The 144179-nt window shown below is 40.8% G+C and overlaps 3 protein-coding genes and 1 long non-coding RNA gene across 24 annotated transcripts; 2 read left to right on the top strand and 2 right to left on the bottom strand.

Annotated features, from left to right (window-relative positions):
• Positions 1-27121: 27121 nt before the first annotated feature.
• Positions 27122-45403, top strand: DENND2D (DENN domain containing 2D). 4 transcript variants are annotated; one of them, XM_038541000.1, is made up of 13 exons: positions 27122-27276; positions 31835-32004; positions 32866-32978; positions 33684-33753; positions 34469-34546; positions 35587-35727; positions 36726-36874; positions 40281-40458; positions 42814-42879; positions 43398-43439; positions 43840-43924; positions 44223-44462; positions 44888-45403. In XM_038541000.1, exons 1-13 carry the CDS (start codon positions 27219-27221, stop codon positions 44962-44964), a joined length of 1467 nt encoding a protein of 488 aa, XP_038396928.1. In that variant the 5' UTR covers positions 27122-27218; the 3' UTR covers positions 44965-45403. The 4 variants fall into 4 exon arrangements, with proteins under 4 accessions (XP_038396928.1, XP_038396930.1, XP_038396927.1 ...); XM_038541002.1 differs by lacking the exon at positions 42814-42879 and adding an exon at positions 31658-31673 and having other exon boundaries at positions 27204-27280; positions 31849-32004; XM_038540999.1 differs by lacking the exon at positions 27122-27276 and adding an exon at positions 29767-31244.
• Positions 45404-47775: 2372 nt separating this feature from the next.
• CEPT1 (choline/ethanolamine phosphotransferase 1) lies at positions 47776-85612 on the bottom strand. 3 transcript variants are annotated; one of them, XM_038541003.1, is made up of 9 exons: positions 85458-85612; positions 78365-78773; positions 72569-72716; positions 70257-70398; positions 57073-57157; positions 50523-50654; positions 49699-49857; positions 49108-49233; positions 47776-48557 (listed from the first exon to the last, which is right to left on the bottom strand). In XM_038541003.1, the coding sequence occupies exons 2-9, from the start codon at positions 78701-78703 to the stop codon at positions 48438-48440; spliced, it is 1251 nt and encodes a 416-aa protein (XP_038396931.1). In that variant the 5' UTR covers positions 78704-78773; positions 85458-85612; the 3' UTR covers positions 47776-48437. The 3 variants fall into 3 exon arrangements, with proteins under 3 accessions (XP_038396931.1, XP_038396933.1, XP_038396932.1); XM_038541005.1 differs by lacking the exon at positions 57073-57157 and adding an exon at positions 63776-63860; XM_038541004.1 differs by having other exon boundaries at positions 85339-85488.
• Positions 85613-85833: 221 nt separating this feature from the next.
• DRAM2 (DNA damage regulated autophagy modulator 2) lies at positions 85834-108175 on the top strand. Of its 16 annotated transcripts, none has more exons than XM_038541006.1 (11): positions 85842-85958; positions 87963-88086; positions 89128-89197; positions 91632-91717; positions 92757-92901; positions 96580-96647; positions 98308-98447; positions 105186-105363; positions 105854-105936; positions 107175-107267; positions 107807-108175. In XM_038541006.1, exons 5-11 carry the CDS (start codon positions 92771-92773, stop codon positions 107912-107914), a joined length of 801 nt encoding a protein of 266 aa, XP_038396934.1. In that variant the 5' UTR covers positions 85842-85958; positions 87963-88086; positions 89128-89197; positions 91632-91717; positions 92757-92770; the 3' UTR covers positions 107915-108175. The 16 variants fall into 16 exon arrangements, with proteins under 16 accessions (XP_038396946.1, XP_038396934.1, XP_038396939.1 ...); XM_038541011.1 differs by having other exon boundaries at positions 92760-92901; XM_038541009.1 differs by having other exon boundaries at positions 85859-85958; positions 87966-88086.
• LOC111096341 lies at positions 94936-105918 on the bottom strand. The gene is made up of 3 exons (XR_005361005.1): positions 105817-105918; positions 95808-95869; positions 94936-95253 (listed from the first exon to the last, which is right to left on the bottom strand). It is a non-coding gene; the product is annotated as an uncharacterized LOC111096341 (long non-coding RNA).
• Positions 108176-144179: the final 36004 nt, after the last annotated feature.

The following is a 144179-nucleotide window of genomic DNA, read 5'->3' on the forward strand; positions in this document are numbered from 1 at the left end:
CGCCGGGCTCTGTGATGCCAGGTCTGACCTACAATTCTGAATCCCTTCACGGAATCATCATCCAAACCCAGACATTGGAGAGTGAAAGGGACGTTGGAATTATTTCACTTTGGGAATATTGATTTTTGATTGCTTTGCTATACAAATAAACTTATTAAATACTTCCAATGAAACTTTTCAAAAATATATTTTCTAAAAAAATAATATACGTCTGCAGAGTAAATCGAAATTTAAAAATGTAATCATTTTTGTTATACATTGCAGACACTGTGGAAAATAGCATGGAGATTCCTCAAAAAATTAACACTAGAACTACCCTATGAACAGGTAATCATACTACTGGATATTTACTCCCCAAAATACAAAGACACTAATTCAAACGGATACATGCACCTCTGTGTTTATAGCAACATTATTTACAATAACCCCATTATGGAGGCACCTCAAACGTCCATCAATTGATGGAATAGATAAAGAAGATGTGATGTTTATATACAATAGAATATTATTTAGCTATAAAAAAGAGTGAAATCTTGCCATTTACAATGACGTAGATGGAGCTGGAGAGTATTATGCTAACTGAAATAAGTCAATCAGAGAAAACCAAATATATGATTTCACTCATATGTGGAATTTAAGAAACAAAACAAAAGAGCGAAGGAAAAGAGAGAGTGAAATAAAACAAGAAATAAACTCTTAACTATAGAAGACAAACTGAAGGTTTGTCTCACCAGAGGGGAGGTGAGTAGGGGAATGGGTGAAATAGGGGATGGGGATTAAAGAGTACACATATGATGAAAAGAAAAGAAAAGAAAATGATTTTAATAAAATGAACAATAATCTAACTAACTATTCTTGCTATATACTGATAAGTTTCAATCAGTTTCTCATCCATATTTCTAATTCAGTATCACTGACATTTTCTGAAGAATGGAGTTTTTCAATAGGGTTTTATTATTTTTAGTTTTTTTTCATAATATTTCCTGAAATCCTCAAAGTCGCTCTTCATAGTTAATTATTTTGAAAATGCTGATACCTTCTGTATGAGTTTACTAGGGCTGCCATAACAAAATGTTATAAACTGGGCAGCTTAAACAACAGAATTTTATTGTCTCAAAGTTCTGGAGGCTAGAAGTCCAAGATCAAGGTATCCGCTGGATTGGCTTCTTCTGAGGCCTCTCTCTTTGGCTTGTAGAGAGCCATCTTCTCCCTGTGTCTTCACATAGTCCCCTCTGTGTGTGTCTCAGTCCTAATATCCTCTTTCGTAAGGATACCAGTCATACTGGACTAGTCATGAGGGCCCACTCTAATGATTTTGTTTTACCAATTACCTCTTCACAGTTATCGGCCAGTTATTCTATGTATCTAAAAATATTTGAAAATTTCACTCTTTTTATTTTGTACAACAGAATGTTGCAGTTTGTTTTGGACACATCAATGAGTTATTTGTGGCCTACACTCAATCCCCAGGGCATTTCTACTTTGTATGTTGTTTTTCTTTTAATTTAGAAAAAAATATTGTTTTCACATAATGTACTCCATTAATATTGGACTTTATTATTATCATCAAAAGTTATTTTCAATGTTGAGCTTTTTCACTGAATTTACAATAGCACTTACAATAATGTCAGATGTTTCATGTTTGACAAAATGTGCCACCTGAGCCTTACTTTTAATTTATGAACTGGGTGAAAGAAATTCACCCATTTTTGCAGTTAACTTATCTGATTTTCTATCTGAAGCATCTGATCACTTTGATATCAATTTGATCTTACTTAAAAACTTGTGAATTAGTTCTGTAAATAGAGTTTCACTTTTATATGTGTACAAACACATACGGAACAAGAATAGAGAAAAAGGAAAAATTAATTTGGCACAGCTGTTACTAGATTCACCTAAATGTAAATTTATGCTTTACAGGGTGATATGAAAAACACCTTTGACAACTACCTTTACTAAGTCGTTCTCCTGAGGTAAAAATTCCCTTAAAATAATTAGTACTTTTGATGTAGATGCTGGTGCTTGTTCAGCAGATCTGTGTCTTTTGGTTTTCATGCAGTGTCAGACAGTTCCATGGCAGAGAGTAAATGCCAACTACTATCTTTATGCAAGTTATACATTCATCTGAACCTTCTTGGAAAATAGATATTGAATACTTAATTTTTCATTAAATAGGCATTTAAGTTTATTTTTCATATCTCATTACTGACAAAAGCATTTACTTGCAAAATAAAATATGTTTTCAAACAGTAAAATAAGTAAGTGGCTATAGATTTATGCCACACAAAAAGTGGCAAAGCCTGTAGCGAAAGCATTTGGACTATTCTACAAGCTCCATGGTAGGAATGCTTGGCTTCTGTTTCCTTATCATATTCCACATACCCCTAACCTAAAATTTCCCACATTTCCCACTGATCCCACTACTGGCGGCCTGAGGACTGTGCACTTCGCAGGCTATGTAAAGTTTCAGCCGTGGCACAAGGGGGGGTCACCAGCATCTTCCAACCAATCCTGGAGAACAGACTGATAGCTGAGCCTTGCCATGTCCACCCAAGCAAATGTCAGTCCATCAGTGATCATCCTGCCAGTGGTCACTGCAAGAGGCTATAATTTACACTTTGTCTGAAAGGGCCAGGAAAGGAAAAAATTGGTTATCACTAGTGAACATTTAGATGTAACCACGTGTTAAAAATAAGAACTCTTGTGTACAAAACACAGCAGAAAGTCAAAGTATAAAGTGGAAGTCTATAAAGCCCATTCCGATCATTTCATTCCAACCAGTGACAAAAACATTCTTATAAAATTGAAACACCAGCAAAATCAGTAAGTGAATGGGAGGCTGGAACCACAGTTAACAGGCAGGACCACCTTAAGCAGACCCAGATGACTACACATCCTGCTTCCCCTTACTATTCTTATGGCTTTGTCAAAAGAGCCTAATCCTCAGCACCCCCAACCCAGAACTAGTTAGTGTGGAAGCACGTCCTTGCTTGGGAGCTGCATTCTTCCTCAGCTTCTTCAGCTTGGAACCTGGCCTGAGGACGGACAGAGGCCACGCTGTTCTGAGGATGGTGAGAACAAGACTCCCACCCCCTTTCTTTTCTTTTTTTTTTTTTTATAAATTTATTTTTTATTGGTGTTCAATTTGCCCACATACAGAATAACCCCCCAGTGCTCATCCCATCAAGTGCCCCCCTCAGTGCCCGTCACCCAGTCACCCCCATCCCCCGCCCTCCTCCCCTTCCACCACCCCTAGTTCATTTCCCAGAGTTAGGAGTCTTCCATGTTCTGTCTCCCTTTCTGATATTTCCCTCTCATTTTCTCTCCTTTCCCCTTTATTCCCTTTCAGTATTTTATATATTCCCCAAATGAATGAGACCATATAATGTTTGTCCTTCTCCGATTGACTTACTTCACTCAGCATGATACCCTCCAGCTCCATCCACGTCGAGGCAAATGGTGGGTGTTCGTCATTTCTAATGGCTGAGGAATATTCCATTGTATACACAGACCACATCTTCTTTATCCATTCATCTTTTGATGGACAACAAAGCTCCTTCCACAGTTTGGCTATTGTGGACATGGCTGTTATAAACATCGGGGAGCCCCTTTCTTTTAATTTTCTTGATGCCTTCCCTGTGGGAACTGAAAGGAACGTTTGGGTGTGGTGTGGCAGTAAAGATGATAAGGAGGTTACTTTTTTATTAAGGGAACTAATTTTGGAATCAGAGCTGATAGTGTTTATTCTTACCCTCGAGGGTGTGGAAGTGGAATGCTCAGACTATCCTGACACCAGGCTCTGTCCTCAAACAACCAGTACAGCTTGTGTGGGGTTTGAGCCCTGGAGTTAGGAGATGTAAACCTGATGAGGGAAGAGTTCCTCAAGGAGGTAAGGAAGTAAATTAAGTGTTCTGAGTCCAGCCACTCTTCTAGGTCCTTTTGTAAGACCCTTTGGAAGCATATTTGTGGGAAGGAACAAGGACTTGATACCTGCCTTCCTTCCAGCCCCAATCTCTGCAGATCAGGAAGGTGGGCTTCTCCTTTACATGCAGGGCAGAAGCACGCATAATTATAAATCCAAAGAGACAGCCGGTATTCTAAGGGAAAACCTCCATCTAACTATCCTTCTATCCTATAGTCCCCAGTGGACCCAACAGGTGGATGGCTTAAGCTACAGCAAGAGCAGTTGGCTCAAAGATCAGGCCCATCTGACAAGCCTCCTCATGGGTGTGCCCATCCACATGGACATAGAAGGTGCACTCAGTGAGGGTGAGGGGGGTGGGAAGGAACTGGGATAGAGACTCTTGGACCTCCTGGCACAGAATCCACTCTCACTAGTGCTCCACCCCAGGAGCCGCAGTGATGATGGTGGCTGAGCTGGTACCCCAGCAGAGGTGAGCACTCTGCAACCTGAAGAGAATAAGAAAAGGGCCCCTGTGGGTTCTGCAATGGCTTCCTTTCCCAGCGTGACTGTTGTGTCCAACACTGGAGGTTCCTCTCAGCCAAGGGAAGGAACATCCTGCCCGAACCAGTCATTAAGTGCTCTGGGCCTGAATCTATGTTACTCAAATTCACAACCCAGCTCTGCCATGAGCCGTGTGACCATGAGCAAATCACTAACTTCTCTGTGCCTCTATTTCCTCCATTTAATGATAGGATAATCGTACTATCTCTTAGAATTATTATTATGATGATGAATCCAGGAGGATGGTGGGAGGAAGATGATCCAATCATGGGGAGGAGGGAATAGGAGAGTGGCTTTCTCACAGCGACTTTGGGGGGTTCGTGGACTTATTTGTTTACAAGGAAAGATTTTAGGACTGCCGAATCAGGGAGAATACATCTTGGATTCCAAGCATCCCTCTCTCCCTGCCCTCAGTTATTATCAACCACCTTCTGAGAAGGCTTGTCTGAGTTGGGACTTGCGTGGGTTGTAGTGTCATAAGAAATACAGCAGCATCTTTCTTATAGCAGGTGTCTGGGCAAAGAGATAGGGCTCAAGATGTGGAAGTACAGAGTGAAGGGCCCTGGGGTTGGTACATAATTACCACCCACACCCAAGCATGCAAAGATCAGGGGCGGAAGCCTAATGGCCTGAAAGATCTCTTGTCTCCTGTACATATTTGCTATAAGCAGGAGGTGAGCAAAGGAGAGGAAGAAACTCCAGTGTAGTGTAGATCACTACACTCTGGTCCTTGAGCTGGGTCAGGACCAGAGCAGAGCAGGGGAAGAGACCAAAAGGGAGTCTCCATGAGTTGGGGGGATGAGAAGGTGCAGGAATTTAGGGAAGAAAGGAAGCCAGCTGCAGTTGCACAGGAGCAGAGGGGCTCCTGCAACTGCCACATTCTGCAGCTAGGTCATTGGCTCACTTTGAAACCTTAGGGCCTCCCTGGTCTTGCCTCACCTTGCCTTACCTCTCTTAGGTGTTTCTGGGATTGTAATTCACCAAATGCACTGGGAGGCACTCTGTCTTTCCCAACTGAGCAGAAGAAGGAGTGCAGAGGGCTTTACCTTGAGGGCGAAGCTTTTAAGGTTGACATACACAATCCACTGGTTCCCCTTCTAGGCACAGGGCACCTCCTTGAAGAGGTGGGGGCAATGTTCCACAACTCGGTGGCTCCTTTCAGGAAAGAGCAGACCTGGGGCAGGTGCAGAAGGAACAGTTATCAATCAGATATGGCCTGCTCTGCTAGGGCCACTTTCCCCTCGTGCCTCCCTTTTTTTCCTCTGTACTCCACCAATCCTTGCTGGAAATAAAGAGTTCATGGTTCCATTTTCACCCTAGGTCCCCTGCTTTGCTTCCAGTCACTGGCACAAAGAACAATCTCATTTGACCTTTAAGTGATATTCTGAAAAGTTAAGCCATTTGCCTAAGATCACCTGACTACTAAGGTGGCAGAGCCAGGATTCAAACCAAATTTCTCTTTTCCGTGATATCTTCCAGCAAGCACTCAGGTCCTGAGAGCTTGACCTTACACCCTGCCCATTGGATTCCCAACTAGACTGAAGTGTCAATTAACCTATCTGATCAAGCATTCCTGGGTTCTGCACTCGCTAGTCTGTGGGCCAAAGAAAGCTTTTAACCTCTCTGTGGTTCAGTTTTCTTAACTTTAAAATGTTTTTCAAAACTTTAAAACTCCTGCTTCGTGGTGTTTGTTGTGAGGGTTACATAATTAATAAATGAAAAGCATCTAGCATCATGCTTGACACACAGTTGCCGTCCAGTAAATATGTGAAGCATTTAACTGACACAAGATCCGCTTTAGGTTGAACTGGCAGCTAGCCCTTATGTTGGTGTGAGGCTGTGCTGCACATGGCTGACTCCAAGGGGCAAATCCCTTGTGGATGACACTGGGACACATAGAATGTAGTTCCAAGGATCTGGTGAGAGGACGATCCAGGAAAAATGACAGCAACTGCCGGTCCTGGGAAGAGTGATGCTGAGAGCTCTGCTGCTCTGGGAGATAAATATGCTTATTATTCCCATCTTACTGATGGGAAAACTGGGGCACAGAGAAGGTAAATAACTTGCCCAAGGTTGCACAGCCAGTAAGTTAGCAACAAAGCCAAGATATGAAACCGGGCAGTCTGATTTTAGACTGTACTCTTGATTATTCTGCTTTTCTGATTCTTGAGAACACAATGCCCCGAGGAAACCACTAAACTAAAGTCAGAAAGTTGTCCCAGGTAATGTCTACCTTATCATAAGAAAATCTGAGAGCCAGGGCAGTGTTTAGGCAGCTTTGGGGACTAAGTTCCCCTACTCCAGCAGTGCTCCCCCCCCACCCCCCCGCCATTCTTTGGGACGTACATCTGGTGTTTTCTCAGCCATAAGGAAATATTCAAAGCCCCTCAGAAATAAATCCCCAAGTGAATGGCTCTCACTCCCCTTTGGAGTGCATAGCCATCTGCAGCCACTCCTCTGCAGAAAATTCTGGTGCTGCCACCCCTTAGATATATGACCTTACATTCCCTGAGCCCCACTTAGCTCATCTGCATATCAGGCCTGTAGGACCTCCTGCATAAGCTGTGAGGATTAAATAGGCTCATGAAAGTGTAGTTCAAAGTTTAGGTTAAAAATTATTCTTCTAGAAGGAAAAGATTAGAAGAGAGGTAGGAGAATCAGGGGAAATTTATGGTGAAATGAAGGTGTCTGGACCCAGAAACAGCCTTACACCCTGACAGCCTTAGTCCTTCATTTGGGGACCATGCTTTAGAGAAAGAACTGCCAACTTTTCTATAAAGGACCATCTGGTATATTGTAGGTTTTGCAGGCCATACTGTGTCTGTTGTAACTTCCCAACCCTGCCACTGTGGAGAGAAAGCAGCCATAGTCAATATATCAACAAATTGGGCATAGCTGTGTTCCCAAAAAATATAATTACAAAAACAGGCAGTGGGCTGGATTTGATCTATGGGCTGTAGTTGGCTGCCCTCTGCTTTTGGTGATTCTTCTCTGTCTTCCTCCAGCTGCACCTCTCACCATGAGACACGATTCCAGTGCTAAGAGCATGACCACCTGGAACTCACATCTCTCCTCTTGTAAACTATGACCTAGATACCCAGGATTCCTGCCCGAATAGCCTGGTGCCCACTGTCAGGGCTGCATAGGCCTTTTCCTTGGTACTGTCATCCTGAGTGTGGTCCCCAAAGCTGATGTACACATGCCTGGCCCAGAGGATCTTGTGGTGTGTGTGTGTGTGTGTGTGTGGGTGTGTGTGTGTGTGTGTCTGTGTGTCTGTGTGTGTGTGTGTTGGGGGATGGGGGTAGGGTAGACTTGAAGCTTGGATGCAAAGACTGAGTTGCCCACAAGTATGCGTGTAAAGCCCCTGCTTTGTGAGAAGCTGAAAAGGAGAAGTGGGGGGTTGCCCGTGAGCTAAGTGCCAAACACATGCTGGTGTAGAATTCCCAGGAATCTGACAATGCTAAATCCAAACCTGATCTTCTAGGCTGTTGTGAAATCCTATTTGTTAATATAGGCTGTAAATCCTATTTTAACAGTTAGCTCTTTTAAATACTTAAACATACGATATACAGACCTTTGCTTGCACCCTAGCTCAGGGCCTCACAAACAGTAGGAACAGGACAGCCTTACACCGCAGGGTCAAGATTGCACAAATGAGGCCACACTTGCTGGAACAATGGAACAAAATAATGTGTGTGTGTGTGTGTGTGTGTGTGTGTCTGTGTAACAAGTCAGCAGCTGCAGGAGAACAAAGCCAAGTTCAAGGTCTGAGAGGAAGTCAAGGGAAGGCCTGGAGGGGGCGATCTGGAGGGTTCATATAGCCTCCAAGAATCCTACACAAGAATTCCTGGATAGGAAGCACACAGTAAGGTCACATTGCCTATTCTGAAATAAGTCAAGCTTGGAAACAAAGAAAAAAAAAATATTTCAAAGCCCAAGTTAGTAACCTGAGGCCTGAACCAAGTCACTTAAAGTGTTGATGCTGAGACCTGGAAGGCGGCTGCCCAGCCATCTACTCCAGGAGATTCAAACTGCTCTGGGCTCCACTCCAGGAGAGCATGGCCAGTCCTCTCCAGAGGTCTGTCTGCAAGGGGGCCCCAACCCTCTGCTTCCACTCTGACCATCTTGTCCTGGCTGGTGAGTCAGCAACAGCTCCCACCTACCAAAGAGGCCATAGGATACCTATGACCCAGGGATGAAGGGGCCACCAAACCACCTGCCTCTAGAACAATAGGTAGGCTTGGGCAGGAGCATAGCAACAATGACTATAGGAACTCCTGAATATATGGACTAAAATAAGATCAACTGTTGGAGTGGGGGGAGGGAGCATTACTCATGATTGAGATTGTATTTCTCATCAGCCCAGGGAGTTAAGGGCGCAGGATCAGATTTATTCTCATTTAGAAAATTAAAACTGATGCTTTTGTAATGAAGGATTATGGTAGAGTCAGTGTTTCCCTACTACACATATGAGAAAAAGCCCTTAATTCAGACTATGCACAGAAAATGGTAATCAAAATTATCACAGTTATTATTTTAAAAGCCTATGGAAAACCCACCAATAGAACAGAACCAGCGTAATCAGTAAGAAAACAAGGCAGATGGTTGCAAAGGAATGTCAGAACAGAGCAGCCGTAGTATATGAAGATGGCCCTCCCCCAGGCTCCTGTGTCCCGTTCTGCCCAGCTCTCTGCCTGCTGCCAGCCCGGCTGGGATCCTGTTACCTTCAAGGTCATGACAATTGTTTATAGACCTTAAACAAGTCTCATTCCAGGTCCAAGCTGTGGATTCTGATCTACTGTTACACTGCCTATCTGAACTCAAAGCCTAAGCTGAGGACATTCCTTCTCAGACTTGTGCTCTTTCCCAAACAGGCAGTAGTATGTTCTAAACTCAAAGCTCCACCATGGAAGAGGAAGAGAACATGGCTGAAGGGGTTAAAGTTTGGAAAGGGAGTAAGACTTTTAATCACTCAGTATCCAGCAAGTACAACAAACTTTATGGGAGAGCTACATTTTGCAACGAACTCCTAGGAGCTTATAAGGGATGCATCTGATCTGCGTCAGGAATTTGACTCCACTTAGGGAGGCAAATATGTAAATACAACTAAATATAATACTATATAAAATGAGGATATGCTAAATAGAGTACCAATCTTTAAAATGTGTAAAAGATAACCAGTTCAAAATATGTGAATAGGTGGGGCACCTGGGTGGCTTAGTCGGTTAAGTGTCTGACTCTTTATTTCAGTTCATGATTTCAGGGTTGTGAGATTGAGCCCTGCATCAGGCTCCACAGTGAGCATAGAGCCTGCTTAAGATTCTCTCCCTCTCTCTCCACCCCTCCTCTCTCCCCTTCACCCCAGCTTGCATGTATGTGTGTTCTCTCTCTCAAAAAAAAATTATATATTTGCATATATATATAAATGGAGTATTTATGCCAGCTACTTTATAAATATAAATATGATTTGGTTCCAGCTTTCTAATATCTCATATTCTTAGTGCAAGACACAAATACATAAACAAATTGTTTCTTTTTTCCTCAAACTGGAAATTTGAAAAAAAATTACAAGTATAGCAAATGTGCATTGCAACCAAACCCTAAAGAATATGAAAGTATATAAGGAAGAAAATGAAAGTAACTACTCATTCTCCCCCCCAAAACCCCAGTATTAATGTTTAGTATTTATCATTCCTAACTTTATTCTTTCTCTCTGCCTCTGTCTCCATCTCCGTCCACACACATTCAACAATTTAAGATCAAGCATTCTCACATGTCATCAATTTAGATATGTCAATGTTATGCTCTTTTAATGGCTACAATCTCCCACTGATGTTGTTTCTAAATTTCACAGTAATAGACAATACTGCAATGAGTTTGTATAAAAGAACACACACTTACTATTTCTATACCACTCTTCAAAATGTGCTTCAGTTTATATTCGTTCCACCAGTGTATGAAGTATACCCATTACTCCCATTCTAACAAATAATGGGTATTATCACTTCTATATCTTTTATATTAAACAATGACACCTTCTTATATTAAAATTAAAGGTTTAGAAATTAGTTTTTCATACATTTATTGGCCAATATTATTGCTACTCTGAGTTTTCTGTCCATTCCTATCAGATTGTCCATTTTTTGGTATTGCCTTTTAGGAGTTCTCTCTGTATTACATAAGTTGATCTTTTCTCTCATATTTATTTCCATTTTCCCCCATATTCTTCCATCATAGTTTGTTTATATTGTGTTTGTGCGATTATAAAAATGTTTTCATGGAGTCCAATCTGTCAATCTTCATTTATGGCTTCTGACAGAACCTTGGAAGGAGGACATAGTGGGGAACCTGTGTAAGATCCAGGAGGAAGGAGCAGAGGATTGTGTCTAAGCAGCACAGCAGTACAAATGAGATGCAGACTGGTGAATGGAACGAAGGGGTGTGCTCAGGCAGGAATCAGGTTGGCTTCCTCTGGAAACTGAGCTTTGATGAGGGAAATAAGTCAGTCAGAGAGAGGCACCTAGGTGGCTCAGTGGTTCAGCATCTGCCTTTTCCTCAGGGCGTGATCCTGGGGTCCTGGGATCGAGTCTCACATCGGGCTTCCTAAGAAGCCTATGTCCCTGCCTCTCTCTGTGTGTCTTTCATGAATAAATAAATAAAATCTTTTTTAAAAAGTCAGAGAAAAGGGATCCCTGGGTGGTTCAGCGGTTTGGCATCTGCCTTCCGCCCAGGGTATGATCCTGGAGTCCTGGGATCGGGTCCCACATTGGGCTTCCTGCATGAAGCCTGCATCTCCCTCTGTCTGTGTCTCTGCCTCTCTCTGTGTGTCTCTCATGAATAAATAGGTAAAATCTTAAAAAAAAAAAGTCAGAGAAAGAAAAATCCCCTATGATTTCACTCATATATCAAATTTAAGAAATAAAACAAAAGAGCAAAGGAGGGATGAGAGAGGCAAACCAAGAAACAGACTCTTAACTCTAGAGAATGAACTGATGGTTACCAGAGGGGACGTGGGGGAAATAGGGGAAATAGGTGATGGGGATGAAGGAAGACACTTGTGATAAGCACTGGGTGTCATATGGAAGTGTTGAACCACTATATTGTACACCTGAAATTAATCTTACACTGTATGTTAACTAACTGGAATTTAAATTAAAAGTTTAAAAAAAGTAGGGGGGGGCAGTGAACTTTGAGATAGAATTAGAAAGAGGGTCTGGGCATGACCAGGGTGCAGAAGAAAAGTTAGAAACATACTCAGCATTCACCCATCAGTGAAGTGTTGGGGATGGATATGGTCTTCCTGGGCAGACGGCGCAGCAAGAGCCTTTGGGGGCCTCACAGCAACTGAGAATTGCCAGATGTGAGGACATCCACTTTTGGTTAGTAAGGTCAGATTTATTTTTTTAGAGATTTTATTTATTCATGAAGCCAGACAGAGAGAGAGAGAGAGAAGCAGAGGGAGAAGCAGGCTCCAGGTGGGGAACCTGATGCATGACTGGATCCCAGAACCCCGGGATCACACCCTGAGCCAGAGACAGATGCTCAACCATTGGGCCACCGGGGGGGGGGGGGGGGCTACACGGTCAGGTCAGACTTAGATGCCAGTCCTGGGTCACCTTGGCTTACAAGGGACTAAGAAGGCTAAACCTAGCTCTGTTTGAAACCCCAGAGAAAATCAGAATCCCTAAAAGTGGAGTAAACCATATTATTAATCCAAGGTTTGGTCAAAAAACATATGCTTTAGTGATTGGCTTGAGGAGGAAATTCAGAAGCCTGCTCTGCCAAAGAAGGGAATAAAAATGGAAGATGGCGTTTTATTAATCATCGAAGCAACGGAGGCAGTGCCGCTGTCCCGACGGAGACCTGAGCGACCCCCACGCCCCTGAACCACCCGCTGCCTGGACGGGAGCCCCAGCCCTCTGGAGGTGGCTGGCAGGCGGCTCAACACTGGGGAGGCGCCCGGGGAGGTAGTCTCCTCCAGCCTCTCAAGTCTTTTCTTGGGATAAGGATTGTCTCTGAAAAGTTGGGAGGATAAATAGGGAGAGAGGAATGAGTCCATAACCTGGCTTATTGTGAAAATAGGTATGGACCCCCAAAAAAGAAGGAAGCAGAGGGAGAACCCCAGGGAAAGTCCAAGGAGAAAATGCATAAAAAATGAGGAAGAAGCACTCTGTTTTAAATATGGCAAGATAGGTTTTCCTTGCTTGCCCCAACATGCATGCATTCCTAAGGCTTGGCACCTCCCCACCTTGCTTTCTGGGACCTGGTTCAGGCCTAAACTTGGTGTAACAATAAGGGGCATTTTGTTTATGTGCCTCTAGGCAGAGGAAGGCATGGGCTTTTTCAGCATATGTCAGCCTTGGGAACACACAGGAGGCATCGTAAGAAAGGCCTGTCTACAAGACAGAGCCCTGGGAGGGAAGAGAGGAGAGAGCAGGTTTTGAGAGAGGGGCTTGCTTCTTGGTGAGAAGAGTGCACCTGTGAGGCACTCAGCCTAACTGAAAACTCCCAGCCCCAAAAGAACTAGGGAGGGGCCACCTGGGCGGCTCAGTGGTTGAGTGTCTGCCTTTGGCTCAGGTCATGATCCCGGGGTCCTGGGATCGAGTCCCGCATTGGGCTCCCTGCGGAGAGCCTGCTTCTCTCTCTGCCTTGTCTCTGCCTCTCTCGGTGTATCTCTCATGAATAAAAATAAAATCTAAAAAGAAAAAAAAAAAGAACTAAGAAGGAACCAACCAAAGGAGATGCCCAAAGACCCACCTTGTCTGAGAGAACCCCTCTGTGTGAGAAGTCACTGTCCAACCTGAACTAAAAATCTCTTGTACGTCCCTTGGACTTCGTGTGTAGTTGAATAATACGCTCTAAGCCTTCTCCCTTCCTGTGGAATGCAAGGTCAAGATTGCTTCTTGCTCCCACCATATGGCCAGGATGTGTGCTTCAGAAAGCATAGGATCTCAGTAAGTCATTGTTAAATAAACAAGCATATGAATGACAGAAGAGATGATTCATCTGTGTACTTCCAGCCGGCCCCTGTACCCAGTAGGGCCATCATTGGTGGTTCAGTGTAGATAAATGGATGAATGAATGAATGACCTCTTGGGAGCCCAGATTTGGTGGTTGCTAGACTGGTGGTAAGCTCAAAGATGTTGCATAAAGCCTTGCCTGGGTTGAACCACCTGTGAGAACTTTGCTCAGATACAGGATGTGGGCTGAGAGCTTCGCATGTTGCTACTTTCGAGGGTGGGTGTTGGGCACTGAAAGTGCCTCTGCTTTGCTAGTGGGGCCAGTGCATGGGCTGCTACACTTGCAGAATTGAGAATTGGGGGAGGAAGGAGGAAAGGGAGCCAGCAACAGGTGAGAAGGAAACCATTATCAGGGGCTCATGCTGTAGAAGAGGGGGGCCAGGACCCTGGAGGGAACCTGAGATAGTCACTCATCAAAACAAATGAACATAAGGGAAGGAAAATAAAGAGGGAATCAAACCATCAGAGACTCTTAATGACAGACAGCGAACTGAGGGTTGATGGAAGGTGAGTGGGAGATGAGCTAGATGGGCAATGGGTATTAAGGAGGGTACTTGTGATGAGCACTGGGTGTTATATGTAAGTGATGAATCACTAAATTCTATACCTGAAACCAACAACTAACCATATATGTTAACTAACTAGAATCTCAACAAAAACTTGAAAAAGGAAACAAACATGAGATACTCTGTCTTCTACACAGCCTGAACACATACTTGCTTTTGGTGGTTGCTGTGCAGGAAGGACCTGGGGACCAGTGCTCTGAGTCACTCTGCTCTTCATAACTTTTAAATCCACTTGAGCTATAACCATATTCCAAAGAGCTGTTGCCACCTTCACCTCCCTTCTCAGCATCATTATAAATCATGTCATGTGAAGGTAAAAATGGCAAAATGAAATTTTAAAAAAATCATTAAAAAAAAGAAATGTTTGTGCCCACTTCCTGTTACAACTGAGTAACCTCATGCCATAACTAGAAATCTAGATTAAATATACGAAACCATGTTTTCAGATGTTAGGCAACACATTTTGCAGGATTGTGAGCTCTGAGTGAAGGAAAACAGATGAGGTGATCCCCACTGCGACCCCAGATTTCTGCTTTGGGATAATTTCAGACTGCAACACAAGGGAGGGGAAACTGAAGAGTCTGGAAGTCTCACTGAGCTGTTGGAGCTGTATGAAATTGTGCTATGGAATACCAGAGCTGACAGAGCAATCCAAGAAAAGAGCTTCAGAAACCTGTGTGGTCCTCCCTTGGATCTTCTGCTGAATGCAAAGCTGTATGTACACAGGGTGTAGCTCCAGAACAATAGACAACAATGATAAAAACAAACAAACCAACTCGCCATCAGACAGCTGAAAACTGAACAAACACCAGGGCAGGATGCCTGGGTGGCTCGTGGGTTAAGTGTCTGCCTTCAGCTCAGGTTGTGATCCCAGGGTCCTGGGATCAAGCACCAAATCGGGCTCCCTGCTCCATGGGGAGCCTGCTTCTCCAGATGCCTGCTGTTCCTCCTGCTTGTGTGCTCACGCGCTCTCTCTCTTTCTCTCTCTCTTTCTTTCTTTTTTCCTATCTTTCTTTCTCTTCCTTCCTTCCTTCCTTCCTTCCTTCCTTCCTTCCTTCCTTCCTTCCTTCCTTCCTCCCTCCCTCCCTCCCTCCCTCTCTTTCTTCCTCTCTCTCTCTCTCTCTGTCAGACTGGCCAGAGTGGAAAATGTTGGTTAAGCAGCGAGGAAATTAAACTGATATCTCAGAAAGCTCAATGCTTGTAAAGGACACACTGGCCCTTGAAGACAACTCCAGCCCTTCCCTGACAAAGCTGAAACATGAGCTGCAAAATGCTCCAGTCAATCTGTAAGTAAATGAACTGCCTGCCCACATACTCTAAACATGCGTCGACACAATAGTTAGAGCATCCGACATCCAATGATAATTATTATATATGCTAACAAAACAGGAAATGTGACTCAGAATCAGGGGAAAAACTTCTGTCTAGAAACAGGCCTAGAAGTGACAGAGATTAACACACAAGGGCCTCGCAGCCGCTTTCATGAGTATGTTCAAGGATGTAAGGGAATCGTGAGTACAATTGAAGAGAAAAACCAAGAAAAAAAGGGAAGCTCAAGAGCTGAAAAATGAAATACTCAAAATGAAAAATTCACTGGATGAGCATAGAAGTAGATGAGATTCTGGAGAAGAAAATAGCAAAGCAGAGTAATAGAAACCAAACAAAATGACAAAAAAATAGGAGCTAAATCGTGCAGGTGTCCTGTAGGTCCTTTAAGGATTTTGGCCTCTACTCGGGGTAACCTGACAACACCGGAGAGTTTTGATGGTAGAAGTAATCCCATCTGATTTACCTTTGAGTGTAACCACCCTGGCTTCTGTGGAGAACAGACAGCAGAGTGCCAGCAATATTCTGAGTGAGAAATGATGGTGGCTTAATCTAGGTTAATAGTAGGGCAAGAGAAATGGTTGAAATCTGGGATGTATTTTTTAGTTTTTTTTTTTTTGTTTTTTTTTTTAAGTAAGCTCTACACTCAATGTGGAGCTTGAACTCATGACCCCAAGATCAAGCATTGCATGCTCTACCGACTGAGCCAGCCAGGCACCTCCTTGGATGTATTTGGTGGTAGAGCAGACAGGATTTTTTCATGTCCTGGATTTACAATGAAGAGTGATGTCAAGTCGTATACACTGAGCCACTGACTATTTCTTAAGAGCAAAAACTATGTATCAGTTAGGACTGCATTTAAGTGTGCATAACAAAAGGCCCAATGACATAAACAAATGGAGGCCTATTCATTTCACATTACTGGTTAGTCCCAGGTTGGTCCACTACTCAAGGTTGCCATAGTATCCCAGGCTCTTGCTATCCTTCTATTAAACCATATTTTAACAGATTGTTTCTTTACCCTTGTTCTTGTGCCTCATGGTCCCAAGGTGGCTGCTGTACTTCCAGGCATACTATCAGTATTTCAGGAAATAAGAAATGGCCAAGGCGCCCTGCCAGTTGAGCATGTCTCTTTTTACCCAAGAAAGCAAAAGCTTTCCTACAAGCTACATCCAGCTGGTACAGCCACTCTGGAAAACAGTGTGGAGGTTCCTCAAGAAGTTCAAAATAGAGCTAGCTACCTTATGACCCAGCAATTACCCTGCTGGGGATTTACCCCAAAGATACAGATGCAGTGAAATGCCAGGACACCTGCACCCCGATGTTCACAGCAGCAAAGTCCACAATAGCCAAACTGTGGGAGGAGCCTCGGTGTCCATCGAATGATGAATGGATGAAGAAAATGTGGTCTATGTATACAGTGGAATATTACTCAGCCATTAGAAATGACAAATACCCACCATTTACTTCGACATGGATGGAACTGGAGGGTATTATGTTGAGTGAAGTAAGTGAAGGATAATCATCATATGGTTTCACTCATGTGGAATATAAGAAATAGTGAAAGGGACCATAAGGGAAGGGGGGAACTGAGTGGGAAAAATTAGGGAGGGAAACAAACCATGAGAGACTCTTAACTCTGGGAAACAAAGGGTTGCAGAAGGAGAGGGGGGTGGGAGGATGGGGTGACTGGGTGATGGGCACTGAGGAGGGCACATGATGTGATGAGCACCAGGTGTTATACTGTATGTTGGCAAATCGAATTTAAATTAAAAAAAAAAAAAAAAAAAACCCGGCCTGTGAGGGGAGCAATGCACTGGAGATTCATGAAGTCTATAGAAGAGGGTAGGACAGGTCTATTGTCCTGTTGAACTGTCTGTCTCATTTGTTGAAGGTTATCTTGAGAAACAAGGGAATGCAGAGTAAAGAACCAGTATAGCCAAGGAGGGGTGGGGATGCGTTATATTATATTAAAGCTGGAGGCAGAATCACTTTTAGGGAACTTTCGTCATTGTTGTCAGCAAAGCACTTGCCTAGCACTTGATTCTAAAAAATTATGTCCCAGGATTTGGTTTAGAGAACCACACATGACACAAATTAAGCAAAATTGCTTTGCCAAATAAAAAAGAGTTTTGAATTTCGGCCAGCCATGCAAGAGGAGGGGTAAAGGGATCCCGGGAACCCAAAAGGGAAGGGGAAAATGAAGATGGATGGGAAAGACAGTTCCGTGACCCTCAGCTGGTGGACATTATAGCCTGCCTGCCTGTTACAGGGAAGGAATCCCATAGCTTTCCCACAGGAGACCCAGGGTTTAAACACAGAAATTCAAAGGCCTGAAAAAAACAAACCCAAACCCAGAACCAAACAAAAGCCTGGTGCTGTCTCCACCTGCAACCCCACCCCAGCCAGCATGAAGGAGCTGGGGTCCAAACAGGGAGGCGGCAAGTGCTTGGTCACTCTCAAACCCTCCTGTCTACATTTATGGAAAGACTTTGAGGTGACGGCCCACCTCAGTTGTAAAGTCAGAGGCTCTGGCAGGAAGCTTTGTGACAACCTTGGGGAACAGGCAGTTTCCTCTGGTTAGTGCTGTGGGTGACGGTTCCACCTCCTTCCCCAGAACATGCTGGTAAACAACGTTAGCCCTACCTTCCACCCCCCAGGTCTCCAGCAGCCAGGCCTCTGTTACTAGGGCAACCGATACTTTTAATTTCCTGATAAGCAGGGAACAGGTATCTGGGCCCCTTGAGAATAAGTAGCAATCTGAATTTGGTTTCCTTTGGGGTTGTTTGTTGTTGTGTGTTTTGTTTTGTTTTGTTTTGTTTTTTTGGTGTGTCACAAAAAGCAAAAATGATAAAGCAAAAGCAAAAGAAAGCAGCTTTCATTTCATAACCCCATTCACCCTGGGAACCTGATGCTCGTGGTCTCCCATGTATTCACACCTGGATTGCTGTTCAGACCTCCCACTTGTCATGCAGTCCAGAAGGTGCCAAGTGCTGTTACATTCTGCTTCCTCTCAGCGGTAAGCTCCCTCATGAGCTCTGTTATATACAACACTGAAGTACAACACAGCATAATATTAGCTCAGATACAGCTTATTCAGAGCATTTTCACAACTAAAGTCTCCCCTGGCCTTTGCAAGTAGCCCACAGGTTCTGTTGGGTGTGAAAACTCTGAGAGCTGAAACGGTGCCTTCTTGGGGCTGAGTTCGGGTTTGCGCGACTCAATCTATGGCAGCGGGCCTGGGATACAGGAGACGCTCAGCAAAGGACAGCTGCAGGAAGAGGTGTTAGAGTGACAACTGAGGCGAGCTGGGAAGAGGAGAAATGAGGAAGTGGGCTTAGCCCTTCTCAGCTCTTAGGTCTGGTAAGGGCACCTGCCAAGTCTGAGGCTAACCGTTACCCTTGAGTCGGTGTCTAATTTCAAGTGTGCAAGCTCCCAAGGGCACCGAGTTTGAGTGGCTGTATTCAGTAGAGTCCAGTTTTGGAACAGGTGTCAACTGGAGGCATATAGGTAAATAGACCCGTAGGTACCTATGTGAGTGTGTACATCAGTCCGTACACACATCTATGCACATCATCTCTTTAAGTATGACCAGGACATAAGGTGGAATGATATTCTCTGCAGGAGCGAAAGGGAAGAGAAGAGGGCAGTCTCTCAGACCCTGGTGGGGGGCCATGGTTGTGGATGATTCCAGTCCTGCCCCCAGCCTCTCTACCCAACCACGTTCCTCTCTTCCCTCCTCATCCCTCTCCACCGTGACTCTCCCCCCTCACTTCCTCCTTTCTTCACATGCTTGTCTTTCAAAGCCTTTCATCATTTCCTTAGCTTCCCCCACAATGGCCATGGCCACCATTGTTCAGCACAGCTTCTTCCTGGGCTGGGCAGGGGAAGAGGAGGGGGAATTGTGGGGGCATGGAGGTCATACCTTCTTGGGTTTTGTAATGAGGGTGAACGTGGACAGCTGGGTGTCGATGTCATTCATCAGTCAGTGAACAAATATATACTGATTTCCATGTCGTAGGGCAGTGCTACGTGCTCCTGTCTCTGCTCATTAAGTGAATAAAAGGGAAAGGATAGAAGGTAGTTAGTTCTTCCTCAGATCCCTTCACTAGGCTGAACACAAGGGCTTGGACAGAGCCATCTTAGGTTCTGATCCTGACAGCCACTAACTAGTTGTGTGGTGACTAGACTTCCCTACACCCCCACACCACTACACCCCACCCCCTGCCCCTGCTGGGAAGGCCAGGAACTGGAAGACTCTCATTTTCTCAAGGCGGGGATCTTCCCATTGTGGAGACCATGTCAGCAGAGGTGCCAGCACATGACAGGGACAGCCTGGAGCACAAGAATGCCTCGGATACACTTCCTTCTGACTCGACGATTCTAGGTTTCTTCTGTCAGTAAATGACCAGAATATGGTGGTTAATGAGACAAGTGAGTTGTAGGGGATCAAAGAGGTGTGGAATTCACGCAGACAATAGAAATATTTCACTGCAATTCAGATAAAGAAAAGCTGAATTTGGATTCAAATTAGTCAATTAGAGTTCATGCCGAAGACATTTTGGTGAAAGGGTTACTATTCTGGGCACCTGGGTGGCTCAGCACTTGAGCGTCTGCTTTCAGCTCAGGGCGTGATCCTGGGGTCCTGGGATCGAGTCCCACATCATGCCCCCCATGCCTCCCCCGCAGGGAGCCTGCTTCTCCCTCTGCCTGTGTCTCTGCCTCTCTCTGTGAGTCTCTCATGAATAAATAAATAAAATCTTAAAAAAAAAAAAAAGGTTACCACTCAAAAAATCAAAACAGTGGTAGAAGATGCAGGTATAGATGACAAAGGTGTAGGATTGAGAAGACTTTATTACTATAAGAAGGGTTCGGCTTATTAATGTAGGGCTCATCTAGGATGATCTTGGAATTGTTGCATAAGCCTTGTTTCCCCATCCAGAGTCTCAGACCAAGCCCTGACTCTGAAATGTCTGTTACTGCCATCATGACACCAAGGTGGTTTTTAAGTTTCACTTGGTCAGATGTGAAAAATATGTAGTTCTGGGAAATTGCACAAAGAAGCAGGGAGACCGTAAAGAAATGAATCAGGATCAGTACCTTTATAAATTGTGTTCATTCAGGTAAAGTAATTTGTCTTCGCGATGCTGCTTTGGTTATGCTCTGTCTGCTTATACCACGTTTGGCAGGCGGATATGTTTGATTTACAAGGCTTGTCCACCTGCTTGGGAAGGTGGTGCTTATTGGATCAGAAGTTGGAAGCAGTGGAGAAGATCAGGTATTTCTCATATCTAATTGTAGGTGGAAATGTCTAATGATCTTTGATGAATTACAAAGCCCTCCCTGATCTTTGAGTGCCCTTCTTTGCTCCTACAATGGTGAACAATGGGCTAATTTCCCTGGCATTACAGAACTATATATCTGCCTTATCTCTGGAGCTGTCATTTACATCTCAAGGACTGCCAGTAGCAGTGACACCTATTATGATGAGCCTCTGTTCCATGTAGGAAACAATGACAAAAAAAAAAAAAAAAAGTCCTCATATATAGTTTGGGGTAGGTAGGAAATATCAGAAAGGGAGACAGAACATAAAGACTCCTAACTCTGGGAAATGAACTAGGGGTGGTGGAAGGGGAGGAGGGCAGGGGGTGGGGGTGAATGGGTGACGGGCACTGAGGGGGGCACTTGACGAGATCAGCACTGGGTGTTATTCTGTATGTTGGCAAATTGAACACCAATAAAAAATAAATTTATTATTAAAAAATATATATAGTTTGGGGAATTCCTCAGTGTGGAAGATAGGGCACACTGGGAGCAATGAGCTGACTGGCCTGAGTATCACCACATAGGTATCTGTTTGAGGGCATCAGAGAAGGCTTTGAGTACTGGGCTTTCACAGAAGACTCTACGACAACTGCTGGTGTATACTCATCAGTAGTGCCCCCCTCCACCCCAAGAACCTGGAAATAAGGTTCATCTGAGTATAAACGAAAGATGCACTCTATCTGCTTTGTGACTTTGGCAAGTTACTTAACATTTCTGAGAGTGTTTCTTCATCTATAAAGCTGGAATAGTAATGCCTAACTCGAAGGATTATTGGTAAAGCTGATTTGATGTCTATCAAATGCTTAGTGTAGTGCCTACATATAGAAAAAGTTCAATCCACGAAGAGTGGTCTGTTCCTAATGAATGAATGGCCAGGAAGAACTGGGAATTTCCTAAGTATAATCAAGGATTTAGGACTATAGTTCAGTTCAACAGATACATGTTGAGCATGCGTTAATGTTGCAGTCGTACTGCTGGGAATTTATTCATATTTATTCAACAAATACTATAAAGTAGTTGCTTGTAAGAAAATTGGTCATGTTTATCAGTTGCTCAAAGCCCTGAATAGTGCCAAAACGAAACTCTCAAATTCTGTTCGCTCTTCTTTTGAATGTATTCTGTATTTAGAAAGTTTTTTTTTTTTTAAGTAAGTAGACATTGCTAAGTGAAAGAAGCCAATCTGAAAAGTCTACATACTGTATGGTTCCAATTCTATGAAATTCTGGAAAAGGCAAAACTATGGAGACAACAAAAGAATCAGTGGTTGCCAGGGACTTCAAGGGAGGGAGAGAGGAACGAATAGGTAGGGCACAGGGGGCTTTTAGGGCAGTGAAATTCCACTTGATACTGTGATGATGAATACATGTTACTCTAGGTTTGCGGAATCCACAGAATGTATGAGACAAACAGTGAACTCTAAAGTGAACTATGGACACCAGTGAATAACAGTGTATCAGTATTGGCTTGTCACAACAAATGTAGCACGCAAAGGCAAGATGTTAATAATAGGGAAAACTATGAGGGTGAAGGTGAGGGCATACATAGGAATTCTCTGTATTGTACTTTCCTTTTGATTTTTGTATACCTGAAATTACTCTAAAAATTATTGTATTTTTCCAGTAAATAGAATTTTCCAAATTCACTTTTATCTCACAATCCTACCTCCTGGAGATCAGACTTAATTTCTTGGGCTGGAATGCACGTTTCTCCTTCATGGCCCTAGATAGCTGCGTATTTTTCTTAATCCCAGTACTTTTGCATTAAAATATCTTTTCCATAGGAATGTAAACTCTGTAAGGACAGGGACCATGCCTTATTTATCTTTGTGAGATAGTGCCAGTTTTCTGTTCAGACTTCCCAATGGTTGCCCATTCCAAGTGCTTTACATGTATTAACTCATTAAATCCTTTAAACAACCCTAGGAAGTAGGTACCATTCTTATTCCTACCAGATAGAAGAAAACTAAATCACAGAGAGGTTAAGAAACATGTCTAATTTAACAAAGCTAGTAACTGGCAGAGCTGGGATACCAACCCAGGTAGTCTGACTATAGAATTTGCAGAAAAAGTACCAGAAAAGCCCCAAATTTTTAAAGCATAGTCACACACATTTTGGGGGAGTGGTGTAATCATTTTAGGGTGCCTCAATTATAGCTTTTAATATTTATTTATTTATTCATTTATTTATTTCTAGAGAGAGAGAGCGAGCGAGAGCTCACAGGGGTGGGGAGGGGCAAAGGGAGAGGGAGGGAGAGAATCTGAAGCAGACTCCCGGCTGAGCGGAGAGCCTGACAGGGGCTGAATGATCCCATAACCCTGAGATCATGACCTGAGCTGAAATCAAGAGCTGGACCCTTATCCAACTGAGCCACCCAGGTGCCCCACTCAATTATTTCTTTTAAAAAATGCAATAGTGGACTGGAAGAAAAAAGGAGAAATACCTTGCACAGAGTAGGAGTGGTATTGTCCTGTGAAAGTTTTATGTTTTTTGTATATTACATGCATGTGTATTTGTGTTGTATGCCATGTAAAATGTATTTAGAAAGCTCACCCCCTTTCTGTGAGAACTATTACCTCGGGTAAGAAGTGCAGAGCTGAGGCAGCTGCCAGCTCCTGCCAGCCACCCCTGGCACCTGCCCCCTTACTCTGAGAGCATGTTGGCCTCGTTCTGCGCAAGTGCTGGCTTCATCTCAGCAGCTCCTGTCATGTCCAAACCCAGTGATGTCCAGAGGCAGAAAAATACCATCCCTTCTAGAGAAACTTGTACCAGATATCCCCAGCAGATTGCCCCCCGACTAGAATAGATAGCTCCTTACTAGTCAGAGCTGAGTTGCATGCCCACTATAAATGAAGCTCGAGAGAGGAAACTTGGACTTCAAGGATCAGATTCCGCCCACGTGATACAACTTTAGCCAAAGATTGCCAGCCAAGATAAAGGCAGAATGGGTGTTAAGCAACCTGAGTGTTTGCCCTGAGTAGAACCCAGAACAAACATGCTTCCAGCAATTTCCTGTCTCCTTAGAGACAAAAGGTTAGGGCAGACTACCCTTGGAGTCATCCATTCATTTATTCACTCAAATATTTACTGACTACCTCGTGTGCACCCACAGAGTCAAGCAAAAGAGACAAAACTGATGCCTCTTGGGAAAACTCTAGAAAAGGAGAAAGTAGTTAAATAATCTCAGAAATATATATGTAACTACGAATAAGTGCTTTTACAGAAACAAAGGAAATGGTGTGATTGAGGCTAACAGGAAGATCTGATTTAAATGGGAAAGGGTCAAGGTCTGGTCAAGGTTATACAAATATAGAGCACAGACTTGTCTAAAAGAGAGCAGTTTGAGAACACTGGCTCCAGAAGCTCTTTGCTGTAAATCAAAGGTCATCTTTGTTTCCATTATTCAGATGTCCTTTACAAATCCTGGCCACCATTGCTTTTTCCTGACAGATGGTTGGTTGTCATCCAAGTCATTTATCACAGGAGATCAGAAGCCAAGACTCCAAGATAGTCTGAAGGCTAGATAGTTGAGCTGCTCATCTCAAGCTATGAAGAGGAATTGTACAGGACTATTGATAATGTTATTCTGTACCAGAAAGCCCATCCTCCGGACAGGTTTTTGATTTTGTTGTTGTTTTGGTGTCTTTGTGCCAAAGGGCAATATCATATCCTGTGCATGTATCCTCATTCCCCCTGGAGTGTAATAAACATTGATCATTCTAGAATATGTGAATATGGAGGCAAGGCTGGACTCCAGAGCATTTCCACTGCAGTCAGGTCAGCTGGCCCCTGGAGCATAGGGGCAGGTGTGAGGGTAGGCAGAGAAGTATCCAGGAGAGGACCCCACTGCAGACCCCAAAAGCAGTGATACTTTGCTTTTAAGTTCTGTCTTTGGCAATATCCTTCTATCACTCTACCTCCCTGAACAAAACTCATTTGGGAGCTTCCTTTCAAGATCTTCAAGAAAGAAAGGCTCATGTCATATTCTTCCACTCTACAGCCAGACTCTGGAAGAATAATCTGTGGAATAATGTGGGGAATGACAGTTAAAGGAAGAAAAGCGGGGGTGGGGGTGGGGTGGGGAGGACATTCTCTTAGCAGAAACTGAGGCCTCTTGTTCCATCTTGTAACTTTCAACTTTCCTATCTACCAAATCAGTCAGCTCCATACCCATTCTCATCTCCTTTTTTCCCCTTCAAATAAAGTTCTCTTTTGAAGCCAATCTTGTACCCTCACCTTCTCCCTTCCTCTCAGACCTTGATCCACCTGCCACTCTCTCTCATACTTTACATCTTGTTCCTGCTATTTCATCACTAGGCTTATCACTAACCTTTCCCATTTTAACCTGCCATTTCAAACCCATATGTCCCTCGAACTAAGCAACAATTAACTTTCCTACTGTTATCTGTATTTTCTCATTCTCAACTGGCTTATACTTCTATTTATGTCACCTTAAGGTCCTAATGAGTATTTTAAAAATCTTTTAAAATGTTTCAGATTCCCTCTCCTGCTCTCCACCTCACACACACACACACACACACACACACACACAGAGTCTCTCTAAAAAAATAAATATCTTTTTATAAAATAAATTAAACTCATATACATATGGAAAAATGCATGAAAGTGTACAGTGCAAAGAATGATCACATAGTGAACACATCTATGTATGTGCCACTAGATAAAGAATTAGGACAATCCCAGCACCCCAGAAGCCCTGTGGTATTCTTCCAATCATTACTTCATAAATCCTTCCTTCATGAGTCTACCATCATCCTGGCTTCTCATACCATATATTAGTTTTGCTTGTTTTTAACTTTATATAGATGGAAACCTACATTATGTGCTCTTTTGTGTCTGGTTCTTTGGCTCAACATCACGTTTATGTGGTGTAGCCGTGTCACAAGCAGCAGGGATTTATTTACATCTTCACGGCTGTACAGTATTCCATTGTAAGAATATGCCACGGTCTATCCATTTCAGTGTTTAGGGACATTTGAGATCATTTTCAGTTTGAGGCTATTTCAAATAGGATTTCCACGAACATCTGTGCATGTCTTTCTAGTGTACATGTGCACATATTTCTTCATCTGTTTTCAAAGGAAGGAACTAGTTTGGTTTGGACCACTGTAGAATAGGTTGGGAAAATTAAGGAACCACAATATTCAGCCAGCTGGACAGGTCGATCATGAACAACTACTGTACTTAGACAGAGAAGCATAGGACAACAATGCAGCCAAAAGAAGATACTTGGGGAAGAGATATGTCCTTGCATGTGGATGTAACACGCAGAGAATAGGGAACAGAAACAGACCATGTAATTATGTACAAAATTGCATAGGCTCAGAATACAGACAACTTTTAGAACCTCCTGGCAAAGACTAGACAGTTTAATACCAGGGCTGGATTCTCTACTCCTGCTCATCCACCTTGTCTGTGACAGGAGAGGTACCTGGAGGCCATTCTTAGGAGAAGGAAAGGAGCTGTAGGTCTGAGGGTCATTTCTATGGATCCCAAACACATTTCTGCCCCTGTCTTCTGTCTCCCACACATGAAACTGAGACTAAAACATCTGTGAATGGAGACACTTCAGTTGGACTCTGCACACCTTCCACACTTCCCACCCTACAGATGCAGGTCTGGGAGGGAGAGGGGAGACCCACAGAGGGCCCAGAAGCAAGCGGGGTGAATCGGATGCAAATTTTAGTCCCACAACGAAAGCTTGAACTCTCTGCATGTTTGAAAACCAATGAATATAAGAAGGATGCAGAAGGAGCTGAAAGGCTGTAGGGGGTTTCCCGTTAGACCAGGAGTGCCTACAGCTGCATCTGACATCATCATCATCCCTTGCATTTGGGTCCCATAAGAGTCCACAGAGAGCTTTCTGTTCCCTAGCTTCCACGTCTCCGTGGGGTGGAAGGGGAGGGATTACCCCCACTTGGCTGATTTGCCCAAGAACACTCTGGAGGAAAGGCAGGGTCAGAATCCTCGGCGCTCCTGTCCCTCCTTGGATCCCAAAGAGTAGCCCTTGGCTCGCTGGTTCTCAGGGAAGTGTAATAGGGAGAGGAGTGAGGGCACGTGCCGCGCGGGCGCAGGACACCGGAGCTCGGAGGGTCCCGGGAGGCTCCGAGGGCCCCGGGAGCTTGGACGGCCCCGGGAGCTCGGACGGCCCGGGAGCTCGGACGGCCCACCGACGGCGCGGGGGCGGGGGCGCTGGAAGGTGCAGGGCTGCGCGGCCTCTTGGAGCTCCGCGCCCCCTGGGTCGGGAGCCCGCGGAGCAGGGCGGCGAGACAGGTCGCCGGGCAGGCAGGTCGCGCGTGCCGGGTGCCCCGCGGCGGGGGGCGGGGGGGGGCGGTGGCGCCGCCCCGTCCCGGACGCGCGTGAGCGCCCTCGGCCAGCCGGCGCCAGCCACCCGAGGGCACAGCCGGCCCGCCCAGGTGCGCCGCCCGCCCCCCCGCGGGAAAGCGAAAGTGCGGGGCCCGCCCTGGACCCGGGACGCGCGCCCGCACTCGCCGGGCCATGGACGGGCTCGGCCGCCGCCTGCGAGCCAGCCTGAGACGGAAGCGCGGCCGCGGGGGTCAGTGCGGGCGCGGGGGGCGCGGGGGGTAGGGGGTGCGGGGTGTGGGGGCGCTGGCTCCGGGGCGCGGGGGCGCTGGCTCCGGGGCGTGGGGGCGCTGGCTCCGGGGCCCGGGGCTGGGGGCCCGGGGCGGGGGCGCTGGCTCCGGGGCCCGGGGCTGGGGGCGCTGGCCGGCCGCCAGGTGCGCGGGGGGCGGGGGCGCAGGTGCGGGGGGCGCGGCCAGCTGACGCCGGGCCGGAGGCCAGCGGAGCGGCCGGGCCCTTGGGGGCGGGGGGGGGGGGCGAGGAAGCCGTGGTGGGGCCCCGGGGCCACGCGTCCCTCCAGCCAGGAAGCCGTGGCGTAACCGCGGGGTGCTCGAGGGGCCCCGGGCCCGGCCTCAGCCCCGCCCCGCCGCTGGGCTCCCGGAAACCCGGCTCCCGACGCGACCGCCGCTGCCTGCACCTGGGGGCGCGGCCCGGCCAGTGCCGCCCTCGCCCCCGCCCCCGGCCGAGCCCGCCCCGCGGCCGCTGCCTGGGGCCCCGGGCCGCCTCACGCCCCCCTGGGCAGGGAAGCAACCCCGGGCCCTGGGGCTCCGCTGCGGCCCCCTGCGGCCCCCCAGCGCGCTGGGCGCTGCCGGCGGGAGCTCCTGCGTTCCGGCTTGCAGGCGCCCGTCCTGAGGCTGCGCACAGGACCCCGTAAGCCCTTTGCCCAGAGGCCCCACTTACCGAGGAGAAAGGAGCATTGAAAGTAAATCGGGGTGCCTTCAGACACTGGCAATCAAGAGTTGAAGGAGACCCCTTCCTCCTCCAGCCCCCGGAATGGCGGAGGCCCCGCGAAGGCATCAGTGCTCCTTCTGTGGCCGCTCCGGCGGGCACCCCCAGTCCTTGCTGCTCCCCCTAAACACAGGCGTCCAGTATCAGGTCATTTCAAGGAGGAGAGGCCAGAGACCGGAGTGGGGGTAGGGAGCGGGACCACAATGGCTGGAGCAGAGTTCAGCCCTTCTGGCGGGCCTGTTGTCCTCTGCTCTCTGGAGGGTACTGGCCTGGTCTTTCCAGGGCTCCATTGCCTCCGAAATGTGGGTGAATTGAAGAGTTCTGCTTTTTTTGCAGCTCAGAGGAAACATTGCTGTTGTTCCCACCCACCCCAGCCCCAAAACTGGGCTGATGACTATGTCTGGAGCAGCTTCCTGGGCATGGGGTAGCTGTGAGATGAGCAGCCTGTATTACCTGTCCTGAGGTCAGCCACTTGTCAGGCCAGAAGAGCGTGCCCTCCCCATCTATTATGCCATCCTCCACCTTTCTGGGGTGTTCCCCTTCTTTTGTCCTTTCGGGCTCAGGGAAATTGTGTGGTAAGAGGGTGTGTGTGTGTGTGTAGTGTGTACATGGTTTGTAAACCATCCTGGTGGGAAGAAGTGGCAGTGGTGGTGGTCCTAAGTTGAGAGCAACAGAGCTAGAAAAGGAAGGGCTCACTTTCCAAATCAAAGTTCCAGAAAGTCCCCTCACCTATATTCTGGCTGGTTCTGTGACTACTCAGGTAGTGTGGGAGGGGCATCCTGTTGGAGGAACAAGTGTAACCTGACTTCCCTAGAAAGGGTGGCTCCCTCCTCAACTAAAAAACTCAAGATAGTAATTTCATCCCAGGGCCCTGGGGATTAAATGAGCTGACCTATATTAGTAGGAGAGAGTGCTTTCTCTTCGGCTTTTCTCTTCTGTTGATAAACCTCTTTGAAAAGAAAAAAAAAAAAAAAAAGCATTCTTTTTTTCCAGATTTCTTGGGCTTCAACCCAAAAATCTAGTAACTTCTTTTGTTTGATTTTGTGACTTTTGCTGTTCTCCTGGCTCTCCTGATAAAACAGGAGGAAATGGGCTGAAAATGCAACTCAAAGGCTTTAGGGAGAGGAATAATTTCCTGAGGTTCTGGAATGATCAGTGAAACGATTTGGGTTTCTCAAAGACTTGCAAACAGGAGGCACCTCACATTTGTGGGATGTTTGGTATGTACTGCCTCCGGAAGGTGGGAGCATAGACATGGAACTCTCGTAATTCCTACTCCCAACGGATTCTATTAGTAGTCCCTGGATTATTCTGTGCCTCAGTTTCCCCATCTGTATCAGGCAGATACTTGTTCCTCAGATAGGTGGTAGGGATTGGGCAATAAGTTTGTGCAGATTTGTAAGGCAAATCTTGCCTTTGTGATGACAGTTTTGAGTATTCTGGGTCATTGTCCTCACCATTACAGCATTTGTGACATCCTTACTTGTTTGGAGTTCTCCCCATGTGTCACGTCTGGGCCCCTGAGTACTGGCTCTCACTAGTCCCACAAAAGCCTGCTCTTTTTTTTCTAATTGGAGTTTGATTTGCCAACATACAGCATATCACCCAATGCTCATCCCGTCAAGTACCCCCCTCAGTGCCCATCAGCCAGTCACCCTAACCCCCCTCCCACCTCCCCTTCCACCACCCCTTGTTCGTTTCCCAGAGTTAGGAGTCTCTCATGTGCGGTCACCGCCACTGATATTTTCACTCATTTTCTCTCCTTTCCCCTTTTTTCCCTTTCACTATTTTTTATATTCACCAAATGAATGAGACCATATAATGTTTGTCCTGGTCTTAAGAACAAGGCAGCCATCTTCCCTCTTCCAACAACCCACTTTCCCCCAGAGGGCTGCTAATTGTTTGCCGGAGTGGCAGAAGCTGACACCAAACCCTTTCACCTCCTGGCTCTTACCCCATGCATTTAGTCATGCAGCAGTTTACGTGAGAATCCTAGGTGATTTGTTGCTCTTTTTCTCTCTTCTCCAGCCTCCAGATACAGCCTCTAGACACCACTAGAGCCCAAGGGGTCAGGTACTCTGCTTTTAGCTTGGGCAGAAATTTTGACCTGGCCCAGCAGGCAAAAACCACTGAGCAGGAGTGGGGCAGAGATCAGCCCAGTTGCATTCCACCATCACTGAGTGACCCCCAAGGCTGCTGATGCATCCAGTCCCCTCCTGTAGGCCAGGGAGGACGACCTGAGGCAGTGCTTCCTATTTGGGAAGAGGGATTCTTTGCTGGAGCCCTGGGAACGGGTCCCGTGAGAGAAGTCAGTCTTAGGATATATTGCAGGGGGTGAGAGATGGACCACTGTACATCATCCTGAGGTGTCAGGAATTCTCCAGCTCAGAGATGGATTTGCTCCTATTTTTACCTCCAGGAGAAGAGAGTTTTAGGTTCAGATCAATTTCCAGGACTCTCTCGCTAGAAAAAAATTTCCATTTGGAGAATTAATGGGCCAAGTCTATTTATCTCCCTCAGGGGAGGCAGTGCCATGTTGGCTGTGGGGGAATGTTTGGGCCTGTGCCCTGCTTGCAGTCCTGAAGCTCTGGAAGCTCCAGAGTGCAGCGGTGGGCCTTGCAGGGTTTTTTTGGTGGTAGTGAATCAAGTTGAGATATGAAAGGTCAGGAGTTGAAGTTATGGGATCTAAGATCCCTGTCCTGGGGCTGGTGAGGTTCCAGTGCCCACAGTCTGCTGTTGGGCCTTCTTCCCTGTCCCGAGGTTGTGAATAAACTCACTGCACAGTGTGCAGCCCAGAATTCAAAGCCTTTAGCCCAGAAGCAGCTGGGCCTTGGAGGTGTTTGCTCCTGACCTTTTCTCTTGCCACACCCTGGGGCTCTTGGGAGGAGCTGAGGTCTGAGCTGCAGTGCCAGGATGCTGCCTTCTTGATGCGGTCGTTTTGTTGCCTTCCTGGGTCCCGTCACATCCTTCTTGCTCAATCATTGGGTGCTCGGGATAGAAGCCGCCCTCCCCTATCTGGAAGGCAGCACACGGCGTGGCTTCATGGAGCTGTGGTTGGAGACTGAAGCGGCAGCCCTTCTCTCAGGCTCTCAGTAGCCAGTCTGTGTTGGAGGAAGGGGAAGCACTCCATGCCCCGAAAGTTGGAGAAGATGGAAGGACAAGTGGTAGGCGGGATGCTCAGGCTCTTCCGCAACCGGCTGCCTCGACTCCGAGCAGGTCTGGACTGGATTGCCCACTTCCTGTTTTCTAGGGTGACCCTCTTCAATGAGGCTGTTTCTTCCTTGAAATGCTTCTTCCTCCTCCTCTTAAGTGTAGAGTCTTTTATAGTTTGACCTCCACTTGGTCCCCCATGTGACTAGGCCAGGATGCTTCCCCTATTAGATTTTAGAGCTGGTCATGCCCTCTGTGGTCACAGACACATGGCCCTGGGATCTATTCTGATTTGGGTATGTGTCCATTTGGGGCTTACTGTTTCAGGTACTGCCCTGGGCACCCATGGGTGAGCACAGTTTTTGCCTCTGGGGCAGAGGGCCTCCCAACTGGCTCCCCAGTACATTTCCTTGGCTTCCAAATCAGAGGTTTCTGTTCTCCTCTTGGCTCCCTGTGCTTTCACAAATCTCCCAGGGTAGGCTCCAAAACTGCCCAGTTGGCCCTGACCCTGTTCAGGCCCGGAGGAACTGGGCAGGCTCCAGGGACCTCAGCGTTGGCATGGGGAGTCCGAGGTGCAGAAGTTGCCTGGAGCCACACAGACCACTCGGGGCTCCGGCCACTGAGATACCAAGTGGGCCCTGGTGTCTTGGTTTCAGGATCTCTCCAGGAGAGGGAAGCTGTAAAGGAACCGGAAAGGGCCCAGGAGATCAGTCTGCCCACCTTTGCTGGAGGGCAACACTTCTTTGAATACCTCCTGGTGGTTTCCCTCAAAAGAAAGAGTTCAGGGGATGACTATGAGCCCATCATCATCTACCAGTTTCCCAAGGTAAGGGCTGAAGGAGAGGGCAGGGGGAGCCAGGATTTGGGTGGCAGGAGGGTAGGGGTGGAGGTGCCCTCTCCCTCACTCCACCCTGCGGGTTTGAGTCTAGGGCCACCCTGTGCCCAGTGCTCCTATTTCCTTAGGGCCCAGCCCTGTTTCCTGTTATCACCCACAGAATCTAGGTCTGGCTTCTTTGTGAGGAACTGACCTGGGCTCCCTAGCTGGGAAACCAGGCTGGTTCTTCTGCCCCTTTGGGCCTCGTCGCTCTTCCAAATTCCCCTCTCAGTCCCCTTGTCTAGAGAGGCTTGCCTTGTGCCAGGCCCCTAGCAGGCCTCCCCAGGCCAGGGTGGGTGGGAAGGAGAGGGTGGGGCAGGCTCACAGCTGGTGGGCAGGCTCAGCCTGTGGCCACAGCCCAAACACCAGGCTCCTTCTTGTCTGCTCCGCACTGGGGGAGGGGTGGGGACAGGGCATCCTTCTCGTTAACCCGGACAGCAGCTCGACAGCTGAGGCGGCCGCTGCTCTGATGTGGTGGTTCTCTCATGCGGCCGTCCCAGGAGACCAGGCAGCCTCTGGGCCTTTCTGGATTCAGTGAGGCCCTGGCCTCCTCCCTGCCTGTGTGGATGTGTAGGGTACTGATGTCTGACTGAGGCTCATGCAGACTTGGCCTGGGAGGGGCTTTCAGCCTGAGCTGGCCTGCCCCGGAATGAAGTCCCTGTGCAGAGGGACAGGCAGAGGCACCTGCTGAGCCCCCAGGAAAGCTGATTCTCAAACTGCTTTGGAGCTGCCAAAGAAGCCTGCCAACCCCCCAGCCCTCTCCTCCTGCCCCTTCCTCCACAAGTCACTGGTCTCTTTTGCCATTCCTTCTAGCGGGAGAACCTGCTTCGGGGCCAACAGGAGGAGGAGGAGCGGCTGCTCGGAGCCATTCCCTTGTTCTGCTTCCCAGATGGGAATGCGTGGGCACCGCTCACTGAGTACCCCAGGTGACTGCTTGGGCCTGGGACAGAGGAATCTGGTTCTGGGGGGGAAGGGACAGGTGTGAGCTCTGTGGGTCCCCTGGCTCCCTCACCCTGCTGCTGTGCCAGGTTCTCACCAGCTTCCCTCCTGACGGGGTGGGACTAGAGTTGATTCACTTAGGAACATCTTGCCTGGAGTCCCCCAGGGTCAAGGATCCTGGACAACTAGGTTAATCAGTCAGTCACCTATGTCCAGAGAAGGGCAAGGCTGTCTCGCCCATCCTGGGAATGACCCATTGCCGTGTTTTGACTGCCTCTGGCAGAAGCCAGACTTTGCAGAAAGCCCTTGGCTTCTAAGAAAGCAATGTGGCAAAGTCCCTTTCAGCGTCAGCCCTGGAATTTGGCTGCCTGAGTTTGGATTTTGGCTTTACCACTTTTGAGCTAAATGACTTTGGATAAGAATCACCTCAGCCTCAGTTCCTTTGTGTTTCAAGTGGGGAAGAGTAATTGAACCCACCTCAAAGGGTTGTTTTGAGAATTAAACGAGGTGGCCTGTGTAGAGCTGGATGCCAATAAGCACTTAATAAGTTACTGATGTGGTTACTACTCTCATGATTAATCGGCAGCTCCCCTCTGCCCTCCTGACCCCTCCTCAGCATCTCTCTGAGACTGACTGCCTTCCGATTTTAGGATCCAGTGAGTAAATGCAAATATGTGTCTGTTCTTTTGCAGGGAGACCTTTTCCTTTGTTCTGACCAACGTGGATGGGAGCAGGAAGATTGGATACTGCAGGCGCCTCTTGGTTTGTGCTGCTCAGAACTGCCCCCTCCTCTCTGTGGCCCGCTCTGCTCCACAGCTGGGCTTGCTCGAGCTTCAGCTGCAAAAGCCAAGGCTCCCTGGCAGTGGTGGTTGCAGGGAGAGCACAACCCAGCACCTGCTGCCATGTTAGTGCCCTCTGCAACCCTGCAGGAACGGGGACACAAGCCCCTCCTTGGCCGCCCAGGCGACCTTTGCTGGCCTTGCTTTGGTCTCTGCCCTTCCCAAGCTCTCAACAGCTCACCCTGGGGGCGGCTCCTCATCCTCTCTCCACCTTCTGTACCCAGGCCTGTCTGCCTCAGCTCCTGGAGCCTCCCAGAGCAGAGACTGGGATTCAGACGGTGGTTCTTGGGTCTCCAGGGGATTCTCCAAGTCACTGTTACAGTGCTGTCCTCTCCAGCCAGTGTTCTCTCCACACCACACTCGCTCCCTTTCTCTGCAGACCCCAGATGGCTCTGGTGCTGATGGTGGCGGTGCTTGGCCCCTTCAGGGCTATCTTCTTTTGGCTTTGGTGGCTGCTCTGGCCTCCCTGTTGCCTGGGCCACAAACAGAACCTCTACCCAGCCAGGCCTTTCTCCATCTGACCCACCATTGTCCACGACTCCCCCAGCCCCACTACCAGCCTTCTGCCCCATCAGCCCCAGCTGGGAGAAGCCCTAGGGAGGCAGCAGTGCTGAAGGAGCCTCTCTGTCCCTCCACAGCCCGCCGGCCGTGGCCCTCGTCTTCCCAAGGTGTACTGCATCATCAGCTGCATCGGCTGCTTCGGCCTGTTCTCCAAGGTAGAGGTGGAGTGGGATTCCTCGGGGCCTGTTGGGCCTGTTCAGCTCCCTGGCTGCCTGACCCACGTGTGTTCCCTGGGCTTTTAGTGGAGCTCTTCCCTCACAGCTGGGGTCAAACCAAGGCACACTTGGGGAAACTGAGGCAGAGAGGTGCTTGGGCTCCACTTTATTTTCGAGAAGAGTGGGAACTGAGCCCAGGGACTGTCTCCCCTGAAGAGAGCCCATGCTCCCACTCTGGTCAGGTAAGAAAGCAGCTGGAGCAGGACAGCAGGGAGAGCCCCAGGTTAGGGGGTGGGAGTTTCCAGTTCCTCATCAGGCAAATACATGCAATGATCCCTCACCTCCCTGACTCATTGTCTGGTGTGAGGCTCCAATGAACTGACATGAGAAACACGGGACACTGAACAAATATGAAGACAATTACTATACACTGGGGTTCCTGAGACTCCCTCTGACTCCTCTGAGGGTGGAGGTCTGCAGGGCTTCTCCTGCTGGAGCTACCTGGAGCGCCAGGACATCTGAGTCAGTTCTCAGAATGGATGGGGCGTGTCTCAGTGGCCACGCAAAAGCTTCAGAGTGCTCTGACCCCAGCAGGCCTTGGGAGGATGAGGGCAGGACACTGTCAGCCTTTGCTTGGTGGAGTGTTCATCTGTGCAGGGTTCTGAGGGATGGGGTCTGGCCCTGGCCCTGGCCCTGCGGGCGGGGAGTCTCCCAAGAGGCCCAGGCTTCTGGGCTCCCACTGCATCTAGCATGATGGGACATGGTACCATTGTGGACAACGGTTTACTCTGGGATGGCTCCTGGGAGAAAGGAGCTTTTGTCGGTCCAGGAGAAGGGAGAACTGTGAACTGGTAATGAGGGCAAAAGGAAGAAGCTGCAGGAGATAAACCGCAGACTGGGCTCTGCCTGGAGGAGAGGGAAGCAGCTGGAGGGTGGGGTTGTGAGGTGGGGAGAGACAGGGGGACACTCATATGTGGGGCCTCTACTGCCTCCCAGTGGCTTCCTTTGAGCCTTGAGTCCCACCATCCCTTGCCTTGCAGATCCTGGATGAGGTGGAGAAGAGGCACCAGATCTCCATGGCGGTCATTTACCCATTCATGCAGGGCCTCCGAGAGGCGGCCTTCCCTGCTCCCGGGAAGACCGTCACGCTCAAGAGCTTCATCCCAGACTCGGGCACTGAGGTGGGTTCCTGAGCGTGAGCCCCTCCCTGGCTGGAGAGGGTGGGCTTTGGTGGCACCACTCTCACAGTCCTGCCATTCGTGGGGTTAACACATGAGCTGGGCGGGGACTGGGGCCCAGCTGGAATTTTGGGGCAGAGCTGAAAATCAAACCCAAGGTTTCTGATTCTCCCAACCTGACGCTTTCAAGGACCTCGTTAAAGCCACCAAGACTTGTATTTATAATAAAGAAAACCAGTGCCCCCCACACTGCCACTTTTCATCATTTCCCCCACCCCCTTATCTTCCCATGTGTGTTCAGTGCCTTTACCTTATGGCCTCCACCTGTCTACTTCTTATCATCCATCCCCACCCCTGTGTCCCCACCCCTGTGTCCCCATCTGTGCCTCAGAGGGATGCTACTAAGCAGCCTGGGGCAGCAAATAGCACATTATTTTAAGAATCCCAGTCCTGACCCTTGGCACTTTGGAAGATGGGTGTGTCTCCCTGAACCTTGTCTTCCCCACATAAAATAAGGGGAGGGGTCAGGCTTTTTCCCTTTCTCCAAAAATAAGCACGGAATGCTTGTAATAGTGGATACAATGAGTGTGATTCCTGACCTGGCACCTACAGTCTAGTGGAGATACAGACATTAAATAAGTAAACACATGGATAAAGTACATAGTTTAACAAGGCACAGCAGTGACGAAAGGGAGGAAACACGATGGGAAACACACATTAGCGAGGGCCTCTGAGGCGGAGGGAGGGGGAGACAAGAAGACTGAGCAGGGGTGGGGTGGGGGAGCCAGCCTGAGAAGGCCCTCAGGCAGGAAGAGCACAGTGTGGGCCAGGCCAGGGACAGGGGTCAGCGTGACCCTTGGTGCTGAGGGAAACCAACCGTGGATGGGCTTCCAGCAGGGGAGGGGCGGGGAGAATCGAGTGGAGACCAGCAAAGACCCAGCCTTCCGGGACTCTGGCACCATCCAGGGTGGTGATGCCTCCTCTCTCTGGTTCCCCTGCAGTTCATCTCCCTGACACGGCCCCTGGACTCCCACCTAGAACACGTGGATTTTAGTGTTCTGCTGCGCTGTCTCAGTTTTGAGCAGATCCTTCAGATCTTTGCCTCTGCTGTGCTGGAGAGAAGAATCATCTTTCTGGCAGAAGGTCTCAGGTGGGTCTGGCTGCTGAGCAGCTCTCCTGGGCTGACCGGTGCCCCTGGGTTCAGGGGACAGGTCAGAGGGCTTTCTAAGGGAATCAGGCTGTAGGACCCCTGCACTCTCCTTCCTGCCTCTGTGTCTGATTCTGCACCAAGCCTCGTGGAGAAACAGCTGTTGCAATTCCCCTGCTTCTGCCTCCAAACTTGATTGCTTCCTCAGCCTGAAGAAAATTCCAGATGTAGCTCTGAGCAGGGCATGAAGTGTTCTGGGCCAGCCCAGGTGGAGAGTGGTCGGGATGGGTGCAGTTGTGATTCTACTCTTGATGGCTTAGGGAAGGGAGGGAGGGTGGAGGGTACAGGACAGGGTAAGAAGGTGCATACTGGTATTGAGGTCAAGCTCATCATCCTTAATGGCCAACACATCTCATCTATCCATTTGTTCACTCATTCAAAAAACATTTGTTATGTGTCAACTGTCTGCCAGATGCCAAACATCAGGAAGATACAGACAAACAAGACATGGTCTTTGACCTTAGGGTACGGAGACTCCTGTAATGCTTGAAAGCATAGGTGTTGAAATCAGCAGAACAAGGTTCAAGTCCAATATATTCTTCCACCTGTAGCTCTGTGCTTCCCCTTAGGTCAGTTTCTTAACTTCTTAAAGTCATTATCTCCTTAACTGTAAAATCAAGATAATGATTGCAACTACCTCACAAGGTTGTGTCGAGGATTAAATGAAACAGTGCATACCAGGTACCTACCACCCTGCCAGGCGCACACCTATTGGTAAGAGCTAGCTGGGATTTTTTTTTGCTCTTTTAGTTTTACTTATTTTTACTTTTTAATCATTATTTTCTATTAAGTATAGTTGACATACAGTGTTACATTAGTTTCAACATATTGATTCAACAATTCTACACATTATGCAGTGCTTACCAAGATAGGTGTAGTCAACACCCGTCACCATAAAATATTATTACAAGATTATTGACTATATTCCCTATGCTGTACTTTTTTTCATCTCTGTGACTTATTTATTTTATAACTAGAAGTCTGTACCTCTTAACCCCCTTCACTTATTTTGCCCACCCTCCCTCACACTTCCCCTCTGGCAACCACCAGTTTGTTCTCTGTATTTATGAGTAGGTTTCTGCTTTCGTTTGTTTTGTTTTTAAGATTCCACATATAAGTGAAATCATATGGTATTTGTCTTTCTCTGTCTGACTTATTTCACTTAGCGTAGTATCCTCTAGGACCATTCATGTTGGTATAAATGGCAAGATTTCCTATCTCACATGGCTAATATCCCATGGTATATACATCTTCTTTATCCATTCATCAGTCGATGGACACTTAGGTTGTTTTCATATCTTGGCCATGGTAAATATTGCTGCAGTGAACATAAGTGCATACAGCTTTTCACATAGTGCTTTTGTTTTCTTTGGGTATACGCTCAGCAGAATTACTGGGTTGTACTGTGTTTGAATGTTTAAGTTTTTGAGGAACCTCCATACTGTTTTTCATAGTGGCTGCACCAGTTTGCATCCCATGAGCATTGCAAAAGGGTTCCTTTTCTCCATATCCTTGCCAACAGTTGTTATTTCTTGTCCTTGTGATCCTAGCTCTTCTGACTGCTGTCAGGTGATACCTCATGATGGTTTTAATTTGCATTTCCCTGACAGTTACTAACAATGAATACCTTTTTGTGTCTGTTGTATGTCCTCTTTAGAAAAGTGTCTATTCAGGTCCTCTACCCATTTTTTTAGTCACATGATGATGATGAGGATGATGATGATGATGATGATTTTTGGTGTTGAATTGTAGGAGTTCGTTATATATTGTAGATATTAACCCTCTATTAGATATATCATTTACACATCTTCCATTCAGTATGTTGCCTTTTCGTTGTATTGATGGCTTCCTTTGCTGTACAAAACCTGTTATCCTTAATAATAAGTTCACAGTTGAATATATCCCTGGGCACAGGCGAAGAAGGGTACTGTCATGTCTTGGTCTCTGCCTGTTAGGGGCTTCAAGTCTGAGAAAGATATGGGGAGACATGTGACAGAATGGAGGAGAATAACATGAAACAGTAGGAGACTGACCTATTGCTGTGGGCGGGGGAGAAAGCCAATGATGTTGGGCTGACAACCCTCATTCTGTCTTTTAGGGAAGAGGAAGAAAAGGATGTTAGGGACTCAAATGTTAGGCCAGAGGGTCAGGTGAATATCGTGGGTTTTAGAGGAAAGGAAGTTTGGGCAGGGAGTGAGGGCTGTGGGTTGAGCACTCTCTAAAATCAGTGATAACCAAAAAGACACTAGTTGTAGGCCTAATCCTTGTGGGAAGTGGTGTAATCTATTGCTCTGGAAATAGTGCTTCTACTTTGAACCCTGGAGAAAAATGAGAAGTTTCTGTTGTGGCTAGAGCTGGGGCTCCTGTCTTTCCCGAGACCAGTGTATAGGAAGTAAAGGTGACTCCAGGTGCCAGCTGACCTGGACACCGGCCAAGGCTGGCAGGATTTGCCTTGGAGGTGCTCACTTTCTCCAGGGAGATCCCACCACTCCCCACTTCCTTCCCACACTGAGCATGTCAGATCCCTGAAGCACAGGCGGGGTGGGGGGTGCGGGGGACTTCCAGTCAGCCTAAGCCTTGGCTAGACCCTCAAAGACTCAAGCTTTCTAACTCAGGAAGTATAAGCTCCATACCAAGAACTGAAACAGGGTTTCTGCTTCTGTGTTTTTATTGGCCTTGGCATGAGGGTTGTTTGGAGAAATGAAGAGCCACGAAGAAGCCGTGGAGAAGAGAGGCCAGAGAGCAGGGCTGTGTGTGTTGGAGGGTGGGGTGAGGAGTCGGCTGAGCTGTGCCGGAGGCAGTAATCACACAGGGAATGCTTCACTGGAAGGGTGGAGGAGCCACCTCTCTGGGACTTTCCGGGTAGAAATTGCCGAGCAAAGGTTCCTGGAATCTAGGAATTTCCCGAGCTAGCTCAGGCACCAACCTGTTAACTTGAAATAACCTCTAGTGGCCAGAGGGAGCTGTGAGAGGTAAAGACTGGGGCTGAGAGGGTGGAGAGCCACAAGGAGGAAATAAGGCTTGGCCTCTCTGCTGTGCTCTACTGTTTACATGTTTGTTTCCTTGACTACAGTGTGAGTTCGTTAAGCAGGGTCAGTGCCTCGTACTTCCTAGTGTCCACATGCTTAGCGCAGTGGCGCATTTAGAAGGGCTCACCCAGCCATCTGCAGGAGCGAAGGCACTCCCTCTTCCCTCTCCTCCCAGCTACCAGTAGCCACAAGCTCTGCGACCAGCACAGCTCCCAGACTTGCTTCTACTTCTGGGGCGGGGGGTGGGGGGGTAGGGGGTGTGAAGGGGTAGAGGCGCAGGGTGGCCTCTCTGACTCGTGTTCCCTGTGCCCTGTTCCCAGCACCCTGTCTCAGTGCATCCATGCTGCTGCTGCGCTGCTCTACCCTTTCAGCTGGGCACACACCTACATCCCCGTTGTCCCCGAGAGCCTTCTGGACACTGTCTGCTGCCCCACTCCCTTCATGGTCGGAGTACAAATGCGCTTTCAGCAGCAGGTTATGGATAGCCCCATGGAAGAGGTACGGTGCAGCAAGAAGAGGGTGTCACTCGCAGCCGGGCACAGCGGGAGTCAGACCTGGGCTCTGCGACTAACACCTGTGTAACCTGTGTGACGGGGGGCGTTGTGCTTCACCTCTTTAAGCCTGAGCTTCTTATCTATGAAATGGGGATGGCAGGGTTCAAGTGCCAGGGATGCAAGGGGAAATAACCTGCAAAAAGCTCATAGCTTGGTGCCTAACACATAGTTGACGCTCAGTAAATGGCTGCATCCTCCCCCTGAACGATTTCTTTTTGGACCTAAGGGGCAGCTTATTCAGGGGTCACCAGCTGTCCTAGGCCAGTTAATTCCCAAGGGCAGGCTCTGGGGCGTCCCATCTCTCATCTAGATGCACAAGCACAGCTGGTCTATACAATACACAGCTCACTAGAATTCATTCACATTCCTTGCAAGTGAGCTAACATAGCCCTCCTGCAAACTGTGAGTCTTAAAAGTTGCAGATTTTTGTAGGTAGAGTTATCTTTTTTCTTTTTTAAATTTAAATTTTATTTATTTTAGAGAGAGAAAACTTCCGTGTGTGCGTGCACGCAAGCAGCGAGAGAGAGGCAGAGGGAGGAGAAAAATAATCTTAAGCAGGCTCCTCCTCGCTCAGTGCGTAGCCCAATACAGGGCTCCCTCTCACAACCCTGAGATCATAACCTGAGCTGAAATCAAGAGCCAGATGCTTAACCAGCTGAGCCACCCAGGTGCCTCCATTTTTTGATCATCTCAGAGCTCACCTGGCTAATGAGGCTAAAGGTCCAGATCCCCCTTGACTTTTGTCAGCTTATCTCTCTTGTCAATGCCCCAGACACACCAGAGGCCTGGCTCAGTGGTGAAAATGGGCACTGGTGGCATAGGAACAACTCAAAACATGAGCTCTGGTTGGTCAGTAGAAACTTCCCAGAGATTGCATGTTACTATAATCTCCAGCTACAAGAGTTACTTAGGTATGTCTGCATTGGCTAACCATTAACCCCTCTGTGCATAGGGCTGGCCAAGGGAAGAGGTAGGCTCCCATCATAAGCTACTAAAGAGGCAGAAACCATCTCTGGTGGGAGGACTTCCTCCATTTGTATAAGAAAGAATGGAGGTCCAGAGAAATCAATGGACTTATTGGAGGCCACGCCAGTAATGATGGAACCTCGCACCATAGAACCAAAGCCCTCCTATACAAAGTGTTGCTGGGAAGTCAAAGAAGCAGGCTGTTTCCCTTCATAGCTTCCCTGGCCTTCCTCAGAAGTGCTGAGTAGACAGGCCCTTTGAAGGAGCCTTTGCCATATGACTGACTGGGTCAGAGTTTCAGCCCCACATTTGGCAATGACTTAAAATGTCCCAACCCTCAGAGTTATGAAACTCGCTGATGCTGCAGTTCCAGCTCCTCCCCTGAAAGCCCGGCAGGAAGACACCCCAAGGCCAGCCAGGCTGCAGCTCCTGCTCTCCAAGAGCCTTGGCCTATTTTAGTCCTCAGCAGCTGCTCTGTGAAATGGGCAGGGGATGAAGAAGGGGAAGGGCCAGCGACCACTGTGGGTGTGTGGGGATTCTCTGACTGCTCACATGAGCCCTCGGAGGGATTACACAAGGGACAGGAAGACAGCGAATAGTAGAAAGGTTTTGGGGAACCTTCCCAAAAATATGCTGCATGTACATTCTTAGTTCCCTGAAATGAACAGCCTTCCCTGAATAATACATAGGCATTTGAGCCTATGTAGTCAAGTGGTCTCAGGCCTGGATGAGTTCAGCTTTTCTCCCGATAATGAATAATTACAGGGCCTGCTCTGTCTTTTGGCACACTTTCCGGACCCTCTTTTTACTTGGAAGGAGGGTGCCTAGAAGGATCATTCACTGTACTGACCAGACCAAGAGTCTAAAGTGAAAAGACGAGCCCCACAGGAATTTAAGTGACCAACCCAGGCTCTGGGAGGATCCTGGTAAACTGTGGAGCACATGCCCTGCCTAAAGAGGTAGCTGCACTCCATTCCATCCAAGCCTGGTCCTTTCGAAACATGGACCAGCCAATGTTAGAGTTACTGACTTTTCAGAAGCCCCCAAACCAAATTTTATGTGAAATTTTCCAAATTAAATATTGGAAACGAACTCAATTATTGAAAAATACTCTGAGGCTCAAAGAAACAGATGGGCGGGTTGGAATCTAACCAGCAGGGCGCCAATTTGTCATGTCAGGTCTGGACTGAGGGCCCCTCCAGCAGTGACACGCTCAGGTGCCAGCCCTGTGTTCACTTCCCCTGCAGCCTGCAGACACGTGGTCTCCTCACTGCCTTTCATTCCCTGTTCCTGTTGCCCTGGGCTCACTCCCTTCGCTTCCTGTTTTCTGCAGGAAGGCCCAAAGATCCCAGGGAATTTTTTAAAAGTAGGACTCCGGGCAGTTGTACATAAAGTTGTGGTAAGCATTTAAAAGATCAAAAGGTGTCCACGCTGGCCTAGATCTGACCAGAGGGCAGGGGGCACAGTGGGGAGGAGATGGATACAGCAGCTAGGACAGCTGGATCTAGGCTTGGAAACCGGTTCTACAGTATGACCTTGGGCAACTTCTTTGCTTCCTCACCTGCAAAATGGGGATATTGCCTCTAAGTGCAGTGGGGGAGGATTGAATGAGGGAAAATGTGCAAAGCTGGTTCAAGTGTGCCGTGTGCTGAGCGTTCCATATATAGAAGCCGTTCCTACCATTAGTGTTTCATTAAGAGAGCGACTGGCTCTGATTTCCCTGATCACATTCCCTCCTACCTCAACGCTCCTCCTCTCCCTTCCTACACCCTCATCGCTTCTCCAAAGGAGGGGAACTGGGGCTTCCAGGGATGGAGAGAGGAGGGTGTCAGGCAGAAAAGGAGAATTGCTGGTGCTGAGTGCTCCTGAGGTCTCTGATGTGCAGGGAGAAAGCCATTCGTTCTGTGTTTATTTCAGGTCCTGCTGGTGAATCTTTGTGAAGGAACCTTCTTAATGTCAGTAAGTGTCTGGGCTCCCAGGCCTACCACTGACTCCATCACTCTCATGTCTCCCAAGTTCCTCCTCCTCTGAGCTTGAAGTGCTTTCCTTGGGTGAGAACCATGCTAGGGAGAGCTCCCCCAAGGAGCCCTCGGCGAAGATGCACACGGCTTCATGAACGGCAGTCAATGCTGGTGCCTTTGACGCAGGGATGAAAACCCAGTGCCCCAGGGGTACAGGGGAGACTTGCTAATGTTTACAGTCAGACTGAAGGCCAAGAAGCAGCTTGTTGCTTCTTTCCTATGTGGCCAATTATTTGGGGGTGGAGTCGGAGTGTAGAATTCACACCTCCCCGGGCTTTCTGCCAACACTGCACTCCTCCTCCCAGACCGCTTGACTTCTTAGCTCTGTCCTCTCCTAGGTTGGTGACGAAAAAGATATCCTTCCACCCAAGCTTCAGGATGACATCTTAGACTCCCTTGGTCAGGGGACCAATGAGTCACAGAGTAAGTCCTGGGTGCCCCTTATTTTGGGTTTCTTCACAGAACCTGAGGGCAGGATTCCCAACCATCCCTGCCAATCCCACCCAGCAGTCCTGGGCCAGTCCCAGGGGCCTAGATTCTAAGGCAAGTCTGAGTGTGAGATTCTTCCCAAGAAATAGTGGAGAATCCATACCCTGTCTCCCATTTTAATCTGTAATTATGACCCTAACCCTAGCTGCTTCCCCAGGAGTTCTGTCGGCCTCATAGCCCCTGGAGGCAGAAGTGGGTGGTTTTTCTGAGTTGGCCTCTGTGTCTCCTGCAGCTTCAGAACAGCTCAACGAGCATGTTTCGGGCCCATTTGTGCAGTTCTTTGTCAAGACTGTGGGCCACTATGCTTCCTATATCAAGCGGGAGGCAAACGGGCAAGGCCACTTCCAAGAACGAGCCTTCTATAAGGCTCTGACTTCCAAGACCAACCGCCGATTCGTGAAGAAGTTTGTGAAGACACAGCTCTTCTCCCTTTTCATCCAGGAAGCGGAGAAGAGCAGGAACCCTCCTGCAGGTAGACGGTGACAGCCCCCTATCATTCCAAGCCCAGGAAGGGTCACTGCCTCCAAATTGGGCATGGCCCTATGATGAAGAGCACTGGCTCTGGAGGCCCACAAAATAAATGTAGTCTTGGTGGGGTTGAACTGAGATAACCTGGAGTCTCAAAAGATGCCTCTGAGCTGCCATTTTGTAAAAGTTGCTCTTTATTTTAATCTGGAGCTAATTTCTATTAATTGTTCTATTTGTAGCTCCAGCTTTGGGCCAAAATGAATACCTGGATCTCCAAAGGCCCATAAGGAGATGGGAATCTTGATAGGAATGTGGGTGTGGAGGGGGAGCACAGGGAACAGACAGGTTATTTCTGATCCTCACTCCTGAACTCATCATCATCCACCTGGCCAGATTACAGGCCTCTAACACCGGTGTCTGAACCTACAGGCTACTTCCAACGTAAGATACTTGAATATGAGGAACAGAAGAAACAGAAGAAATCAAGGGAAAAGACTGTGAAATAAGAACTGTGGTCAACAGGAGGGACTGGACTCACAGGCCAGTTTTGGACTTTGGCCCCTGCCAGCATGGTGGGACTGGCAAAGCTCACAGCCTCCAGAATCCACGGCCTCCTCTGAGACCTGGTAACCAGGTCTCGCTTCAGGCTGCTGTCTTGAGTTCGGGGTCCCTGGAATCCACTTTCTCCAGACTCTGGAAGGCTCTGACATCTGTGCTCACAGAGCTGGGCTCCGAGCTGCATGTTCCGCACAGGTGACACAGAGTGGCAGAGTGGCACAGGTGCTATGGAGCCTCAGAAGTTGCTGGGACTGCCCTCTTCCAGGAACCACAATCACAAAATCCTCAAAAGGGAAAGCAGTTGTGGCCCAAGGCTCAGTCTCTTCACATAAAAAAGCAAGTCTGTGGACATGTGAAGATAAGAATAAAGATGAAAATCTTCTTGTTGTTTTTGTGTTATCCTTAACTTCCATTCCAGGGCAGAGAGGGAGAGAACTAGGAGCACAAGGCAACAGGTATGAGAAGCTGGACTGGGGGGACGGGGGTGTGGACTGGCCATAGTGGCCCAGAACTTTGGGGCGGCAGCTCCACTTCAGACAAGAAGGTGGGGGGACATGGGTAGAGGCAGCAACAGTACTGGACGGGGCAACAGTTCTCAGTTCCAGTCAGGTGTGCCTTCCAGAATCTGGGAGGTGCTGGCCAGGAAGCACCTGCCATCTAGGGCAACTTGAAGGTAGGAAATTTCAGTTCCCAGAAGCCAGTGAAGGCCTCTACATTGCCTCCAAAGCCAGGTCTGTCTGCCCATCACTTCCGGTTTGGAACCTTCAATCCAACTTCCTACTTGGTTATTTTGAGAAGCCCAGTTCAATCTTTAGCTAAAGGTAGAGGGATTGCTTGTCATTTTCCCTCTTTCAGGAAATAGTATCATCATCTTAAGAACCCAAAGTAGTTTAGTAATCACCTTGTCCATGTTCCCTTTGTAATTTTTTTTCTTCCAGATTTTATTAGAGTGAGAGAGAGAGAGAGGATCCGCAGTTGGGAAAGAGGAACAGGCCGACTCAGTGCTGAGCCACAGAGCCCGACACGGGCTCGATCCCATGACCCTGAAGATTATGACCTAAGCCCAAATCAAAGGCTTCACTGACTGAGCTACCCAAGTGCCCCTTCCCTCTGTGCTACCAATGACAGCTTCTGTTTCAACAGTGTAAGGGATGGGAAGCCTCTTGTCTTTCAAAACTCTCATTTTTTAATGTATTTTTAATGTATATGTATGTGTGGCCCTCAGAGGTCCCTGAATTCTATACAGAGCACAAATGTCTTTGGAGGGTGAAAGAGGGGACTGAGATGGCCAAATTGAAGTTAAAGCCAATGGAATTTGATGTGGGAAGCACAGAGACACACTACCGGTGTCCCACTGTCCACACACCACCTGTTAAGTATGCTGCTACTTTTTGTGAAGAATCACCACATCTTTTTAGGTAGATTAGTTTACAGCACTGGTTCCTAAACCTAGCTGTACCTCAAAAAGCTTTAGAGTAAGGACTGGAATCCTGGGAAGCTTCTGAAAGTACTTTCTGAGGCCTCATCCCAAACCTACTAATCATCTCTAGAGATAGGACTCAGGAAGCGGTGATTTTTAAAGCTCCTTCAGGTGATTCTGTTATCTTACCAGGTATATGATTTCAAGAAGAGGCAAGGCCAGCTGAGGTTTTCTATAAACATACCCTTGATTTGATGACAACGGTACCAAGAGCTAAGGAAGCACACACCAAATATCTGAGCATTTTCCAGATTCCCTTCATGCTGAAAAAGAGTTGAACATTTCAGTTTACAGCTTTTGCCACCCAAACCTACTATGGTGTAGGAGAGAACATTGGACCAGGATTCAGAAGATACGGGGTCTAGTTTCCATTTGGAAAAGTAACAACTGTGTGTCATTGGTATGCCACTTAGCCTCTCCCAGACCTCAATTCCCACTGTAGGTAACTAACATCTGCTGTGTCTATTGCAATAATCAAGCAAGGCAACAGGTACCAAATAAGTAGAATCATTCTTTTTTTCCTGCTTTGTCCTCAACTGGACCTGCTCTGGCATTTTCCTCTATGTACTTCTCTACCCCAGATGCTGGAGAAGTTGCTAACAAGCAAAAATAAAAAGAGATTTCTTTTTTTTTTTTTTTTTTTTTTAAGAGATTTCTCTTTATTGCTACAGTCGAGCAAAGAAATTGAAGGTTTCACTGTCAAGACTACATGGGGTTAATGCAAGAAACCAGAGTTCTATCAGCTGAGGCAGTGCAGCTACTGTTCACCCAGGATTATGGAAACAGGGTATAAATAAAAATCAATAAGAAGATAGTTTATTTTCTTTAGTTTCTTTTCTGCGGTCCCCCTCCCTTCAGGCAAGTGTACTATCTACATACAATGGAAACAGATCTGGATTATATCTACTAAAGATATCTGGTCCTCATTTCAAACTGTAGTATATTATGGAGCCAGAATAGAAGTACAATTTTTTACTAACTGCTCCAGAGAGGCCTAAACCTCCCTTCTTGAAAATCTAGGGGAAGACATAATCTCAAAGGTAACAAGTACAGCAAAAAAACCTATTGAGAGGGAAAATGAATATAGTTCTGTTTCATTTGATTTCTTATTTTTTAGTTCTATGTTTAAGTAGCTTATACAAAATAGATCGCAGGACACATGACAAAGTGGCTGACTGAATTTCCTTATTTATTAAAGAACAGAAATAAATTTTGCTTAAATTTTAAAAAATGACATTAAAACTCAGTTATCTTTCCACTGAATAAAACAGAAAAAGGCTGGCTTTCAGATCATATATTTATTTAAAAAAATAAAATGGATCAACAAAGTTATCACATTACTCTGCATGCTAACAGGATTTCCCAAACCCATGAGAGATACCATTTCTTGAGCAATAAAAAAATGACTTTCTCAACAATGTAAAGATAGGAAACCTTTCAATCCAAATTCAAGGTCTTTATCACTAATTCCATCTCACAAGCTAGTGGGATATGTCTGTGCCACAAGCTGAGCTCCTTAGTTAAAGAAAGCTTGAGAAGACACTAAACAAGGATGTCACTAAAAGATGATTTGTTAAAATTATAAAGCAACCATTTTTTGGCCTGCAAATATTCTACATTAGAAATCTCCACCACTAGGGATTGGTTCCCCAGGACAATTTTATTCTGAATCCAGGATAATTAAAAACACATGGCAATTTTTCCTGCATGCTTCCTTTGGCCAAATCCTGCATGACAATATGGACAATTACAGGATGGAACTTGAAATTCTCATTCTCACACAGGATAGGTAAGGAGTGCTACCAAGAACAAAGAAAAGTTATACAACATTGATTATTATAAATTATAGTTGTTCTTATACACCCCATTCTCCTTAATATGTTCAGATTCTTTCCTGCAGAAAACATGAGTTTCCTATATAACGACACCAAGTTAACTTCATTAATGATGATTAGAATGAGCCGTAGAGACCTTGATTCTGAAGACATGTATGTGTAGGTGAGACGCAATCTGATTGCAAACACTGACACAGTAGCGGATCAAATCAAAGAAAGAGAAGACCTGGAAAGAAGAGAGACTATTAGATTCTCAGGACCTGCTTAGGCCATACCTAAGCTTCCTGAAAGCAAAGAGGACGGGCTCCTCTGACTTTCTTCCCTTCTTTTCAGATTTGTTTTCAATTCCATATGATTTAACAACTCAATTTCCTCACGGATTTTTCCTTTATGTGAAGGATCAACAAACTCTTTCCGGAGAGACAGTAAATACTTGAGGTTCTGTGGACCATGCCATCTTCATTTCAACTGCTCAACTTTGCCATTGTAGCTTGAAAGCAGCCACAGACAATACATGAATGGCCATGGCTGTGTTCCGATAAAACTTCACTCCTGCTCTACACAGTCAGAAACCTGGAATTTTTGAGCCCCGATGAAGGCAACACGAATAAGAATAATGCAAAAAATGGCTCAAAGATGAAACCACGTGAACTCTTGCCAAGTCCTGTAATTGTGGTTTTTTGGTATGCCAAATCGTTACCATTATATGATCTTTCAGCACTGGCCCACAGAAACAAGAAAACAAATCATAAAATAGGACACGGTATGATACTTACCAGAGCAATCCAAAGTACAATATATTCATCAATAAAGCTGTTAAAATACTGATCCAGAAACAAAAGTGCTGGACCTATGAATGCTGTGTCGAGCAGATGCATTTCACTTTTAGTCATGTGTGCCACCTGCAAATAAAAGAGAAATGGATGTGCAGGCGCTTTCACACTAGAGTAACTGTGAGGTGTACAGTAAATCAATTTTGTGCTCAAATCACTAATTTCAAGAATTATTTAGCAACGCTGGATAAAAAGTTGAATTTCCAAAACTAAAAAACTGACAAGGTGTGTGAGAGTTACACACCAAACAGCCCATGTAGCAGAGCCCCTCAAAGATGCTTTTCATAAAGAGCCTTAATTTGAATGTACAGACTGAGACTGGAAAAGGCAGATAAACTAAAGCACCAAATTAAACTGCAGCAAAAAGAAGAGTTATGGAGATCCACGGAGCTTCTGGTAACCTCAGGTTATAGCTTCACTTGTTGATGGAGGAGAGTGAACTCTAGAACTGGTCAGGAAGCTGTAGAATGAAAACTGGTGCCATAAAATCAAAATGAGATGAATGTAAAAACAAATAAAAACTCTGGGGCTTACCACAAGCTTATTAGTGATTTTAGCAGATACAAAACCGAATGTCAGTATATAAAGACAGGGATGCTTTTCAAAAAGCTGAACTGCTGATTTCTTATAGATCATTGCAGCTAGGGTAATCACCGATCCAATATGGAGAAAAGGAGAGAGGACACTTGTTCCCTGTGCAGAGTAAAGAGAGGGGAGAGATTAATGGCACTCAATATTGTCAGATACTATGTGGATCTGCTGTAAGACAGATCAGCTCAAACTTTTAAGAACCTCATGGTACCTGCCAGGCAGCAGTTCCTATAACTGAATACCAGAACAGCTAATGAAGAAAAGAGCAGCACGGGCTGGTTAGGCAAATTGAGGATTCACTTACATGGCCAGGTTTATTTTACAAAGCAGATCATACTTCTATTTACTTTTACATTTATCTTTATTTATGTATTTGAAAGAGAGCATGAGTGGGGAAGGAGGAGAGGGAGAGGATCCCAAGCAGACTCTGAGTACGGAACCCGATGCAGGGCTCAACTGCGGACCCCCAGGTCATGACCTGAGCCAAAACTAAGAGCCAGATGCTCGACTGACTGAGCCACCCAGGGGTCCCAATCATACTTTAAAAAATATGTATATGTATAAATGTGCTTGTGCCTGTGTGAAAAAAATGCATGTAAGCATATAAACATATGCACATATAGGTAAAACTAAGAAGTTTTGGATATTATTTTTTGTTTAAGCAGAAACTCTAAATTAACAAGTATTTTATACAATTCCAATGAAAGAGCAACTACAAAACCAAGTCTTGGTATAAATAATCGCTGGAAATCTTAAGATGTACTCACTGCTATTGTTGATCCATTTTTTCCAACACCACCTGTGAAGATTACACGGAAGTAATTTGTACAGGAAAATATGGTCCCTGCTACAGTACAAAGTGCAGGAAAAATTTTCATTTGAATATTCAGCACTGGAATCTTTAATGGGTAGAGAGAGAGAACAATTAAAATATATACAAATTAAAATAAGAAAATGTAACACATTTGATTCATACCCCGTATATCCTCCATTCCCTCCAGTTTGGCAAATCCTTAATGAACATTTCCCTCTTTCCATTATAAATAATGTAACCAAGAAAAAAGGTATGTAGAAATTAATCTCACTTCTGACTCCAACCTTTAAAAAAATTACTGATCCAACTTTATTAATTTGTGCCATAAACTAAGTAGAGTTCACCTAATATATTCCAGAAGTCTGGCAACAGTGGAACAGGCTGTCTTCTGGACTTTGTATAAATGAAGTATACTTTGCCTTTTTCTTAATACATTTTTGGAAATCTACCTTTAAGTCTGTAGTTTGTAATTAATTGTTATGATAGAGAAAGCGTGGAGCATTAAAGACTATACATATTTGCAAGTAGATTTTAAAAATCTGCAGATTAGGGAATGGAAGATGAAAGCTGTACTCAGAAGAGCTCCCAACTCCAAACTGTTAGGATTACAAGCAGCTTGAAAATGCAGAGGGCAGCCACGAAGATATTCATATACAGGGCAAAAGAGACATCAAGCACACTGAAGCAGGTACAATTGTGTATCCAAAATTTTAACATGTTAAGTTTCCTCTTCAGAAGAAGCAAATAATATATTTTTATATTGTACCAAAATATGGATTGATTTACCTAAAGTGAGGAGGGTTCAGTGCACTGGGATCATGCATTCAATCTTGCAAGCATGATATCCACCATTTCAAATGAAATATACTTTTTAGAAAATCATTTAAGATTTTCTTCCTCTTTGCATCTCTCATTTTCAAGAAAGCTCACATTTTGTCCAATATGGGTTGAAAATAAAGCAACATAAAGTGATATATTCTATTAATAGAAACAAATGAGTATAGGTACAAAATTCCAGAAGCCCACAGGGTTTAATAGGCATTCAGTTGTTATAATGAAAACGTTTTAATTAGGGCTGTTTATACTTTTTAGGGCCACTATTTCAAAACCAAATAGGAAATGTCACATTTCCTATTTTTTTTTGTACATATAAAACCCAAGTAAAATTGGCACAGACATAAATCTTAATGTTTACATACTCTATTTCTTCAAAACTTTGAAGAACTCAGTTTTACACAACTCTATGACCTCTTGCAAAACTCAGCTCTAAAAAAATTGTAATCTGTTCAAATTTCAAGTTGTACTATGGCAGTCCTTAGTTTTCTAAAATGAAGTAGGTCAACTTAAAAATTAAGCCCAGAACTTTACAGAGCATCCTAAATGGTCTTCTTCCTTCCCTAATTTATTTCTAAACCCAACAGCCCAAATCAAAACTTGTTTACCATCAAGAAGAAAATCAACACCATGGATACTTTGAGCTCCAAAAGATTTTTCTGCTCTAGTTAAAAAAACTAGGGATAGTACAATCTTAATCTAATGCACCTGGCTTAATTTAATATGCTGGCTAGTTTCCTTTTCCCTCCAGAGACAAAAGACCTGTATGGCAAAGGGGAAAAAATACTATACTCCCTCAAGGATTTCAAAAGAAACAAAGCATTAATCCATTACAGGGGTATGCCTGTATTAGGGCCAAGGTTTCGAATGAGTGCCAACTCTGGCATAGCAGTAATCTGTGCCACCACTGAACTGAATAATACCACAACTATAATTAAAATTTGGTGAAAAAGCTTTAGGTAAATGGAAACTGTTGCCTGTTGAAAGAAGAATAAACAGAAACATTAAAAAAAGCCAGGCAAATTAGTAAATGGCTTGGACCACAAAGTAAGTAAGGAAGGTGTCATAAACATTCTTAGGATCCTTTCCACTTCATATAGCAGTATAACTATATACACCAAACCCTAAGCTCTTGATTGTAGGATTTTGTTTGTATTGATTTTTATACTCTCTCTAAAGCCACGAATATTTTAAGTGCTCAATATATACTTGTTGAATAAAGATTAAGATCTCCCTTTCTCTTACTCTTTCTGTAGAATTACTGTCACAGGAGAATATGAAGACACATCTTCCCTCGTATTAAGAAGGAAAAAGGATGTTAGCTACAAGAAAATCTGAGGAAAAGTGAAGGGAAAGCTAGAATGGGAGGAATCCGAAGCCTCACTAGGCAATCCCTGAAAAATCAGTACCAAGTGAACCACCTACAAAAAGCACTAAAATTGTTGCCATTTTTACTCCCACCCAGGATCAAGGAGGGTGGGCACATTCTACCTTTCTTAATCTTTCCCTTTCTGTCCTCCTCCTCTTGGAACTCATCCAAAGCAACCAAGGAGTATCCACTCTACAAAAATAGCAAGAAGGCTGTATTGAAAACACCTTTATCAGAGCTCTGGGTCTTTCAGACTAGGAAAAGAAAGAACTCCCTTGGGTCATGGGGTCTGCTCTACAGCCAGGGGAAAAATCCTCCGGATTCATGCTATCACATTATGCATCTAAATAATATCAGTCCAACATAATTCATTTTAAATAAGGTTAGAGAATTAAAAGCTATATTAAATTCTCAGATTTACCAGATTACAATGGACACGTTTTGGTTCAATAGTTTGGATAATTATAGAATATCAATTATTAATTCGTTAAGATAAGTATTCTTAGGGGAATAAAATGTTCTTAAAGGCTTTACAAATTTTAGCAGAAATATAATGTATCAATTTGAGATACATTGTCTTCAAATACTTTTAGTGTAAGTGATTTCCACCAAAACTTAATATAACTTTCCTACCAAAGTTTAAGGAAAATCACCAGGTATGATTTAAGTATTAGGTACTTCTTCAGTCTTTAAGAATGAGACACAAGTAAGTTACACTACATAGTAAGTCTTTAGTTCTACCTAAGAAATCCTGAAACTTCACCTGTAGTCTTTCATGACTTGTCTTAACTGGATTCCAAAAGTGTCTTATGGTTGAGTACACATTTAATCAACTACTACATTTAAGAGTCAAACATCAGTGAAAGTAAACATGAAGGGATTATATATGGGTCCCTTTCAGAATGATATTCTTCTTAAAAAAAAAAAGTGATATGATAAAAGATAGTTTCGAGACATCCCAAAAGATTATACATTCTTTTGGGGAAACAATACAAAAAGTCAACAATATGGATTGTTGTTTTGTTTCTTGCAATGTATAAACCCATGCACTGACTTTTGTGCATGAAAAAAAAAAAACCCACAAAAAAACAAACAACTAAAACCAAAAACTAATTACAAACTTTGGTAAAAACTTACCTCTGAAGTAAAAAAAAAAGCAAGAAATAGGTGAGCAGCAGATATATATCACTTATCTTTTTGCAAAATAGCTGATCTTCTGGATCAGCTTTATGAAGACATTTGTACTGATTTTATTAACTTAAATTTGCTTCTTAACTATCGTAAAAGCTTTTTAACAAGGATTTGGAAAACAATTTCCATTTTATGCCCTCAACTTCAAAAGAGATGGGAATTTCACAGCTGTGCCTTAAACAGATATCTTTTCTCCATTTTGACACAAAAAATAAGTTAAAGTGTTCCATGTAATCTTTCCTAATGCAATTTGAAACAGCACAAAAAAAGAAATATAGTGGTCTGAGGTCAATTATGAGAATCTGTACTGAGCCTCCAAATACTCCTGGAGAAGTTAGGCCCTTCCCTTTCAGTTTAATGATGGTAACAGTAGGGCCAGTAACACTAAGACAAAGGCCCAAGAATCTGTTTCCCTTTGCAACCTAGCCTATTACTGGAACTGGATTGCTGGGCTGGGGATTCTATTTCAGTCTTGGATCTGAGAGTTCCTAATGTTACTTTTTAAAACATATAGTAAAAAAGGATGATTATATTATCTTAATTATCAATAAAGACAAGACTAAACAGCTGATCCTTTTTTTTTTTTTAAATTTTTATTTTATTTATGGTAGTCAGAGAGAGAGAGAGGCAGAGACATAGGCAGAGTGAGAAGCAGGCTCCATGCACCGGGAGCCCAACGTGGGATTCGATCCCGGGTATCCAGGATCGCGCCCTGGGCCAAAGGCAGGCGCTAAACCGCTGCACCACCCAGGGATCCCCAGCAGATCCTTTTAAAAGAAAAAAAAAATCACTTCTGTTAAGTACATATATATAAATCCTAATAAAAAAGGTAACAAATGTACCTGAGGCAAATTCACTGCCAAGAACCACCTAAAAAAATAAGGATATTTAGGGGCTCATTCAGTTAAGTGTCTAATTCTTGAATTTGGCTCAGGTCACGATCTCAGGGTCATGAGATTGAGCCTGGAGGTGGGCTCTGTGCTGGATGTAGAGCCTGATTGGGATTCTCTCCATTCCCCTCATGTGCACTCTCTCTCTTCCCACCCATTCTATATATATATATAAAAAAAAAGAAAAAAGAAATTAAAAAGAAAAATCCTCCTTCCCTCTGCCTCTTCCCCCCTCACTCATGCATTCTCTCTCTCTTAAAACTTCATAGCCTATAACTTCATTTGCAATCATGCTTTATGTATTTCCATACTGATAAGGATAATCAGGTATATACCTGATACTGACCTTGATTTCCAATGATCAGGTCAGAAATCACAGTTTTTTTGGTTACTGTTTTGGTTACTTTATAGGTAATTTATATATGTTTAAGATACTTAAAACATTTTGGAAGAAGGGAGATTTTGGTATAAAACTCAAAGCCTATAAACATAATAATCAATTTGGTCAAGAGACACAAATATATTTAAGTCAACCTACAAATTGACTCATGAACAACATGAGGATTACGAGCACCCCCCCTCCCTGTCCAGTTGAAAATCTGCATGAACTTTTGATTCCCCCCAAAACTGAACTACTAGTAGCATACTGTTGACCAGAAGCCTTACTGATAACATAGTCAATTAACACATATTTTGGATATGTATCATATACTATATTCTTACAGTAAAGAATGCTAAAGAAAATGATATTGAGAAAATCATGAGGAAGATAAAATACATTTACTCTACTATATCTATAAAAAATTTTTTTTGCATATAAGTGGACCCTTGCAGCTTAAACTTGTGTTGTTCAGGGGTCAAGTGTATATATAAAAATAACTACAACCTACTGAAAAGTAAAAGTAATAAAATTCTCTATATCTATATATCTCTCTATATATCTATATCCATATATCTATCCATAGAGCTCAGATTTCACTAGAATATATCTTAGATTTCACTAAAGACCCTATTGGCTTTTGAGACTAATGTGTAGGAAAGATGTGAATTTGAATGATATTATATACGTGACTGGATAGTTTCAGAATTTTCCTGGTTAACTATGGATTATTTTTATTCCTTTATCTCCTCCTTCCTCATACCCCTATCCTCTTGACAAGGCATTAAACCATCTCTAGTGATGAATACTCAGAAAAGTATGTCAATTATACCTCCTCAAGTATCTAATTTACTATCATAATGGAAAAGATCTTGTTAGGTCAGTTTCCCTTATATTTTAAAATTAACCTGATTTTTAAGAATTGTTTGTTTAGGAGTAGTATCTATTTTGGTAAGATCACATCAAATGAATTGTAAATTCTGAAGGGGTGGTGGTAGTGATCAGCAGTTAACTGGACCAGAGATTACAAACTACCGTGACTCAAATTTGGAAAGAAAAATTCCAACTGTAAGAGCAGCTTTCACTGATACTGCATTTGATACACACTGTTCTAAATGCCTTGCATGTATTACTCATTTAACAAAAAAGAATAATCCTATGAAATAAAAACTGTGACTGTCCTCATTTTACAGAGGAGGAAACTCAGCCAAAGAGAGTTGAACACCACATAATAGGCAGTGGAGCCTACATGGAACTCAGGCAGTCTGTTTCCTAAGTCTTGGTCTGGATATTATACATATTATGATCTCTCTTTCAGAATTTTGTGGGAAAAAAAAAAATTTTGTGTTTATAGGTCAGGTTGAAAATCAAGGTCCTGGCTTGTTAAAACAATTCTATGGCACTGACTTAAATAAGCATTTATTCTGTTTGGGGGCTAGTTTATCTACTACCCCAAATTTGTTATTCAGCTTTAAACATATAATAGAAAAACTAGTAGACTCATATACCTCAGAAAGAGAAAAAAGTCTCATCTTGTCATTGGTTAACTTGCTATACTATCCGTTGTTTCCTCAGATGTAAAATGGAATGACAAATAATAATTCAAACAGCCTTTAAAAACAATAGCCCTGGAATGGACCTAATGTACCACCTAACTCCAAGTACTAAAATTCACCATGCCCCAAAGAGAAGTTTGTGTCCTACCACTGCTGTGGTTTTTCATTTTCAGAAAGAATAAAATAATTTTACACATCACCCTTTAGCTGAATTATCCTGTTTTAGAAAACACAAGCAAAAGACAACATGCATTACATGGGATACACAATGTGAACAAAGTTACCATAGATTGCCAAAAAGGTGGTCCTCCAATCACTGCCAGCAAATGCATGATTATTATGAAGATTTGCACTTCAGTCACATCAATTCTGATTAGGTACAAAAAGCCAAAAAAGCAGAATTACTCAAAACAATTTCAAGTTAATTACTTGCAAGCTTAGCAGCATTCCTCTATCATGCACAATAGAAAAAATCTCAAATATTGAGGAGAGGGGGAAAAGGAGGTGTCAAAAATTTGTTATGAGCAAAATCAAATAAAATCCAGAGGCTTTTAATTTAATTTGATGAATTTCACAGAGCAATAAAAACCCCTCCTTTCCACAAGGAAATTTCTGACTTATTGAGTTGGGCTGAAACTATAGCTTAACCTTTCCCACCAAAAAAACCAAAAACAAAAACAAAAAACCAACAAAAAAACACACATACACACACACAAAAAAAAAAACCAAAAAACCAAAACCAAAACCAAGAAAACTACAAAAACCAAGAAAAAGAAAAAAGGGGCTGGGGTAGGATATGTGTATATTAAATTTTGAGCGTCAAGCAGAGAGGACTGCATTGTACTGCTTATATAATATGAAATCTTGAAATAAGTGTTCTGTATTAGCAAGTGGAGGAAATGGTGAGTTTTTACTGAAGTAACATAAATCACTGAGATCTTACAAAACTTACTGCCCTTTAGTTATATTAATTTAATGTCTTCCACGGTAGGGGTGTGGAAAAAAATTTCAATTCTCAATCAAATTTTTATGTAGGTCAACTACCCTAAGATTTCTAGAAAGAAGAACTGAAAGCAGCCAAGAATTAGTTTTGAGGTTGCTGAAAATGATCTTATAGTCAAGAAAAGACAAACCTGGTATAAAAACAGGGCAGTAGAAATTAGAAGTCTGAAAGTCTGGAAAAAAAGAATATGGACAAAAAGATTGAGGAGCAAAGCACAAACTGGTATTCCTTTCCTTCTACAGACTAGCACTTTGTATAATCTTGAGATTATTATTCTCAGATTATTGGATCCAAAATTAAAATTCTCAGAATTTATCCTATAGATATGCTCACACAAAATGTTTGTACAAGGTTATTTATTACAGCATTATTTATAACAGGAAAAATTTTAAAGTAGCCCTCAGTGAGGGAGCAGTTACAGAAATCCTGGTACTTCCATACAACAGAATATTTGGTAGCTTTTTAAAAAAGTGGGCAGCTCCCTATATAGTGATACAGAAAATAAATATTCTATATTTTGCCAATTAATTACATAACATATTTCTGGAAGGATATATTACAAAGTAAGAACTGTGGTTACCTATTGGACAGGACAGTGTGGGAATGGACAGCTGGGAGATGAGGATGGGAAGGAGACCATACACTGCATACCTTTTTTAAAATGTTAGTTTTAAACAAAGTGAATAATTACTAAGAAGGTAATTTTTAAAAATATTAGTCTATGGAAAATAGATTATCAAAGCAGTAAGGGGATTCAATTCCCAGAGCAGAATGGAGCCCCCATTTCCAAAACTGACACTTAAAACATAATGTGAGATAGGTATGTAAGCCTCACACCCATAATAAATGACTAAGTTGAAACCAGTATCTCACAACTAAAAAACTGAGCTTTGTTTGCTCGAGTGTTTACTGAACAGAAGCTTAAGTTGCAAACATATAGTGATGTAATTATCTTTAAATACACATTTATTGGGGGTAAAAAATGGACTGAATTAGGCTAAAAAGAATCTGTAGAGCTGACCTGATGAGTGGTGTTGCCAATAAGGGGAATTACACTCAGTAGCAGATTCAGGAGACTAAGCAGGTGTCAGAGATGATCGACTCTGTCTTGGGTGGAGGAGGGCAGACATCTTACAACATTTTGCTGGATATATGAAGTAGCCTTCTGGGAGGGGAAGGGCCAGAAGTATAGAATTACAAAATAAAAATGGAGGGAACCTCATGCAATTAATCTTTGTACCTTGGATGAATGTAAAAGAGAATAGGAAACATGAAAGATCTTTACAAAGTCCCAAACTAGGATTCCTAGGTAGTTTTATGGATTAGCTTGTTTGGAAATTTCGGAAGACAGAATTTTCTAAACCATTCAGATACTGTCACTGTATTTAGACCAACAATGCCTTAATGTTAGAGACAGTCCAAAATAACTTACTTACCAGCTGTAGGTAGTTAAGAATATATTTTCCTGTTTGCTTATCTGATTTACAGGAATACTCAGTACTCCTGGATGAGTCTCTCCTGCTCTGAATGAGAACTGCCAATCACCACTCCTGGAGGTGTGGCTCTAATCTTGACTGTCAATGAAAAAGGGTGCAGTAAGAGGCCATCCCCAGAGACAGGAACTGAGCAAGCCAAGAGGACAGGTGGCAGAAGCGATTAACAATGAACAAAAGAGTCAATGATTCTATTTAGAAAAGAGCTGGTTATGTGGCAGTCCACTTTCCCCCCTTTCCACTAAGAAATCTCTTAGCATAAGCTGAATTTACTGTAACATATATTAGGAGGGAGCTCATTTCACTCCTTTTGGCTGGGGAGGAAAGAAAATTATCCAGAAGGAAGAATGTTATATAAAGGCAGGAATCTGGCATTTCTATAGTCAATTCCTCATTATTATTTTCAAAATAACAACATGGGTGATAAAATTCCCAAATGTTGGGATGACTACTTAAAAACTAAAAAACGAAAAATCCTCCATAACCACACCAAAAAAGACATATGGGAAAATAAATCTCTTTTCTACAGCATTAGATTACCATAACATAAAAGTTTCAGAGGGGGAAAATTAGAAGAAAATACACTTAATTTTCTGTAACCATGAAGGTATTTGAATTTCCTGAATGATATTGCTTTAAATAATTTATTTCTACTTTATTTTAGTTTAGGTTATCAAAGTACAAAAGGTATGTTCCTAGTTGCTGTGTACAATCCACTTAAATTACTATAGCAAGCCATCAATAAACAATGTTCTGATGGCTGTCCCAGAAGAAAAATGGAAAAGAAGCAAACCAGTTGTAGAGACTAAGGTTCCTCTTCTGATGGGAAGACTCTAATGTGGCAAAGCAACTTTGAATATTCAATAATAAATCTCCTAACAACATCTCAATGGTCTATTGACTAAGAGGTAAAAAGATCTCAAATTAATATGAGTAATTTTAACTACTAAACAGAGAACAGAAACTCTGTAGCTGGAATGAGAAACTCATGGGGCCTTCATCACAACAGAAAGGCAGCCTAGATCAGTTATTACATCAGAATTACAGGTTTAAAATGTGGCCCGGGTGTAACAACCCCAAACTACCTACGTTAACTAATTACGAAGAAAATTTCTATTTTGAGTTTCATTTTTATTTTTTCCAGTGTTCAGCAAGATACCTAACAAATGCATTTGGTTTGAATTCCAACAGACTAACTGAGGGATGTGAAGGGATTTAACTGACATTCTGTGAAAGCTGGTAAGCATGTTAATCTTTTCCCAGAATGTTTTTATGTCTTTCCACTCTAATATCAGAAATAAGACAAGTTAATCTATTTTTTCTTCCTATGTGTGACATACACATTCAAAGATATATTTGCAGCTATATTTATAACATTTTTTTGTGGTTGTTAAACTACATAGTTTAAAATGTAATTGTGTTATAATTTGGGTTGGCTATTAGCTCGGTTAACACAGAATATGCACTAGGGCTAAATTCACAATGTCCAAAAAACCCAGATTTGTACAACTTGACTTGTGAGCTAGTTATTACTTAAAAAGAATTTTGTTTGAAAAGACATCCACTTAGTGTGTCTGGAATCCTATTCAAGTATTAGAGTGCTATTAACTACTGATTTGCAATTATCTGTAAATGGATCGGAAGTTCTTGGAACTTATAACCACAACTTTTATTATACTAGAAATACCATGGGTGGGGTGAAATCTTGGTAGATTTCAATGAAGACTGGCCTAGAAATTGACCATACAGCCTTCCAATATTTTACTTTTTACCCCTGACAAGCAAACTGGGCATGGCAAGCTAAATGTTAAACATTAACCAGACTGGCAAATGATAACTATGATATTTTATGATCAAGTGGTACATACAAAGTCTAAGCATTTACTTTTGAGATAAGCTGAATTATTTAAAACCGTGTTATCTACCACATGAATGACTATATGGATCTTTCAATTATCTGGAAGACTAAAAACCAAACAATAATAATCTATCCAGTGATTTTTTTGAATAGGAAGACAAAAAAAAAAGCCAAAGGCTAGAACATTTAGTGAGTCCTCTAAGAGGAACTAAAGTTTAGGTCTCATATTTAAGAGGATAGCAGGCCCTTATACCCTTGGAAACAGAAGAATTAGGAGAGTCCTCTCATCTCATTTAGTAACAATCTTGATGGAGTAAAATGAAGGGATCACGGACCTATTCTTCCTCTCAAGCTAGCATAATCAATTCTGGAAGAAATCTGGAAACTGCTTGGAATTACTAACACAGGTCTTAAAATTAATATGATAAGAGTGGTAACAAACACTTAACTATATGCCAGGCACTATAGTTAGCACTTTACATTTGACTATTAATCTTTGCAACTATCCTAGGAGGTAGGAACTATTGCCACCATTTTATAGATGAGGAAATTCAGTTAGATAGGTTAATTGACTTTTCCACGGTTACAGAAATACATGGCAGAGCCTCGAAAGAAATTGGAAGCGTTGTACCTACACAGTACTAAAAATCTTTAGTTTTGTGATCAACTGGGGTAAAAACTCCTAAGTTTTTAACTTGTTATTACTAAGGAGCCCACACAGGATGACGCTTCTTGTATTCTAACACACCTTTCCTTAAAATGGTAGAAAACAACAGGCAATAGCATAGGAAGTTCAGATGCTAATAAGTTAAATTAACTGGAAACAAAATATAATGAACAACTATTTCTTAAGCTTATTTTCCCCCTGAACTTTATAAAAAAAAGGAAGACCCACAAAGAAACATATGACAGTCTCATTTCAGTGATAAAATTGGTTAAAAGCAACAAATATTAGAAGCAAAAGAAAATCTCTGCAAGTTAGCAACTGATAAAATAATGTATTTCCAAAAGATTTTTCAGGATGTTAAATTTAAAATGCATGAGTTTCTAGAAACATTTTAATAGAAAAGTCTTCATAAGTACAGGTACTTTGTTATCATAGACAAGGTGAAAGTAAGTATATCCTGACTATTTTCACTAAGAACACTGAGAGAAAAGACCTTCGGTGAGTGTAATAACAACATAAAAAGCCAATAAAAATTATAAATCTAGACAACTGCAGGGAGCATCAAGTTTCAGGTCTTTGAGGAAAGTACCAGAAGACAGGTTATGGGTAGGGTGGTGCTAAAAAGATGCTACATTCTGAACTATGCACATTATTCTACCATAGGAAGGACTCCCACAAATAATTATGCAAACACATTATAAATTCAAATGAAAATGGCTCTCGTTTTGCTTCTATATAATGCCTATAGTATTTCTCAATATTTTCCAAATTCTAAGCTTATTCTGAAAAAAAAAGAAAGAAAAAAAGATGTAGACTATCCCTCACTATTAATCTGTCCCCAAAGATGTCACTTCTGCCACTGAATAAATGGATTTACAATGCTGCAAGATATCTTTCAGAAAGAACTTTGCTACCAGACTTATTATTTCTATCACATTACTGAAACATTTTAAAGCATGGAGATTCAATATAGAAAACCTAATGCAGCCTTGTATTGCTAGAATGATCTGTTATGTGTCTATATGAACAGTTCCCCAACACTCCATAAACTACAAAAAAAATGGAATTTAAACTATTTTTCTTGTGAATAAATCTTTCATACTAAAGTGTGAAGGATTCTGGACTATTCTACTGGGAAACCATTTTCTAACAAATCTTTTTGAACTTTTAAAAGTCATTAAGGTCAAAATTATAATTCTAATGTGAGAGGAAAAAGGTATTATTTATTATTTACTTTTAAAAGTATTAAGGTCAAAATTATAATTCTCATGTGAGAGGAAAAAGGTACTAAGGAAATATGTATTTTATTAAAAACAAACCAAATCTGAAAAAGGAGAGTATTCAAAAGATAGCTATAGTAACATGAAAAGCAAAGGATACTTAGTTTTAAAAGCACAACTAAGAGAAGAAAACAATAAACAATACAAATAGGAATGAGAATAGCTTCAAGGATTAATTTTTTAAAAAACCAAGGTCATTGAAAACAGAAGCAGAAGTGGTACTAGACTGCTTAAACAATATTCTACAGGAGTTAAGAGAATACATAGAACCTTTCCTACATTACTATTAAGAGTCCTCTCAACTTACTTGTCTACAGGGAAACTGCTTGCTTTATTGTTTTCAAAATATAAATACCAAAAAAAAAAAAAATCTAGTTAATGGTGGAAAGGTATTTGTTTTAAAAATATTACATAGAGCAAAAATGGTATTAGGTATAGTACGTGAGAGAGATCACTGTTTTTAGCATCAAATCACTAGAAATATTATTTTAAAAAAATTTTAATAGGGTGGATTTTTATTGCCCTATATATATTTAAATGGTTTTCTATTAACCTGTTTGTCTGTGAAATACCACCAGAAGACTTTTTATTTTTTGTAGTTTAATTACTCTGTGCATGACAAAGGTGCTGTCTTTATCAAGTTCACGCCACTGTTCATCGGACAGCATGAATATTCTAGCAGTTACCGTGAAGTTCCAGAACCAAGGTCCCAGGGTTCCTGTGAGAAGCTGGCATATTATAATTATGATCTGGGACTCTGTAACATCGAATCTATGCATAAGGAAACAAACATTTCAAAATAACTTTACTCAGAGCTTTTGCCAAAGAGCCTTATAGGTAGCAAAAACAGATTTAAAAGGTAGCATTACCCTTATAAAGACATCTAAAGATTCAATTATACAATTTATACAGTACTATTACTATCCTTATGTAAACATGTATATTTCTTACCCAAACCAAAATAGTAGAAAAGTTTAAAAATTCAAACTGTAACATACTGAATAAATGACTTGTAAATAGGAGCTGGAAACACTAAAACTAAAAATACCATCAACTCTTAATTACCCAAGTAGTGAATACTACTTGCCAAATAATCATATTATCTTTGACACAGGTCCCTTCAGTGCCAGAACCTATCCAGACTTCTCTGGACAGGAGTGCTCCCAGAAGCCCCTGTCCCTCACCTCTTCACCGCCCCACATACATCTCACCATGCTCCTACCTCTGCTATCTTAGTAGAATTAGTACATGTATGTGGAAAGGGCAAGGGGAAACTGACTTCTTTGGATATGGCTAGAACCAAATCAATCCAGTCAGCTCCTTGTCCTGTTTCCTGATAATCTCTAGTCCAGAATCTTATCTTTTTCCCTCTTTCTCTTCTTTTAATTCCATACTAAGATTGTAACTCTGTATCAGATTAGTTTATTAGTGGTAAAAATAAGTAAGATGTCCAATTCAATCACTAAAGAAGTTTTGGGACACAGCTGACAGAAAAAGTAGCGGTATACAACAGGCTTCAATTCAAAACCACATAATCAAAATTAAGAGCTGAGGAATGCTAAAGGAGATAAAAACAAGTCTATAATATTACCTGATGATCTGAGAGTTCAAGCTGCAATCTAGGCTACATTAATATGCTTAAGATATTTTAAGATATGCTCTACAGCAATTTAATAAAATTAAAATGAGGACAATCTTAATGACTGAATTACTATAAACAACAACAAAAAATACACAGGGAAGCTAGAAACTGAAAGGAAAAATCTCTGATATTTATTAGTTTATGTGATAAATCTTAAACTTCTAAAGATATAAATATCCTATATAAGCATTCAAGAGGAAGTTTCCTAATTCTTTTTTTTTTTTTAAGTTTCCTAATTCTTAATCCACAAAAAGTGGATTATATGTTAACAGTTTGGATTACAACATTAACAGTTTTTAATTACTAGGATATCTTCAAATACTTATTCTTTAAAGGTTTCTTGGGTAAGAACTGAATTGGATTGGTCAGACTATCAGAATACATAGCCTATTCACTTTTCTCGTTTACTAGAAAAGAAAAAGTCAGAAGTTATCTACTTACATAGAAATAAACATGTGGTGGCAGAGTTTTTAGCTAATGTAAATGTGAAACATTAGAAGCATGAATTAGAAAATGTAATAAAGAGAAATACTCTGCCTGCTATAACTATAAATAATAAGTACATTGGAAATAATATTTGTGAAATTAATAGACTTATAGAAGGAACCTTAGATACCATCAAATCCAAAATTCTTGATTTACAAATTAGGAAATAGGCCTTGCTCAAGCTGAATATACAGACAATAATTTGGAGATAACACTTGAGACAAGGTATGGTCGACCTAGTTCAATTTATTATGATAATTTTTTTGTCTTGTGAAAAAATTTTTTTCCCTGAAATGGTAGAATTCTACCTTTCATAGGGTGGAGGATTTTTTTAAGGCGAGCGTTTCTGCATAAACAGTTTTATTAGAGTTTCTAAGCATTTAATTTATAATAAATGATTCTATACACATACATGTATAAATTACAGATTTTAAAATATCTAGATATATAGGGTTTAAGCCTTACGAGAGGAAACATGATCTCTTACATTCAATATAATCCATAAACATCTTAAAGAATATTTTACAAAAAAAAAAAAAGAATATTTTACAAATGTTTACAAACGAGTTTCAATTCATAATTCTTATTTTCTTCCATTGATCTGATCCTTCTGTGAAGTTCTAGCCTCTGAGCCCGGTCCCTCCCCAGTCTTTCAAATCCAGGCTAGTAAAAATCCTAATGGGCAAAGATGGGCCTAGAAGGGTCCCGATGAGCAGTACTCATCTCCGTCAGACCTCTACTAGCTCAGTCCAGAAGCACTGTCAGGACAAGGGTCTGTCTAGATGTGAAAGGTACTAATATTCTCTGTACAAGGCAGCTTTCAGCTGTGATCAGAGCAAAGCACTGGAAGATTTAGCTGATAATTTCAGGGACAATGTATCCAAATCACATTGGCTTTCACATAATATCTGACTCTGAATGGAAATTATTCAGTTTGGTTAGAGATTAATTAAATTACGGTGCCTATTTTTGGTCAAGATACTATGAGCAAACAATAGCAACTAAATTAGTGACATTAAGAGATTAAGAAAAAAATAAAAATCTCTTATTTGGTAAATATGCTATGTGGTTATTAAACACACAACAACCTGAATTATTTATGAAAAAGAAATCCTCGTGATTCTTTTCACTTGTGTGTAAACATCAAAATAAAACAAACAAAATACAAGTATTTTAAAATAAAATTCCTAAGGTATCTAAAGCTGCTTTCACTTTTCTCCAAAAAGGAGTAAGAAAAAGCAAGGGATTTTAAAAAACTTTAGTCAAATTACATTTCAGAGTTTATCTTATTCTTTTCTTTTTTTTTTTTTTTTTTTTTTTTAAACTTTTATTTATTTATGATAGGCACACAGTGAGAGAGAGAGAGAGGCAGAGACACAGGCAGAGGGAGAAGCAGGCTCCATGCACCGGGAGCCCGACGTGGGATTCGATCCCGGATATCCAGGACCGCGCCCTGGGCCAAAGGCAGGCGCCAAACCGCTGCGCCACCCAGGGATCCCTATCTTATTCTTTTCTAATTAAAGAAAATAAAATTTGTACTTTCTCCTCCATACATATAAACTTTACTTCGATATTTAGCCTATTATACATCTGCCTATTCTCTCCATTCTTTAAAAGAATGTGAAATCTAAAATGGCATTTTTAAAATTTCTTTAGGAATATCACTATCATGCCATATGCCTCCACTATATTGGTTTTTTGATAAATACCTCCTTAAATGTAAGCACTTGCAGCACATTTCTATGAATGTTGAGAACTGCTTTTACTCTAAAAAATGGTGCAGCCTTAATATGAATGCAGTATTTCAGAAAATTATATTCAAATTTTCCCAAATCAAAACCAATTCTTTGCAATACTAACAAGTCATTTAAATTGAGATATTGAATTCAAACTGGCCCCAATATTTCTATATATATATTCACAGCATTACAAAGAAGCACTGTAGTCTGAGTGGGAGAGTGTCCTCCCATCTAGCCCCTCTGCCTGTCACCATAAACTCTGGTACTGCATTTTCAAGCTCCATATATCCATCTCTCCCTTTTCCCCCCCAAATATCTTCAATCTCTTCTCTAGTCAAGTTCTTCTGTGTAAATATAAAACCCTCCTTCCTTTGAACGTATGTTCTTTCTTCTAATAGATGCCTTGCTCCTTCCCATCATCACAGCCACATATTTTGTAAGTCACCTGTACTAAATGTGTGCTTATTTATTCCTTTCACTTCTCATCCCTCTACAATCTGGCTTCTACACTACTGGATGGCCTCAAACTGCCAAATTCAGCATATAATTTTCTGTCCTCCTTTTGAGTCTTGGCAGCACTTAGCGTTGTTCTCTTTTGAAATCTCTGGCTTTTCATTCTGGTATGCCTCCTTCTCTGGTTGTTCAGTAATTTTCATAGGCTTCTTCCTAGGCTCGCTTTCTAAGTTTTCTAAGCTATTTCATTCTACTTGGATGTCTAAAATCTCTTACATACACGTTCTAGGTAGAACTTCTCCTTTCAAATAAGTTGCAAGTTCCTCTGCCTGTGGTGCCTTTCTCCACTTTCCTTCTAACCACCCATGGAGGGGAACAGGGAGTTACTCCAGTCTCTGCTCGCTCATTTGTTCTCCATAAGCAGATAGAGATGTAGTCCTAGTTTCTACCTCTTAGGCTTCTCTCCAACCTATGACGTTCTGTCTGCTTGCGCTGTTACCGCTCTAGCTCAGGCATCAGCACTCCTCACATTAATGATTCTGATGACTCCTAAGGGTCTCCTTACTTCTATCACAGTCCACTATAACTCACCCTCTGAATATTGCCAGCCTGCTTCTTCCAAACGGTCCTTTAGTCATTTCCCTGGTTTAGATTCTGCAAAGGCTAATAGACAGATTCAGGACAAAAGCCTATATTTCTTGGCAGGACACAGAAGTCCCTGATTCTCTGGATCTTCTCCAGTCTTATCTCCTGCCACTCCCCTACAGGCATCTTATGATTTAACAGTATGGGACTGTTCATAGTTGTCAAAGTACACATTTCATCACAGGAATTTATTACAAAGGATGTTCTAAGACTCGCAAATAAAAAGCTGTGATATCAAATCACTCCTAAAAACACTATTTACGGGCAGCCCTGGTGGCCCAGCAGTTTAGAGCTGCCTTCAGCCCAGGGCATGATCCTGGAGACCCGGGATCGAGTCCCACATTGGGCTCCCTGCATGGAGCCTGCTTCTCCCTCTGCCTGTGTCTCTGCCTCTCTCTTTCTGTGTCTCTCATGAATAAATAAATAAAATCTTAAAAACAAACAAAAAAACCACCATTTACTCTTTCCCCACTTGCATGGTTTATTCACTTTCCTTTTTTCAGTTCCCCTAATACATGGTTGGTACTGCTTTACTTGAAAGGGAAAGAGAATTAATTAGGGCTGATGATAAATAAGCTTTCAAATAAGGGCTTGAAAGTTAACTATGAGGTAGTAAACACTGAAATAAACTATGTTGAATCCAGATATTACAAATTCTGCTACTTTTGAAAAGTGTAACATCACTTCATCATACTATAAAAACCTTACTTAAAGGCTATAAAAACAGCATTGAGAAGAAATATCTGCACACAGTATTTCACTTACGTTTTTTAATATTAGAAATCCCTAATATTTTCTGAGCACTGATCATTCTATAAACTGCTGAAGAACACACAGGCATATGATTTTCAACTGGACACACATGTCCACTATTGTCACTAAGAGTAATGTGTACCTTAAGATGGGCCTTAAATATGTTTTCTAAACCTCTTTATTATGAAATTCTTCCAGGACAAGCTTTTAGTTAACATCCAAAATATTAATAATTATTGTTACTGTCGTAAATTAAGGACATCTTAAGTTCTATTTAAATAAGTGTAGCAAAAATCATTTGAACTAAACTTGTAAGAATTTCTGTGCATTCTGGCTGTTACAAGACCTAGAAAACAAAGTTTATGAGAAATCTAAAATTTAAATATCCATTAATAATTGATCTTAAAAAGACTAGGTTAAGATGTTCTATCATTTTCAATCAGAGACTTTTATTTGGATATTTCATGAAGTATTCAGTCTTTTCTCAAGTTCTTTCTCTTTTAATCCTACACCATGAAATAAATAAGACTAGCTTGAGCAGTGTAAACAGGATCTGTGATACTTAATTAAACACTAGTTGATGAATTCCATCCTTTACCTCATTCCAAGACTAGTTTACTCATTAATATTTAAAGAAAAATACTGATGACCAAGTAGCAACCATTCATTTTAGAGTTTGAAAGGAATTTGTATTTCATTTTTAAAATTCTCAGGCATTTTGTTGGTGGTAGTAAATTATTTATTTATTTGTTTGTTTATTAATTTATTTATTTATATTTTTAAAAGATTTTATTTATTTATTCATGACAGACAAAGAGAGAGAAGCAGAGACACAGGCAGAGGGAGAAGCAGGCTCCATGCAGGGAGCCCAATGTGGGACTTGATCCCAGGTTTCCAGGATCACACCCCAGGTCAAAGGTGGTGCTAAACCGCTGAGCCACCACTGGGGCTGCCCGGTGGTAGTAATTTATATGGTATGTCATGTCAGCCCAATTATCAAGAGCTTAGATTTTCATAGATTCATAAATACTATGAAAAGAAAAAAATCTAATTAAACTATGATATTTAGAGATGAGAGTTGTTCTTTGCTGTCATAACTATCTTACCTTTCCTGAGAATGCATTTTCGTATGTCAAAAGAAAACTAAGTTAAGGAGAATAACAACAGGAAAATACAGTGAATTTATCTGGGAGAAAAACAAATGGGTATGAGTGAGGAGAGGCTACTGCTTTTCATATTATTTTAAAAATATTTGTTGAGAGGTTCTAATATTTTCTTTTAAACAGTATGATAGGACAACATAGACCACTGGCAGCTATAATGAGTTTTAAATTTATTTTATTTGCTAAACTAATTTAGTACTCCGATTAATTCCTAATATTGAAATACCTAATTGTAACAGAAACCATATCTGAAAGAGGAAACATATTACCATCAAGCGTTACTTACATTCCAAATCGCAATGTTCCAGAAACATACGTCTGCCAGTGTGCACAATAGAACATAAATGTCCCAGCAAAACAACAAAAAAACATCCAGTCAGGGTTTGTCCCCAGCTGCACTGCGATACAAGTTCCAAGAACCACAAAAACTGCAAGAGAAAGATTACAATAAAAACTGAACAATCTAAATAATCAACATTAACTGAGCTGGGAATTATTTTATTTTATTTTATTTTTTTTATTTATTATTTTAATAATTTATTTTTTATTGGTGTTCAATTTGCCAACACACAGAATAACACCCAGTGCTCATCCTGTCAAGTGCCCCCGTCAGTGCCCGTCACCCATTCACCCCCACCCCCTGCCCTCCTCCCCTTCCACCACCCCTAGTTCATTTCCCAGAGTTAGGAGTCTTTATGTTCTGTCTCCCTTTCTGATATTTCCCACACATTTCTTCTCCCTTCCCTTATTGGGAATGATTTTAGATTAGGCAAAAAGAAGACTTGCTATGAATGTACAATCTTCTCTCAGTTATCCAGGGTACCAGGAAAGCAGGATATAATCTTTTACATTACCTTTCCCCTCAAAATTTCAGTGTCTTCACTATATCACATAGTGAAACCAAATCAAAAGCAACTAAAATACTTGAGCATTTTATTGAGTATTCTCCCAACTTAGTGATAGTGATAATAATGAACAGTAAAAAATTACAAGCCAGAGTGAGAAACAAAACAAAACCCATCCCCTATACTTCAGTTTCCTTACTTTTAACATGACGATAAAAACCAGAAAAAAATAAATCAGTATTGTAAAGGATTTCAAATAGTACCTGAAATACTATGTGATTTTTGAAAAAAAGAAAAACTAAAGGCCTAAATAATTCACAAAATGACGGATTTTTTAGATTCATAGCTATCTTTTCTTATGTAGTAAATATAATTATGAGTGTCTTATATAGAAAAATACTTCCTATAAAAGTTTAGAACTCAAACTATAGAACAAAAATGATCATTACTTGGGACGCCTGGATGGCTCAGCAGTTGAGGGTCTGCCTTCGACTCAGGGCGTGTCCCCCGGCTCCTGGATTTGAGTCCCATATTGGGCTCCCTACAGGGAGCCTATTTCTCCCTCTGCCTGTGTCTCTGCCTCTCTCTCTGTGTATCTCTCATGAATAAATAAATAAAATCTTAAAAAAAATTATCATTTAAAAAATAGGATACCTATCATTCCATAGTCACCCAATTATAATGTCCTTTCAAGATGCCCAACAAGCCTCTGTATTCAGTGGAAGTCTTGAATTTTTCTTTAGTACTGAGTTATAAGTGCTTAGCTACTCACTTTCCTCTACTAAGTGGGGTATTGTTGGGACGTATTAAAACAATGATTTTCACATGAACCTACAACTGCAAACTGAGTTTAAGAGGTAAAACTATCGCAGGGCTGTTTGTTTCTTTTAAAAATATTTTAAATGCTATGCCAAGTGACAAGAAACCAAAAGAAAACCTAAAAAAAAAATATGTGTGTGCATAAGGGGATAGGGGTATTCCTATCAGGAAGAGTAGTTAGAAACTGTCATTTAGGTCTAAATCTCTAAATCTCTTTTCCCTTTAAAAAAGTACAATATTATTTTTTTTAAAGTACAAAATTATACTATCTATAATGTAAGATATCGTAACTCATCTATTGCCTTTAGTATATTTCTTTTTAGTGTTTTTATCTGAGTCCATTACCAGTCCAGGTCAGCAACATAATTTTAAACATCAACAGAAGATCCATTTAAATATAAAGACCACGAATTTCCTAGTCTCCCACTATTGTACTAGTCTATAATTTGTGAGATTTTTGATGATGACAATTATGCCCTAAGATTTTTTTTTTTTTAAGATTTTTATTTATTTATTCATGAGAGACACAGAGAGGCAGAGACACAGGAGAGGGAGAAGCAGGCTCCCTGCAGGGAGTCCATGTAGGACTTGATTCCCCAGACCGGGATCACACCCCGAGCCAAAGGCAGATGTTCAATCACTAAGCCACCCAGGTGTCTCTATGCCCTAAGATTTTAAAAACAACAGATGCCAAAAGAATAATATTTAGGTTTAAAAATAACTTACGTAGAAATTAACTTAATTTCTAAATTTCCCCATATAGCCAATAATGAACAAATGTTAACCATATTTATAGTCTTTTGAAAACTTTAAAGCTTGATATAAATCACTTATTCTGATAACTAGCATAACATAAACCTCTTATTTATTCCAACATTGTTCATCACATTACTTTTATCACTATTAATCATTAACATTAAAAAATCAACAATACCTGTTGATAGTGAATCACAACCATGATCAAAAAGTTCTCCCAAAGGAGAGCTACTATTAGTTCTTCTTGCCTGTTTCCCATCTATAGCGTCCAAAGACTGATAAATGAAAAGGCCACATGCACAAGCAATGTATGCCCACAGAGGAGCCTGTGAAACAAAGAAACACAAGAGTTATTAAGATATTCATTACTATGTTTCACTGATACATTTTTACTTGCAGATACTTTATCTTCATTCTCCAGAGAAGTACTACTGGTTGGAAGCTATGGGAGAGAATCCAAGGGCTACTTAATGAAAAACTTTTTTTGAGACAATCGGAAGTATAAAAGAATCCAATTCTGTGCTTTGTATAGGTGCTCAAACAGATGTTGGATAACTGCTTCATAAGGTTATATAAGAGATCAGACTAGGTAACTTCCATAAGATTCTTCTTAACATTTAGCTTCTAAGAGTCAATCAAAAAATAATCTAATATAGTTTATTCCAAATTGTATCTTTCAAGATGTCTACAGTTCTTACATGAAGAAAATGAATCTCATGCTACCCTCCTCTGGGAAACACTGGGTTACACAATGTTAAAGAGACTTCTCTATTGCAGGACGACTTCTAGCCCTTCAGGTTGCTCATGTACATTATGGATATTCAAGAAGGGGGACATGAAAAAAAAAAAAAAAAAAGAAGGGAGACATGATATGCTGTCTTTTTCCAAATTTATTAGAGCATGTAACCTATTTTCAACACACTTCTTCAATGTTCCATGGAACAGCACCAGCGAAATGATGAGCTAGTACACAGAGTGCTTAGAACATTATTTTTCAAATACTTATGGTCACATTTTCAAGGAATAATTTCTCTTTTCCCAGACAGCAATTGAACCACTAATAACAGATTTAAATGTTGGGTGTTAAGAAAGGAGGGCTTCTATTTGACATGTTGTTCTTCAAGAATATAGAAGAGTGTTTTATATTACTTTTCACTATTTTCCCATGCCTGAGCCATGAAAAAAATTCTATAATCACAAGGTATTTTCTCAAATATCAGTTATCAAGTTAAACTGAGTGTTAAATGCCCACAGTAGCAAATTAAAACTACTCAGAGCTGCAAGTAATATTCATATTCTTGACTGCAAAGAGGTTTCTCTCAAAATTCTATTTAGTTCTCAATATTAAAGGTAAGAATCTTCTCTTAAACATTTTCTTTGAGTCTCATATGTTAGAACACTGAAGCTGTCAAAAGGACCATAGCATAAGCCAGAGTTACAAACCCTGAAAACAATCACTGTGATTATGTAAGCATGCTTTATTGCAAGCTCACTGGACCGATTAATCTTGTATGATTAAGAACCCCACCTTCCAGACTTTGAGTCTACCTCCTCTTGCTCTTAAAGGAATCTAGTAACTCTCTAGAGCTACACTGTCATACACAGTAGCTATCAGACATGTGCAGTTATTTTAGTTTAGACTAAAATTAAATAAAACTAAAAACTCAGTCCCTCAGCTACACTAGGCACATTTCAAACGTTCAACAGCTAGATGTGGCCATGGCTATCATACTGGATCAAACAGACATAGAACATAACCATCATCACAGAAATTTCTATTGGACAATACTGTTTTACAGGACCAGAAAGCTAGGGACTTCTTGGGGTCTAAACTTAGGATTTTAATGGGGGCAATGTGTTAGTCTGTAATAGAGACAACTTCAACTATTAGTATACATGCAATCCTAGAAAATGTTGAGATAGTAACCACGTATGTTTTAAGAGAAAGCAAGGTCTTGTGGTCTTCAGATGATTCTTACTGTCAATCTGTAGAATACTAATATTTATATATCTCTTCCTTGTTTTCACTGTTTCACAACTTGGAAGTGTTTTAGGAAGAAAGTTTTCTCATTCAAGAATAGGCCTGGTCTCAGCTGGGTTAAGAGTCTGAGAGATACACTGAATCAATAAAGGAACACATGTATCATTCAGGGAATCATCACACCCTGGTAGGTGGGTGGGGAAGAACCAGAATAGGCAAAAAATCTTATCACAATCAGGCAATGAAGTGACTTGCAAAATGTTGCAGAGGTGTTCTTATATGAGACAACTCAGGTGAAAAATTCTAAGAAATATGGTTTTACTGAGCTTCTGAAACAGAACTGTGGGGTTTACATATGTACAAATGTGTACCTATGCTGATGCAATAGTGTTGTTTTTTTTCTTTTTCTAGGAAGATACATCAAAAACTTGTTTATGTTATATATGAGAAGAGAAATTAGAGGTAAGGCGTGGGAAGGAGAGTAAAAGAGATTTTACTTTTGTTTTATACTTTTGTTTGAATTTTTCATCTATGTAATGTTTCCCCTTTCCTTTTTAATGTCAGTAGGAATTAACTGGGCAATGAGATTATGGGCAATGTGCCACTTTAATTTTCTTTCCATTCTTCTAGATTAAAAAAAAAAATCTAAAGTTTTTCAGTGAGTTAGTTGAAAAACATTAAATTTGGCAATATAAAACAAAATGAACATTAAAACAAAAAACTCTTATGATCATATTCCAAAAAGTTGTAAACACACACACACAGACACACACACATATTTAAAGCTCTTATTGGTAATAGCACATGGCTCAGTTCTGGTTTTCCTGTGTATAAAATAGCTAACACCAATTTCTTTTACCTGTCTTATGTGGCGAGGGTAACTGAAGCGTATGTATAATACATCAACTGCAAGATAAATTCCAAATTAACTCATGAAACTAAAGCCAGAGCTACTAGCTGATGAGATTTAAATAGTCTCAGAAACAGATCATGAGGATATTTTGGTATCCACATAAAAGGGGTTAAGTTTACATTTCTACCTCAGAAATGTGAAAAATAAGGGGTGATTTTTCCTTTATCTGAAGAGGTTTTTTTCTGACAAAAAGGCAAACTCCACTGACACCATCACAATAGTAACATTCTTTTCTACTAGAAAGATCAGTATCTGAAATGCTAATGTATTAAAAAAATCAGTAACACAAAAAATATATGGAAAGTTCGTAATACCTGAGGATATGAAATTTAATATTCACCCACTGGAACAAGGCCCAAAGGAATCAGAGCTGAAATGAATGAGAAAGTCCCTGGGTAATAAATTTATGGAACTCTTTGACTCCAAAACAGTGATAAAGAAAACAATATAAGAAATTGAATAAGGACTTCTATAAATTGTGATTCCATATATAATATATTATTAGAAGAAATCAAGAATTTCTTGATTGTGACCCCTCTTCACAATAAGAGGGAGGTTGTGGGGAAGAACAATGTACATACTTAATGTTTTTGACCAATGAAATATAACCACCTGTTGAATATTATATGTTAGGTACTCTGAATGGATAATCTTATTTCTCTTATACTACAAAATAAAATTTCAAAGGATAAACTGTGACCTGGAGAATTTACATAAATTATTGAAGATTACAGAGATAATAAGGACATACCATGGAAGACAGCCATGGCCTATTTAACTCACTGTGATCTAAAGCCTAATAAGGATTTCTACTGTACAGCTATAAATGCATCCAGGCATAGCTTTTGTAGGACACTACCTTCCCTTGCAGAGCACCAGTGGCTCAATCATATGATTCCCTTGCAGAATCATACCTTGATTCTTCCTAGCAGCAATTCTGAAAAGTTCTCTTTTCTCTTCAATTTTGATTAGAATAGTTCCCATTCTGTAAGTTTCCTCAAAGATTTAAACTAATTCTAGGATTACTCCAATAATGCCAAATCACTTAAGTACAAAGGCTGAAGAAAAGTACTATAAGGAACATGGTAGGTACTTGGTACACTCTAGGGTATTCAAGAAATGACTATTAATGGTTGAACTACCTTTGAACTTGCCCTCAGTCCCTGATCATGGAACTAGCTTAGAATTGTTGGAGGGCTTCTTTTAGAATCAACACAACTCCTTGTTTTTCTGCTGAATCTCTAAGGATGTGTGAGAGCTGGACCAAATTCCTCTGGAAGGGTCTATCAGGTCCTCAAATAAGCCACAGATAAAATAGTTCAAAGGGCATGTGATAAAGAATCCCAGGACATGGGGCAGCCCGGTGGCTCAGCGGTTTAGCACTGCCTTCGGCCCAGGGCGTGATCCTGGAGACCCGGATTGAGTCCCATGTCAGGCTACCTGCGTTGAGCCTGCTTCTCCCTCTGCCTGTGTCTCTGCCTCTCTCTCTCTCTCTCTCATGAATAAATAAAAATCCTAAAAAAAAAAAAAAAAAAAAAAAAAAAAAGGAATCCAGGACACAACAACCATACTGATTTTTGGTTTTTAAGTTTCCTGATTGATATAAAGCAAAATAAGATGACAGAAAATCAGAAGTATACCCATATAATGTGTATGGACTGGATTTGTATAGTAAAAGAGGAATTAAAAGTATTCAAGAGTGAGAAGGAAATGAACACCTGGGAGAAGATTGAAAAAAAAAATAGGGATCCCTGGGTGGCGCAGCGGTTTGGCGCCTGCCTTTGGCCCAGGGCGCGATCCTGGAGACCCGGGATCGAATCCCACGTCGGGCTCCCGGTGCATGGAGCCTGCTTCTCCCTCTGCCTGAGTCTCTGCCTCTCTCTCTCTCTCTCTCTCTCTCTCTCTCTATGACTATCATAAATAAATAAAAATTTAAAAAAAAATATTACAGGTAACTGTGATGTTCAGTAGCCATTAACTTTAAGAGCTATAAGTGGAAATAAATTGATGGAAATAGAAAGGGATAGATAGGTTTGAATGGTGATAATTTTATCGCAAAGAACAAATCATCTGAAAAGACTACTTAAAAATGATTACTTCAAGCACAAAGCAAGGTAAAGTCCATAATGTGACCATTTTGAGTTCATATGGTTCAGAGGTACCTCTGACACCTTTAGTTGAGGATCACCTTCTATTTTGGTTATCTGGGACTCATCACTTGGATTAATATAGGCACAACAAATGTTTCTGATTCTCTTCCATTTATCTAGCTACTTTCATTTCCTTTTTATCAAGGACATTTTAAAACCAAAGAGATAAACATTAATTTACCTATTCCAATGAAGAGTTCTAGTTTCCAGTTTTGGTTTTAAGTAATGAGTAGAGAGGGTAAAATAAGGACCAGCAGTAGAGACTTGTATTTAAGAAGGCCTAGGAAAAATAGTCTTTGTCAGCAGTAACTGCTCCCCTTCTTAACAGCAGCCATTGCAGGATACAGAACAGGAAATGCGTTATGTTGACATTTTCTTATATATCTTTTGCCTTGTTAGAATAGAGATATACCTGAGGTCTATCAGTCACATATATTTACAGGAAGAGAAAAAGGATATTCAAACAATTCTCACTGGAATGGAGAGGAAACAAATCACTTTTGTTAAGACTGATTTATAGCTGTGCCATTTCACTACCAGAGATTTTTTCTCTCATCATTTTAAACTTTGCTAAGATTTCATTCATTCAGCTCTTAAAATATTTAAAAAAAAATTCAGTCATTTTTTAAAACTTTTTTATATTGAGATTAACTAATTTTAAAAGGAATATCGTACACATTAATCCTTGGTAATATTAATTTACCTACTAGAATCAGACTCTACCCTTTGCTTCTAGTTTTCATAAACAGAGAGTATAAAATAGATTGTAGTCATGAGCTTTATTAATAGTATAGGTGATACAATATTTCAAAGCAGTTGATATGTAGCTGTCAAATCGTCTTATCTTTAGCTAAAATGGACCTAAGAATCCCAATTACAGCATTTTGGGTATATAACAGATGCTCAAATCTGTTAAAAAATTAATCTTACCTGCTCTGTAGCTGTGGGACAGTAGAAGACTAATAAAACAGTTGTACAGATGTTTATTGACAATCCAATGATGGTGATGAGATTTGGGGCAATCCAGGAGGGAACTCGTCCAACTAGCCATTCCCAGTACCCTTGCATTAAGGGCTCAAGCAGGGACCGTCCAGCACTCTGATATCTGTGTTCTTCTAGCCGCTTTAGTTGGTGCCTTGACAATGGTGGTGTAGGTAACTGAAACAATTTATTTAATACACATCCTGGAGTACTTATATGACCGAAGCCCATAGTGGACTCCGGGTGAGAATCTCCACATCGTTTCCTCGTTGACCGATGCCCACTCATGGATCTTGGCTGCCTTTTATTTAAAAGAATAATTTATCTTGTTTCACAGCTTTTTGTGGCTGATCTTTACCTGAAAAAAGAGAAAAAGATACATCTGTCAATCACTATTTATATCAATGTCAGTAAATTTTAAAAACAAACTGGTAATAGTAATGCTATCAGATCAGAACACCAGGAATTTGTTTTTAGTTCTTGTTACTGATGGTGTGAGCCAAAAGAAGTCAAATAACTTCACCCTCAGGTGAAAAATATTTTTTTTTAAAGATTTTATTTATTTATTCATAGAGACACAGCTAGAGAGAGAGAGAGGCAAAGACACAGGCAGAGGGAGAAGCAGGCTCCATGCAAGGAGCCCGACGTGGGACTCGATCCCGGGTCTCCAGGATCACGACCTGGGCTGCAGGCGGTGCTAAACCGCTGTGCCACCGGGGCTGCCCTCAGGTGAAAAATATTAAGGGATTTTTATAGTAATATGCTTCTTGATACCTTATAGTTTGACTTCAAACCTCTCCCATTTTTTTTTCTATCTCACACTAATTTCAGTAATATAATGGAACAAATTTTAGAAATCATTTAGAAATGATTTCTAAAATCATTTCTAAATGATTTCTAAACCTAATCATTTCACATACATGGACAACAGGTCCAAAGGCATCCCCAAAGATAGCTAGCAAATTAGTGTATCAGAGGAATGATTTGAATAACATGGGTCTTACATAAGATTTTTATTTCATGCTAATTGGGCACTTATATACTAACATTCGAAGCACATTTCATATATTAACTCATTTAATCCTTATAACAACTCTATCTAGAAGGTAAGGATTATTAATTATTCCCATTTTTACAGAAAATGAAAGTAAGGCACAGGAGCTAATTAACTTGCCCAAACTCATACAGCTGGTAAATGAGGTTCATACGAACATAGGATTTCTACCTGAGATAAACTGAAAGAAAAAACTTATGAAGTGGAAAGGGATAAAGGGATATATATTGGCAACCTATCAGGCAGGGATGAAGAGCAAAAAAAAAAAAAAAAAAAAAAAAAAAAAAAAAAAAAAACCAACCCTAAGTGTCAGAGGACAGGATATATGTATTACCAAAGTGACCTGATGAACTGAGGTAGTAAGAAGTGTTAAGTGTATTAAGTGATGACTGTTCATAAAGGACACTGAGTTTAATCCCTGAGGTACTTACACTTGACTTAGAAAAGATTACAGATAATATAATTATTATAAATTCCTAAGCAACATAAGAAAATAATGACAAAACTATTTTCAAGATTAAAGGGTAATTAAATATATTTATCAGCGAAAAGTAGTGAGAACACTCAAAAACTAGTATGATGACTTCAAATGTTTGAAATGGTAAGCACCTAAAAGAGGGTGATAAAAATAAAAATGTGAAAGCCAGTCAAATCTATATGTAATTTCTATTTAGAAGGAAGAATCAAGGGAAAGCACTTAGGGAATTAAACATGAAAGGTGAGGAAGGAACAGAAGAAAACATGAATCAACAGAGACTAAAAAAGGGAAGTTAGGAAAGAAAACCAGTTATTTTGGCTTGGAGGGTGATGGAAGGGGGATCTGGAAATGGAGGTTAGAAAGACATAACAGTAACTTTTAAGGAGACATGTTTTAGACAAGCTCAAATCCTGGAGTTTAAGCAAGTGATGAAAATTTCAAGTTACCAACTCTGGATGAAGTCTAGTTTTGTTTTGTTTCTTAAATTAGAAAAGTTCTCAAAAGGATTAAGTATGAAGAAAAAAAGGAAAATAATAAAGAACTTGCAGGAAACTTAGGGTTACACAGCAGAAGAAATGGAAGCCATAAAAGAACAAACAGGTGGGGGGGGGGGGGCGTGTGGATTTCAATAGAACTAAAAGGGTAGTGGCATCAAACCAAAAGAGGTGTACTTTGATCTTTTGGTAGAAAGCTATCTAGAATGCAACATGAAATTACCAGAAATGTTCCACTATGGGAATGCAGAAGGTGATACAGAAAGTAGGACATTTCAACAATGGACCCAGTATCAAACATGCCCAAGACTACTTAGTCTCTATTCCCATACATATCGAGTTCCAAAGTTCCAATGTCACTAAGAATCTACATTGACAACCAAAATCCCAATTGTGTATCTCAATAATAGGCTCAGCAAAAAAGTTCTGTAATTTTCAATTGCCTTAAATAAAATTTCAAAAGTCTTAAAAGAATCATCAGTGCCACAATTCACTTAAGGTGCTCTGAAATAAATATACTGAAATAATTTTCAAACCAAGGTAAATAAAAATTACTATTATTTCAAAGAATTCTTCTACACGCCCAACTGTATCACAAAACAATTGACTAATGTCAAACTGGTTATAAGATCATTTTAAAGAAAGTGACAGATAACTGCCAAAAACTTAACTTTATAGTAGGCAAATTTTCTATAGTCAAATTAGAAGACGCATCTTCATGTTTGGTGAGCTATAATCCATCAGCTTTTGCAAAATTCAACTTAAAATGGGATAAAAAGTTTAGTCATCTCAATTTATATTTTATTATTGTAGCATTCCATTTTCCTATTGTAAAAAAACAAGTGACATATTGAGGGTGCTGGCCTGCTTTTGGCACTAAGCAACTACAAGCAACTGATCCTATGGTTTTAAGTTTGAGCATTTGGCAGGATTATATGATAAACTGATACCTTCCTTCTGAGTGTTTCCCCCTTCTGACCTAGATTTTTTTTTTTTACCTTTCATTTCTCTTTTAGAAAAATCTAAATTTTGACTAACCTTTCTAGATCTAGCCATTACATAATTCTTGCATAAATAAAAAAGCCAGTGAGTTTTTAATTTCAATTTGGCAACATTGTCTCTGTGAAGCTATTAGCAACAAGTTTGCAAATATAAATTCAGACACATGAAGCCTGACATACAGGTATCTACTTTGCTTTCAATACACATTGATGAACAAAGAGGTTGCTATCACTGCCACAAATTCATCTCCACTCTTCCTTCATCTGATCATATCTGACACCCAGAGGTTACTGCATTCAAACCACCTCAGGAAAACAGGAGCTTTTGAACTTTAGTAAATGAAAGTAAGCATATCTCAAGGGAGTGCAACAGGGTAGGTGACTATAACAAGATGACTGAACTTTATGGGGAAAAAGGGAAATAAGATGAGCGATGGGAATATGAAATGGAGAAACAAATAGTACTAAAGTTATTCTAGCCACTTGAGATTTTTTACCTAGAGTCAGGCCTATGCCTAAAAGAGTGAAGAGAAAACTGTCCTTTCCCTGCGCCACACTATAAGGAACTAAAATAATAAAAGGAGCTAAAATTTATTGCTGGCTATCCTGGTAACCACCAGTCATAAGATTTTCTGAGAAAATTAATTCCAAGTTCCAAGCCAATACTGAGTGGAGTAAACAAGACAGACATGGTCCTGGTTCCCATGTCCAATTGGAAAATAAAAACAGGTAGACAAGCAAATAGCATTACACATTGTGATGGGTGCTATAAGGAAAAGTGTGGAGCCAAAAAATAGTTAGGGGTGCACATTTTAGATAAAGTGGTTGAAATCTATGAAGAGGTAGCGTTTAAATCAAATTCTGAGGAAGAAAAGGAGCTAGCCATTCCAAAAGCAGGAGGAAGAAGAGTCCAAGAAAAGGAAATAGGTCCTGAGTCAAGAAAGAGCTGGTCTTGTTCAAGTACCTTTGAGATCACTACCGTTGGAGAGCAATAAATCAGATGGAAGAGTGACATAAAATAAAGTCTGAAAAGCTAGACAGTGCAGAGGTTTATAGACCATGATAAAGAATTGAGATTTTGTTCTGATGTTTTGAAAAGTCACCAATGAGCTTATAAAAAAAAATTGTAATTTTGTAATACAAAATCTGTTTATTAACAGGATATGTTTTCATAAATCATTAATAGAAGTATTTTAAACTCAAAAACTGCCCATCATCTGGAATTCATTTTAGTGTAATATTGATCACAGGGCCATAGCTTTTGTAACCTTTCCACTTGTAATCAGCAAATTCCCCTTTTCTGTTATAACCTGGCTCTAGTGCAATACTCCTTTCACAGCACTTCATCACATTTTGAACTTTTGTTTGTTGTATTGTTTTTGGTCTTTTCCCCACACTGGTCTATAAGCTCCCCAAATGCAGAGACCATGCTCATCTTAATATTCTTTCTCCAAACTTTCCTACCATATCTAACATTAAGTAATTAGGACTTACTCATGAAACAAAGAACAAAAATGGTTCATCTAGTATTTAATGAGCACCTTGTTGCTCTAGACCCTGAAGAAACAGACCGAACTATGCCATCCATGACCCCAAGAAACTCAAGGCGGGTGAAGAGGAGTCTTATAAGGAGCTAAGTCATAATGTGCTGTGAACAAACTATAGTGGGAGTCCAGAGGAGGGGGGGGCACATATGGTCTAACAAAAAATTTTCTTTGTGCAGGCATGAATATTTATGTGAAAAGCCCAGCAAAGGTACAAAAATATAATCGGAGAGATTTAATGAATACCTTTACTAAAATTACACACAATTTACAAAGCTAAATCTATGTCACAGAACATCTGTGCTTATAGCAGCTGAGGAAAATGGCATGCTGCCTACATTATTCCTGTGTTCAGCTTTGGGAAACATCTGAGAAGGAGCCCACTAAAAAAGGAATCTCCAACTGCTCAGCAGAGCATAAGGTAAGCTTACACAATATCCAACCTGTAGTGTGAAATTCCCGAATTCCCATTCCCCCACAAGTCTAAGGGCTCCAAGTTTCAAGCTGCACTGATTCAGCAGTATGTTTACAGTTCTTTCACAGGAATTAGTGACTACACAGCTCTTTCTAACCTCTATGGCACTACTAAAGTGAAGTACAATAGCCAACACTATTTGGAAGGCAGAGCAAATTATAAAAAGTCTAAAAAAAAAAAAAGGAAAACTAATAGGATCACAGGATTACATTCAGCATTATTTAACAAGTGATACACAGAACAAGTTAGGAAAAACAAAAGCCTTTTCAGCAGACTTGGAAGCAAAAACAGTACTGTGTAATACAATTTAGCTCTACTGTTTTGCTGAAGTGAAATCTTGCATTCCTTAAAAAAAGGGAAACAACCTCCTCCAAAAGAAAAAAAAAGAAAAAAGAGCAAAAAGCCTGGCATTTTATAGATTATTTTCATATTCCCTTTAAAAAGGCAGCACAGCATGACCCTCAACAGCACCAGCAGCACTTTAGCCAGCTTAAAGAACTCTTTTGCTGCCTAGAAAACAAATTGAATATGCAATAAAACGTAATATGGCTTATAAAAAAGTTTAGAGTTTACATATAAAAACATTTAATTGTTTACAATATAAATTTGAAAAGAGATTGGGTGTGGGAAAGGAAGGAGAATAAATTCATGAAACCAAAGTTGTAAACATTCAGAACAATCTATTAACCGGACAAGAAATAAAGATGCCTCTGGCGGGACAGAACAGGTTAAACCAAGAGGCAGATTTATCAAATTCGTTTCTCAAGTGGAAGCACTGTGCAGACGAGTCGTACAGGGGCTCTGGCTGGTTTTCCTCAGCACAGAACAAGCATGCAGCAAAACAAACGCTTTTAGAACGTCAATCGCTGGAACTTTATGCGAACACCAATTTTCTAAAGCAGTAATGCTAAATGTACTTAGGACGGTGAAACACACACACTGAACACATTCCTACCCTACTAGTGCGAGGGTAGAAACAATATTCTCTGCCCACACACAAGACAAGACGCTGATATTTGCTGAAACACAACTATGAACCTGCCTATCATGATACGGATTCATCAATGAACGAAGAGCCGTCACACAAAATTGTATGTTTGATACCAAGCAGGCAAACAGCAAAATGACACAACCGCAAGCACCGAGTCGGAGAAAACATGTTGAATACAGCTAGCTGTAAAGATGCTACTCATGCGGGGTTCCTGGAAACACCCGCAAGCCTCGGAACCCTCCTGTCCTCCCTCCTCCAAAGAATACTGCTGAAATAAACCCTAGCTGTGTATAAGTAAATGTACGCTGAAATTTCTAGAAAAGTTGACGTGCGGCCCAGCCGCGAATCGCCAGCACCGCATCCGAAAGGCAGGCCGCCCGGCCCGGGTGCATCACCGCTGGGGGCTCGGGGTACCTGCGCAGGAGGCGGCGGGCCTGGCAGCGCCAGGTGGCTTCCCCGCGGGCCGCGCCCCCGTGCGACCCCGCAGCACCCCCTCCCGGCCGAGGCCCCCCCGCAGCCCCTGCAGCCCCCACCCCGGCCGGCCGAGGCCCCCCGCAGCCCTCCCCCCGGCCGAGCCCCCAGCAGCCCCCGCAGCCCCCTCACCCCCGGCCGAGCCCCCCCGCAGCCCCGCCCCCCACACTCCGGCCGGCCGAGCCCCCCCGCGCCCCCGCAGCTCGCCCCCCCTGCCACCGCAGCTCTCGCTCCCTGGCCCCCCCGCCCCCCCGGCCGAGCCCCGCCGCCGCGCCCCCGCAGCCCCCGCCCGTCCCCCGGTGCCCCTCCCCGTGCCCCCCGGGCCGCGGGCCGGACCCCACCCGCCCCACAAGGCCGCGCGCGGGGCCGGCGGCGCCGGGAAGCCCTGCGTTCGCCGGGCCGAGCCCATACACACCTAGCCTCCAGGGCCCCACCCCAGAGCACGCAGCGCTCGCCAAGCCTCTCGACAGTCGCGCCCCCCAGCACGGCCGTCGCACCCGGCCATCTTCCCAGGGCCGAGCCCCGCAGCCTTACCCCGACCCCGGAATCACACGGCTAGAAATAAGACCTCCGACTCCAGACGGCTGAGCCTCTGCGAGCGGCGGCGGCCTGTTCGCGACACTTTCGCGTTGCCGTAAAGGAGGGACACGGGGCGGAAACGCGCGGCGGCGCGGGCGCGCTCCTGGGGGCGTGAGCGCTCCCCTCGGGGTGGAGGTGGGGGGGAGCGCGCCCCTCGGGGGTGGGGGTGGGCGTGGGGGGGAGCGCGCCCCTGGGGTGGGGGTGGGGGAGAGCGCGCCCCTCGGGGTGGGGGTGGGGGTGGGGGTGGGGGGAGCGCGCCCCTGGGGTGGGGGTGGGGGAGAGCGCGCCCCTCGGGGTGGGGGTGGGGGTGGGGGTGGGGGGAGCGCGCCGGGGAGCGCGCTCCTCGGGGGTGGTGCCCCGGCCCGGCCGCTCGGGAGCGCGCCCTGTGCTCCACCCCGCGTCCGTCCCGCCCGCGGGCTTGGGACGCGGCCCGCACTGGCGCGGCGGGCGAGCAAGGTAGGCCGAATAGCGGGCGAGGCCGGCCTCAGCGCCCGGGGGCGGTGCGGGTGGAGGACCGCGGACGGGCGGGCGGGGCACGGGGGCCGGCGGGCAGCGTGAGGCGCGTGGCGGGGGCCCTGCCTCCCGGGACCGCACTGTGCGGAGCGCGGGAGAGGCGCCCGCTGGGGGCCGGAGCGCGGACGGGCTGGGGGACCTGGCGGGCGGGCAGATGCGGGCTGGAGGGACCTAGAGGGCGGGCGGCCGCGGGCTGAGGGCACCTGACGGGAGGGCAGGTGCGAGTTGGGGGACCTGGCAGGCGGGCAGGCGCGGGCTGGGAGGACCTGGAGACCGGGCAGGCACGGGCTGGGGGTACCTGGCGGGCGGGCAGATGCGGGCTGGGGGCACCTGGCGGGCGGGCAGGCGCGGGCTGGGGGTACCTGGCGGGCGGGCAGATGCGGGCTGGGGGCACCTGGCGGGCGGGCAGGCGCGGGCTAGAGGCACCTGGAGAGCGGGCCGGCGCGGGCTCGGGGGACCTGGAGAGCGGGCAGGCGCGGGCTAGAGGCACCTGGCGGGCGGGCAGGCGCGGGCTGGGGGGACCTGGCGGGCGGGCAGGCGCGGGCTGGGGGCACCTGGCGGGCGGGCAGGCGCGGGCTGGGGGCACCTGGCGGGCGGGCAGGCGCGGGCTGGGGGCACCTGGCGGGCGGGCAGGCAGGCGCGGGTTGGGGGCACCTGGCGGGCGGGCAGGCGCGGGCTGGGGGGACCTGGAGAGCGGGCAGGCGCGGGCTAGAGGCACCTGGCGGGCGGGCAGGCGCGGGCTGGGGGGACCTGGCGGGCGGGCAGATGCGGGCTGGGGGCACCTGGAGGGCGGGCAGGCGCGGGCTAGAGGCACCTGGCGGGCGGGCGGGCGCGGGCTGGTGGGACCTGGCGGGCGGGCAGATGCGGGCTGGGGGCACCTGGAGGGCGGGCAGGCGCGGGCTAGAGGCACCTGGCGGGCGGGCAGGCGCGGGCTCGAGGGACCTGGAGAGCGGGCAGGCGCGGGCTGGGGGGACCTGGCGGGCGGGGAGGCGCGGGCTAGAGGCACCTGGAGGGCGGGCAGGCGCGGGCTGGGGGGACCTGGAGAGCGGGCAGCCGCGGGCTCGGGGGACCTGGAGAGCGGGCAGGCAGGCGTGGGCTCGGGGGACCTGGAGGGCGGGCAGGCAGGCGCGGGCTGGGGGCACCTGGCGGGCGGGCAGATGCGGTTGGGTCGGCTCTCCGCGCCTCCCCGTCGCCTGCCCTCCTGCTGCCTCCCGGCCCCTTTCGCGTCCTCTTCACCCCCCGCCCCCGCGCGGGCAGGGCCAGGCTCCGCCCCCCGCATCCTTTCCTGGCCGCCGGCAGAGCCCGGCGGAAATCCGCGTCCTGGGGCTTTGGCAAATAATGCCTTGGTTTTGTTTTAAACGGCTACCAAGAACTGTCGCCCCAGTGCCACAAAAACTGCGGTTAGGTACGCGTTCCAGTTTTCACTGCTGGGCTCGGATTCCTTGGCAAAGGGATTGGGGGCAGATTTGAAGCTGAGACCTGCGGTGACTTTGTGTTTATCTGAAGCTCATCTACGTGGACTGAGGGGTCTGTGGGCCCAAGGCAGAAAGCCTAATGCTGCTCTTTTGCATCCTCACTCTGTGCTTTCTTTACGTTAGGATACATTTGAAAACCAGAAAACACACCGGGGAAATGATTGGTCCAGTTCCCCCAAATTTTAATTTTATAAAACAGTCCCCAAAGGCAGTTCTGTAGTTCTTGTGACATCATCAGATTTTAACCCATTTGATCCAATTTACTAAAAAAAAGTTACTTAATCTTCTAGACTCTTTAGGATTAACAATTACAAGGATATCACATTTGTCAGAAGACCAAGTTAGACTTAAGAAAAATAACTGTTTCCTCTTATGCTTTCTTTGGGCCTTATGGTTCTGTGGCTTTTTTATAAAGAGTTTAGGGCTTTCTTCTCGTGGAATATCCAGAATTTACTTTCTTATTGTTTTTTAGCAGTCACCACGTAGAGGGGACAGTATTAAGGAATTCTTATTACCAGTGCCATTCAAATATTTGTGAAATTTAAGAATTGTAACTGCAGTTCTGATTTCATGGATCTTCAAAGAAAGCAGGGAAGGTAGGTGAGAGATGCAAGAATATTTCGTTAAGCACTCTTACTACTATATGAAGGTTATTCCTGCATATTTTCGAAGGTTTCTTAAATTATTAACCATTAAAATTTTAACTTTGTTTGCTTGGCAGTTAGCCAGCCTTACTTCCAGCTTTCAACTATGAAAATGCATGGGCATAAGAGTCTTTCCTCATCAAGTCCGTGCCCTTAAAATTTTCAGTTGTCATTAGCATACTGGTAAATCATTTCAAGCCTTGCTTCTCTCCTAAACTGTTTAAACAATAAGAACCCTCAAAGCCTGAGGAGATAGGAATCCCAGATGATTCATACATGCAAAGAATTAAGTGTTGTTCTGGAACCCTGTGGCTAGTTACGGTTGTACAGAATTGGTAAATTTAGCTGTCATTGTTATATTGTATGCTTTTTCTGTTCTAGGAAAAAACCCTTTGAGATAGCTACTTTACAAATCAGAATACTGTAACTCAGAGCTTAGTAACTTTTCTAAAATCATACAGCTGGGACTTGATAAAGCTAGGATTTGCAGTTGGGTAAAGCTGATCACATAGCTGTGTTCTTTCCGTTGCACCACATGGACTAGTTAATGTTTTATTTTGCCTAATCTATCCTTTCCTCATTTTTGTCTTTCCTTCCATAGGAGGAAATTTCAGTGTTTTCCCTTTTATTTTATCTTTTTTGAGATCAGCAACTATTGTGAGAAAGGGTAGGAAAATTGATATCCTAGATTTAAAATAGTACTTAGTTTCAGATGGTACATTATTTTAAAGCACACTGGTACACTTAACCTGATGAGCACCAGGTGTTGTATGGAAGTGTTGAATCACTGTATCGTACACCTGAAACTGATATAATCCTGTATGTTCAAACTAATTTTAAAAAACACACAAGTATTGACTCTAAAGAAAAATAGCTTATTAACAATTCTATAGCATAGTGTCCTACCCATGAACAAATATTGGTGCATTGACTTGAAATTGTCCATGTTTAAAAGAATGTGGTTTGAAACATTCTTATTTTCTTTGTATGTAGATTTCAGGATTTAAAAAGCTGCAGGTTTATGGAGATTTGAAGACCAATATTTTATGAACTTGTAAAACAGGTAATTCATCTCTTACAGTCTAAAAGAGAAACAGCCATTTACTGATCATCTGTGACAGTATTTTACATATAGTTCTTGCATAAACCTTGAAGTATGTACTGTTTTAGACCATTTAACAGTACTAAGAGCTACCCCTTATTATGTATCAGTAATGTGTTTCTTTACTTGTGCTGTCATGCAATCCCTGTAATAGCTGTTCAGCATAGACCAATAGAACTTTTCCATGATAATGGGAATGTTCTATATGTTCACCATCCTTTAGTGGTAGCCACTAGACACATGTGGCTTTTGAGGACTTGACATATGGCTAGTATGACTGAATGACTGAATTTTTAAGTTTTGTTTTAGCCAATTGAAATTTTAGTTTAAATAGCCATGTGTGGCTAGAGGATACTGTTTGGGACCTATGGTTATTCTAAGGTCTTAGAATCTGGATAACCTGGGAAAATGGCAATATTGTTTACTGAAATAGAAAAAACATGAACCTTTTTGGGGTTTAAGAGGATTTGTTTTTGGCTGTTTGTTCATTCAGAAAATATTTAGTGATTACTATGGGCAAGGCCCTCTATTGTGCATAGGTAGTGAAGTAGAGTCTCTCTCATCAAGGATTTTATCCACTTAAGACCTTTTCCTTATTTATCATACTGTAGAGACAGTAAGTCATAAGAGATGTGCAAATCAAGTGTTCTCAGAGGAAGGAATGCTTATTTACAGATGCAAAGAGATTAGGGAAGGTCATGTGTGGAAGAAGGTATATTTGAGCTCGATTTTAAAGACTAGGAAGGATGTGGGCATACAACAATGGTTAAAGGAGGAAGAGGCTATGCTTCTGGCAGTGAGGTGGACACAAATGTTTTGAAAATTCCTTTTGCCAAAATACCTAAATGCTGGTTAAATTATATTAGCCTTTAAAATGCGTTGCAGGCCTGTAGAACAGAAAGGGAAATCCCCAGGCCTAAAAGGTCAAAGAAAGAGTAGAAATCAGAGTAATAAACTAGCAGAGTGTCTTGTTGTTTGGCTGGTAGCAGAAGTAAAGCACAATTAAGGACAGGTGGTAGGTTTCCTCTTGCTCACCACCCAAGGTAGAAAGAGAATTCATACCCCTTTGACCTCCCAGGTATATAACTCCAAGAGGCACCATTCACATGGTAGTTTGTATAAATGTGTTTCAGGGAGTGATTTTTTTCGTAAAAGTTAAAGATGAGTATTTCTACTTGAAATTGTACAACCCATGGCCTTGAAGAACCACCTTCCTCCAAATTTGGCCGGGATCCTCAAAATTCTACTCAGTGAAAGGAGGGCTAGGAAAAATATCTCCTTCCTGGCAAAGGGGGATCACAAAGAAATGTGTATATTTTCACCTAGATCCAGGTCAGGGAGTAAAGCTACCCCTTGAGAACTTGAAACTACAGAGTCTGGGACCACTCAGATTTGGGGTTCAAATGTACATATCTGCATGGTCTAAAAAAACCTGGAAGTTAGGAAATTAAAGTTGGCCCGGGTTGGTAATATGCCAGAGTGCCTGATAAAAATAGATATAGACCTTCCCTGGAATGATTCACCCTTAAAACTAAGCCTTTTAGAATACTCCCAATTAAAATTATCCTAATACAAGTTTATAGTCAAAAGCTATAAAACAGGTGCAAGGGTTAGTGAAATCAACAATATGAAAGTAGATTCCTCTAAGGATATTATGTTAGAATTATACAAAACAAATTAAAATAATGTTCAAAGAAAGAAGAATTAAAGATTTTAGAAGTAATTAAAAATTTATAGAAATTGAGAATTATTGTCCCAGGAACTTACACCGGGGAAAGCACTATAGGAATGTGGCAAGGAATCGCCATGTTTAATGCGATGAAGGGACGCCTGGGTGGCTCCGTGGTTTAGTGCCGCCTTCCGCCCAGGGCTTGATCCTGGAGACCAGGGATCAAGTCCCGCATCCCGCTCCCTGCACAGAGCCTGCTTCTCCCTCTGCCTGTGTCTCTAGCGCCCTCTCTCTCTCTCTCTCTCTCTCTCTCTCTGGGTCTCTCATGAATAAATAAATAAAATCTTTAATAAATAAATAAATATACATATTTAGCAACAAGTCAGATGATCAAAGTAAATGACAAGCGTAAGTCAAAAATGGCTGACTACAACAACAAAAAAATTGTTCTTACAAAGTTCACAGGAAATATTCAGTTTCTGTCCATCAAACTATGAGAAGATAGTCCTCCAAACATGATATTATTTCCACATGCATAGGGGTAGTTTCTTAAAATTTGAAGGTATTTCTGTATTTTTAAAAATTAAGTGCATTCAGATACATTAGTGTTTCCAAATTCACTTATGGTTACTTAATAACATCCTCAGTCTGGAATTTAAGAGAGAAGGTGGTGATGTGTGATATGTGTATACTTAGATGCTCTTTTTCTTTCCCCTCTTATATTAGGAGCTAGAAATATAACAAAACAGCTGGTTCCTGCTCTGTCAGAACCTAGTTTCGTGAGGAAGATAAAACCAAGCAAACAAGCAACAGTTAAGTGAGATGAATGCCCTGATCGAGGAAGTAAAGGGTGCTCTTGGAAACAAAGTAGGGATACTCAGCTGAAGCCAGAAGAGTCGGTATTTGAAAATATATAGGAGTTAATAGGTGGTAGAGGGGCTGGAGGGTGATAGCATGGTGTCTGTTACCCAGACAGCAGTATGCATGAAGGTCTGCGAGTGTACAAGAGAGCTTGACACATTTGAACATATATAGCAGTATAGCATAGTGATTGGTGTTGGAACAGGACTGCCTGAGTTTGAATTCTGTCTCTACCAAGTCCTGTGACTTTGGACAGTTCTCTTAACCTCTGTAACTCTATTGTGAGAAGTAAATGAGATCGTGTATTTAAGGCGCTTAGCACGTGCTGACAGAGAATAGACTCTGTGTTTGCTTTTGTTAATGGTGATGAAGATGAGAGCTAGAGCATGGAATTGGGAACGGAGAAGTAGCCAGAGATGAATTACCAAAAAGTGAGTAGAGATCAGACGATGCAAAGACCTTATAGACTGAGTTAAGGAGGAAAGACAATTTATAAGGGCACAGGGAGGCCCTGAAAGATTCTCTGTAGGAGAATAGGTGGTCAGATTGGTATTTCAGAATTAGAAGGATCACCCTGGTTTTAGGGTGGAGTCTAGATGGGTTGTGGTCCACACTAGAAAAGGACCATTTGGGAGATTATAATAATAATCTGGAGAAGAAAAGATGATGTTTTAGGTAGAGTAGTGGTAATGGAGATGGACAGAAGGGGTAGATTTGAAGGAAATTTAGGAGGTTGAATAAACAGTACTAACTACTAGATTATGTGTGTAAAGCTGGAGGAGAAAAAATATTTCTGGGTATGGCAGTGGGTGAAGCTTGGTTCCATTTACTGAGAAATTGAAAGCAACCAGGTGTTAGTAGATGGTGTGGGGGATGATTTCAGAAGTGGAACAGCTCATGGTGATGAGTATAAAAGATTGTGGGAGTGGATGGCTAAAGTAGGAGATTAAATACTTGTGAATAATCTCTAATTTGTTTTTTCCACCTCAGAAGACCTGTTTGAGATGTGGTGGTTTCAGCAAGGTCTCAGTTTCCTCCCTTCTGCCCTAGTAATTTGGACAGCTGCTGCTTTCATATTTTCATACATTACGGCCATAATACTTCACCATGTTGACCCTGCTTTGCCTTATATCAGGTCAGTGAAACATATTCTTTCATAGGAGGCTGTTTATGTATCATTCACATTTTAACATCGAAGCAAACATTGCATGTTAACATTTTAAAATTCAGATTTTTTTTTACCATTACACCAAAAAAGAATATAAAGAGGAAGTTACATTTGGCTCTTTCCATGTGATAGAGGAAGGTGGGGTAAAAACAGGGGTAAGATTCACTTAGTGAATTATGACACTTTAAGGGCCTTGTCTTCTAAATAAGTATTTGAGGTTGTCTCAGAAGATAAAAGTGAATATGGTCTCACTCATATGCAGAATGTAAGAAATAGTGCAGAGGACCATAAGGGAAGGAGGGGAAACTGAGTGGGGAAAAATCAGAGTGAAAGACAAACCATGAGAGACTCTTAACTCTGGGAAACAAACTGAGGGTTACTCAGTGGGCGGATGGGGTAACTGGGTGACAAGCTTTAAGGAGGGCCCATGATGTGATGAGTGCTAGGTATTATATGCAACTGGCAAATTATTGAAAACTACATTGGAAAATAATGATGTACATATATGTATGTCAGCAAACTAAGATTTAAAAAGATTGAAGTGGAATTATTCAAAAAATGCTGCAAACAACAGTAATAGTATTATAAGATAATGATAATGACAACTATTTTTCGATCTACTTTGCACAAAATAATGTTCTAAGCATTCTTCAGGTGAGGAATACTTGAAACCTTACAACTACCCTTTGAAGTAAGAATTATTATTTTGAGAGCGGGCCACATGACTTAGTGAGTGATGGAACCAAAATGCAGTTTGTCTGGGCAATTTGACTCTAGAGACTCTACTCTTAATCTTTATGACATATTATCTAGATCTTTCTGACAAATTATCAAAATTTATCAGTAATATTTTTGAAATTTCAAAACTAATAATGATGGAAGTATGGGTACTCAGTTGCTTGTGCTATGTTTGTAACTCTTTTTTTTCCAATTTTAAAGACAGTATATACTTACCCTAACAAATTTTAAACAATTATAAAAGTAACTAAAACTGATTATAAAAGTAAAAAATGAAAGTCTGTTTCAACCCATCTCCAGTTCCTTCCCATCCAGAGGTAATTAATGGTTTGGTTGATTTCCTTCCTTAGTTTGTTCTGTTGTTATAAGTTGTTTCATTTATTTATTTGTTTACATTCTGAAAAATAACCTCTCCAACACAGAAAATAATGAACTTTTAAAAGATGATAAACCAAGAGGCTATAAATTTATCTTTTTAGAATATTGAGAAAAGATCAAATGTTACCATTTACATTTGTTCCCACAATGGTATGGTATGGAGCAAAGGATATCAACAAATTTGGTACACTTTGGGAATATGTACAAAAACCAAAGATACTTTAGAATTTAAGGTTCCAATTCTAGGAATAATATGGTGAATAATCACCACTGATTACCACTTTGCTAGAGGAACATGTAGCTTAGGGAACCAGTTCATTCTTTAGTAACTTTTTAGAGACCATACATCTGTTATTCTGGAGTGTCTTTCAGCATTTTTCTTTCCCCTTTGAGAACTTGTCTGCTTTCACTTTAAAGTGCTTTTAATCATTTAAGAGGCCTTTGGGTTCTTTTTCAGAGTTTCAGTTCTCTGATGGTACTGCATGTGATTTTCTTATAGTACTGTAGACACTTCCTTCTCCGTTCCCTCTCCTGCCCTTTTATTTTTCTGCTACTGACCTTATTATTATTACCCTGGGATCTTTTTCAACATTCTCATACATTTAAACTCAGAACTACTTAATTTTACTTCTCGCTCATTTCCTTCATCTGCAGAATGATTAAGTTAGACTAGATGCTTTGCAAAGTTCTTTTCAGCTCATAGACCTCATCTAAAAGGTTTGTTAATAGTCCCAAAAGACATAACCAAATGTAAATTTCACTCCAAAGACAATTTCAGTGCAAGTGTGCCTCGGGTGTTCTCTTAGTTGGTTTAAGTAGCGGATGCCTAGGGAGAATGCACAAGATGAGTATTAGGGCACGAGAACAAATTATTAGAATCTCTATGTATATTTTTTAATTTCAATATTTAAACTTATATAATAAATACATATATTTTGAAGTTACATAATCAGAATTTTTTTTTTTGATGGCAGGTATTCAAATAGTTTGATGACCACTGAGTTGGAGTGCTGTGCTGATGAGGTGATGGACTTGGCTCTTTTCACTTGTAGGCCAGTTTGTATCGGTCTGTTCCAGAGCCGAGGCAGGAACACACTTAGCCATCTCGGAAATGCGTGCTTTTATTTCCTTATGGGATATTTGGAAACTCTAGTGTCTCTTGAAATACAGGTAGTCAAATTTTAGGAAATCTGAAAATTTTTTCTGATTAGAAGAATATATATTTACATTATTCTTGAAAATTTGATAGGTTGAGGAAACAAACAACAAAACCATAATCTCCACTCCCTGAAGATGATCAGTGTAACAAAATCTTCTGTTTCTAAAGATACATCTTAGAGTCTGAAGGAGCAATCCTTAGAATTTATATGTGTTACTTTACTTTTCCTAAACCTAACCCAAATGTTCACCAGACCTTATTGATTCCTTACCAGACATGACTTTCCATCTCTTTTCTATTCTCATTACATCGCTTTAGTTGAGATCTTTATTATCTCTTTCCTCTAGTACTTCAATTCATGGCCAAAGACTTTATCTTTTTTATCTTTACTAGTTTGAGGGAAGGGAAAGAAACTAACATCTAATGGGTGTCTCCCCTGTGTCTGCTGCTGTGCTAGATCTTCACCTGTATTGTCAGTTTTGTTACCTCATGTTGAGCTGATGAGGCTGGGAGGGAATTAATAGCCTCATTTTGCAGATAAACAATAGTCATAGAGAGATGAAAGAGTACCCCCCCCCAAAAAAAAAGAAAAGAGTACCCAAGGTTCCTCAGTAAATGGTGGGTGGGCTGATGATCCGAATTTGTGTTTTCCATGCTGCCCTGAAACACAAACATGTAAGTCAATGCATTCCAATACATTTTGATAAGTGATTTCAACAGAAGTCTGGACAGATGCTCTGTGAGTCCTCATTTTGCTAGAGGAGTTGGCCAAGGCTATGGGGGGGGGGGGGGGGGGGAGGAAAATTGGTCTTGCATGGAAGCTCCAGGAGGGCAAGAGATTTATCTCATTTACTAACTACTATATTCCTGTCCCTAAAATGCTGTTGGGCACACAGTAGGTACTTGATAAGTTTTTTTTTTTAATTAACAGGAAATGAGTAGGTATTAATGGAATTATAGACAGGGTTAACAACAGATGACAAAAGCAGAGTTGTGAAAGGACCTGGTTTAGGGAACATTCAGGTGAGACAGTTGAACATACCTGTCCAACTGATGGAAATCAGTAACAGAGCCCTAACGTTCCCAGCATAGGGTAAAAAACAAAAAACATTTTATTTTTTAAAATCAATTTCTATTGATTTCTGTTATGTGAAAAAGAAATAATTTCAACTGATAGGAGAAAAAAGTAAACAAGGTAAGCACTGTGAGCTCAAACTGTCATGTTCTCATAAAATTATATGAATTAAACTTACAAATACATGAAAAGATACAGGATTTGAAATAACCCCTGTTATTTCTTATTCCTTAGGAAAAATACACATGTATGTCTAGTATGAGAAATCCACACACCTTCTTTTTTTTTCTTTCAGTGACACTGGTACAGTAGCTCCAGAAAAATGCTTGTTTGGGGCAATGTTAAATATTGCTGCAGTTCTGTGTAAGTAATGCAAATTGTTTTAAAAATCAAAATTAATAGTGAAATTGGCCTTTCCTTCTTTAAACACTTGCGTGACTTGTTTTACTTTCTGGTTATACCTGAGGGAATGTTATCACTAAATTTTAATCACAGATGTTTCTTTTAAAAGAAAAGCAATTGCTAGAAATGCTAAATTATAGAAATAAATCTTTAAAAAATATCTATGAGGCTATTTTCCAAATAGAAGTTGTAAGGTGTAACCAAATATTTCTTGAGACGTGAAGTGGATTTCACATGACCCTGTAGAGGACAAAAAGCTATAAACCAACTGACCACAACTAACACCAACTAAATTCATTTAGGGTAAATAATTTAGAAGTTTTCAGAGTAGCATTGGAACCATGTTTTGTTTTGTTTTGTTTTAATTTTAAAGATTTTATTTATTTATTCAAGAGAGACACAGAGAGAGAGAGGCGCAGAGACATAGGCAGAGGGAGAAACAGTCTCCATGCAGGGAGCCTGACATGGGACTTGATCTCGGGACTCCAGGATCACACCCTGGGCTGAAGGCAGGCGCTAAACTGCTGAGCCACCCAGGGATCCCCCATGGTTTTTTGTTTGTTTGTTTGTTTGTTTGTTTGTTTAAGATTTATTTATTTATTTATTCAGAGAGAGCGAAAGAGAGGCAGAGACACAGGCAGAGAGAGAAGCAGGCTCCATGCAGGGAGCCCGACGCGGGACTCTATCCCGGCCCCCAAGATCACACCCGGGGCTGCAGGCAGCACTAAACCGCTGCGCCACCGGGGCTACCCCATGTTTTGGTTTTTGAAAACTGTTCTGTCACCAAAGGAATGAAATTCTACTCTATTTTGCATTCTTGTTCATTATTTATTTTTTGAATCAAACTTTTATTAATAATTTACTAAAATATTTTTCCAGCAATCATGATTGTTTTAAATATTTGCATTCTTCATATATTTATTATCTGCTTGGGTCAAAAATTGAAGTTAAGGAAATGAATGATTCAGTGCATAGAAGTTTATCTTATGACTAAAGTTTTCAAAAATATGTCTACAAAAGCATATATGTTTTATTTTCTATACTTTTAAGTTCTTTGGCAATGTTTTTGCAATGGAAAATTTGATTTGCCCCTTCCTTGACTAACAAGGATGGTAAAGTGAGTGTTTTTTTTTTTTGTTTTCTGTGTAATTGACTGCTATATCTGATTCAGCCCTGTTGTAATAATTTGAAATAAAACTAAATGAGAGTGGGGCAAATAAATCATATTTTGGTGTTTTGGGTTTTTTTTTTTTTTTGTCTGTTTTTTTTCCCCATATTTAACACCAATTACTTTAGACTTTAATGCTAATCATATAGAATATTTTGTTTTCTATAAAGTTTATCATTAGAGATTTTCCAAAAGCATCAAACTTACCTCTTAAATTTTATCCTAAATATTTATAAATGTGAGGCCCACAAGAGGCCAGAGATATTACTAGTTCCAAAATGCAACCTTAAATGTTCTTAAAGTCAACAGCTGTTCCTGTTGTTTTTTTTTCTCTTCTTTCAAACCAACTTTGAAAGGAAGATTCATATTATGTGACCTTTGTTAACTCTTTATTGGCAACTTTATTCCCTGGTTACTTATTACTTTGTTGTCTTTTGGGTTATCTCTTCCCAGGCATTGCTACCATTTATGTTCGTTACAAGCAAGTTCAAGCTCTGAGTCCTGAAGAGACTCATATCATCAAATTAAACAAGGCTGGCCTTGTACTTGGATTACTGAGTTGTTTTGGACTTTCTGTTGTGGCAAATTTCCAGGTTTGTGTTTTAACCCAGCACAGGCATTTTCCTGAGGTTCATAAATTCATACATGTTAAAAAGGAAACCTGAAACATTCAGTTACACACTGTCACTGTTTTTTTGCCTTAGCAAAGTAGAGTCCCCTGCCTTTAAATGATTTGGCCATCTTTGAGATCATTACACATGCAATGAGAAAACTGCATTTTCGGTAAGCTCCTGAACACCTATAAATTATTCCGACCTTTTAAGGATTCACAGGCCTCTATTTATTAGACTCTTCATTACTACTTATTTGGAGATTACTCCAAGACCAGAGAGAATTGGTATAAATTATAAGTGACACAATTATAAATTTAAACTTTAAAAAAATATGTGGCTAGGGGTCGCCTGGCTGGTTCGTTTGGTAGAGCATGTGACTCTTGATCTCCAGGGTGTGAGTTCGAGCACCATATTAGGTGTAGTGATTACTTAAAGATATTTGGGGAAAAACTATACCTAATAAGTTACACGCATTTACCTATTTTACATTCTTGTTTAGATATTCCCATTGATCACCTTTATCTCTAGGTTCTGAGCCCCTCTTATGCAGGAGTAGAGAGAGGATATGGAGCTTTTCCGGGTTTTTCTTAGGGAATTCTTAAAGTAGCAGGTCAACCTTCACAAATATTTGCAAACTCTTCACATACCTTTCTATTGACATTCTTTCAGATGAGTCTTTGGTAATAACAGTTGTATCCTGGGCATATGGGTGTTTTTTGATTAATATCTTTGCAGTCTTCAAAGTTTCAGTTTAGACATTTGATAACCTATTTAGACATCTAATAATTATTTATACACACTCCTGCAGATACACATATAGAGGCACATTCATGCATCCACTGCACGTATTTTTGGCTGATGGCTTTTCTTCCACAATGATTTAAGGCTCAGACACTGTCCATCTTTGAGCTCTCCCATTCCTTAAGTCCTTATTATCTTCTGCATCTAGCCAGTTGAAACAGTTAAAGAGAACATGCAGAAATCACACCTCCTTCTTAACAACCTTGACGTGGCAGTGACTCACTTCATTCTATTAACATTTATTAGCTAGACACAAGAGGGGCTGGGAAATGAAGTCTTACTGAGCATCAGTTCTTAGGGGTAACTGTGTACTATAGAAGGGACACAAAATTTTTGGTGGTTAGCTGTCTTTGACCCAAATAGGGTCCTGCCTTCACTCATCAATTTCTAAAGCTTAGTGTTAAAAATATGTTTTGGGGAATTTTTAGTATATGGCTGGTGATTCTTTGTTTTAGTTGTCCCTTTATCAATTTAACAGTATCTCTCATCACTGTATGTTAAAAATGAATCCCAAAGTGACCTCCATACTTAAGATGCTACCCCTATTAGTAACTGGTATTTGTTTATACAGTCCAGTGAATTCCAATGGCAGTTCCTGGGCTACTCATGCCCCCTTCTTTCTACCTTTTTTGCATTCACCTACAAAAACAGTTTATATACTTTTTTTTTTTTTTTTTTTTTTTTACTGTTTTCCTTTCAGCTTTCATTCTAATTCACCTTCACCACAGGGGTCCTGGGCTTTGTAATTTTGAATCAAATTTCTTTTACTCTCTTGATCATATCTTTTCATGCAACTTTGGACCTTTTGAATTTCCTCTACATCCTTCACTGATGGCTTGATTGCTGGGCCCTGTTTATAAGCAGACTCTGTAACAGCACCTCCTGTTCTTCCTTCCTTTCTCATGTAAACTTTTACTGCCTGTTTTAAGTGGTGAGTGCATTGTTCCCTCCTCTTCCCACTTATCTCTTGCAGAAACTAACTCTAGTTCTAGAGTTTGACTTGGAAGAGAATCTAGCACTGTGTTTTAAAGTAGCGAAGGACAAACAGTGTATGTTCTCATTCATTTGGGGAATATAAATAATAGTGAAAGGGAATATAAGGGAAGGGAGAAGAAATGTGTGGGAAATATCAGAAAGGGAGACAGAACATAAAGACTCCTAACTCTGGGAAATGAACTAGGGGTGGTGGAAGGGGAGGAGGGCGGGGGGTGCGGGTGAATGGGTGACGGGCACTGAAGGGGGCACTTGACGGGATGAGCACTGGGTGTTATTCTGTATGTTGGTAAATTGAACACCAATAAAAAATTAATTTATTAAAAAAAATAAAGTAGCGACTTGTTGATTTTACCTCTTAAACATTTCTTGAAGATATCTGCTTCTCTCCATTTCCATCTCTGCTTCTCTCCCTACCGTCTCCTTCTCAACCAGTTCAGACTTCATTATCTCACACCTGGGCTACTGCGATAGCCTCCTAAATACTTCCTTTGTGTTCACTCTTACATCCCTTTCATTTAATACTGCAGCCAGTATACTCTTTTGGAATTATATATACATCTCACTCTGTTTCCCTGTACCCCTGCTTAAAGCTCTATAGCTCCAAAGTTCCATGAAAAGATGTAATAAGAGGGATCCCTGGGTGGCACAGCGGTTTAGCACCTGCCTTTAGCCCAGGGCGCGATCCTGGAGACCCAGGATCGAATCCCATGTCGGGCTCCGGGTGCATGGAGCCTGCTTCTCCCTCTGCCTATGTCTCTGCCTCTCTCTCTCTCTGTGTGTGTGACTATCATAAATAAATAAAAATTTAAAAAAAAAGAAAAGATGTAATAAGAGAGAAAAAGGAATTTGATAAACTACCAAGCTCCTTAATTAATTCAAAGGTCTTGCATGATCTAGCTGCATGATCTACTTTTCCAGCCTTGTTCTGCATCATTCCTCCTCTTTTTTTTTTTTTTGAAAGAAATTATTTCTTTATTCATGAGAGACAGAGAAGCAGAGACATAGGCAGAGGGAGAAGCAGGCTCCCCGGAAGGATCCCAATGTGGGACTCAATCCCAGACCCCTGAGCCAAAGGCAGACACTCAACCCCTGAGCCACCCAGGTGTCCCCATCATTCCCCCACTTAATGTCCTCCCCTGTACATAGCACCAGAGTTTCTTTGTTCCTTAAATAAGACAAGTTTATGTCACTCCATTTCACATGTTTCTTTTGTTGGACATTTCACAACCCCAAACCTAAATATATCTAGATGTCTTCAAGATCTCTACACAAACTACTTTCTCAGGGAGGTCTTCTCTGTGAATAGACTTGTTCCTATATAATTTGAGTTCTCTTTGTGTTCTCTAAGCCTCTGGAAACAAATTCTTCATAGCACTTACTAATTTTATATCTATGGTTTTTAAAGTTCTTAGTTGATCTATTTCTCCATTAGTTATAAGTACAGTGGTTTTGTTCACCATTTTATATTCAGCACCTAACATACTACTTCAAACATGTTCTCATTGCTTAGTAACTTATTAAAGAAGCCAAAGAGACTAAGCAGGATGAATAAAAATTCTCTTGCTATTACTGTGGTTGTCTATGCTTAAAGAGACCTAATGAGGTTAGAAAAACTCTGACTTAAAAAATACAAATTTAATTTCTTTGAAAACAACCGTATATAATAGCATTCAGCAAAACAAACACATGGTAAGTGTCCTCGGTGCCTACTTAGAGGAATTTTTCCCTTCCTAGAAAATTTATCCTGGAGGAAACTTGGAAGGGTTAAATAAGCAGAAATCTGCATTAATTTTTAGGGCTACCATAACAAAATGCCATAAATTGTCTTATAATAATGGAAATTTGTTCTCTCAAAGTTCAGAAGGCCAGAAATCTGAAACCAAGATGTTAGTAGGGATGTGTCCCTTTTGGGGACACAGGGAAAAACCTATTCCATGCCTCTTTTCTAGTTTCTGATGGCTACCAGTAATCCTTGTTATTGCATGGCTCATGGCAACATAACTATAATATGTGCCTCTCTTGTCACAAACCATTCTTTCTTCCTATAAAATTTATCTTCAAGAAGACTTTGGATAGAGGATAAGTAAGCAGAAATTTAGTACCTGAAGTTTCATCTACTGCTTTTAGGTAAAAATTACAGACCACTCAATATATAATTTATAAGTTCTTTATCAGACATTTGCTCCTGACCACACATATCTCTATGATTTTTCTTGTGTTTGTCAAAGAATCAGGTTGTCTTTGTTTTGTTAAAGGAGATTTTTTTAATAAAATAATTTTTATTGGTGTTCAATTTACCAACATACAGAATAACACCCAGTGCTCATCCCGTCAAGTGTCCCCCTCAGTGCCCGTCACCCACTCACCCCCACCCCCCGCCCTCCTCCCCTTCCACCACCCCTAGTTCGTTTCCCAGAGTTAAGAGTCTTTATGTTCTGTCTCCCTTTCTGATATTTCCCACACATTTCTTCTCCCTTCCCCTATATTCCCTTTCACTATTATTTATATTCCCCAAATGAATGAGAACATATAATGTTTGTCCTTCTCCAATTGACTTACTTCACTCAGCATAATACCCTAAAGGAGATATTTTTTTTTTTCTTTTTAAAGATTTTATTTATTTATTCATGATAGTCACAGAGAGAGAGAGAGGGGCAGAGACACAGGCAGAGAGAGAAGCGGGCTCCATGCATCGGAAGCCCGACGTGGGATTCGATCCCGGGTCTCCAGAATCGCGCCCTGGGCCAAAGGCAGGCGCCAAACCGCTGCGCCACCCAGGGATCCCTAAAGGAGATATTTTTAAAGAGGATAAAATAATGACTTTTGTACATGTGTCAAAGATTGTATTTAACTTCTTAATTAATGAGGGAAATGGTAGGTATTACAAATCAGCCCAAAAGAGAAGTCAAGGTACCACACATTTGTAGTCAGATAAGGAATGCTAAAATAAATTTATGATGCAAAACTGGTCATTATTCACAGAGTGATAATAACATTTAAAAGGACGCAATTTGCATTTATATAGACATGGATTATTCACATTATCAGTTTTCGATATTTTTTTAATAATGTTTTTATTTTATTTTTTTACTTTTATTTATTCAAGAGAGAGAGACAGAGAGAGAGAGAGAGACAGAAACACAGGCAGAGGGAGAAGCAGGCTCCATGCAGGGAGCCCAGCGTGGCACTCAGTCCCGGGTCTCCAGGATCACACCCTGGGCTTAAGGCGGCGCTAAACCGCTGAGCCACTTGGGCTGCCCAAGTTTTCAATATGTTAACTTCTGTCTCTGCACATAACTTCTATCATTACAGAAATTTTCTGTGAAAAATAGCTCGATGAAAGGCAAATCAAACTCCCATTTGTATAGAACCAGTCCCAGAGGCTCTAACATTCCACTGAAAGAATACTCTCTGGCCTATTTCAAGATCTTTTGCTGTTTTCCTTGTCTCTAAAATGATAAAATTGAATATACAAGCAGTAGTACTGCCAGTTAAGACCAGTTTTAAATGCGTTTATTTTAATTATAAAAATATAGAAGTAAGTGCTCTCTGTTCTTTATTTTTACTTTTTAATTCACGGGATTTTGTTGGGACTGTGTACTGATCACAGGTGGGCATCGATCAGGCTACTCTGTATTTAGCTTCATCAGTATATATGAGAATATTTTTAAGGGGAAAAATTCACCCATATTCCTGCTTGTAGCCCTAAAATAGTTAATTTTGTTTTTGCCTATATTTTCCAGCCTTTATCCATATATGTAGATAAATTCCCATAAGAAGATAAGAAGATAATTTCATTTTATGTTTTACAGGTGCTGAATTTTCTTTCTTTGTTACCCAAAGTGGTAAAGTGTGCATTTTTTTCCCTTCCCAGCAGTCATAACTTATTGCCAGTTATAACACCCCAAACTGAATCAAAGCATCCCTTTCTTTCAAAAAGAAAACCAATGGCCTTGGCAAAAACATTGTTATCTTTTGCTTCTTTACACCAAAAACTTCTTATAAAGCTTCAATTAAAAAAAAATCTGGGCTCTGTGTTTGTGAATTAGCACAGCCAATTGTAAAAGAAGGGACCCAAACCCTAACCTCTCCCCTCGTTACCCCATCATACACTCTGTGCCAGGTGCTATACAGTGAATTCTCAACCAAATGAGATACAGGCTGCATCAGCTTCAAAAACTAGAGTGGTTCAACTGAAAATATTTGTAGAATTTTTGGAGAGCTACTGTTGTCACTTTTAAGCAGAGGGTATATGTGGTAAAAAATAAAATGTAAATGGATATTGATAAGAGTGAGGCAAAGAAGAAAAAAATGAGAATTTATGGTAATCCCCTGTATAATTTATCAAAACCAATCAATGAGAGCCAAGAGGGAATGAATGTTTTAATTTTTTGAGCCTTTAATTATATTTACATTAAATTAGATTTAAGTTGAAACTCGTTCCCTCCAGCTTCCTAACCATCCTGATCCTCCTTTGCCGTGTACTATTCTTTTTCTATAGACCTTATTACCATCTAACATATGATGGACTCTATTTATTTCTAAAGTTTGTTAGTTATTGTTTGTGCTTCTTCATTTGAATGTAAACTCTGAGGGCCAGATTTTTGTCTGTTTTGTTCACTAATACATCTGAGTACTTAGAACAGTGCTTGACACAGAAGAGGCACCGAAATAAACAGATTATTCAATGTGTAAATGAATAATTACTGTCATTTTCAGTAGTGACATGAACAATTTGGTAATCTGGCTTATATGGAGTACTCTAAGAATTGCTTCAGGAAATAATCTGTAGGATGCATAGTGCTTTTTTTCCATTCAGTGAGTGTCCTCTTGAAATCACTGGCTTGTGCTTTTAAATATTGTGTTGGCAATGTGTTTTGAGTTTCTGTTATTTACTTATTTCTTCTTTTTACCTCTCAGAAAACAGCCTTTTTCATTGTACATGTATGTGGAGCTGTGCTCACCTTTGGTATGGGCTCGTTATATATGTTCGTTCAGACCATCCTTTCCTACCAAATGCAGCCCAAAATACATGGCAAACAAGTCTTCTGGATCAGACTACTGGTGGTTATCTGGTGTGGAGTAAGTGCATTAAGCAGTATCCTTTGCTGTAAAATGTGGCTACACTTGGAAGGGAATTGACTGTGAACGCTGTTGACACCTTATGGGTGAGATTCTTCGGTTAGTGACCCTAAATTAGAGGACTTGAAATATGAAATTCAAATTCTACATAGGACCTCGTTAATTGAGCTAGGAACAAAGATAACATTTAGCCTGATCGTACTCATTTCAGAGATATGAAGGATGGGTTAATGCCCTCCCTGAGAACAATTATGTAGAAGAATTTTAGGGTAGTACTGCCAATTGACAGCACAGTGGGAATGACTGTGCAAACCATTTCATAGTAATCCTCCAGGCCCATTTTTAATTTCACTACAGCTGTATAATATCCGACCTTTAAGGAAATAGGTTTGGACCTTGGAAACAAACGTATTAGTAATCTTTGTGGACCTTTAAAGTTATTTTTATTTTAAATCTAATTTAAACTTACAGGTCTTCTCTGAGATTCTCCTTGACTTTTTTTATAGTGCTGACTTGCTCATCACTTTTGTACAGTGGGAATTTTGGCACAGATATAGTACAGAAACTCCATTGGAATCCTGAGGACAAAGTAAGAACTTGGAATCTATAAAACTTAGTTTTATATTTAAGATGACTATTTTGGTTGATTTTGATGTATTTTTCATGTCATCACAAAAGGCTTTTTTCAGTAGAATAATCATTTTGTTAAATTAGGATTATTTTCTATGTATGATCGAGTTTATGTTGAACCACCTGTATTCTTCTGTCAAGTTTGAACAGTGAACATTTTCAAGACACGAAGAAAATTGTGATGGCAAAGAGTTTTCTCAGAAATTGGCTCCCCTAAATATGGATGTAATGTATAACATACCCAACTGAGATCTTTTATTATTAGAATACTTATTTTCTGAATTATTATCCAGAAGTTTATTATTATGGACTCTGCATTTGGACACCGATATAGTGGATATCTGAATAGAGATAACTTCTTTGATCCTGAGGGGAAAAGGAGGAGGAGCATATACTAAATAGGTGATAAAATTAAGTTCATCTGTTTTCACAAACCTCTCAGTGGCATTTCATTATGAATTATTTTAAAAGAATTAGCCTTGGATAAGGGCATGTTTGTGAGAATGAAAGAATGAAATAATTTACTAGATTCTCTCAGTCATAATCCATGTATTATTTAATGCTCTAAAACTAAGTTTATCATGAACATTTTTTACTTAAACATTTTTAGTGTCATTTAATGAATCTTATGGCTGTGGGAAAGGCAGTAACTTTCCAATTATAGAGTAGAAGTTCTCCTGTTCTTCGTTCTTCAGATGGAAATTTTATTTGCTCTATTTGAAGTTACAATAGCTAGATCATTTAGAAGGACTTTCCTAATGTCTGTCTTTAATTCTTGAGATATATTTAATAAATTAAAGGTTGTTTTGTTTTCTAGAAAGTTCAGTTATGAAATTAAATGTTAAGTATAAATAGAATTAAATTTTTAAACAAACCTTATTTTAAACAGTTTCATATTTACAGAAAAATTGTGAAAATAGTACAGAGGGTTCTATGTTATCAATATATTCTGTACCTACCCCTTTAATTAACATCTTTAATTAGTATGGCATGTTTATTACAATTAATAAATTCACATGGGTACATTTTTGACAAAAGGCCATAGTAGATTAATATGTCCTTAATGTTTACCTATGGCCTTTGATTTTCAGAAGGCAGATTGTTTTATAGGTTTTATGGGTTTTTTATTTGACAGAAATTCTTCTTCATTCAAATGAAATTTCACAGAACTCTTCTTTTTTTCCATTGTCCCTCAAGGGTTACGTGCTTCACATGATCACCACTGCAGCAGAATGGTCTATGTCATTCTCCTTCTTTGGTTTTTTCCTGACTTACATCCGTGATTTTCAGGTAAGAAAACACAGCATTAGATATACAGTCAAACTTCCCTCAGGTGGGATAAAAGAAATTGCTATAGGCAAGTCTCCAACCTTTTTGGAAATTAATTACACAGGCAGCAATGCCAGAAGAGGAGCTTCTCAGGTAAATCATTTCTGGTTTGGGGAAGTAGTGTATCATTAGTAAGGTGTTCAGCCTTGAAAAGAGGATTGTAAAGCAAGTAAATTTGCAAAACTTTTTTTACAAATTTTCATCAACTCTGCCTATGTTTACATAGGCCAACCTCAACATTTAGTTTCACTGATTCCTTTTAAAAAACAAAGAAAAACGAAGAACTTCTGAGTAGAAAAGCTTGGTTTTCCTAACTGTTGGTACTATAGATGACACCTTTGGCAGTACGACATCTATCTCAATCTTGTTACTTATTAGAATTGATTTACATTTCCAATCCCAAAAATATTCTTCAGAACATATTTAAGATGTGATGTCGAGGATATTGAAGATGCCTTTAAGGAATAAACATCTATATATAATTTTCTTTTCTGTTACAGAAAATTTCTTTACGTGTGGAAGCCAATTTACATGGATTAACCCTCTATGACACTGCTCCTTGCCCGGTTAACAATGAACGAACACGGCTACTTTCTAGAGATTTATGATGAAGGAATGAAATATATCTGTGATGATTATGATTCTCAGGGATTGGGGATATGTTCATGAAAGTTCCTTATTCTGCTCCGACATTTTTAACCAGTTAATCAAGGTTGACAGTGATACTGATGAATACTGATAATCAAGAAATATAAACAAAGCCATTTGATAAGTTACTTTCAAGGCTATCTTCAAGAAGACCATGTAAAAACATATATGCCCATACTTTTTTTTTTAATCCCAGAAAATAAAGGCAAAGGACTACAACATTGTAGACTTTTTTCCTACTTTATTTAAAGAGAAGCAGCAAGAAATGTACCAAGCAGTCTACAAAATCTAGCCTTTCATATTTTCTAAAGCATTGTAAACTATGTTTTTTGGGAAGCACTTTTATAAGACATTTTCCAGGATCCCAGATCATCAGCGTTGCTCAGCAGCTCCTTTAGAATTAGGTTTTGAAGTAATAGTTTTACCATTTCAATACATTTCTTAAAGTCTATACAATTTTTTCTTCTGGAATCCACTTATTAAAGGGAGCAGACCTGAATTCATGGAAGTGCTTTCAGTACTTAAGATTTGCCCAAGTGATTCTGCAGGTATGGATTTGATTCCTGCCCCAAAGCCCAATACTGTACCAAGTGGTCTGTCACACATGCTTGCAATAGTTCCTGAGGCTTAGTCCCTGAAATGAGATTTTAATCCCCATCACATGAGAGAAGTAATGATAGGTAGATTTATTCAATCGCATTTTACATAAAGCAAGGATTAGTGCTCATAAATAAGGCTGAGTAGTTTGTGAATAACAGCAGATATGATTGATATAAATGACCACAAACTGCAGTCAAGAGTGTCTTAGATTTTCATTTATAGCAAATTATAATCATTTATAAGTAGTCTTGAATGGGCAGATACTAAGTCTTTTAAACAGAGTGTGATCTTTGTAGAACCCAAATTCTAAAGGACAAAAATCAGTCCAAAAAAAAAAAACCCCTCCCCTCAAAAGTACAAAATAATTGTGATATAGGTATCCACCAAAATGGTTTTTTCTCTCTCTGTCATGCAAATGATCAGATAGCTTCTGCTTGGATCCCTGTCTATACAGATAAAGAAAGAATGGTTTACAGATTCAGATAAAATTCAAAAGAAGAAAATGCTTATCTAGGAGGTGCTCAGGGACTGGTTCTCAAAAGAGTCGTTGAAGAAGATTAACAAGGTTTATCATTTTAGAAGAAACAGTTCCATAGCCAAAATAAAAGGTGGTGAGAACAAGTTTGAAGTACAAAAAGGAGCACTTTTAAAGAAAAATGGATATATATATAGTAGAATCCAAGATCTCAATTAGGAATAAGTTGCTAGATACAGGACTGTGTAAATAATATTTCTGAAGACTTCTGAGCTAATAAGACAAAATGGAATAAAATACTGTTTACGTATAAGATTCAGCAGCAAACATGGGAGATATTTTAGTAAACATTGATTCATTGAAATCTGGCACCACTAGAAAAAACATTTGGATACAAACCATGAAAAATTTCTATCATGCCTCTGAAAATCATGGTGCAACCACACCTGAGAAAAAGCATTCAGTCCTGGCTATTATACATCAGGGAAGCTGAAATTCAAGTTGTGAAGGACCATGGTGTGGTGAGAGAAGGATTGATAGAATCAAAGTTTATAAATTACATGTAGGGAGGATGGCACAGGGACGAATTGGACTTACAGGTCTGTCCTAGAATATTAGGCTTAGATATACACTAAAACATACACAATAACACATTAAAGAAATTATTTTAAGACAAAATGTTACTTTGATAGTATTTTAATCTCATCATTTAACCTTTACCCTTAGGCATAACAGAAGATGAAAATATTAATAAATTCGGAAGGAGATTGTAAAGAGATTTTTGAATATGTGTTTATCCCTCACTTATGGCTGAAGTAATGGAAGATAACCACACCTTCCCTCAAAATATGCCTTGCCTCCACTGTCTGTACAGTAGCTTGGATAAACAGAGAAGGCATTCCTTTTCAATTCAATCAACAATTTTGTATTAAATATTTAGTTTTAAGAATAGAAGGTCTTAAACTGACAAAATTGGCAGATTCTGTGAACTGAGGGTATCTATTTTTCTCCTGGATAAACAGCAAGACTACATTTCCCAGCCTACCTTTCAATTAAGTATGAGCATGAGACTGAATTTTAGCCAGTGAAATATAAATGAAATGGACGTTTGTCATTTTCATATCAAAATTCTGAAAAATGGGAATGCTCTTACCCAATTTTTCTCCTTAAATTAAATGGATAGTGATGACAAGATTTAAGGAGATGATAGAATCACATGGGAAAATGAACCTGAACTATTCACTTCTAATTTTAGATTTTAGAAAATCAAACGAGATATATAATTTAGGAACTCCAATTTTATCCATCCCAGTTACTAAGATTATATTGTATGTTGCCAGAATAGTGTCATATATTGTAAGTGTTCAGTGGATTTGTGAAAGAGAATTTTTCTTATTTCCTCTTTAATGTCCTGTAGAACTCACTGTGAAATGAAGTTCAGCAAACATTGGTTCATTAGTATCTTTGTAAATCCATGCATGTCGTGCTTCTTTTCAATCAGCCAAATTGCTAATTTTAGTAAACCACTCATCTACTAGGAAGATAAGAATATAGAACAGAACTAAAACAAAGAAAATCTTTCTGAGGCATTGTGAGTGTAAGCAACTGTATCCTCCAAAAGGCATGGTAATTTGAGAGAGAGTTCACCTATTCAGGAAGCCTGAATACTTCAGAAATTCTAAAATATGCTATGGGAATGCAGTTCAGAGGGTAAGTCCCCATGTTTGGCAACCTGGCAGTTTAGCTGAAGAGCACAAAGATTCCACTAGAATCTCACCAATACTCAGATTCCAATCCCTCCTAAAAGGAAACTTTTCATTTAAAATATATGAAGCAAGTGGTAAAGTTAAACTAAATCAGTGGCAAAACTCATCTCCACCTCAACTACAGATTACATTAACTCAGCTTCCCACTGTAAGATCCTGACAAAGGAACAGGCATGCCCTGTTGTGAAGGTAACTATTATTTATTTTTATATTCATTGTTTTATTATAGAAAATCTCTAGCATACAGCAAGAAATTATAATACCTACAATGGAGTAAGAAATCTGATCCAGAGAGCAAATGGTCAGTAGAAGCAAACTCAGAGATTGCCCAGATGTTGCAGTTATCAGAGGTATATGAACTATGATAAAAACGCTGAGGGAAGTAGTAAAAATGGTGGAAAACATGCATGAAAAGTTGAGGAATATCAGCAGAGACATGTAAACTATGGGAAACAAAGTTCTAGAATTTGACATGATAGGACTACAGATAGAAGAAATGGTTGGATAAACTTGGAAGACAGAGTATTTGAGTTTTGAAGTGGCCTTGCATCTCATAATTGAGTTTCTGAAGATGAAAATAAAAAGAATGGTACAGAAGAAATGTTTGAAGACTTGATATTGACTGAGAACTTATCCACAATCAGTGGAAATTAACACAGAAAATCCACAAAATCACAAGTGAGATTTTGAAAATGATTAAAATTGATAAACACCTAGCAAGATTAATACACTGGCTTGGATAGTATTTCCCATAAGTCATGTCCATCTAGAAATTTAGAATGTGACCTTATTTGAAAACAGGGTATTTGGAGATATAGTTAATTATGAGATCATATGAGAATTGTGTTAAATCCAGTGATGTGGTGTCCTTATAAGAAGACCATAGATACAGAGACAGAAGGCCAAGTGAAGACAAAGGCAGAGATTGGATTAATGCATCCTCAAGCCAAAGATTGCCTGCAACTAGAAACTAGTGAGAGATAAGGAATAATTCTCTCCTACAGCCTTTAAAAGGAGCCTTGATTTTTCATTTCTGTCCTCCAGAAATGTGAGAGAATACATCTCTATAGTTTCAAGCCACTCTGTTTATGGTAATGTGTTATGACAGCCTAGGAAACAAACAAAAAAATCCAATCAAGTGAAAAAGAGAAAATTCAAATTACTAATATCAAGAATGAAAAGGAAGATATCACTACATAGCTTGTTGGACATTAAAGATAATAAGAGCATGTTTACCAAGAAATTCAACCACTCAGATGAAATGGGAAAATTGCCTTTTAACACATAGTTTGTCAAAAATTATGCAAGAAGAAAAAAAATCTAAAAATATTTCTATATTTATTAAAGTATTGAATTTGTAATTACATATCTTTCCAATAAGAAAACTTTGAAGACCTGATTAATTCACTGGTGAATTTTACTAAATATTTAGGTTAAAAATGACACAATTCTACACAAACTCATTCAAGAAATAAAGAGGAGTTTTCAACTTGTGTTATGAAACCAGCATAACCCCAGTAACAAAACTTGACAAATATATTATGAGAAAAGAAAAAGACTAATATCCCTCATGAATACAGATGCAAAAATATTTAAAATAGTAGGAAACAGAACTTAAGGATGAAAAAAAAAATGATATAGCATGATCAAGTTGGGTTTACCCCAGCAATATAATTCAGCAAACTAACAAAGGGGAAATGACAGAAACAAAATAATTTGACAAAATTCAAGACTGAATATGAAAAAAAATCCTAGCAAGCCAAAAATAGAAGACAATTTTTACCATTTGATAAGGACATCTATGAAAGTGTAACAGCTAATATCATGCTTAATAGTTTAATATTAAATCCTTTTCCCCTAGGAAGGAGAAAAAACGAGTGGGAAATATCAGAAAGGAGACAGAACATGAAAGACTCCTAACTCTGGGAAACGAACTAGGGGTGGTGGAAGGGGAGGAGGGGGGGTGGGGGTGACTGGGTGGCGGGCACTGAGGTGGGCACTTGATGAGATGAGCACTGGGAGTTATTCTATATGTTGGCAAATTGAACGCCAATAAAAAATAAATTTATAAAAATAAAAACACACACAAAATAAATCCTTTTCCCCTAGAATTGGAAAGGAGGCAAAAATATCTGCTCCTGCCCCTTCTATACCACATCTCATTAAGAAGCTGTACCCAAAACAATAGGCAAGAAAAATAAATAAAAGTCTAAGAAAAAAGGAAAATAATTGTATATTTACAAAAATTATATGAAATTTCCCAAACTAATTTTGAATGAATAAGTGAATTTAGAAAGGTTACAGGTTAGAAGTTTGATAATGATAATAAACTGTTAATTCCATATTAACATCGAACACTTGAAAACTGAAATTATATGATCTATAGCATAAAATAGTCATACTTAGGAACAAATCTAATGACACTGTATGAGACTTTATACTAAAAGATACAAAAGTTTCTGTGAATAATTTTAAAATGCCTAAATAGATGGAAACGTATATCACATCCCTATGTTGGAAGACTCAATATTGTTAAGATGCCAATCTCTACCTGATGTATGGACTCAGTGTAACTCCTAACAAAACCCCAGCAGGATATTTTGAATTGACAAGCTGATTGTAAAATTTGGAAATTTACAACATCTAGAATAGCAAAACCACTCTTCTAAAAATTGGAGGACTTACATTACACTATCCAACTTCAAGATGTATTCTAATTAAAGGAAACAAGGCAATGTAGTGTTGACATATGGATAGACAAATACACCTTGGAACATAATAAAGTCCTAATATAGACCACACATTACATAGTCCATTGATTTTCAACCAGAGTCAAGAAAATTCAATGAGAATCATTGAATCATCATCAACAACTGATGCTTTTACAAACCAGACCACCCAAATGGAAAACAGTGACCTCAACCTTTACCCAGTCCTAAACAGACATTTTGAAGTGTTTCATAGACTTACAGGAAAGAACCCAAACCATAAAGCTTCTAGATGAAAATATATGAGGACACATTTGTGACATTGGGGAAGGCAAAATTTTTCTAGAAACATAAAAGAAAATGATACAAAGGACTTTTTCAAAATTTAATGTTTTTGTTCATCAAAAGATACCCCTAAGAATCTAAATAGGCAAACCACAGATTGTGTGAATATATTCACAGTATGTATATTTTACAAAGGACTTGTTTGCAGAATATATAAAGAACATGAACAAATAAAAAAATTAACCATCCTGTTTTTGTCAAATGTGCAAAGGATTTGAACATATACTCCACAGAAAAAGATATATGAATGGACAAACTGTACATGAAAAGATGCACACCATGGAGTAATAGAAATAAGTGCCAGAATCAGATGTCATGCCCACTAGTATGGAGATATATACATATATATAGGTATATATAGATATATAGCGAGGTATATACACACACACATATATATGTGGAAATCTCCATATATATGTATTACCGATTAGATATCTATGTATGTATATATCTATATATGTAATATATAGATACATATGTGTATATGTATATATACATATATATACGTAAATATAACCAATTATACCAAACATTGATAGGAGTATGAGGCATAACCTATTGTGTTGCTGGTAAAGCAATTTGGAGAGCAGCTTGGTAATTTCTTCCAAAGTTAAATATATACCTCTTCAGAGGCCCTACAAAATCCATTCAGGAATTTACCTAAGAAAAATAGAAACATGTTCACAATAAGACTGTTATGTTATGGTGACTTTAGTAAATGAATGCAAAGATTTTACTGGAATGATGCAAACATTCTCCATCTTGTAATAAATGTGAATAACAGGTATATGCAATAGTCAACTCACACTGAATGCTTAAGATTTAAACTTCTTTATTTACTTCAATTAAGTAAAGATTTAAAAAGAAAATAGAAAAAAAAGCTGATCCTGTGAGCAATGATCAATTAACATTTTAGCTAAACTCATTCTTAAAAGTATGAAAATGTACAAAAGGCAGCTAGCTATCAAGGAGATAATTGAAGAAGCAAAAATTTGATAAACCACATTGCATAAATGTATAGCAATAAATTTGATATTTTCAACAAAATGTCAGTTCTGCTCAGAAATTGTCATTTATCTGGGACACCTGAGTGGCTCAGCAGTTGAGCGTCTGCTTTCGACTCTGGGCATGATCATGGGGTCCTGGGATTAAGTCCCACATTAGGCTCCCTGCAGGAAGCCTGCTTCTCCCTCTGCCTGTGTCTTTGCCTCTTTTTCTGTGTGTCTCATGAATAAATAAATAAATAAAATCTTAAAAAAAGAAATTGTAGTTTATCAAAACTGATATAATTTGCAATAGAAAACTTAAACTAGGGGCAGCCTGGGTGGCTCAGCGGTTTAGTGCCTGCCTTCGTTTGGCCCAAGGAGTGATCCTGGAATCTCAGGATCTCCTGCAGGGAGCCTGCTTCTCCCTCTGCCTGTGTCTCTGCCTCTCTCTCTTTCTGTGTCTCTCATGAATAAATAAATTAAATCTTTCAAAAAAAAAAAAGCAAATCAAAATTCTATGTGATGTATAATAGAAACTTCTACTCCTATATTAGTTTGCTAGGGCTGCCATAACAAAATCACAGATTAGGTGGCTTAAACAACAGAAGTTTGTTTGTTTATTTATTTATTTATTTATTTATTATTTATTTTTACAGTTCTAGAGGCTAGAAGTCCATTTTCAAAATGTAAGCAGATTTGGTTTCCTCTGAGGCATCTGCTTGGCTTCCAGATGATTGCCTTCTTCCTGTGTTATTTACACATGTCCTCATACATGCACATGTGTTTCTTTGTCCAAATTTCCTTTTCTCATAAGGACACCAATCAGATTAGATTAGAGGCCACCCTAATGGCTTCATTTTAATTCAATTACCTGTTTAAAGCTCTGTCTCCCAAAATAGTCTTATTCTGAGGTACTAGGAATTAAGACTTCATCATATGAATTTTGAGAACTCACAATCCAACCCATAACAGTCCGCACTCTGGACCACCAAAATTCATGTACTTATATACAAAATACATCACAATAGCCCAAAAGTCTTGACTCATTTCATCTTCAACTCTAAATCCCAAATCTCCTCTAAATATCATCTTAGTCAAATGTGGGCAAGACTTGGAAGTATGATTCATCCTGAAGCAAAATTCTCCAGTTGTGAAACTGAAACCAGATAAGTTATCTGCTTCCAAAATACAATGATGGAAGAGGCATAGGATAGACCTTTCCATTTCAAAAGAGAGAAACCATAATGAAGAGAGGAGTCATGGTCTCATATGAATTCAAAACCTAAAAAAAAAAAAAAAAAAGAATTCAAAACCTAGCAGGGAACATTTCACTAGATTTTAAGACTGGAGAATAACCCTCTTTAGCTCAGTGTTCTGTCTTCCAGTTCCACTGGGGAATAATCCCACCTTCTTAGCCTGATAGGGTGGTAGTGTGTTGCCTCTGAGGCCCTGGGTGGCAATCTGAAACCAGAAAGTGGTTCTGTCCTCTGGAATCAGAGGAAACAAAGCCTTGGCCCCTGGACCTGTGCCTTATGATCCCATAATAGCAATGGCAGTCTTCTTGATCTCCGAATACCTTTAAGGTCATTCTTCATTTTTCTTGAAGTATAAAATATGTTCACAGATGGATAGTCCTGGGGTCTAATTCTGTAGTACCCCTAAAGTCTAGTAGCCTGCCATTATATTTTCCTATCTCTGTCCCCTTCAAGCTTGCAATGTTCTGCTGGTATAACCCCATCTCTCTATTCCTAGCTTCTGCTGAGACAGCTGGTTGGATCCATGAGTAACATCCTGTCTTAGTCCATTCAGGCTGCTGCAACAATACTATAAATATGGTGGTTTATAAGCAATACATTATTTTTTGCAGTTCTGGAGACTTAAGATATCTATCCAAATCAAAATGCCACCAGTTTTGGTGTCTGGGGAGGGCACTCTTCCTGGTTAATGGCTGGTTGTTTTACTGTATCACCACATGGAAGAAGAAGAAAGGGAGCTATCTTGGGTCTCATTTTTAGAAGGGCACCAATCCCATTATAAAGGCTCCATCCTAATGGTATAAGCACCTTTCAAAGGCCCTACCTCTAAATACCATCATATTGGGGAATAGGTTTCAACATTTGGATTTTGAGGGATACAAAAACCTATAATCTCTTTATTAAAAGAGTGTTTAGCCATACAGTCAGTGTTATTTGAAAACATGATTTCTTTATTTTTGTAACACGAATGGGCTGGGAATATTTCAAATCATCACATTTGAGGGAGGGGCAGAGGGAGAAGGAGAGAGAGAATCTCAGGCTGACTCCATGCTCAGCACAGAGCCCAGTGTGGGGTTTAGTGTCACAAACCCTGAGATCATGACCCAAGCTGAAGTCAAGTTGGGAGCTTCACTGACTGAGCCCTGCAGGCACCCCACAACTCCATCTTCCCTGCCCTATTTATTTATAAATTTTACCTTATTTAAATTCAGCTAATTAACATATAGCTTACTATTAGTTTCAGAGGTAGAGTTCAGTGCTTGATCAATTGTATATAACACTCAGTGTACATTACATCACATGCCCTCCTTAATGCCCATCACCCAGTTACCCCATCTTGCAACCCCTCTGCCCTCCAGCAACCTTCAGTTTGTTTCCTATGGATAAGAGTCTCTTATGGTTTGTCTCCCTCTCTGATTTTGTCTTGTTTTATTTTTCCCTCTCTTCCCCTATGACCAAAACTTGTGGGACACATTAAAAGAAGTGCTAAGGGGAAATTTTTAACTATAAATGCTTATATTATAAAATATAATAAAGTACATTACTACAAAGTACATCAAAAACCTAATTTATAAGTTAATGAACTAGAAAAAGAAAACTAACCCCAAAAACAGCAAAAAATGAGGAAATAATAGAGATTGCAGCAGATTAGCTAAATAGAGAATAGGACATCAATTGAGAAAATCATTTTTAAAAGTTGGTGTTTTGAAAAAAGTCAGGAAAATTGATAAACCATTACCTAGATGGACTAAGAAAAAAAGGGAGAAGATTCAAATTACTAAAATAAAAAAACAAACACAAAACCCCAAGAACAACAAGATTCATTATTGCTCTTTTATCAATGCCAAAAAATGCACGATATAAATATACACCATATATATTTTGTTTATCTATTTATCAATTGGTGCAAATCTGTGTTTCTACATTGAGGCTATTACGATTAATATTGATATCAATATGAGTGCAGTTTTTTGTGGATGTATGTTTTCATTACTAAATTAAATATCTAAGATAAGTAGGGCCATATGGTAAGCATCTTTAATAAATTTAAGGGTTTCCAAACTCTTTTTCAAAGTAGCTATATCATTTTATAATCCCACCAACAAGGTATGAAGGTTATAATTTTTCCACATCCTACCAAACACTTGCTTACATGGATTTTCTGACATTAAAGACTGGGATTGGGTAAGGGGCAAGATGGCATAGGAGTAGGGTCCTCAACACACCGGGTCCCCCCAACTTACCTAGATACCTTTCCACTAAATCATCCTGAAAACCTACGAATTCAACCTGAGATTTAAAGAGAGAACAGCTAGACCCTACAGAGAGAAGGGTTTTCACTTCTAACAAGGTAGGAAAGCAGGAAAAAAATAAGAATCAAGTGGTGGAGGGGACCAATGAGGAGCTGGATTAAAGCCCATGGGTGAGAGCCTAAGGGACAGGAGCGCTGAGGCCCAGAGAAGCAGGAACCTTAAAAATCCGCACTGCATTCTTCCCAGACAGAAAGGCGCTCAACCAGAATTGCAGGAGGGGCAGTGGAGCCTCCAGTCTCCCAGAGTCACTAATAGAGAAAGTGTGCCCCGGGGGTGAGCTCACCCACATCACGGCTGATCTCGGTAAAGGGCTGGAGCGCCTGGTAGGGTCTTTGGGGAGAAGCCAGTCAGTCAGGCGGGGGCTCCAGGAGGAGGGGTCCATGCCCCCTTGCCTGTCCATGCTTTCGGGAGCTGTGGCCCCAGGAGCTCGATTCCAGCAGCACAGGCCCTGGATCCCAGGGCGCCGGGGGACACAGTCCATGATCTTGCACTCCCCCCAGGACAGGCGAAGGTGGAGAGGGCACAGGACAGAGAGGGCACAGGCAGATCAGTGCCCTTGACCCGAGAGTATCAGGCCAGTGTGGACAGGGAGACTGCATTAGTTACTGGGGGAGCTGACTCCAGAGCTGGAGACCCAGCCGTTGCCAGTGCTTTTGTTCCTACTGGTGTCACCCTGTGCCTGGGACGGAGCAGGGCCACCAGGGAACAGGAGCCTAAGGGGGTAAACCGCTCCCACTGAGCCCAGCACCCGGCAGGGGGCGGGGCATCTCCCCCAGGTGCACACACCTGAGAATCAGCACAGCAGGCCCCTCTCCCAGACCTGCTGGAAGGGCAGGGGAAGAGCAACTTCTTGACCAAGCAGCACTGGAAAGCTCCAAGGGAAGTCGAGGGATTTACAGTATATAGAACCAGAGGGTATCCCTCCTATTTTTTTCTTTTTCCAGTACGACTCGTTTTTATATCAGACCATAAATTTCCAATGTTTTCTCTTTTCCCATTTTAACTACAATATATTACCACCTCTTCGTTTTTAAGTTTCTTCCTTTTTGACTTTCATATTTCTACAATTACAGGTCCTAGATATATTTTCCACTTCTAGATTCCCTTCAACATATTCAACTTAATTTTGGGAGATATACAAGATACGGGTTTTTTTGGTTGTTGTTGTTTTGTTTTGTGTTTTTTGTTTTCCCTGCCTCATTTTGTTCTATAATGGCGGAAGTTAATGCCTTCTGAAAAATGGTGAGCATGAGGTATACCATGCTGGTTCATTCTATGAGATCATATTCTTTCTTAATTCACATTCTGCCCCCCCTCTCTTATGTCATTTATGTTTTGGTGATTGATGTTGGGGCTTTCTAAAAGTATTTCTGCTTTATATACATGTGGGACTGAGCATCTTCTAACAGACAGAACTTAATACGCTCAGAACCAAGAGGTTCTCTAGGACCCCTCAGCTAGACTACATTCTCCCTCCACTACAACTTCACCACCACCACCATCTCCCAGTCCCCTCCTTTTCTCTTCTATTTTTTTTCTTTTTTCTTCTTTACTGTTGCTTTTTTCTCTTTTTTTTTTCTTCTGCTTTGGGATTCTTGGCCTTTTTTTTACTACTTTATTTAAAAAATGTTTTTCACTTTAGTGGTCTTTTTGTTTTATTTTGTTCTCATCATTGTTCTCAATTTCTGAGCTCTTACCTCATCAGAATCATCTAGGGTGAAATTTACTTAGGTCATGGTTGATATTCTTGACTCAGTCTACTCATAAGCCACCCTGCACTGAGCAAAATGACTAGAAGGAAGAATTCACCACAAAAGAAAGGATCAGAAATAGTATTCTCTGCCACAGTTATAGAATATGGATTACAATTCAATGTCAGAAAGCCAATTCAGAAGCACAATTATAAAGCTACTGGTGTGGGATGCCTGGGTGGCTCAGCGGTTGGGCACTTGCCTTTGGCTCAGGTCATGATTGTGGGTCCCGGGATCGAGTCCTACATCAGGCTCCCCGCAAGGAGCCTGCTTCTCCCTCTGCTTATGTCTCTGCCTCTCTCTCAGTCTGTGTCTCTCATGAATAAGAAAAAAAATCTTAAAAAAGAGCTACTGGTGGCTCTGGAAAAAAGCATAAAGGATTCAAGAGATATCATGACTGCAGAATTTAGATCTAACCAGGTTGAAATTAAAAATCAATCAAATGAGATGCTATCCAAGCTGGAGGTCCTAATGACAAGGTTTAATGAGTTGGAAGAGAGTGAGCAAAATAGAAGACAAGTTGATGGCAAGGAAGGAAGCTGAGGAAAAAAGAGAAAAACAATTAAAAGACCATAAATAAAGGTTAAAGAAAATAAATGATAGCCTCAGAAGGAAAAATATACATATAATGGGGTTCCAGAGAACCCCGAGAGGGCCAGAGGGCAGAGAGCATATTTGAAAAAAATAGCTGAGAGCATCCCTAATTTGGGGCGGGAAACAGGCATTCAGATCCAGGAGACACAGAGGTTCCCCCCCCCCCCCGCCAAATCAATAAAAACCATTCAGCACGGTTCATTTAATAGTGAAACTTGCAAATTCCAAAGATAAAGAGAAAATCCTTAAAGCAGCAAGAGACAAGAGATCCCTAACTTATATGGGGAGAAATATTAGATTAACAGCAGACCTGGCAGCAAGAAAGGGCTAGAAGGATATATTCAGGGTCCTAAATGAGAAGAACATGCAGCCAAGAATACTCTATCCAGCAAGGCTCTCATTCAGAATAGAAGGAGAGATAAAGAGCTTCCAGGATAGGAAGAAACTGAAACAATATGTGACCACAAAACCAGCTGTGCAATAAATATTAAGGGGGACCCTATAAAAGAAAGAGGAAGCCCAAAGAAACAATCCACAAAAAACAGGGACTGAATAAGAACTATGATGACACTAAATTCAGATCTTTCAATAGTAACTCTGAACGTGAATGGGCTTAATGATCCCATCAAAAGGCGCAGGGTTTCAGACTGGATAAAAAAGCAAGACCCATCTATTTGCTGTCTACAAGAGACTCATTTTAGACAGAAGGACACCTACAGCCTGAAAATGAAAGGTTGGAGAACCATTTACCATTCAAATGGTTCTCAAAATAAAGCAGGGGTAGGAATCCTCATACCAGATAAATTAAAGTATATCCCAAAGACTGTAATAAGAGATGAAGAGGGACAATATATCATACTTAAAGCATCTATCCAACAAGAGGACTTAACAATCATGAATATTTATGCCCCGAATGTGGGAGCTGCTAAGTATATCAATCAATTAATAACCAAAGTAAAAACATAGATAATAATATACTAATAGTAGGAGACTTCAACACAGCACTTTCTGCAAATGACAGATCCTCCAAGCAGAACATCTCCAAAGAAAGAAGGGCTTTAAATGACACACTGGACCAGACGGATTTCACAGATATATACAGAACTTTGCATCTGAACGCTACTGAATACATTCTTCTCAAGCGCACATGGAACTTTCTCCAGAATAGACCACATACTAGGTTAAAAATCAGGTCTCAACAGATACCAAAAGATTGGGATTGTCCCCTGCATATTTTCAGACCACAATGCTTTGAAACTAGAACTCAATCACAAGAAGAAATTTGGAAGAAACTCAAACACACGTGGAGGTTAAAAAGCATCCTTCTAAAAGATGAAAGGGTCAACCAGGAAATTAGAGAAGATTTCCTTCTTAGAAATGCTTTTGGTCAGGGCACTGGGGTGGCTCAGTTGATCAAGTGTGTCTTCAGTTCATATCATGATCTCAGGGTCCTGGGATTGAGTCCTGCATTGGGCTTCCTGCTCAGTGGGGAGTCTGCTTCGCCCTCTACCTCTGCCTGCCACTCCTCCCGCTTGTGCACTCTCTCTCTCTCTGCCAAGTAAATAAGTAAGTAAACCTTTTAAAAAATGCTTTTGCTGTGTCCCAAAGATTTTGGACCTTTGTGTTTTCATTTTCATTTGTTTCCATATACTTTTGGGTTTCTTCTTTGATTTCTTTAACCCATTTATTGTTTAGAGGCATGTTATTTAATCTCCAAGTATTTGTGGTCTTCCCAAATTTTTTTCTTGTGGTCAATTCCTAAGATTATACCATTTTGGTCAAAAAAGATGCATGATGTCATCGATATTATTGAATTTTGGGGTCTTGTTTTGTGGTCTAATATATGACCTATTCTGGTCACATATTATGCAGTTGAAAAACATTTGTATTCTGCTGTTTTAGGATGGGATGTTTTCGATGTATCTGTTAAGTCCATCTGGTCCAGTATTTCATTCAAAGTCACTGTTTCGTTGTCGATTTTCTGTTTGATGATCTGTCCATTGATGTATGTGGGGTGTTAACATTCACTACCATTATTGTATTACTATTGATTCATTTCCTTATGTTTATTATTAACTATTTTATGTATTTGGGTACTCCCATGTTGTGTGCATTAATATATACAATTATAATATCTTCTTGTTGAATTGTCTCCTTTATGATTATATAGTGTCCTCGTTCATCTCTTGTTATAGTCTTTGTCTTAAAGTCTTTTATCCAAGTTTTACTATCCCGGGTTTTTTTTCACATCATGATACATATTTCTCTATTCTCTCACTTTCAATCTACATGTGTCTCTAGGTGAGAAATGAATCTCTTGTAGAGAGCATACAGATGAGTCTTGTTTTTTCTTGCATTCTGTCACCCTATGGCTTTTGATAAGTGCATTTAATCTATTTACATTCAAAGTAATTATTGATAGATATTTATTACCGTTTTGTTATTTGGTTTATGGTTGGTTTTGTAGGTCTCTGTCCTTTCTTCCCTTGTTATCTTCTCTGACTATAACCTGGCTCTCTTTAGTGACATATTTGGATTTCTTCCTCTTTTTTATATTTATTATTGATTTTGATTTATGGTTACCATTAAGTTTGCATATAACATAATATGAATACATATATATAGCAGTCTATTATTAAATTGTTGATTGCTTAATTTTGAGCCCATTCTTCCCCCCACCACCACCATTTGGGCATATGGTGTCATCCTTTACATATTTTTATTTTGGTAGTCCCTTGAATGATATTTTTACAGATATACTTATTTTTACTTTTTTCTTTTTGCTTCCTACCTTTCATTCTTGTACTATAGTCTTTCTTTCCTTTCCATTCAAATACTACCCTTTAACATTTCTTGTAGGGTTGGTTTAGTGGTCATGAACTCCTTTAACTTTTTTGTATGGAACACTCCATCTCTCCTTCTATTCTGCATGATAGCCTTGTTGGATAGAGTATTCTTAGTTGTAGATTCTTTTTCTTTCAGCACTTTAAATATATCATGCTACTTTCTTCTGGCTTGTAAGGTTTCTGATGAAAATTCAGCTGATAGCCTATGGATTTTACCTTGCATGTAACTGTTTTCTTTCCTCTTTCTGCTTTTAAAATTCTCCATCATGGGCTCGGGCGGAGGCTCCGCATGGAGGGGATTGCCCCCTGTAGCACGAATCCAACAGCGCAGGCCGGGGACACAGGGCCCCCGGGACACAGCCCAGGAACCCGCCTCCCCCCGGGACAGCAAGGACACTCCTGCCCCGAGCTGAGCTGAGCAGCGGCCCCGCCCCCCGGAGCCAACAGGCCCTGCAGGCGGAGCGCTTCAGAGTTCCTGTGGGGGCTGAATCCAGGTTTCCAGAGCTGCCTTCTGGGGCCTCACAGGGTAAACAACCCCCACTGAGCCCTGCACCAGGCAGGGGGCAGAGCAACTCCCCCAAGTGCTAACACCTGAAAATCAGCAAACACGGCCCTCCCCCAGAAGACAGCTAGATGGACAAGTTCCAGGAGAAGTCAAGGGACTTAAAGTATACAGAATCAGAAGATACTCCCCCGTGTTGTTTTTTTTCTTTTTGATTTCTGTTTGCTTCCCCCACCCTTTTTCCCTTTTCTTTTTCTTTCTCTTTTTTCTTTTTTTCTTCCTTTTTTCTTTTTTCTTTTTCTCTTTTCTTTCCTTCTTTCTCTCCTCTCTTTTTTTCCTTTTCCCAATACAACTTGTTTTTGGCCACTCTCCACTGAGAAAGATGACTAGAAGGAAAACCTCACCTCAAAAGAAAGAATCAGAAACAGTCCTCTCTCCCACACAGTTACAAAATCTGGATTACAATTCAATGTCAGAAAGCCAATTCAGAAGCACTATTATAAAGCTTCTGGTGGCTCTAGAAAAAAGCATAAAGGACTCAAGAGACTTCATGACTGCAAAATTTAGCTCTAATCAAGCAGAAATTAAAAATCAATTGAATGAGATGCAATCCAAACTAGAAGTCCTAACGACGAGAGGTAACAAGGTGGAAGAACGAGTGAGTGACATGGAAGACAAGTTGATGGCAAAGAGGGAAACTGGAGAAAAAAGAGACAAACAATTAAAAGACCATGAGTATAGATTAAGGGAAATAAATGACAGCCTGAGGAAGAAAAACCTACGTTTAATTGGGGTTCCCAAGGGTGCCGAAAGGGAGAGAGGGCCAGAATATGTATTTGAACAAATCATAGCTGAAAACTTTCCTAATCTGGGAAGGGAAAAAGGCATTCAGATCCAGGAAATAGAGAGATCCCCCTCCCTAAAAATCAATAAAAACCGTTCAACACCTCGACATTTAATAGTGAAGCTTGCAAATTCCAAAGATAAAGAGAAGATCCTTACAACAGAAAGAGACAAGAAATCCCTGACTTTTATGGGGAGGAGTATTAGGGTAACAGCAGACCTCTCCACAGAGACCTGGCAGGCCAGAAAGGGCTGGCAGGATATATTCAGGGTCCTAAATGAGAAGAACAAACAACCAAGAATACTTTATCCAGCAAGGCTCTCATTCAGAATGGAAGGAGAGATAAAGAACTTCCAAGACAGGCAGGAACTGAAAGAATATGTGACCTCCAAACCAGCTCTGCAAGAAATTGTAAGGGGGACTCTTAAAATTCCCCTTTAAGAAGAAGTCCAGTGGAACAATCCACAAAACAAGGACTGAATAGATATCATGATGACACTAAACTCATATCTTTCAATAGTAACTCTGAACGTGAATGGGCTTAATGACCCCATCAAAAGGCGCAGGGTGTCAGACTGGATAAAAAAAGCAGGACCCATCTATTTGCTGTCTACAGGAGACTTATTTTAGACAGAAGGACACCTACAGCCTGAAAATAAAAGGTTAGAGAACCGTTTACCATTCAAAAGGTCCCAAAAGAAAGCAGAGGTAGCCATCCTTATATCAGATAAACTAAAATTTACCCCGAAGACTGTAGTGAGAGATGAAGAGGGACAGTATATCATACTTAAAGGATCTATCCAACAAGAGGACTTAACAATCCTCAATATATATGCCCCGAATGTGGGAGCTGCCAAATATATCAATCAGTTAATAACCAAAGTTAAGACATACTTAGATAAAAATACACTTATACTTGGTGACTTCGATCTAGCTCTTTCTACCCTGGATAGGTCTTCTAAGCACAACATCTCCAAAGAAACAAGAGCTTTAAATGATACACTGGACCAGATGGATTTCACAGATATCTACAGAACTTTACATCCAAACTCAACTGAATACACATTCTTCTCAAGTGCACATGGAACTTTCTCCAGAATAGACCACATACTCGGTCACAAATCGGGTCTCAACCAATACCAAAAGATTGGGATCGTCCCCTGCATATTCTCAGACCATAATGCCTTGAAATTAGAATTAAATCACAACAAGAAGTTTGGAAGGACCTCAGACACGTGGAGGTTAAGGACCATCCTGCTAAAAGATGAAAGGGTCAACCAGGAAATTAAGGAAGAATTAAAAAGATTCATGGAAACTAATGAGAATGAAGATACAACCATTCAAAATCTTTGGGATCCAGCAAAAGCAGTCCTGAGAGGGAAATACATCGCAATCAAGCATCCATTCAAAACCTGGAAAGAACTCAAATACAAAAGCTGATCTTACACCTAAAGGAGCTAGAGAAAAAACAGCAAATAGATCCTACACCCAGCAGAAGAAGAGAGTTAATAAAGATTCAAGCAGAACTCAACGAAATCGAGACCAGAAGAACTGTGGAACAGATCAACAAAACCAGGAGTTGGTTCTTTGAAAGAATTAATGAAAGCTGTGCTCATCAAGACAGTGTGGCATTGGCACAAAAACAGACACATAGATCAATGGAACAGAATAGAGAATCTAGAAGTGGACCCTCAACTTTATGGTCAACTAATATTCGATAAAGGAAGAAAGACTATCCACTGGAAGAAAGACAGCCTCTTCAATAAATGGTGCTGGGAAAATTGGACATCCACATGGAGAAGAATGAAACTAGACCACTCTCTTGCACCATACACAAGATAAATTCAAAATGGATGAAAGATAAATGTGAGACAAGATTCCATCAAAATCCCAGAGGAGAACATAGGTAACACCCTTTTTGAACTCAGCCACAGTAACTTCTTACAAGATACATCCACAAAGGCAAAAGAAACAAAAGCAAAAATGAACTATTGGGACTTCATCAAGATAAGAAGCTTTTGCAAAGCAAAGGATACAGTCAACAAAGCTAAAAGACAACCTACAGAATGGGAGAAGATATTTGCAAATGACGTGTCAGATAAAGGGCTAGTTTCCAAAATCTATAAAGAACTTATTAAACTCAACACCAAAGAAACAAACAATCCAATCATGAAATGGGCAAAAGACATGAACAGAAATCTCACAGAGGAAGACATAGACATGGCCAACATGCACATGAGAAAATGCTCTGCATCACTTGCCATCAGGGAAATACAAATCAAAACCACAATGAGATACCACCTCACACCAGTGAGAATGGGGAAAATTAACAAGGCAGGAAACCACAAATGTTGGAGAGGATGCGGAGAAAAGGGAACCCTCTTACACTGTTGGTGGGAATGTGAACTGGTGCAGCCACTCTGGAAAACTGTGTGGAGGTTTCTCAAAGAGTTAAAAATAGACCTGCCCTACGACCCAGCAATTGCACTGTTGGGGATTTACCCCAAAGATACAGATGCAGTTAAACGCCGGGACACCTGCACCCCAATGTTTATAGCAGCAATGTCCACAATAGCCAAACTGTGGAAGGAGCCTCGGTGTCCATCGAAAGATGAATGGATAAAGAAGATGTGGTTTATGTATACAATGGAATATTACTCAGCCATTAGAAACGACTAATACCTACCATTTGCTTCAACGTGGATGGAACTGGAGGATATTATGCTGAGTGAAATGAGTCCATCGGAGAAGGACAAAGAGTGTATGTTCTCATTCATTTGGGGAATATAAAGAATAGTGAAAGGGAATATAAGGGAAGGGAGAAGAAATGGGTAGGAAATATCAGAAAGGGAGACAGAACATAAAGACTCATAACTCTGGGAAATGAACTAGGGGTGGTGGAAGGGGAGGAGGGCCGGGGGTGGGGGTGAGTGGGTGACGGGCACTGAGGGGGACACTTGACGGGATGAGCACTGGGTGTTATTCTGTATGTTAGTAAATTGAACACCAATAAAAAATTATTTTACTAAAAAAAAGGAAGTATATAGCAATACAGGCAGACCTACCTCAAAAGGCAAGAAAAATCTCAAATAAGCAACCTAACCTTACACCTAAAAGAGCTAGAAAAAGAACAACAAATGAATCCTAAAGCCAGGAGAAAGGAAATAATAAAGCTTAGATATAGAAAGAAACAAAAAATCCCCCACAGAACAGATCTACGTTCTTTAAAAATGTAATAAAATTGATAAACCCCTAGCCAGACTTATCAAAAAGAAAATAGAAAGGACCTAAATGAAGACAATTACAAATGAGAGAGGATAAATAATAACCAACACCACAGAAATATAAACAATTGTAAAAGAATGTTATGAAAATTATATGCCAACAAATTGGACAAGCTGGAAGAAATTGATCAATTCCTAGAAACATATAAGTTGCCAAAACTGAAACTGGAAGAAATGGAGAACTTGAACAGGCCAATAACCAGCAGAGAAAATTAATCAGTAGTCCAAAGGCAGATTTCAAACTTGATATAAAAAAAAAAAACAGTCCAACTCCATGTTTTTTAAGGAGAAACATTTTAGATACAAAGATAAAAATAGAGTGAAAGTAAAAAGGATGGAGAAGATATATTATGCAACCACAGGAACGCTGGAATGCCTATTATAAATATAAGATAGAACATACCTTCAAACAAAACAAAGTAAAAATTATTATGAGGGGACTTTTATAATTACAATGAGGTAAGCCAAAAACAAGTTATATTGGGAAAAGGAGAAAAAGAGAGAGAAGGAAAGAAAAGAGAAAAAGAAAAAAGAAAAAAGGAAAAAAGAGAAGAAAAAGAGAAAGAAAAAGAAAGAAAGGTGAAAAAAAAAAAGGGTGGGGGAAGCAATCAGAAATCAAAAAGAAAAAAAACAACACGGGGGAGTATCTTCTGATTCTGTATACTTTAAGTCCCTTGACTTCCCCTGGAACTTGTCCTTCTAGCTGGTCTTCTGGGGGAGGGGCCTGTTGTGCTGATTTTCAGGTGTTAGCACTTGGGGGAGCTGCTCTGCCCCCTATCTGGTGCAGGGCTCAGTGGGGGTTGTTTACCCCGTGAGGCTGCAGGAGGAACAACCCCAGTGGCTGCGGCAGCTCTGGAAACCTGGATTCAGCTCCCACAGTAACTCCGGAGCTCTCTGTCTGCAGGGCCTGGAGGCTCCGGGGCGGGGCCGCTGATCTACTCAGCTCTGGGCAGGAGCGTCCTTGCTGTCCTGAGCCCTCCCGGCCTCTGCCTGTCCCAGGGGTGGCCAGATCCTGAGCTGTGTCCCGGCGCCCTGTGCTCCCGGTCTGCGCTGTTGGATTCGCACTCGCGGCCGCGTAGCCGCCTCTCCGCGGAGCCGCTGCCGGAGCCCCTCCGAGTTGCTCCCGGCCGGGCAGCCCCCTCCGCACGGAGCCTCTTCCTCTGCCGGAGCCGCCGCCGCCGAGCTCCTCCCGCCGAGCTGCTCCCGCCAAGCTGCTCCCGCCCCGCAGCCTCCTCCGCGGAGCCGCCCCCCCACCCCCGAGCTGCTGCGGGTCCCGCCGTGCGCGCTGCAGCCCTTAGGGAGCTCGGCGCACTCTCCCGGGCGCAGGTGTCTGTTACTGTCCCAGGGAACCCGAGGGCATCCCTGCCCTCCTGGGTCCTTCTCCAACTCCCTGCGAGCCCCTTTGCCCCCCGGGAAGATTGGTGAAGCTCCTGCTCCTCCGGGACGGGGCTCTCCTGTCCTGGGGACACTCGCCCCGGCCTCAGCCCGGCTCCTCGCGGGGCTCCTCCCCCTTGGAGGCCTTTTGTTTCTTTATTTCTTTTTACCCCCGTCTTCCAACCTTGATAGAAGCACGAACTCTTCTCACTGTAGCGTGTCAACTGTTCTCTCGTTAAATCTCAGGCTGAATTCGTAGATTTTCAGGATGATTTGAAGGTTATCTAGGTAATTTGGTGGGGACAGGTGATTTGGGGACCCTACTCTTCCGCCATCTTGCCCCTCCTCCTTTACTTCCCTTTTATGACCACTTTCCCTGCATCCCAAAGGTTTTAGACTGTCATGTTTTCATTTTCATTTGTGTCCATGCTTTTTAAAAATTTCTTCTTTGATTTACTGATTGATCCATTCATGTTTTAATAGCATGCTGTTAACTTCCATTTATTTGTTGTCTCCAATTTTTTTCTTGTGATTGACTTCAAGTTTTATAGTGTTGTGGTCTGAAAATATGCATGGATGATCTTAATCTTTTTGAGCTTGTTGAGGCCTGATGTGTGACCCAGCAAATGAGCTATTCTGGAGAGTGTCCAGATTACTAGATGTGAAGGCTACTGCTTTTGATAAATTCAGGGATTTTTCTACAATTTTATCCTCAGTTTTTTTCTTTTTTCTCTCCTTTTCTGCTGGTATTCCCGTTGCACATATGTTGGTGCATTAAAAGATATCCTACATTTCTTTGATACTCTCATCACTTTTGTTCATTCTTCTTTTATCTTTATTCTTCAGCTTGCTTAATATTTATTGATCTTTCTTCAAGTTCACTTTTCTGCCGGTTTTAATCTACTGTTGGGCCCTCTAGTGAATTTTTGTTTATTGTCAGTCTTACCTCCAAAAACTTCATTGGTTCTTTAAAAAATCTCTTTATTGACATTTACCATTTGATTTGACATTATCATACCTCCCTTTATGTCTTTAAACAAAATTCCTTTGGTTCTTTTGTACATATTTATGATAACTACTTTGAAATCTTCCATTTTTATGTTAAATATCTATTTTTCAAAAATTCTGTAGCTATTTTTATGTTTATTCTCTGAAGTGGTGTAGAAAGACTTCAGGGAGCAAATACCACATAGAAGAACCCAAGCAGTTTATACCAATACCAACTCACTGGCAAAGGATAGTGCAACTTTGCCCAGACAAAGACACCTGAGAATCAGTGCAGCAGACACCTCCCTCAGATGTCCAGCTGTAACATCAGGGGAATACAAAGTTTACAAAGCACACGGAACTGCAGAACTTGAGCACTCAGAGAGAATAACATAGAATTTGAGGACTTTTTAATGATGCTTTTATCTTTCCATTTAAAATTTTCCTCTTCTTTTTCTTTTCTTCCTTTCACTTACTTTCTTATTTTATCAACTCTTTGTCTTTTTTGATCTTTATTTTTATATTTACATTTTATAGCATTTTATAGTCTTAATTTTTGGCTTCCTTTCACTGTATTCCATTTTTGTGAATAGATATAGATATAGATATCTTTATAATTTTGGGATTTAGTGCCACCTAATTAACAGACCAAAATTCACCCAGGAACAAATGAATCACCCTGTTTTGTCCACCTGGGAAATTGTATTCTTTCTTTCCTTCCCTTTTTTTTCTTTTCTTTTTTGGTTCCTGACCTCTTCAGATTTGTCTAATGTGTATTTTGCTTGGGTCATGGTTGATATTTTTCATTTTGTCCTCTCACTCATCCATTCTTCTCTGGGCAAAATAACTAGAAGGAGGAATTCACAACAAAGGAAAGAACCAGAGGTAATACTCTGCCACAGATCTAATCAATATGGATATAAAATATCAGAGATAGAATTCAAGATAACAACTGTAAAGCTACTAGCTTGCTTGAAAAGAGCATAAAATGCACTAGAAAACCTCTTAGTGCAAAAATAAAATTTAATCAGGTTGATATTAAAAATGTTTTAACTGAGGTGCAGTCTAAATTGGATGCTCTAATTAGGGTAAATGAGGCAAAGGAGAGAATCAGTGACATAGAAAACAAGAGGATGGAAAGGAAGGAGTTGAAGAAAAGAGATAAAAACAACTAATGGACCATGAGAGGAGGCTTCAAAAATCAGTGATACCATAACACAAGACTATATTAGAATTATTGGGGTCCCAGATGAAGAAGAAAGAAGGAGAGAGGGAGACAGAAGGTATATTTGAGCAAATCGTAACTGAGAACTTCCCTAATCTGGGGAAAGAAATAGGCATGCAAGTCCAAGAAGTAGAGAGATGTCCCTCAAAATCAATAAAAATAGATCAAAACCCTGGCATATATTAGTGAAGCTTGCAAATTGCAGAGATAAAGAGAAAATCCTGAAAGCAGTTCGAGGCAAGAGCTCCTTAACCTACAATGATAGAAACACTAAACTGGCAGCAGACCTATCCACACAGACCTGGCAGGCCAAAAAGTGCAGGCATGATATACTCATATACTAAATAAGAAAAACATGTAACTAAGAATATTTTATACAGCAAGGCTGTAATTCAGAATGGAAGTAGAAATATAGAGCTTCCAGGACAGACAGAAACTAAAATTATTTGTGATCACTAAACCAGCCCTGCAAGAAATATTAAAGGGGATCCTATTAGACCTAAAGGCCCCTCCAGATTGAAAGTGAGGGGATGGAGAATAATTTATCATGCAAGTGGACCTCAAAAGAAAGCTGGGGTAGCAATCCTCATATTGGATAAATTAGATTTTAAACCAAAGACTACAGTAAGGGATGCAATGAGACACTATGTCATACTTAAAGGATCTCTCCAACAAGAATTCTAACAATTATAAATACTTATGCTCCTAATTTGGGAGCAGCCAGTTATATCTACCAATTAATAACCAAATTAAAGAAACACATTGAGAACAGTACAATGATAGTATGGAACTTCAACACTCACAGAAATCATCTAAGCAGAAGATCAACAAGGAAACAAGGGCTTTGAATGATACATGGATGATATGGACTTCACAGATATATACAAAGCATTCCATCCTAGAGCAACAGGATACATATTCTTCAAGAGTGTGCATGGAACATTCTACAGAGTAGATCACATACTGGGCCACAAATCAAGTCTCAACAGGTACCAAAAGATTGGAATTTCCTGCATATTTTCAGATCCCAGTGCTTGGAAACTGGAACTCAATCACTAGAGGAAATTTGGAAGAAACTCAAAGACTTGGAGGTTAAAGAGCACCCAACTGAAGAATGATTGGGTCAACCAGGAAATTAAAGAAGAATTTAAAAATTCACAAAAACAAAGGAAAATTAAAACAAAGCTGTTCAGCAAAGGCAGTCTAACAGGGAAGTAAATCGAAATACAAGGCTTTCTCAAAAAATTAGAAAGTCTCAAATACACAACCTAATCTTATACCTGAAGGAGCTAGAGAAAGAACAGCAAATAAAGCCTAAACCAAGCAGAAGAGAAATAATAAAGATCAGAGCAGAAATCAATGAAATAAAAACCAAAAGAACAGTAGAACAGATCAATGAAACTACAATCTGGTTCTTTGAAAAAAATAAGATCAATAAATCCCTGGCCAGACTTATCAGAAAGAAAAGAGAAAGGACCCAAATTAATCAAATTATGAATGAAAGAGGAGAGATCATGACCAACATCAAGAAATACAAGCAATTTTAAGAACATATAATGAGCAACTGTATGCGAACAAATTACGCAATCTGAAAGAAATGAGCACATTCCTGGAAACTTATAAACTGCTGAAACTGAAACAGGAAGAAATAGAATACATGAACAGACTGGTAACAAGCAAGGAAATTGAAAGAGTCATCAAAAAAACCTTCCAACAGACAAGAGTCCAGGGCCAGATGGCTTCCCAGGGGAATTCCACCAAACATTTAAAGAAGAATGAATACCTATTCTACTGAAGCTGTTTCAATATAGAAATGGAAGGAAAATTTCCAAATTCATTCTATGAGTGTCGCATTTCCTTGATCCTAAAATCAACACAGACCCCACCAAAAAGAATTACAGACCAATATCCCTGATAAGCATGGATTTAAAAATTCTCACGAAGATACTAGCCAATAGGATCCAACCCTACATTAAAATAATTATTCACCAGGACAACAGGATTTATTCCTAGCCTCAAGGGTGGTTCAATATCCACAAAAGAATCAACATGATACATCACATTAGTAAGAAAAAGGACAAGAGATCCCTAAGTGGCTCAGCGGTTTGGTGCCTGCCTTTGGCCCAGGATGTGATCCTGGAGGATTGAGTCCTGCATCAGGCTCCCTGCACGGAGCCTGCTTCTCCCTCTGCCTGTGTCTCTGCCTCTCTCTCTTTCTGTGTCTCTCATGAATAAATAAATAAAATCCTTTTTAGAAAAAGGAAGGACAAGAACCATGTGATCCTCTCTTGATGCATAAAAAGCATTTGACAAAATACAGCATCTTTTCTTGATTAAAACACTTCACAATGTAAGAATAGAGGGAATATACCTGAATATCATAGAAGCCATCTATGAAAAGCCCACAGTGAATATCATTCTAAATGGAAAAAAATGGAAAGCTTTTCCCCTAAGGTCAGGAACACAGCAGGGATGCCCACTCTCACCACTGTTGTTTAACATAGTACTCAAAGTCCTAGACTCAGCAATCAGACAAGAAAAAGAAATAAAAGGCATTCAAATTGATGAAAAAGTGAAACTCCCTCTTTTGCAGATGATGTGATACTATATGTGGAAAACCCAAAAGACTCCACCCCAAAACTGCTAGAATTTATACAAGAATTCAGCAATTTGGCAATGTGGCAGGATATAAAACCAATGCACAGAAATAAGTTGCATTTCTATATGATAATAATGAGACAGAAGAAAGAGAAATTAAGGAATCAATCCCTTTTACAATTGCAACAAAACCCGTAAGATAACTAAGAATAAGCCTAACCAAAGAGTTAAATGATCTCTACTCTAAACACTAGAAGACTTATGAAAGAAGTGAAGAGAAACACAAAGAAATTGAAAAACATTCCATTTTCATGGATTGGAAGAACAAATGTTATGAAAATGCCTATTTCACCCAGAGCAATTTACAGATTCAATGAAATCCCTGTCAAAATACCATCAACATTTTTCACAGAATTGGAACAAATAAACCAGAAAAGGCCCTGAATAGCCAGAGGAAGGTTGAAAAAGAAAACCAAAGCTAATGGCATCATGATGCCAGACATCAAGCTATATTACAAAGCTGTAATCATCAAGAGAGTATTGTATTGGCACACAAAGAGACATAGATCAATGGAACAGAATAGAGAACCCAAAGTGGACCTTTAACTCTATGGTCAACTCACCTTCAACAAAACAGGAAACAATATCCAATGGAAAAAAGTCTCCTCAATTACTGGTGCTGGGAAAATTGGACAGTCACATGAAGAAGAAGAATGAAACTGGACTATTTTCTTACACCATACACAAAGATAAATTCAAAATGGATGAAAGACCTAAATGTGAGACAAGTATTCATCAAAATTCTAAAGGATAACACAGGCAGCAACCTCTCTAACCTCAGCCACAGCAACTTCTTGCTAGACACATTTCCAAAGGCAAGGGAAACCAACGCAAAAATGAACTACTGGAATTTCATCAAGATAAAAAGCTTCTGCACAGCAAAGGAAACAATCAACAGAACTAGAAGGCAACTTTCAGAATGGGAGAAGATATTTGCAAATGACATATCAGATAAAGGCTATTATCCATGATCTATAAAGAAGTTATCACACTCAACACACCAAAACTCAACACCCAAAATAATCCAATCAAGAAACAAGCAGAAGACATGAACAGACATTTCTCCAAAGAAGAAATACACATGGCCAACAGACACATGAAAAAATGCTCCACACCCCTTGGCATCAGGGAAATAGAAATCAAAACCAGAATGAGATACCACCTCACACCAGTCAGAATGACTAAAATGAACAAGACAGGAAACAACAAGTGTTGGTGAGGATGTGGAGAAAGGGGAACTCTCTTACACTGTTGTGGGAATGCAGGCTGGTGCAACCGCTCTGGAAAACAGTTTGGAGGTTCCTCAAAGAGTTAAAACTAGAACTACCTTATGACTCAGCATTTGTATTACTAGGTCTTTACCCAAAGGACACAAAAAGGATACATGCACTCTGATGTTTATAGCAGCATTATCTACATTAGCAAAATTATAGAAAGAGTCCAAGTGTCTATCACCTGATGAATGGATATAGAAGATGTGGTATATAAATATATGTTTATTTATATTTATATATGTATGTATATACACAGATGATGTTGAAAAACAATATGGCAATTCCTAGTTTTATACATAGAGTTGCCATATGACAGCAATTTAGTCCTAGGCATATACCCAAGATAAATGAAAACATGTTCTTTTGTAAATTTGTACATGTATATCCCTACAATTAAATATTATTTGTCAATAAAAAGAATGAAGCACTGATACATTCTACAATGTGGATGAATCTTGAAAACATTATGCTAAGTGAAATAAGTCGATCATAAAAGACTATGTTTTCTGCATGATTCCATTAAATGAAGTATCCGGAACAGGCAAATCCATAGCAACCAAAAATAAATTGGTGCTTTCTATGAGATTAGGACATGCTGAAGTAGGGAGTAACAGTTTGTTTGATATGGATTTCTCTTTGGAATGATGTAAATATTCTAAAATTAGATAGTAGTGATAGCTGTATAACACTGTAAATATATTAAAGACCACAAATTGCACAATTTCAGTGAGTAAATTTTTTGGTATATGACATCTATCTCAATTACCTGTTACTTAATTAAATTGAAACTGTGAAGTTCTTGTGGCTGGAAACTGGGAGAGATTTAAGGAACTGAGGGTCTGCAATGAAATCAATTCTGCTAAGCAAGCAATGAACTTGGAAGAGCACTTCCAAGTCTCAGATAAGATCCTATCCAGGGCTAGATGCCTGGATCATTATTTTCCACCTGGTGAGATACTGAGCAAGGACCCAGCTAAGTTATTTCTAGACTCCTGACCCAGATAATCTGTGATATTAAATTTATATTTTTTAAGCTGCTGAGTTTGTTGTAATTGTTATGCAGTGGTGTAAAACTAATATAATATCTAACAGTCAATCCAGGTGGAGTCTAGTTCTGAATATTGAAATACTTTAATAGGATACAAAAAATAATAATCATAAATGAAAATATTATAAATTGACTCCATCAAAATTAAGTAATTCTATTTAGCAAAGGTCACCATTAAGAGAATTGTGCTTCCAGATAGGATGTATAGTATTGCAAAAGACCAATAATCCTGCTGTATCAATAAGAAATTGCCAGATAAATGAAATATTTTTCTTAAACCTATTGAAGTGTTGTTAACAAGACAAAGTCTAAATTAACTAAATTGCAGAGTGAATCATTATCTTCCTATATGAGTGGACACCAGGGCTACTTCTATTTTTGTGGAGAATTTGCAAAGTCTAGGGTAACAGGATGTGGAATGAGCACCCAATAGGAAAAGGAGCTTTGATCAGACACAGAGAAACTTTTAACAGTTGTATGTAAGCTGATATTGCATTAAAATCTGGAAGAGCCCCCAGTACAGAGCTAATGCCCTGAACTATTTCTTTCTGTCCAAGATTTTTTTCTAAGTAAGTGATAGTACAGGAATTGGAATCAGAGATAGAAGTTGAGAGACACTTGAAGTCTCAACATGGTTAGATACCAAAATGTTAGAGGGACTGATTCTACTCTCAAAATATTTGGAACCAGAGGTAAGCTGACACTGACTAAAGTTATGAACCAGGGCTAACCAAATTTAACTCCTGATCAGCCATTATTCTAGTTACTTGAAAGAGGAAAATATAAACCCTTTCTGGGTAAAATAATAATATACTTTATCCTCTATTGTTCTTTTTTATTTTTTTAATAATAAATTTATTTTTTATTGGTGTTCAATTTGCCAGCATACAGAATAACACCCAGTGCTCATCCCGTCAAGTGCCCACCTCAGTGCTCGCCACCCAGTCACCCCCACCGCCCTCCCTCCTCCCCTTCCACCACCCCTAGTTTGTTTCCCAGAGTTAGGAGTCTCTCATGTTCTGTCTCCCTTTCTGATATTTCCCACTTATTTTTTCTCCTTTCCCCTTTATTCCCTTTCACTATTATTTATATTCCCCAAATAAATGAGACCATATAATGTTTGTCCTTCTCTGATTGACTTATTTCACTCAGCATAATACCCTCTATTGTTCTATAATACATAATGTCATGCAAACAACCAAAAATTGTGATATTTATGAAGAAATACAAAAAGTGACTTATAATCAAGGGAAAAACAAGTAATTGAAGTAGGTCCATAGGTGATCCAGTTGTTAAAATTAGTAGACAAATTATTTAAAATACATGAACACTGGGAGTTATACACAGTTGATGAATTATTGAAAACTACATCTGAAACTAATGTACTGTATGTTGGCAAATTGAACTTAAATTTTTTTAAAAATTTAAAATTAAAAAATACATATTACAAATGTATTAGAGAGCATAGAGAAATATTGGATAAAATGGATGAAAAGGTAGGTAATTTCAACAAGTAATGGAAACTATAAAATAATTAAACAGAAATTGTTTATAACCAAAATATATGGTATTATAGACAAAATAATGTCCCCTCAAAGATGTCCACATTCCAGTATCTAGAATATTTTATCTTACATGAAAAAAAGGCACTTTTCAAATGAGATTAATGTAAAGATCTTGGGATTAGAAAATTATCCTCAATTATCTGCGTGGGCCTAATATAATCATGAGAGTTCTTAGAGGCAAAAGAGGGAAGTAAGAGAGTTAGAGTCACTGAGAAAGCTTTGAAGATGGTATGCTGCTGGCTTTGAAAATGGAGGAAGGGACCCCAAGCCCAGGAATGCAGTTGGTCTCTAGAAGCTGAGAAATGGGAGATAAATGGATGCTTTTGTAAAGTCTCCAGATGAAGCACAACCCTGTTGACTCTCTGGTTTTAGCTAATAAAATCCATTTCAGACTTCTGACTTCTAAAACTATGAGATAATAACTTTGCTTTATTTTACTAAGCTTGCAATAATTTATTATAGCAGCAATAGAAAACGACTTTCTTTCTTTCTTTTTTTTAAGTAAGCTCTACACCCAGCATGGGGCTTGAACTAAGAACCCCGAGACTGAATCACATGCTCTATTAACTAAGCCAGCTAGGCACACCAGCAATAGAAACATAATACAAATTTTGATACCAAGAAGTGGTATATTGTTGTAATAAATACCTGAAAGTTTGGATGTGGCTTTGGAATTGAGCAATGGGCAGTGGCAGAATGACTTCTAAATTGTGTCCTACAGTATGTGCAAAGTAAAACTTGTATATGATAAACTTCAATATTTAGCTGAGGAGATTTTCATCCAGTTTTAAAGGTGTAGTCTTCTTCTTTCTTACTTCTTATACTAAAATGTAATATTACAGAAATACACGGAAGAACTATTAAGCACCAAAGGAATAAATATTTGGTGATTTGAGATATGCTCAGCCTACCCAGGTTTTTGAAATAGAATAAATTAGAAGATTCACTGTCAGGAAAGTGGATCCCACTGAGAAAGCCAAGGGGGAGGAGGTAGCTAGATGACTTCTTGTTAGTGCCTCAGAAGGATCAAAGGGTAAGAGTATTTATACAGAAATCTTTGAAGAGATTAGATATGTGACTCATGGAACCCCTCAATCATCTCATTGGAAGGCAAGGATAAAGATGAGATCTTCCAGGAAGGATTTATGGAGAAATCTCCTGTCTAATGGAATGAATTCCCATGATATACATAGGGGACCAACAATATTATTGACAATATTTTATCAGCAGAAACGATGTCATCTTGCATTAGAGGCAACAGAGAGAAGATGAAATGAAGGAAGGTTTTAAGACTACCAAAATTCTATAGATTGTATTTTATTTTTTAATAATAAATTTATTTTTTATTGGAGTTCAATTTGTCAACATACAGAATAACACCCAGTGCTCATCCCATAAAGTGCCCCCCTCAGTGCCCGTCACCCATTCACTCCCCACCACCCCGCCCTCCTCCCCTTCTACCACCCCTAGTTTGTTTCCCAGAGTTAGGAGTCTTTACGTTCTGTCTCCCTTTCTGATATTTCCTACCCATTTGTTCTTCCTTCCCTTCTATTCCCTTTCACTATTATTTATATTCCCCAGATGAATGAGAACATATGTTTGTCCTTCTCTGATTGACTCATTTCACTCAGCATAATACCTTCCAGCTCCATCTACGTTGAAGCAAATGGTGGGTATTAGTCGTTTCTAATGGCTGAGTAATATTCCATTGTATACATAAACCACATCTTCTTTATCCATTCATCTTTCGATGGACACCGAGGCTCCTTCCACAGTTTGGCTACTGTGGACATTGCTGCTATAAACATTGGGGTGCAGGTGTCCCGGCGTTTAACTGCATCTGTATCTTTGGGGTAAATCCCCAACAGTGCAATTGCTGGGTCGTAGGGCAGGTCTATTTTTAACTCTTTGAGAAACCTCCACACACTTTTCCAGAGTGGCTGCACCAGTTCACATTCCCACCAACAGTGTAAGAGGGTTCCCTTTTCTCCGCATCCTCTCCAACATTTGTGGTTTCCTGCCTTGTTAATTTTCCCCATTCTCACTGGTGTGAGGTGGTATCTCATTGTGGTTTTGATTTGTATTTCCCTGATGGCAAGTGATGCAGAGCATTTTCTCATGTGCATGTTGGCCATGTCTATGTCTTCCTCTGTGAGATTTCTCTTCATGTCTTTTGCCCATTTCATGATTGAATTGTTTGTTTCTTTGGTGTTGAGTTTAAGAAGTTCTTCACAGATCCAGGAAACTAGCCCTTTGTCTGATAGGTCATTTGCAAATATCTTCTCCCATTCTGTAGGTTGTCTTTTAGATTTGTTGACTGTATCCTTTGCTGTGAAGAAGCTTTTTATCTTGATGAAGTCCCAATAGTTCATTTTTGCTTTTGTTTCTTTTGCTTTCATGGATGTATCTTGGGAGAAGTTACTGTAGCCGAGTTTGAAAAGGGTGTTGCCTGTGTTATCCTCTAGGATTTTGATGGAATTTGTCTCACATTTAGATCTTTCATCCATTTTGAGTTTATCTTTGTGTATGGTGAAAGAGAGTGGTCTAGTTTCATTCTTCCGCATGTGGATGTCCAATTTTCCCAGCACCATTTATTGAAGAGACTGTCTTTCTTCCAGTGGATAGTCTTTCCTCCTTTATCGAATATTAGTTGACCATAAAGTTGAGGGTCCACTTCTGGATTCTCTATTCTGTTCCATTGATCTATGTGTCTGTTTTTGTGCCAGGACCACACTGTCTTGATGACCACAGCTTTGTAGTACAACCTGAAATCTGGCATTGTGATGCCCCCAGATATGGTTTTCTTTTTTAAAATTCCCCTGGCTATTCGGGGTCTTTTCTGATTCGACACAAATCTTAAGATGATTTGTTCTAACTCTCTGAAGAAAGTCCATGGTATTTTAATAGGGATTGCATTAAATGTGTAAATTGCCCTGGGTAACATTGACATTTTCACAATATTAATTCTGCCAATCCATGAGCATGGAATATTTTTCCATCTCTTTGTGTCTTAATTTCTTTCAGAAGTGTTCTATAGTTTTTAGGGTATAGATCCTTTAGCTCTTTGGTTAGGTTTATTCCTAGGTATCTTATGCTTTTGGGTGCAGTTGTAAATGGGGTTGACTCCTTAATTTCTCTTTCTTCAGTCTCATTGTTAGTGTATAGAAATGCCACTGACTTCTGGGCATTGATTTTGCATCCTGCCACACTGCTGAATTGCTGTATGAGTTCTAGCAATCTTGGGGTGAAGGCTTTTGGGTTTTCTAGGTAGAGTATCATGTCATCGGTGAAGAGGGAGTGTTTAACTTCTTCTTTGCCAATTCGAATGCCTTTAATGTTTTTTTGTTGTCTGATTGCTGAGGCTAGGACTTCCAGTACTATGTTGAATAGCAATGGTAAGAGTGGACATCCCTGTCTTGTTCCTGATCTTAGGGGAAAGGCTCCCAGTGCTTCCCCATTGAGAATTATATTTGCTGTGATTTGCATTATAATTTGAGAATTATATTGCTTTTCATAGATGGCTTTTAAGATGATGAGGAATGTTCCCTCTATCCCTATACTCTGAAGAGTTTTGATCAGGAATGAATGCTATAGTTTGTCAAATGCTTTCTCTGCATCTATTGAGAGGACCATATGGTTCTTGGTTTTTTTCTTGCTGATATGATGAATCACACTGATTGTTTTACGAATGTTGAACCAGCCTTGTGTCCCGGAAATAATTCCTACTTGGTCATGGTGAGTAATTTTCCTAATGTAGTGTTGGATCCTATTGGGTAGTATCTTGTTGAGAATTTTTGCATCCATGTTCATCAGGGATATTGGACTATAATTCTCCTTTTTGGTGGGGTCTTTGTCTGGTTTTGGAATTAAGGTGTGCTGGCCTCATAGAACGAATTTGGAAGTACTCCATCTCTTTCTATCTTTCCAAACAGCTTTAGTAGAATAGGTATGGTTTCTTCTTTAAACGTTTGATAGAATTCCCCTAGGAAGCCATCTGGCCCTGGACTTTTGTGTCTTGGGAGGTTTTTGACGACTGCTTCAATTTCCTCCCTGCTCTTTGGCCTGTTCAGGTTTTCTATTTCTTCCTGTTCCAGTTTCGGTAGTTTGTGGCTTTCCAGGAATGTGTCCATTTCTTCTAGATTGCCTAATTTATTGGCATATAGCTGTTCATAATATGTTTTTAAAATCGTTTTTATTTACTTGGTGTTGTTAGTGATCTCTCCTTTCTCATTCATGATTTTATTAACTTGAGTCTTCTCTCTCTTCTTTTTTTTCCTCTCTCTTCTTTTTAATAGGTTGGCTAATGGTTTATCTATCTTATTAATTCTTTCAAAGAACCAACTCCTGGTTTTGTTGATCTGTTCCACAGTTCTTCTGGTCTCGATTTCATTGAGTTCTGCTAGAATCTTTATTAACTCTCTTCTTCTGCTGGGTGTAGGATCTATTTGCTGTTTTTTCTCTAGATCCTTTAGGTGTAAGATTAGCTTTTGTATTTGAGTTCTTTCCAGTTTTTGAATGGATGCTTGTATTGAGATGTATTTCCCTCTCAGGTCTGCTTTTGCTGCATCCCAAAGATTTTGAACGGTTGTATATTCATTCTCATTAGTTTCCATGAATCTTTTTAATTCTTCCTTAATTTCCTGGTTGACCCTTTCATCTTTTAGCAGGATGGTCCTTAACCTCCACGTGTTTGAGGTCCTTCCAAACTTCTTGTTGTGATTTAGTTCTAATTTCAAGGCATTATGGTCTGAGAATATACAGGGGATGATCCCAATCTTTTGGTATTGGTTTAGACCCGATTTGTGACCCAGTATGTGGTCTATTCTGGAGAAAGTTCCATGTGCACTTGAGAAGAATGTGTATTTAATTGAGTTTGGATGTAAAGTTCTGTAGATATCTGTGAAATCCATCTGGTCCAGTGTATCATTTAAAGCTCTTGTTTCTTTGGAGATGTGTTTAGAAGACCTATTGAGTGTAGAGAGAGCTAGATTGAAGTAACCAAGTATGTGTATTTTTATCTAAGTATGTCTTAACTTTGGTTATTAATTGATTGATATATTTGGCAGCTCCCACATTCAGGGCATATATATTGAGGATTGTTAAGTCCTCTTGTTGGATAGATTCTTTAAGTATGAGATAGTGTCCTTCTTCATCTCTCACTACAGTCTTCGAGGTAAATTTTAGTTTATCTGATATAAGGATGGCTGCCCCTGCTTTCTTTTGAGGACCATTTGAATGGTAAATGGTTCTCCAACCTTTTATTTTCAGGCTGTAGGTGTCCTTCTGTCTAAAATGAGTCTCTTGTAGACAGCAAATAGATGGATCCTGGTTTTTTATACAGTCTGAAACCCTGCACCTTTTGATGGGGTCATTAAGCCCGTTCGTGTTCAGAGTTACTATTGAAAGATATGAGTTTAGTGTCATCATGATATCTGTTCAGTCCTTGTTTTTGTGGATTGTTCTACTGGACTTCTTTTAAAGGGGAATTTTAATAGTTCCCCTTAAAATTTCTTGCAGAGCTGGTTTGGAGGTCACATATTCTTTCAGTTCCTGCCGGTCTTGGAAGCTCTTTATCTCTCCTTCCATTCTGAATGAGAGCCTTGCTGGATAAAGTATTCTTGACTGCATGTTTTTCTCATTTAGGACCCTGAATATATCCTTCCAGCCCTTTCTGGCCTGCCAGGTCTCTGTGGAGAGGTCTGCTGTTACCCTAATACTCCCCTCCATAAAAGTCAGGGATTTCTTGTCTCTTGCTGTTTTAAGGATCTTCTCTTTATCTTTGGAATTTGCAAGCTTCACTATTAAATGTCGAGGTGTTGAACGGT

This window comes from Canis lupus, chromosome 6 (assembly GCF_011100685.1).
Source record: "Canis lupus familiaris isolate Mischka breed German Shepherd chromosome 6, alternate assembly UU_Cfam_GSD_1.0, whole genome shotgun sequence".
Classification (NCBI taxonomy): domain Eukaryota; kingdom Metazoa; phylum Chordata; class Mammalia; order Carnivora; family Canidae; genus Canis; species Canis lupus.

Bases quoted from the DNA above. Each gene is read 5' to 3' on its own strand.
- DENND2D (XM_038540999.1), top strand. From the start codon at position 31,157: ATGCCCCGAAAGTTGGAGAAGATGGAAGGACAAGTGGTAGGCGGGATG. The intron at 33,754-34,468 runs GTTTGTGCTGCT...GTCCCTCCACAG, and splicing joins GATACTGCAGGCGCCTCTTG to CCCGCCGGCCGTGGCCCTCG. The intron at 36,875-40,280 runs GTGGGTCTGGCT...CCCTGTTCCCAG, and splicing joins TTTCTGGCAGAAGGTCTCAG to CACCCTGTCTCAGTGCATCC.
- CEPT1 (XM_038541003.1), bottom strand. From the start codon at position 78,703: ATGAGTGGGCATCGGTCAACGAGGAAACGATGTGGAGATTCTCACCCG. The intron at 72,717-78,364 runs GTAAGATTAATT...TTTGTTTCACAG, and splicing joins GTCCCACAGCTACAGAGCAG to GCTCCTCTGTGGGCATACAT. The intron at 49,858-50,522 runs GTGAGTACATCT...TACTCTGCACAG, and splicing joins AAAATGGATCAACAATAGCA to GGAACAAGTGTCCTCTCTCC.
- DRAM2 (XM_038541018.1), top strand. From the start codon at position 92,771: ATGTGGTGGTTTCAGCAAGGTCTCAGTTTCCTCCCTTCTGCCCTAGTA. The intron at 92,902-96,579 runs GTCAGTGAAACA...TTTTTCTTTCAG, and splicing joins CCTGCTTTGCCTTATATCAG to TGACACTGGTACAGTAGCTC. The intron at 98,448-105,185 runs GTTTGTGTTTTA...TTTACCTCTCAG, and splicing joins CTGTTGTGGCAAATTTCCAG to AAAACAGCCTTTTTCATTGT.